General features: G+C 35.9%; 1 protein-coding gene across 7 annotated transcripts; it reads left to right on the top strand.

The window, feature by feature from the left end:
* Positions 1-9,491: 9,491 nt before the first annotated feature.
* LOC134529777 (GTPase-activating protein CdGAPr) lies at positions 9,492-108,656 on the top strand. Of its 7 annotated transcripts, none has more exons than XM_063364211.1 (18): positions 9,492-9,680; positions 18,517-18,625; positions 37,065-37,352; positions 40,524-40,688; positions 48,156-48,380; positions 52,805-53,029; positions 56,195-56,534; positions 58,348-58,450; positions 59,717-59,950; positions 62,605-62,852; positions 63,373-63,692; positions 66,770-67,032; positions 72,538-72,748; positions 75,928-76,152; positions 88,154-88,999; positions 94,113-94,593; positions 102,150-103,454; positions 107,764-108,656. In XM_063364211.1, the coding sequence occupies exons 4-17, from the start codon at positions 40,548-40,550 to the stop codon at positions 103,436-103,438; spliced, it is 5,151 nt and encodes a 1,716-aa protein (XP_063220281.1). In that variant the 5' UTR covers positions 9,492-9,680; positions 18,517-18,625; positions 37,065-37,352; positions 40,524-40,547; the 3' UTR covers positions 103,439-103,454; positions 107,764-108,656. The 7 variants fall into 7 exon arrangements, with proteins under 7 accessions (XP_063220281.1, XP_063220283.1, XP_063220278.1 ...); XM_063364213.1 differs by lacking the exon at positions 37,065-37,352 and adding an exon at positions 35,111-35,239; XM_063364208.1 differs by lacking the exon at positions 37,065-37,352.
* Positions 108,657-109,312: the final 656 nt, after the last annotated feature.

Genomic DNA, 109,312 nt, shown 5'->3' with positions numbered 1-109,312 from the left:
GTACATGGCGCTGATTCTAACATGGCTTGTGTTATTTCGGAGTCAAAACTCGACACGGCACGTGATACAGTCATGTGGTTATGATTATGCGAACATACTTACGCTGTGCTGGAACTATTGGCTCTGTAGCCTTAGGCTGAACATAAGATGGACAGGCGTTACTACGACGTTGCATCGAATTGAAAAATGGAGACACACGAGCATGGCACAAAGACAAAGACCCTAAATCGATACATTAAAAAATTACAAATAAATCTTTTAACTCATGGGGAAAACATTACTTATTACCCAGAACACTATCTTGCGGCACACATAAACAACTTCACACAAATAGAACAAAGAGAGGGCTCCGAAAGTCCGTTGGCCTTAAAAAAGGAAGATGAGAGTGCACATATTGCCTAACCAGCAGCCCTGTGCAGGCGAAACAGAGAAACTCTTGGTGACTACTGTTTGTTATGTGACTTGCGCCCAGACTAAAACACAAAGAATTATGAAAATGTCCCTCATGTGGGCACACATTATTAAATTGTGGGGTTGGTGAATTTAAGCCAGCCATAGGGGGCTAACTGCGGAGCCGATGGAAAAGGATTTAGAAGAACTTACATTATTTCTGAGGGGTGGTCAACACTGAACAAAGGTCAATAGGCCTCGCACAGATGGTTGGTGTTACTGTTCTAGAGACTTATTATTCAAGCTGAATAGTTAAACAAATTGTTATTTTAAATAACTCAGGTTTAGCATTTTTTTTTACTATTTCTGTTTATTTATTTGAAACAGCTATATTTATTACAAAAATAGACCTGATAATAGAATTTTATACAGCATATGAGAGAAATAATATTGTGTATTTAGATCTCATTAAGATTAAATATATTAATACGAGATATTTAAAATAACATATTCGTCACCTAACAAAGTTAGTTGGTACATACCTTTAAGTATGTAAAAGCAATGAACGAGACAGGGTTATATGTTCAAAAAGCATATTGTAGATCTCATACTGTAGGTAATATTCCTAGCAGAATTATTACACAAAATGAATAATATTAAAATTTGTAATCTTTTAAAATTTTCTGACAGAAATTAATAACATTTATAAATAATTATTTGAAAAATTTCTCTTCATTCAGCAGCATATTTCACTATTTCATTTGTGATTTGGTCAAGCCGATGCCTGCCGACCAGTCGACTTCCTTTACGAACATTTTAGTCCCACACGACCAGACTTGAATGGTTTCAGCATAACATATATGTGTTTCGTTCGAGATAATATCATGTGACTTCCATCTCAAGTGCCACTAAAAGCCCATATGTTAATGTTCCTTTCGAATCATGTAAACTTTCAATCCTTGAAGTGGTAAAAGTTGCCGTCGTCCGGGTTCTCGTGTTCGAGATCGGGCGTGAATCCTAGCGGGGAACATGGCTCTTAACGAAAATCTGTCCAGGAGGGCGCCAGGCTATCTCTGTGTCTAACCAAAAGTTGGGTCGGTGGGTGTGCGTTGCCCCTGCGTGGCCCACGAGGACCGTCGGCGATGGTTGCGGTTGGAGGGATCCCTCGCTGTTAACAGGTCACAGGCCCTGTGCAGCATAACACGCTGATTCCTGGCTGGGTTAGGGAGACTCGTACAATAACACACACGAATTCGGTTTTGTACTGTCGGCGACACGTCGCGCACGGAGTGGACGTTTAATCGGTTCGAACAGTTACAATTACAGTTTACACTTACACGATGTACATTGAACTACCCTACGAAATTACATTAAATTAACACTGCGTTCTCTGACGCAGTGTCAATAATTTTAAACCCTCACACCTGTCGAGGTTACGGGGGCGGTCGATTGGAGGCGGCCAATCCCGAAAATTGCTAATGCGGCGGTATACGGGTCTACCTGTGTGGACCGCGGCTCGCAGTTAAATTAGTTGCAAGTTATATGGGTCGTTGTTGCTGGTGCCTGTGCACTCGACGTTTAACAAAAGTCATTGGTAGCGGGAGTCGGCCCATGCTGTATGTTGAACTGCCCCACGTAATTCCTAGTGCGGGGAGTTTATAGTGAAGCGGCTGGGTTAGGCATTACACCGTAAAAGGACCGGGTACGTGCGGGGAGTTTATGCAACGAAAAAGGATTTGAGTTAATGACTATAGTTACCAGTAGTGAATTTCAGTGGAGACAAAGGATGATGACTCCCCTTGGAACGCACGTCCGCCCCGGTCCGCGAGTCGCTCGGTACTGGCGTGTGCCCTTGGCGCGAGGGGAGGCCTCAGCGTTCTCTCGCGCCAAAGTTTCTAAAGTTCCGTTATTCGGAAATTATTTCAATAACAAGAGACTGACAGTGGCTCTAAATTCGCACATGAATTATTAATGATTAATGTAATTGGCAGATTTCTTCTAAGAAATAGGTTGAACAATTTTACATAAATTAAGTTTAAATAATAAGAGACACACCAGAGACTGTTCGTCACTTGTTGACTGCTCCAGTGGCAAGTTATACACAAAAACGGGGAGGTCATATTTGTGTCACACAATACTCTAATTAATTTAGGCTGAAGGCTGCAAGGGAGACATTCACAAATGTATTAACGTAATTTCACACGTGAGTGATCCGGGCACTCCTGTGTCGCACTTTCATTTGGCGGGTTTTTAATAAAAAGTAGCATTACTATTAAATTGTGTCTGTATTCTAATGAACCGTGGTCGAGGTGGCTAATTAATTAAGACATGGCCCTTGATTCTACCTGGTTCTCAGGGGCTCGCCTGACTCGGGTGGGCCATGGCTAGGGTTGCGTTCTGTTAGCGGGGTCGGATACTGGCGGTTGCAGGTCGGGCTTTGGGGTGGCCTTCGGTCGGACGACGTTAAAGTAACTTTATGAATGATATAGCAACATTGCTACAGTATTGCAAAATTATTTTTTTATTTTGATGCAAATGTGCTACAATGTCATATTGTTGTATGAGTTAGAGGGATGTGAGGGAATTCTATATACCCTCGACTGTCATTTACTTTTCAATCTTATATGTACCTAACATATACATCATTTTACACCATCAATTTATGTGTTGGCTACAAAACCAAATTGTTTGTTTAGAAAACTCCGAGGAAGAGGCAAAACAAGTGTGGTGAGATATGTTGAATCCCAATCTAGTTGAGAAAGTTGCCGGTATTGGCACTATCATTTTAGCATGCGTGCACTGCTCACACCTGCACTAAGTTGCGCGCATGGGTGTGTTCGTCATACACGCTTCTGGGCAGGGGTTGAAAAGCATAACGGCCTGTGTGACGAGAGGATCACATACGAGTGACTTCAGTATGTAAATAAAACTTAAATTTCTATGAACATAAATATTTGCCAATAATACAACGAATTTTAATTAAAATATTTTTCATTCTTTACGAGCTGAATTTTTTAACACACTTAAATTGATATGACTTGACGCCGTCCCCGTTGCCTGATCTGAATTTACGTAAATTTAAACTGGTGGGTTAATTTTGAATCTCAAGGGTGGGGTTCCTGGCCTCGTGGCTGCAGGCAGGGATGCGGCGACAAAGGACTCCCCGGGCTGTTATGGCCTCCCAGGACGCCTTATTAATGAAACACACACGTACTTGTAGCCGTTTTATTGCGTAGCACAGTCTACACGCCACACGTTCACGTAACTGGCCGCTTCATCGTCGACCTAAGCTCCGCGCACGATGAACCTGTTATGGCTTCTGCGAGAGTACTCGGACGCGACGTGAGTTGTATGGGCGATCGGTCCCGCAAATTACTTATGAAAACACATGACACTAAAAGGACGGCAGGTCCCACGAATTTACTTATGAAAACACATTACACTAAAAGGACGGCAGGTCCCGCGAATTTACTTATGAAAACACATTACACTAAATTACTGTGATTAGTCCCGCACAGGAGGATATGCACAAGCGGCTAGTCCGCGGGGTGGCGAAGGCCACGTTAAGCTGGGTACGGACACGGTGGAACCTGGTACGGTATCACACACGTGGCCGTGGCACGTCCCAGTTGATGACTCGTCCGAATGTTTGTGGTCGCGTTTGGCGCAGTGTCGCCCTGCGTGGGCAAAGAACTATGTCCCGAGGTGGGACGTTAAAGCGTGAGGCGCAGGTGCCACGAAGGATCACCTAATTGCTTACGTAAAATATAAAAATCCCTGATGGGATACACATGTTAATAATAGACCGCGCGAGGTTGCTAACGGCCGATTTGGGCCGACCGGGGAGCTGATATAAAAACAGTTTGGCTATAATTACCTATTGCAGTTACAAGATATTGGCGCGAAAGTTGAAGGCTCCCCGTGCGTGGGCTGCTGGCCCGGGCGAGTGCTGGATGGCGACTGACTAACCTCCCTGGCCGCCGGGGCCAGGGAGGGGGGAAATTCCGCGGGAAAACTGCGGAGCGCGGGAAGATGACTTCGGCCAGTTTTGTGAATTATAACCCTTTATAAAATGATTATTACATTAACATTGATTATTGATGGTTTTGGATTTATTAGTTTCTGTTTATATTATCGAATGCATGAATAAACAATACCCTTGCGCAGTGCCACACCCGGCCGGGCGCTTTGCACACGTAGGAGGCCGTGACTGACGTCACGCCGTTCGGGGCACTGCACTACGTTGCGCGCGCGGGCGCGTTCGGGGCCTTGGCACTTATCAGGTGTTGAGGACACATAACGGTCTGTGCTCTCAGAGGGAGCACCGACGGCGGCGTCAGACTTAAAAACGAACAAAATACAATGATCACTGCATTTAATTGAATTTAACTAACTTTAATAAAATTAAACTTGCTTAACTGTCCGAAGATAGTAAAATACAAGAAATTGTTTGGAGAAGTGTTGACGTCGTCCAACCGAACGCCACCCTAAAGCCCGACCTGCAACCGCCAGTATCCGACCCCGATAACGGAACGCACCCCTAGCCATGGCCCACCCGAGTCAGGCGAGCACCGGAACAACAGGTAGAATCAAAGACCATGGCCTAATTAACCAGCCACCTCGACCCCAAGCAATTATAAATCAAACACAATTTAATGGTAACGTCACCTTTTATTAAAAACCCTGTCCATGTGAAGTGCGACGTGTGAGTGCCCGGGTCACTCACGTGTGAATTTACGTTAATACATGACGCCGCCGTCGGTGCTCCCTCTGTGAGCACAGGCCATTATGTGTCCTCAACACCTGACCAGTGCCGTGCCACGAACACGCCCGTGCGTGCAACGTAGTGCAGTGCCCCGAACGGCGTGATGTCAGTCATGGCCTCCTACGTGTGCAAAGCGCCCGGCCGGGTGTGGCACTGCGCAACTAGGTAGTCTGTGTACATGCATTTGATAAAACAATCAAAAACTAAAACTTTTAAAATAGCCAATAATTATTGCTAATTAACTAATCATTTTGTAAACCAATATCGTTCAAAAAACTGGCCGGAATCATCTTCCCGCGCTCCGCAGTTTCCCGCGGAATTTTCCCCCTCCCTGGCCAAGGTGGCCAGGGAGGTTAGTCAGTAGCGATCTAGCTCTCACCTGGGCCGGCAGCCCCGCGCACAGGGAGCACTCATCTTTCGCGCCATCTCCACGTTAACAGCAATAGGTAATTATCTTCAAACCTTTTTCAACAGCTCCCCGGTTGGCCCGAACCGGCCGTACGATATTTCGTGCGGTCTTTCGTTAAAATGTGTGGCTCGCCAGCGATTCTTTCCAGTGCTACGTAAGTGTAATTGTTTAGGCGGCCCGTCGTGGCGACTGCGCCTCACGCTATTAAAAAAAAACGTCGGGGAACTAGTTCGTAGCCCACGCGGGGCGGCACAGTGCCGAAAGCGAAACAGAATTTAATAACGATTCATCACCTGGGACGTGCAACGGTCGCGGACGAGATATCCCGCCGGATTCCGCCGCGCCCGTCCCCAACATAACGTGGCCCTCGCCACCACGCGGAGTAGCCGCCTTTGTGTGACCACCTGAGTGGGACACTTGAACTTTGCCCGAACTTGGGACTAGCCCTTAGTGACTCTAGTGTAATGTTTCTTTGTTAAGTGACCTTGTATAACCAGTCGTTAGCATACCTCGTGTTAAATCCCGCACAAACTTTCATGTGTGCAGAAACGGGCTTGCTGCTCACCCGAACATTCGTCTCGCAACTCGCCGAGTAACTAACCCTCTTAAAGTACTAGCCGCCGGGCTACCGAGCGACCGTAAAGAGTACCGCCAATTGAGGGTGGTGTAGGCTGAGCGGAGGTCGACGATGAAGCGGCCAGTCGCGTGAGAGTGCCATATGTGACGTTGAGAAGTGTAACGTGTGCGACGTAATAAATCTGTTAAACGTACGTGTGTGTTTTCTCTAATACGGCGTCCTGGGAGGCCATAACAGCCCGGGGAGCCCTTTGCCGACGCGTCCCTGCCTGCAGCCACGAGGCCAGGAACCCCGCCCTTGAGATCAAAATTCTTTAAAACCTTTTTCATTAACGTGATTTCAAAACAGGCAGCGGGGACGGCGTCATACATTTGTGAGTGCTCCCCTTGCGGCCTTCAGCCCAAAAAATCATTAGAGTATTGTGTAATGTAATTCAATGACCTCTCCATTATTAATCTAAAACTCGCCACTGGAGCAGTCAACAAGTAACGAACAGTCTCCAGTGTGACTTGTATTATTCAAACTTAATTCATGTAAACTTGTTAAATCTAATTCCTAGAGAGTATCTGTAAATTAAGTTAATCTTTATTATTTAATGTATGAATTTAGAGCCACTTTCAATCTCTTGTTAATTTAATAATTTCTGAATAACAGAACTAAAGAAACTTTGGCGCGAAAGGACGCTGATGCCTCCCCTCGCTCCAAGGGCAAACGCGAGTACCGAGCGACTCGCGGACCGGGGCGAACGTGCGTCCCACGGGGAGACCTCAGCCTTTGTCTTCACTGAAATTCACTACTGGTAACTATAGTCATTCTTCAAATCCTTTTCGTATTTAAACTCCCCGTGTGCCCCCGGTCCTTTTTTACGGTGTAGAGTCTAACCCAGCCTCTTAAACATAAACTCCCTGCACAAAGCATTACGTGGGGCAGTGCAGCATATGGCACGGGCCGACTTCTGCCACCAAGGACTTTTGGATAATCACCGAGTGCACAGGCACCGACAACAACGACGTAAAGACTTGTAATAAATTTAATAGCGAACCGTGGTCCACACAGGTGGACCCGGGTGTCGACAACCCCCCCCTCAACCTCGACTGGCGTGACAATTTAATATTACTGACGGCGCATCAGAGCGGCCAGTGTCAATTTAGTGTAATTTTTGTAGGGAAATTCAATGTGCATCGTGTAACTGTAACTGCAAGTGTAACTGTTCGATTAAATTAAACGTCCACTCTGCACACTCCGTGCGCGACGTGTATACGACAGTGCAAAACCAAATCCGTGTATGTTATTGTGTGAACTTCCCTAACCTAGTCAGGAATCAGCGTGTTAAGCTGTGCAGGGCCCGTAACATGTCAATAGCCAGGGACCCCTCCAACCACGACCACCGCCGACGGTCCTAGCGGGCCACGCAGGGGCATTCGCACCCAACAACCCAACTCTTGGTTAGCCACTGAGCTAGCCTGGGGCCCTCCTGGATACACTTTTATTAAAAAACCAGCCTTCCCGCTAGGAACCACGCAGGATCTCGAACACGAGAGCCCGGACGACGGCAGTGTAAACATTTAACAATGTTTTAAAGAGTTAAAATAATTTTAAATTAATTTTAGTTAATCAAAATTTAAAGAATGCGTGGTGAAATTGGCCATCAGAGAGTTCAGTAAATTTAGTAATATCTTTAGATAGTACGAATATTTTATTACATTATTGACGATCGATAATAAGGAAACATTTAAGAAAGTTTAATGGACTCTTAAAATCGTTTAAATTATTTTAGGCGATTTATGTGCAGCTTTTAATTCTTCTGTAACTTTGACGTCGTCCGGCCGACGACCACCCCAGAACCCGACCTGCACCCGCCAGTATACGCTCCCGCTAACGGAACACACCCCTGGCCATGGCCCACCTGAGTCAGGCGAGCCGAACAGCGATTAAAGGCAAACCCGCGAAAACCTGAGTAGACAAGAGAAGAACCGTACCCATTCCTCCTGGAACATTAAATTAGGATTTTAGCGACAATAAAGTCTCTTCCAGACACACCCATTTAGAGTCTAGCGTAATGAGGTCAAACCTGGCGCAAGAGAGGCCGAGCCTCCCTCGGACGCCATGCCAGTTAGGCAGTTCAGCACAGCTCACGGACCGGGGCGGACCTACGTCCCACGGAGGGGCAACAACCTTTGTCTTCATCGAAAGTAACGTCCGGTAAATATAGTCACTAATTAACAGAACCCCTTTTTTTACTTAACCTCTCCGTGAGTACCCGGTCCCCCTTTTCGGTCCAGGACCTAATCCGACCGCATCAGTTTAAAGACACCCCGCACCACACTTGGCCAGCGGGGTTGATCTTCAGTATACGGCACGGGCCGCCTCCCGCAACTCACAGAACTTTACTTAAGGTCACGCGCACGGCGCTGACCACAAACCCGTAAGGGAGCTTGGACAAACTTAATTGCGGTGCGTGTTTCACCACAGTGGGCACAACACCCGCGCAGAGACATTCGTATACGGGATTGGCCGTCTCCAACCGCCCACCCTTTAACTCAGTGTATTTTTGTGTCCCGTATTTTGTATTACTAACTTACGTTACCCGAGTAACGAGTGCCACGTAACTTGTGCGCGCCCCTTAATTCAGTGTATTTTTGTGTCCTGTATTTTGTATTACTAACTTACGTTACCCGAGTAACGAGTGCTACGTAACTTGTGCGCGCCCCCTTAATTCAGTGTATTTTTGTGTCCCGTATTTTGTATTACTAACTTACGTTACCCGAGTAACGAGTGCCACGTAACTTGTGCGCACCCCCTTAATTCAGTGTACTTTTGTGTCCCGCCTTTGTGTTACGAAATTACGTTACCCGCGTAACCAGTGAGACGTATGAGACGTAACAGCGTCCGAGGCCCACGTAACGGGGAACACAAACAATACGGCGCCACGGAATAACGAGTAAACCCCCCCCCCCCCCCGGGGACCTCTGTAGAGTGTTGTATTGTGTACGACTCGCTCCTATGAATAAAAGGTACGACACCACCACCTCAACTCCACGTCTCTTATTTAAACATCATCTCACGCAACACCGCCGCCGGCCCTAGTGGGCCACGCAGGGGCACATACATCCACGACCCCAAACTCACGACTAGAGCCGAGCTAGTCTGGCGCCCACCCGGTCAATACATATCAAGAACCGCCTTTTCCCACTAGGAGCCACACCGGGACTCGAGCCCGAGACCCCGGACGACGGCAAGTTTATGCTAGCGAAAGTAAAGTTGATTGTGTATATTTTGCTGGTGTTTTAAAAGAGTGGCCTCTAGCGTCACATTTGTTCTCAAGCGAATGGCGTGCCATTAGTAGGTTCATATTTTTGTATAGTTGTCTTTGATGTGTATGTAAAAAAATACTGTAAATAGAAATTGTTTCAATTGTGGTTTTAACGAATTTATTTTGCGTGTTGAACTTGGTGATATTAGCGCATTTATGCACCTACTCGATTCAGCCAAAAAACGAAAACGGAAAAAAAAAAAGGAATACAACATGGCCATATGGCGTACGTAACTGAACTGATGTTTAATTAGTTTTTTTACATTGCCTGATTTATCTTGATAGTGTTATAAGGGGGTTTACGATTGAAAATTAAGTATTATTAATTAATAATCATTCGTGTACTTACCACACACATGACTGTGTACACTAGTCGAATGGTTTATGATTGTCGTGTAGGAATTTTTGACAGGTCGTGTGCAAACCATATTATGACTTAAGATTTAACAGAGATGGTTATATTTTATCTTTTACCTTCAGAATTAAGGGAAGCGCTGATCAAAGCACAGTAGAATGTGTTGTTGGTGCGAAATGTTTCGGTTAGAAAGCAGGTTATGATGTACGAAAGGGGTAGGAAATACGGCATTAACTTACTAGTATAATGTTTATAAATTATAAAATACTTAAAAAAAATACTACACGAAAATTAAAAAAAATTCTAATTGTAATATTATTTTGTTTTAAGATTTCGGACATTGATTATTCGGGTGTGTTTCTGGTTAAATTTGGCGGTAATACTGGGACAGAGCGGCTTTTTTGAACAAAGAAATAAAATCGGAAAACATGGTTTTCACTCACTACACACTTAAATGAATGTACCCTGAAGGTATGGTTTCTTAATTCCTAATAGTTTGTGAAAAATAATATTTTATAGCCTACTTTACTATACCAGCATCGGACGTTGCGGATTCGTGGAACGAAAAGTAAATAAAAACGGAAAATATGCTTTTCAAGTACTAGAGATGTATCCAAATTTACCCTGAAAACATGTTTTCTTAATTCCTATTGGTTCGTGAAAAAATAACAATTTAGGTAACACTTACATTACAATACCTCTGTTTTCACACTGCTGCTGTCATTCATTGTTTACCTGCAATTGTGTATCTGTTTGTTTATCACAATTGTAGCCAACTATGGAGAATTAAAACTACGCTAATTCATTTGTTTTATATATTTAAGTTTATCCCTGGTATCCTGATGGCATGATCCTGTTGGCTTGATCCTGTGGTAGGCCTACATGATGCTTTTTTGTGTTAGTTCTGTACGTCAAAAGATTCTGGTGGCATGATTCTGTTGGAAGATTCTGTACATAAAGAAATACTGACACATAATGAATTATAATCGTAAGTCAAATAAAAAAGATTTTTTCAACCTACAATCATAATTCTTAATTATTTCGCAATTTCTTTCAAGTGCAGATTTTTCCGATGTACTGAATTAAAACAGCAAGCATCATGTACCACAGGATCAAGCCATCAGGATCATGCTATCAGGATCTTTTGAGGTACTGAACTAAAACAACAAGCATCATGTGCTACAGGATCAAGCCATCAGGATCATGCTATCAGGATCTTTTGACTACTGAATTAAAACGGCAAGCATATGTACCACAGGATCGAGCCAACTGGATCATGCCATCAGGATCAAGCGTTCAGGATGCAGGGATAAACTGGGATACATGAAACACCAGGGTACCTAAATATGTAGTTGGGCGGTATTTGCGAAAAAAAATGTTAAAAATCCGAAAATACTTTTATTCTATGCTCTTTAACTTCCTCTTTTCATTAAAAGTGGCGGGGGTAAGAAATTCCAAATACTTAAGAAGATATCGAATTTTTAAATTTCATCATATGTATTTAAGCAGTATTTGCGAAAAAAATTTTAAAAATCCGAAAATACCATTAGTAGATGCTCTTCAACTTCCTCTTTTCATTAAAAGCGGCGGAGATAAGAAATTTCAAATACTTTAGGAGATATCGAATTTTTAAATTTCATCACAATTATATCTGCATTCATGTGGCATTCCGCATTGTTTCTTGTTTACGAGTATCTATTTTTTTATTGGATAATGATGTCACGTGATTGATCGTGATAGGCCAGAATTCAAATGAACCAATACGTGATTATTTAGTTCATTTATTGTTTTAAAACAGTGTTTAATTACCGCCTCCAACTTAGGCGAGTTTTTAACGTTTCTAATTTTAAAGTCTTATTTTTTATTGTTGCTAAAGTAATAAGTAACAAAAAATTTTTACGTGAGTTGTTACTTCTCATCCTTTGTCCCGGTTTGTTAGGTCAGGTCAGTTACATTATAAATACTTTAAAACTAAAGAACCATTGAAATAATTTCATATTATTTTTAATGTACGCTTAGTTTCAAAGTATTTATAATGTAACTGACCTGACCTAATTGACCATTTTCATTAATTAGGCATTCACAAACACACGGCAAAATAAAAAAATGGAGGTCGTCGAATGATAAACACAGGTCTTGTATGCAAAATAAGAACGGCGATATCTCCTAAAGTATTTGGAATTTCTTATCTCCGCCGCTTTTAATGAAAAGAGGAAGTTGAAGAGCATCTAATAAAGGTATTTTCGGACTTTTAACATTTTTTTTGCAAATACCGCTCAACTACATATGATGAAATGTAAAAATTCAATATCTTCTAAAGTATTTGGAATTTTTTACCTCCGCCGCTTTTAATGAAAAGAGGAAGTTGAAGAGCGTCTAATAAAGGTATTTTCGGATTTTTAACATTTTTTTTCGCAAATACCGCTCAACTACATATTTACCAACACCAGCCATATCAAACACAGAATATACAATTGCTGTATTTAAAGATCAAAGAATTTCTGGGAATGACTGCAAAATTCAGTGTGTCAGCCAATTCAGTGCACAGCACGTATTCTTCAAAGAAAATGACGACGTTAACAATTCTATTAACATTTTTGTCTCCCATTAGACTCGTCCTTTACAACGTGACTCAAATAGTATGCACTTTAACCCTTATCCGGAGACGTGGGGTCTCCGTGACCCCAGCAAAACTTTAACTCACTGCCATCTATGTGCAGTTCAAGGCACCTGCTTGTGGTGCCATCTACCTTTCGCTTTTATATAACATAGTCTCTTCCTGCAGTGCCAGATCTGTTAAGCTGTCTGGCACTAGATTTCAGGTCGCAAAAGATAAATTGGGGTCGTAGTGGCACCAAGTCACCAGTTATGTTTCTATCTCAGAAGTGATAAAATAGCTTCTAAACGAACATGTGTACGTGTGGGCGATTCAGATTATGACGAAACTATTTCTAAGTGGTTGAAAGATATTTTTAGTGACTTAAGTGATCAAAGTGTATTTGGAAAAGCAATGTGTGATGATTGCAGAGCAAACATGTGTAAATACTGTACTACAGAGTGACTTTTCGTACAAATTTAATTTTTTCAAACAATGTTTGACTTATATACTTTATGTAAAAATGCCATTTTCAAAATATATAAGTATGCATGTGCTTTCTAGTTAGCTAGATTATATATTTTGTTGTGGTTTAAGCATTGGTTATGCAAGGAAAATATTTGGGGGGGGAAAAAGTAATTTCTTTTTTTGGGAAAATTTATCTGTTGTAGATTTTATGAATTATGAAAAAGTCTTATTATTCGTAGAAGTTTTCTAGATTTTGTTTTGTCACAATATCTTTATTGAATAGCAAATAAAACTTTTAGGCTACCATTTGCTTATTTTTTTTAAAAAAGCAATTATTACAAATAGGCAGTTTTAGATTTATTTGAGCAAGCACCAATGGAAAAAATTGTATTTTATAATTGGTAAATAGTTATTTACTAATTTATTTTTTAAATTTAATTAATAAGTATAAAAAATGCATTAAATAATTTTACATGTAACAAAAATAATTTCTAATCAGTTAATTTCTACAAAACATTTTGGGGTCTGAGGGGCACCACGTCACCAGATATGTCAAATATTTTCACGTCTCCGGCTAAGGGTTAAATACAGTGTATAAAAACAAACATTTCATAATACAACTACTTATTCTAATAAAACATGAAACATGAAATATAAACATTAAAAATTCCTTACAATTGCAATAGTCATTATTCAAACAATTTTCATTATTACAACAATACATTGACTAAGTTGTCTAAACAAAAAATTTAAAAAACTCACATGAGTAAACAATGAATGTCGGCAATTGCGTGAATATATATGTATATATGTATTGTAATGTAAGCTGTAGATTTTTCACAAACCACTAGGAATTAAGACACCTTCCTTTCAGGGTTAATTCAGGAACATCATTCTCAAGTTGTATATGGAAAACATACATTCCTATTTTTTGCAGGTAAACAATCAATGGTAATGGCAACGTAAAAGCACAGGTATTGTAATGTAAGATATAAAAATTTAATTTTTTCATAAACTAGTAGGAATTACGAAACCATCCCTTTGAAGTAAATTTAGGGACATGTGTAATGTTTAAAAACTATGTCTTCCGATTTTTTTGTCACGGTATAAGAAGTCACTTTGTCGAGTATTACCATTTTTGCTATATTATGAGAATATTAATATGTATTTACAATTCATGGATATATTTTCTTACTGTAATGCCATTTTATGGTGGTTTGGGATGGATGATATTAGCATTACATGAACTAGTATTTATATATTAAATATCCTTGATTCTGTATTGTGTACGGATTCTAGATTGTCAGCTGAAATGTTGCAATTTTTAGTTTTAATCATAGCCATATGTCTGGTTTTTCAGTTAGGTAAATAACCATTTTCACCATGGATAAAAAAGTTACATTAAAAAAATTATTAATCGATAATTACGAACAAAAATCTATTTTAAAATGCAGACGATACCTACGAATACCAAAATTTAACATAAATAAGATGGCTGCTTTCTTGCCCTTTTTATTGGCTGGAATTAACGACCACTAGTTCAATCATAAACTGGATATTACTTAACCATGTACTCATCGGTGTACAGGTTAAGTTATAGTTCTTAAGTTTTCAGTCTTAAACCCACTAATACTGTTATATATTCTGTTAGCGTGAAGTGGTAATAACTTTAAACCTGATAACTATAATCTCCCATGGTGTACAGTTCAGTAACCTCATTTGGTTTATCATTTACAAAGAGACTTTAACTTAACTTAACGCAGTACTCTAGCCGTAGATATCACACAGAAATTAGGGTCTTGTGGTTCCAGCCCCAAGTCACCTTAAAAAATCATGAAAAATGCTGAAAATGTTCATTTGATTGGCACATTTCAAGGTAATTTTACTTAGGTTTCCAAAACTTATTTAACATATTTTTATATATTATAAGTAAGCCTACAAAGTTTTCTTTTTATCAGCAAAGACAAGAAACTTCTATATTTTGGATAAGGCCAGCGATGAACGTTTATCAAAACCTCTAAGAGGGCCTGTTTCTGCATGCAGTACCGAAGATAAATTGTGGCACAAAAAAAAATTGAGCTGTTTATTGATAGGATTTTATTTGTTTAAAGAATTCTATTTTTTTAAAAATGGTTAAGCAACTTTTGACTTAAAAATTTGGCAATTTCACATGGAATTGCTCTGATTTTGAGGTTCCGATCATTATTGAGGCAAGCTGTTTGCAAGCACAGTATGGACTTGCCCATGACGGTTTCTAAGTTTCTATGTTACTGCGCAAATGAATGTTAAAATGGTTAATTGGGAAATTAACTTTCTTTATACTTGGAGTTAAGTTTGTCGTTGGTGGTTGGGAAAGTAACTGTTAACCAGTATAGCAGAATCATTAAGTTGCCGAACACGTTTATGGAAATGGAAGCGTATGTTTGAATTACTATTTAATGCTCTCCATTTCGCAATAATTTTTTTTAAATTCCTTTTTCTAGTGATTCATTGCCTTGGATGAAATAAATAAATGCTTCTCCAAGAAAACTGTGTAAATGTTTAAGCCCCTACTAGTACTGTAAAGGTAAAATAAACAAAGAAGATTTGATTTATTCTACTGTTATCATGAAATTTTTTTTGTTGGTTTCACGTATCATCACCGTTAAAATGTAAGGCATAAAACCTGATTGAACATAACCTAACAACTTTATGCATAGCGTTCGTGTTATGAGAAAGGGTGTGTTCAAATTGGCTTTTTAGATAATACAGTTTGAAGCATTTCCTAGATAGGCCTCATAAACTATCAAATCATAAAATTACAAATTAAGGAATATTTATTCTTAGTTCTATTGTGTAGCTTAGAAAATAAAGCTGATAGGCCTAACAGGTGCTACGTCATGCTGACAACTCTCATGTATGCCTAAAAGGGAAATATGGCAATTACTTGGTACATTTCATTCAGTATATTTTTAGTGAATTAAATGTGTTTTAAATTATCCATGTTATTTTTGTACGTAGTATTACAAATTATTAACTCATCACTACTACTATCTTATTGCCTTGTCCTAGTTTTGATTTTGAGAGATGCATTAAGCTGTAACTTATCACCACCAATAACAGTTTGGCTTAGTATTTTTACCATGAAATATCAGGAAAAAGGTCCAGAAAAAGTCACTAAGTTTTATTTCCATAATGGAATAGACTCCCTTTCTAATCAAAGTGTTTAAATCTATTGCACTTGCTTCTTGGAGCAAAAGTATAGCTAGTACAGTGGTGACATCTGTCTTCCTGCAGCTTTTCACTTCTTTTGTGGAATCATTTATTTAAGAAATGAACTTTGGAAAGTAGGGATGTGCAGTTTTGTAGAACAATAGAATTAATCTTACACCTGTTTATTTCCTCCTAAAATTCCTTTTTTTAATTCCTTTCTCTTCTGTAGCTATATTATGTTGCAGACAGTTCAAAGAATAGTAATTGAAATAATTTCTCATCAATATTTACTTGTTTTTGTTGTATGTAACCTCACAGTTTCCTTCTTCCTTTCATAGCCCTGTCCAACTAACAATTTTTTCAGTATCCAGTCAATCTAAAAAAGGATTGTTACAGAACTGTAAATAAATAACATGGTAAGCCTACTTTTAAAAATAAGAGCTTTTTAAAACCTAGCAGTCATGGAATAACCTAGCAATTCCATGTACAACATAGTTATTCTGTAAAAACTACACAGCCAATTTTAATGTACTATAACTTACACAAAAAACACAAAATCTCACATAGTTTGGACTCAATATGAATTTTCCCTAGCATGGCTGATGCACACATTAACATTAGCCAGGAAAAATATGCAGTTCGCTATGAAATAGAAGAAATATTCAAGTAATGCGCACTATTACACAAATTCAGAGTCACACTATGTACCATTAATAAATTCTGCATTCAAAGATAAAAAACCAGAAACCTGATACCTATTTTTAGAGCCACAACATTTTTTGTAGCTACCAAACTCAATGTGTTAGCAACATCTTCAAATAAATTAAATATAAATACATAGTAAATAATTTTTTGCAAAATAAAAACAATTAGACCTACACTAAGTTAGGTAACCAATAATAGTTAAATGATTATCATATGAATTCCAAGATTTATTAAATTGTACGAATTTGCTTTCGGAAATTTGTTTCTTGAAATTTTGCTAATGGGCATCGACTTTTGTGGCAAGAGGTGTAACACAATTAAACTTCCTTCTATCCTAAACTCCCAACCCCTTTTTTCTTTACATCTCTTCAAGTTGATTCCACTCTCTCCCAGACCTCATGAAGAAAGAGTGCTTCTCTCTTTCTGTTGTCCTCCAAACTTTTGAAACTTCCACCCATGGTGTCTACACAAGTGCCATTGCCATTGTGCATGCACTGAAATAAAAATTCACGTAAAAGAAAACAGCGCTACTTAGATTGTATGACCGTGCTACTTCAAAAAATGCCATAATTTATTGCATCGTTACTTCAAAACTGCTCTAATCAAACAGTGTTTCTTCGAGGGGCGGGTGTACTACATAATGATTTACAAAAGAAACATATGTTTGATTTCTATTGCCCTACTAGATAGAGTTAATGATTTTTAAACTTGGCTTGACTTCATGATCATTTTGAAAAATATTTTTGTTTGTGAAATATAGCTTCACTTGAAAGTATAAAATAATTTCCCTATATAGGATATATTTTTTTAGACAGTATTATTATAATTATGTTATTAATTTATTTAGATGTTATGAAAGCAATTTCAGTTATTTGATATCACTAGAAAGCCAAGAATCTCTCCCTATATAAAATACATTATATATATATATATATATATATATATATATATATATATATATATAAATGTAAATGTAAATCTAATAACAGAGACCATACACTTTTTTTTAAGGCAAGATTTTTTTACATATGCTTCAAGGAACACCCAGACGTTGACAGATGAATAGTGTGACATAATAAACAAACCAAACACAGATTCGTGTTGCACCAGACTAGTTAATCATGTATCAATAATTATATAGTAATTTTAAAAGATTATTCAGCTCTCAGTCCAAATTCTTGATGAAACACCTGTTAAAAGGTTATAACTATTTTGAACAGAGTGTATTTGTAAGTTTATTTTCCATTCAGAAAAATATAAAAGAATTACTTTTACAGTAAATTTGTTTGTATTATGTTGTTTCTTATTCACAGTTTTCTGTGTGGTTTTATTGGGCTCACATTTATAAGCGGTTATGTAAATACCAGCCAGTGGAGGAGTACCTTGAAGCCCGCCTAATTAAAATTTGCTCGCTAATGTTCACGCCTCTAACTTTGCAGGGTTTTGTTTCCAGAAATATGTCCCCCAACAAAAGTAGTTGGTTTTGGCATTTCGAGCCACCCATTATATTTATGCCATGCAATTTGGAAACATTCTCTTTACACCATCATTTAAACTGATATATATATATATATATATATATATATATATATATATATATATATATATATATATATATATATATATATATAATTTGTTATGTATACTTTCTGATGTAATGTTTAATAGTTGATTTACCATTAGTAGAAAACAATATTTAATATAAGAGGTATGCATTTATTATATATAAATCATTTGCATTTTCAGGGTACGTTGGTCAAGGGGATATATGACCTGTGGAGATGGAATAATTGATGAGGAGTTTCAAGTAATAGGTATTGCTGTTGTGTATCATGCTGTTGGTTAAAATGTTGTGGTAAGCATGTTATTAATATATAACTTACATAATAGAAGTATAGTGTTTAGAAGATTTTTCAGAAATTTATGAATGGGAATTTATAGATAGGAAATAGCAACAATCAAAATTATGCTTGAAAATTAGTTATGTTCTTAGTTACTAAAAGGTTTTATTAGAAAGGTACATACTTTAATTTTACTTATCCAAGTTCCTATAAATTGTTGAAGGTAGGGTAGTATGCTGTTAAATATTTAAATAGTCATCGGTACCAAGATGCTAATACTTTTTTTTTTAACATTTTATGCTTAATGCCTTATGTGTTTAGTATTCATCTTTTATAGTTTTTGTGCGTTTTTGTAAATAGTATGCAATCAATGCTGATTTTTTCAAACATGAAGAAACTTTGAATTTTTATCTAATTTTGTTACTGTCTTATAGCCATAATATCTCCAGCTAAGCAGGAAAGTTTGATTGATGGTGATATTGGAATGCTTATGGCGTGGGAAGTAGATACTGTAATGCCAGAAGCACAACCCACACAGTATATCTTGACCAGCAGACCATTATTTTGATTGAGACTATTTTTATCATGTTGAGAACAATCTCTGTCCAAAAATGTTTTTAGGAAACCAGTGTAGAAAAGTATGCATGTAGACAAACCTCCACATGCTTTTAGATTAAAAAAAAATAAAATAACCTTGAGAGTTTTGACAAAAACATAGGGAATAAAAGAAAATTGGATGATGTTGTCATTTAAGGACATTACATATACTGTAGAAAAATAACATTTTTATCGGCATACAGGGGAAAATGGTGTCTATTCTCACTTCCTAGCAACCCATCCCCTGTCTCTCCATGACATGTGTTAAACAATAGTCACTTTCATATCACTGCCCCTTCTGTAACCCTTTTACATTCCAGGTTGGCCCGGCTAAGCAACCCAGAATAGTAACAAGACACTTTAATCACTGGCGTGTTTATGATGTTTACGTACAATTGTTTTTAAGTTTGGTTTTTGTCTTGTTGCCAACATAGAGGATGAATTATTCTTTCAACGGGGTAGTTTTTCTGTTAGAATTTTTAAATAAACAGTCTCTTGTTTTTTTTATTTTCTCAAAACAAAACTCCTATCACAACTTACATGTCCAGATGATTTTTCACATATACACTGTAGGCCTAGCTCGTCACTTGGTTACAAAAAAAAAACGAAGTCCCTTTGTAAGGTACAATATCCCGCGGATATGTCCCGTGAAGGTGACGACAGTCCCCCTGGGCCGATGCCGACGCCTGGGGTTGAATTTCTGAATAAACAAAAAGAACAAATAAAAAGAAAGGTTAAACTTCGACTTGGCCCCGATCAGCAGGCGTTACATTATCCCCTCACGACTTCACACGATAGTTCGACGACGTGACCGCACGCGACAACGAAGTTGTCTTCCCTTTCAAAGGCGTGGCAACTCTTTGTCAACTGCACAATCACGATACAGAACCAGGTGTATGACCGTATACACTGTTCTCTGAAAGCCTGGAAAGACACATCACACCACCTCAAGGTTAGTTCTGATTGGCTGGTGAGATAGTGTCCAGCGAAAGTTCTAGTCCATTGCTGCGCACGCCTCAAGGTTTGTTCTGATTGGCTGGTGAGGTAGTGTCCAGCGAAAGTTCTAGTCCATTGCTGCGCACGCCTCAAGGTTTGTTCTGATTGGCTGGTGAGGTAGTCTCCAGCGAAAGTTCTAGTCCATTGCTGCGCACGCCTGCGTGCTGGGTTTTCCCAACAACGCATGCAATTTTAGGCGTGAAAAATAACTTGCTGTATGTATTTGTAAAGGGTGAGGTATGGGATGGAGAGAAAGAATACCTGTGACTGAAGGAACGGCCATAGCAATGCCGATCAAGTGCGTGGATGTTGGTGTGTTCCGCTCCGAGATGGCCGAGCCGAACAAGCGAGCGTCACCCGCCTAGTCTGGGCGTACCTGTGTGGGAAGCCTAAGTCCCGAATTCAGAGTTGACCTTCGAAAGCGCATCCAACTCTCATTCATCTGGCAGACTCTCCACCTCTCATACTTCAAAAACGCCTTTCGAATGACTGCCAGCTGAAAGCTTGTTCCCATCCACTTTCAGTGAAGATCTGGCAACATGGCACAAAAATTTTCTTAGATCAAGTACTTGGAGTGTGTGTGAAAAGGCGCCCTATTTCATTTCGATTGTCTTTTGTTTGCTCTCCCGCTGAAAATAATATTTTGTTTGGATTGGACACGAGGTTAGGGTTACCAGACACTGATAATAAAAAAGGACGACATTCATCTCGCAAAAGGAGGACATTTCACTAAAAAGGAGGACAATATATATATTTTTTAAAAAAGCCATGAATTAATTACAATGGAGTACGATATTTTACAATGTTTTGGCATTTAATACAGTTTCAGTATAAAGAATCAAACAAACTACGCATATTAAAAACACGTGCTTCTGCATGTGCTGCTACCTGTCAAGTTGTCATAGAACTACTTACTAGTGGGATGACTCTGCGGACAGCGCGCGCTTTACTCAAAGTGTAACTGCAGGAATTATCTCACTTTATAAAAAAGCCGGAAATTTTGGAGCATTAAGGAAAATCCGGCCGGACGCAAAAAAATACATAAAAAGGAGGACATGTCCTCCTTTTGCCGGACGTCTGGTAACCCTACACGAGGTTGAGAAATTTTCTTAAGATTTATTTTTTTATTTTTTTTATTTATTCATTTCATTCCGTAGACCCCTTACAAACTGCTGGAGTTCTGGGATATGGAACATGTCAGTTTTATATACATTAAAAAATAACATATCTAAGATCAGCGCTTACACATAAACCCACAGCAATACATAAATACAGTAATCTATGTACAAAAGAATAACAAAAGTATGTATAGTATTTGATTACATATTTAGACACCATTTCACATATACATTTAGCTTGAGACTTTATTATATTTGACAGATTTATTAATTTTTTAATAGTGGATTTTCTTATTATATTATACAATACTAAATATCAAATGTGAGATAAAAGTTATTGTATTACAAGAAGTAGAATAAAATGTCAAACAGTTAGTATGTGAGAAATTCATCCACTGTATAGAATGTCTGAGATAAAAGAAATATTTTAAGGTTCTTCTGGAATTTTTTATTATTTTGTTTGCTTAGCTCTTTCAGACTCTCAGGTAACTTATTAAATAGTTTTATGCCTGAGAAAATTGCACCCTTCTGACTTAGCTTGAGTCTGTTAAGTGGCAAGTGGAGGTCATTTCTATTTCTGGTATTGTATGTGTGCACATCTGAGCTTTTTAAAAAGTAGTCAAAATTCTTTACTACAAATTTAATTGTAGAATATATATATTGTGAAGGAAAAGTAAGAATGTTAAGTTTTTTGAATAATGGTCTGCAAGAGTCCAGTTTTTTTGCTCCCGTCATAATTCTGATGACTCTCTTCTGTATAATGAAAATGTGCTTGCTATGGGAAGATTGTGCCCAGAAAATTATACCAAATGACATTATTGAATGAAAGTATGCATAGTATACTTGCTTAAGTGACTCTAGGTTCATATAATGAGCCAAAGTACGTAATGAAAAGCAGGCTGCATTTAGTTTAGGTATAATGTTGTGTATGTGTGTGTTCCCATTCAAACAACTATCTAAATGAAGACCTAAGAATTTGGTATTCATGCATCCCTTTATGACTGTAGCTCCGTAATTAACTTGCAAGTCATTATTCTGCACGTAGCTTGTGTTAAATTTAAGAAATGCTGTTTTTTCTAGATTTAATGTTAATTTGTTTGCTTCGAACCATATTTTTAAGTTGCGAAGCGTTTAATGTATATTGTTAGTTAGAGTCTGATGGTTAGCTTGAGTGAAAAGTATGCTGGTATCATCAGCAAAGAGAACTGCATTAGCTTTATCAGCTATATAACAAGGCAAGTCATTTATATACAAGATAAAAAGCAATGGACCAAGAATAGACCCTTGTGGGACACCACATTTGTTTACACCTACTTCCGAGAATATTTCACCGTTGTCTTGATCCGTTATGGCTACTTGTTGATATCGTTGAGTTAGATAGGATGTGAACCATTGTAATTCAGTGCCTTGAATACCATAATGATACAGTTTGTCTAGAAGTATCTTGTGGTCCACACAGTCGAAAGCTTTGGTTAAGTCGCAAAAAAGACCCACAGCCTTCTCTCTCTTATCTAGGGATTTTAGTACTATTGATGTTAATTTAAACGCTGCGTCATCAATGGATTTACCACTGCGAAATCCATACTGATCTTTAGTCAATAGGTTATTTGACTCAAGGTATTTAGACAGTCTTTTATGTACTAATTTCTCCATTATCTTAGCAAATGTTGATATAAGTGAAATGGGTCTGTAGTTTGACATTAAATTCGCATCATTCTTTTTATGGAGAGGTTTAACAATGGTAAATTTTAATCGTTCTGGAAAGATACCTGTTGAAAATGATTTATTAAATATGTTACTAAGAGGGGCACTAATCTTGTTGATACATTTCTTGAGTAGTACACTTGATATTTGATCATAGCCTGTAGAAGTTTTAGGAGCTAAAGAGTGTACAATTTCACAAATTTCTGTAGGTGTTGTGGGGGTAAATACAAAATTACACGTTTTTCTAGGCAGAGTTTGCTGCATAAGTTTTATGGGGTTATTTTTTGTCGACAGATTTTTGAATAGCATATCAACTATTTCTAAGAAGTAGGTGTTAAAAGCATTTGCTACATTTGTTGCTTCTACTAACGATTTCCCATTTACTATTACAGTAATAGGGTAGTTTGACTTAGGCTTGTTACTTTTACCAGTCATATGTTTAATTATATCCCAAGTAGTTTTAGCCTTGTTTTTTGATTTTGATACTAAATTTTGAAGGTGGAACTGCTTAGCTTTATCAATGACTCTGCTTAGTATTTTGCTATAATTCTTATAGTAAGATTTGAGTACAGCGTCATTTGACGTCCTGCAAAGCAAATACAGCTCTCTTTTCCTTTTACACGACGTTTTTATGCCTTTGGTTAACCACAGATTTTGATATCCCTCCCTCACCTGAACTAATTTTGGAGGGAAATTTGCTTCAAAAAGCCTTAAGAAGGTTGAGTGAAATAAATTAAACTGTAAATTTGTATCATTATCAGTGGATGTCTTAATCCAGTTTTCCTTTTTTAAATCAGCTATAAAATGTATTACTGATATGTTATCTATTGCCCTTATTTTTTTAAGTTTGTTTTGTTTATTCCTTTTTTCCATTGTAAGTTCAATATTGTGCAGCTGTATAACCTGAGCATCATGATCAGATAACGCATTTATCAGTGGAATAACAATATATTTATCCAAATTTTGTTTTTCAATAAATATATTGTCAATTATAGTAGCAGAAGTTGATTGTATTCTGGTGGCAAACTGAACAGTGGGAGTAAGATTAAAGGATCCTAATAAGGAGTTTAAACGTTGTTTATAATGACTGTCTTCTAAATAGTTTATATTAAAATCCCCACAAATAATAGTTTCAATATTTGTCCTGATCTTTTTTAATAACAGCAGTTCTAATTGCTTTAAAAATATCTCAAATATTCCTGTTGGGGATCTGTAAACAGAAATTATCAGAACTCTCTTGGAAAGTAATTTCACTAAGGCTACAGTACATTCAAAATCTTTTTCAGCACAATATTTATCAACATTAACAGTTTCGGTTTTGATGTTGTCTTGTATAAAGATACATACTCCGCCTCCCGAGAATTTATTCCTACAATAGTGTGACACCAGTTTAAATCCTGGAATTCTAATTTGTAGAACTTGAATAGACTTTAGATGGTGTTCAGATAGACATACTATATTAACCTTAGTCTTATTTTCTACCTCAAACATGTCTAAGGCTTCAATAAACAAGTCAACTTTATTTACAATACTTCAAATGTTTTGATGGAAAATAGTGAGATGACTTTCAGGGGTCAGTCTGTTGTAGATCTGGCATTGACTGGTTTCATTTGTACATATTCCCGGCCTAAAAAATGTTTACTATTTTCATTTGACTTCTTTCTTATCACCCACTTATTGAGTAAGGTAGCCCTACAGGTTATTTTTTCTTTATCTAACACATCGTTGTTATTCTCCCTTATTACCCATCTATCTAAAAAGGTACACTGTTTGACATGTACTTTATTTTGTATACTGCACAACTGATTGTAGATCAATGATGCAATGTGTTGTTTTCCTCTGTTGTTTAGATGCTGACCATGCCTAGTATGAAGTGCTCTATCTAATTTACTTATATCAACATATTTTACATTGTTGAACTGCATGCATAAGTTTTGAATATTTGTATTTGTAACACTAATAGCAGCATTTACACAAGATGAGCTATCTAAATCATATCTAATGGGAAGACTCACTACAACTATAGTTTTGTTGCTCAAGGCTTTGAGTGACTCACTGAGGGTATGAACTGCTTCCATGCCTTGATTTTTGGCCACATCGTTCGAGCCACCAATTATCACCACATAGTCATAATTTTTTACAGATGCTGAATCTTCAAGAAAACCTTTCATTGCTTCTTTTAGAGGGGCCCCTGGTTTAGTTACACCAAATGCATTGATGTTATTACTGTAGTCAGATATCAGTTCAGATAAGCCTCTGGCATGACTGTCGCCGACAATTAATACACGATTCTGCTGTTCAGTCTTGTTTATTTTGTTGCATGTATTTTTGTTGACTTTGCCATCGTTTTTACTGCTGCTAATGGGGTGGATGCTATTCCTGTGGGTGTTTCTTGCTTTGTTGTAGGTAGTTTTTGAGGCTTGTCCCATTGCCGAAGAGATCGCCTGACAAGGTACTGAAATTTCTGAATCTTCAAACTTGCGGGTGTTTTGTTTTTCGCAGGAGATGTTCTTACTACGTGATATTTCCCTTCTTGGGGACGAGGTTATGGCATTCTCAAAATCCGTTTGATGACTAGGCTTGTTACCGTGTTTACCTGTAGCAACATCCGAGAGATGTGGAAAATCACGCGAATTTCTAAAGACTGAAAACCTATTCGAGAGTTGCATGATGTTGGGTGGAGAGCAGATGGGTGGTCTACACGTATTATGTTTCGTCGTGTTCACACACATGTTATCAGTCTTTTCAGGATATTTTAGTGCTGATTTTTGTGTAGAAAGTTCTTCTGTTAAAATTTTTACTATTTCTTTCAGTGATGCAATCTCCTCTGTTAAACTCTGAATTATTTGTTTGTACTCACAGTTCTCAAGCGATCCATGATTTGCATTACCATTATTCACTGTATCGCCATTTTCTTCTGCACATGTTGTGCAAAGCCATTTATCTTCCGGAATATTCTGTTCTTCCACTTCACAACACTTTCCAAAATGAAACCACGAATCACAATTTTCACAGAGGATGCCATTTCGCACAGCCTTGTAACATTTACCGCATTTTGCATTTTTTAAGACTTTATTTTTATTTGTAACACTGGAATACGACTTGCGAACAGACGCCATGACTTTCCTGTACGTTGCCTAAAATTATAGTGTTTTCTCCAGATGAAAAAGCGATTATTTTTGATCTCGTGAGAAAGCACAAAACCGTAATCGAAAACAAAACAAAAAAAACAGATGCAGTTTCTTACAGAGAAAAAAAATTGTGTTTCGAACTCTTGATCCCGACAAAAAACAAAAACTGGATTTTCATTTTTAAGATCATCAAAAAATTCAAAAACCTCGTCAATGTGATTTGGAAATTCTTCCAAATCTTCTGCCATCGCTACAAAACACGTGTCTGATGCACACTTTGCGGGCGAAACGATTTCTTTGAAAACGCATATTTAATTCCAAAACATATTTTACATATCTGCCATTTGACAAAAATCTTTTAAACAATTACAATCATACATGAACACGTTTTTATGTGGGAATTATATATTAAAACCATCAACTGCTCCGCCGATTTTCATCTGAACAGGCATTCGAATGAGCTTCAGACCACATTCACTTTCAAGTGGTTGGCTCTCCTTATCCAGCAGTCAACCAACCACTGAAAAACGTCTCTGCCGAGCAGCTTCAATGGAAAAGCCTTTCGGTGTGTGGATAACCGTCGAAAGAGCTCTCTGAATTCGGCCCTAAGATGACCATCAAGTTCTGTCCCTGCCCGAACACGCCCGAATATTTACCTTCGGCCAACCTCGGGATTTGTTTTATTTTTGCGCAGGAAAAATGAATTCAAATATTAAAAGTGTTCGGTTAGGTTAGCTACATTAAAACACTTAAAACACTATGGACGGTTAGTTAGGTTAGTATAGCTACATTTAAATAAACAGAGAAATATAAATATATATAAATGAACCCGAGGTTGGCCGAAGGTGAATATTCGGGCGTGTTCGGGCAGGGACAGAACTTGATGTACATCTTCTCTACCTAAGTACCTGTGTAGTGAGGGCTCGCTGGTGCTTCTAGCGCGGTGTCGCCTCTGAACTGGCGCGCAGTCTTCTTGTTGTCACAGGACAACTATTATACATATTTGAGCGGTAACCACACCATGAGATGGCGGGGAAATTAAAATAAAGTTCCTCGAGTGCTTTAAAGAATCTGCACCGAGCCTTTCACGTCTAGCACGCGTTTTAGCCGTTTTCACTCTTCTAAAAGTACAGTTTAAAAACAAAGTATGGAAACAGCACTACTCATCCGTCCTCCACATATTCTTTAATGCTTTTCGCAAACACACCCCACTCGGATATCTGGGGCAGTTTTCATATCGCGTGGTTTCTTCTGAAGTTCTGCACACCGCACGTGTGGCCAGGTAGGCGGGGCTCGAGCCAATCAGTGCGCACTAGCCGGCTGTCGACGTTCAGTGACTTGGACGAAACTCTTGTCCATGGCTTATGGCCAGTTGCGCCATTCTGCCCTTCTATCCGCGATCTCGTGATCTTAGGCCGAGAATGATCCATGGATCATTCGTCTAAACGTTGCGCCAACACATACTGGGACTATAAGATCTTTGTTCGCGTGAACCGAAAGTCATACATTTCCAATCTGCGAGAACAGGTGTCTGCAGCAGCGTCGAACAAATGTTAGGTGTTTTTTTTATTATTGGTGGGCTAGAATGATACGAAGTCTCTACAATCGATTGTGACAAGGCGAAAAAACTGTTGATGCGATTGCCAAACGATAGTACACGTAGTTGCTGCCTCATATTTTGAATTTTAATAACTGAAAACACATACTGATATTACAACTTAATACAAAACGAATCAGTCGGAAATATGAATAGGTTTTGGCTAAAAAAAATTGGTTGTCTGTAAAGTCGGTTTACGGACGATAGTTTAACGTGACGTCATAACAAAACATTGATGAAATTATTGCATACTTTTATGAATAAAATTGAATCATTTTTATTGAATTATCACTATTTTGTATGGATATAAAGAAGGAGTGAAATGAAATCTACAATTTAATTAATAAATTTACTTTTATTTACACTCATTAATTCAAATATGTTTATTACATTAACGAAGGGATTATTTTAACTATAACTTTTATACATGTTTGCTATTTACCTTCTTCCAATCTGTGTTATTCTGTTAAGGATAGGACGATGATAGGAAAAGTAGGAAACGAATGGGAGTGTTTCAAGGATGATGTGAAGGAAAATGGCTTACTCAACACCAAGATGCAGTCAAAAATAATATATTTGCGCCACAGACACTACAGCAATGCTAGGAGGAACGGGTTAGCGAAGAGCAATGTTACATTGAAATGCATGACAACAGATTTACGCCACGGACTCGGTCGCAATGCTAGGAGGTTCAGGTTAGCAAAGAGCAATATAAAAAGAGCGTAACGGGACACAGCGAAACGGGACAATGTGCGTAACGGGACACTTTTTCGTGCGTGCAGCCGGCGCTCATCGATTTATTAGACGTCACGTCAAAAAAAAAGCTTCTATTTAATATAGAAAGTAATCTTGACGAAATAAAATATTAAAACATTAAACTAATATAAAATGCATTACAAACATTAAAAGTATTGGTATTTCTCGCAAGAAGAGGTTTTAACACTAGAACAAGTATAAGTTTTGATACTTGTATTATATATGATCTGAACTTTTGTAAATAATACTCCAATATTTACGTCTGGTTAATCAACTTGCACGAAGTCCGTGAAAATGCCGACCACATGTGCTCGCGCAGTGTCGATCCGAGATAATTGTCCATGAACCGACTCGAGAGTCGGTTCACATCCAAGATCACAATGATCTTCTCTCGGCGCTGACAACACATGTTGCAACTGGTCATTACGTAGAGACCGGAATAATTCTTGAGTTGATTTCGCGATAGGCTAAAATACAAATAGTTATACCTCAATGCAGCCTCTGTTATTGGCTCACAACTCACCTAGATGACTCTGGGCCAATGAGAAACACCCAACCAAAGCTGTATCGAATCACAGGCTGCTACGTTGGGGCGTCTCACAAGACAGCACCCAATGAGTGGGTGACATTTGACCGAGTTTACGTAGAACTATGGAGTTCATCCTACAGGTCATTGAACCCGCGAATTTTTCCGGTCCCTAGTCATTATTCTTGTGTCGGGCGCCGTCCAAAAAGAAGGATGTTTTATTTAAATTTTGCAAAATTTTGGAAACTTAAAGAAACCTGAAGTGTTTGTTACAATGTACTAGGAGACAGACATGTGGCTACTTAATTAATACAAGAATTAGCGAATTAAAAGGAAGAATTGTGAGTAGACCCACTATTGTTACACTCCAGACTATTATTGGCCGATGACAAGGTTGCATTCTCTGGCTGGTTACACGTGATTACACTTCTCCTGGTTTATGACTGGCTAATGGGTCTTCAAATGCGCATCAGGAGCACTGTAGTCTAATCATCAGTGTCAAACAAAGAAATATGTGCTTCGAATATACTTTGCTACTCAATGACACAACCAGTGAGTAAATCAGTAGTACCCTTCCGTCACCTCAACGCCTACGGTTAGAATTTTTAGTGAGAACCCCCGAAGTAATCCTTCGCCTGCCATAACTCTCGTAATCATTACAAGCCCTCGTATAAATTGCGTTGACGGTGTTAATATCACGGGATCGGATTGCAAGAGTAAAATATTAATATACAAGATATATATTTAAACTTCTTTTGTCATGGGAACGCAAAGATACGGATTTATAGAAAGAAAAGAAAACGAGATGACAGAATGGTCAGTGAGGCGTCCGCCAGGGGCAGTTCATCGCTCAAATATGAAACCACTTTTGAACCCGGCCGTCGTGTGCCGACGTCGGACGCCACAAACCTCGCTTTTGAGAAGACAGTTTGAGGATTTACGCTTGAATCACAACAACGCGACAGACGCGATGCGAAGAGCGCGACGCGACAGCAAAACATCGCATTATTGTGAACCCGGGGCTTTTTAACCGCGCGCCGAACAGAAATCACACTCTCACTACATATACGACAGACATCAGTGTTTTAAAAAATGTGTTTAAGGGGCCCGCCTCGTTAGCGGTGTATGTGTGTTAGTGAGGCGGGATGATAAGCGCGACGCTCACCGGTGCTTCTAGCGCGGTATCGCCTCTAAGCGCAAGGCTCTGAACTGGCGCGCAGTCTTCTCGTCGTCACAGGATAACTGTGATATTTTAGCGGTGACCGTAACATTATATTGCGGAGCAATGAAGATAAAGGGGTAATGCAAGTCCCTTAAGTGCTTTCAAGGGTCTGTGTGGGTTGCTTCATGCCTAAAAATTACTCTGAAAACATGGGTTTTAGCCATTTTAACCCTTCTAAAAATACAGTTTAAAACTTTAATCCGAAATCAAAAGTACTTTTCGGCCCTCAGCGAACTCTTGAATGCTTTTCGTAAGCAGACTCCACCTGGATATCTTGACTAGTTTCGAAATCGCGTTGTTTTTCCTGAAGCTCTGCGCACCGTGTGTGTGCCCGGGTGGGCGGGGCCCTTAAACTGGCGTATTTGCGTAACATTTGTTTAATCAAAATCCAATATTTATGTGAAAAAATAAATCTTTGTACGTGAACGTGTTAAAAAGTTTCACAAACGAATTTAGTAAAGTAAGCAGGAAAAAAAAAAACCGATAAAAATTGAATTACCAATCACCGGGAAAGAAGATTGGGATGTAACTTCGCGCTCCCCTGACGCGACGGAAATAGAAATAACTTTCTAACCGGCTGACCGGAACCTCTGTTCTTCCGTGAATTTTATCTCGCTGACATCACAGATGCGCTGAACTTTAGAAAGTTATTTTATTCGCGTTACGTCGATTGTGCTATTGTTATTCAAGCATCATCATCCTTTTTTTTGGCTTAAGCTTAATATATAGAAATGCTTACCTACGAAAAAAAAAAGTTTACATTAGACACTAACACTGAGTGCAACTTTCATCAATTAAAAGCATAGTTAACCTTTCATCTTTTAACGGGTTGAAACAAAAATACATTTCTCATATTTCAGGCTCGTTTAATTCCATAGGTTATACATAGGTTTTTTTTGTGTATTTAGTTCAAATAACTCACGAACACTATAAACATTTACTATCTCTCCAAGGTTTGGTTGCACAAATATGCTTGCATCAGGGGCGTAGCCAAGGGGGGGGGGGGGGGGTTGGGTGTCCAAACACCCCCCGAAGTATTAAAAATATATATGTACTTATGACAAAATTTACACTTGTATAGCTGTTGCAAATGCACTTGCATAGATGAAACTAAGAAAGAACCCTTGAGCAGATAACCCTTAATATTCAGCAATTAGTTTTCAACAGTGTCTCTTTAAAAATATCATAAAGTCGGGACACAAATTTATGTTATTTAAATCCAGTATTTTAATTACGAAAGTGCTTAAATAGCACCAATTTGCACATTAAAATCAAAAAATTTCCGGAGGAGGGCCCCCCCACCCCCATCCCTAGTACGGGGGCAGGGTGTAAGTAAACACCCCCCCGAAAAGAAATTCTAGCTACGCCCTTGCTTTCATTGCCAGAAAAAAAAATGCGTTTTCAAACTTAAAGTTTCGTTACTCTCGAGATGTTTTAAACTCTCGTCGGAATGGAAGAAGCGAGCACGCACGCACACACGCACGCACGCACGCACGCACGCAGGCATGCACGCACGCACGCACGCACGCAGGCAAGCAGGCAGGCATGTTGAAACGCGCTGCGGAGGGATGCTGTGAGTGCCGCGATGTGGGGCGAGGGAGGGTGGGAGTGCAATGTGGAGGGGGAGGGTGGGGAGTGTTGGGGAGGGGAGGGTGGTGTGAAGGGTGAGGAGGCGGGGGAGTGCGGGGATAGGGAGTGGGTGAGGAGGGGGAGTGCGGGATGGGGATGGGGAGGGCAGGGTAGGGGGTGGGGTGGGTGGGGAAGGGAGGTGGGGGAGCGGCGGATCGATGCCGCCGGGCCGCGGCTAGTAGCGCCGGGAGCGCCAGTAGCGCCAGTGTCGGCCGCCGCTCCGCCCTGGTCGCGCCCGGCTCGCCGCGCGCCGCGCCGACCCTGCAGGTCCGCTGCAGCTGCTGCGGGGGTGCCGCCGCGCCGTCGTCCCCGGCGCCCGGCGCGGCGGCAGGGCGACGCGACTCCCATGCGGCGCGTGCTCACCGTGTGTAGGGATGCGGCATGGGACTGTTACTCGGTAATTCTTTAGCTTTAACAGATCGCACACAACGGAACCATTTTCGGCAGAAAGTATTTAAGTGAATACAATTGAAAACTATCATTTGTAACACCCCTCCCCCCTCCACCCCCCAAAACCCATTTTATGCATTTTCAAATTTGAATGACTTAGAATTTATATTTCTAGAGCCCAAACACTTTGATGAATTCAGGTAGAAGCACTGTTGCCGAAGCAACTTGAATATTTCCAGTCATTTGCAGGGCCGCTGCAAGGTAAATTGGCACCCTGGGCGAAAAACCTTAATCCCCCCCACCCCCCGCCGGACACCCCAAAAAAAATTTTCCTTGCCTCAAAATATATCACGTAAGCCTAAGAGTTTGTCAACAATCAAATGTAAGCATGCTTGCGTTTTTTTTTTTACTTATTACAAATCATAAACAGGTCACCGTGGACTTTAAATAATTACTTATATCAATATAGACATTCCAAACTGTTACAAAAATCCATTTTCATCTAGTTTCAATAATCGTTAAACATATTATATCAGCTGTTATGTGTCGTGCTGCGCCGCCCCCAGATACTTGGCGCCCTAGGTGGTTGCCTAGTTCGCCTATATGGACGCGCCGGCCCTGGTCATTTGTTAAGGTACAACTTTTGACCAAAGTTTATTTTGCTAGTTATTAAATGTCCCTGGATTTGTAGGGTGTTTGAATTAAAATTTTTGAATTAACACATTTTTCTCATTATCCATAAATTTAAAAGCATCTTTGATTTCAGACATACGGCATCCAAGTGAATTGATTTAATTAGATGATACAGTCATAGCTTGTGAGGTCGTGAAGTATAGGCGTGAGGTAGGGAGGGATCGGGTGCAGACAGCAGCCAGTTTGCCATTTCTACTTCCATTCAAAGTCATGCTGAGACACAGCAGGGGGGCTACCTGACAATACTGTATACGGGGGATTCTTGAGTGAACTGTGATTTTTTTTTTTTTTGCTGCCAGGAAATCTGGGAGAAATCAGTGAATATTTGGAAACCACTCTTAATTAACCATCTATTTAGCTATGGAAACAATTTATTTGAAGGGGGGGGGGAACTCGCTGTTACAAACTTTGGTACTTATACCACTTTTGCATGTTGTTGTTTACTACCTCGCCCTCCTAATGTGATGTGACACACATACACAGACCTGTCGAAGCTTGTCCTTTTTTTTTCCTTGCTCCAGTTGTTACCCACAGTAATAACTGTAGATGCAACACAATTAAAAAAAACTGGCATATCCAGATATGTGATTTGACTCTAAATAACTGGATGAACTTAACTGATGCAATATACTGCACTTTTAAGTAATGCCAGGGATATTATTTTTATTGATTCTGTTATTGCTAAAATATGTGCCAGTTGCAGATTTAGTGAGACTGAACCTTAGCAGACATGTTGTCTAGAACGACATACCACTATTTTAGCTAATGCCAACAATCAATCTTAATCAAAGTAGAAGCAATATTTTTAATTTTTATATTTGTCTGGAGCCTAAGGGCCGCTTGCAGAGTCAGGTAAGTAAAATTTAAGCAAAAACTCTGCCGGTTAATGAAATGGAGAATACTTTACTTTGCCTGGAAGTCACGACTGTGCAAGCCGGCCTAGGTGGAAAACTGCTTACAAACCTATAAAAGAATCACATCATTCGGGATGGTATTCGAACCAGTGACCACATTGTTATAAGTCAGGAACACTGATCTCCTTACAGGGCCGCTGAGAGAGTTAAGAGGCAGTTAAGAGTAGTGGGATCATGAGCGTAAATCCTTGGGAAGGGGGGAGGGTCTGTGATTCAGGGAGGCAGTGGGGCAAAACAGGAATGATAAACTTAGTTCTGCGGGGCTCCCCACCCCCTAGAAATCCTACAGATTTTTGCCCCCCTTTTTTTTTTGCTTAACACCACCACTCATACCAAAAATATCCACGTGAAGAGTGTTTTCTGGAATAAATTCCATATATTTGTGGTTGACACAATATGTAAATAGTTTTACTATTGTTTGGTTGTATTTCATGAAATGACTTTATAGTGGTAACCTGTATTTTTAAGAAGCAATATTCATATTGATGTATTTGCAGAAAATCATTAAGAGAATGTTTTTAGATATTTCAGCAATAAATATATTACATTGCAAAGAAAAATAAATGTAATATATTTATTGCTGAAATATCTAAAAACATTCTCTTAATAATGTTAAGCAATTACATCAATATGAATATCGCTTTTTAAAAATACATGTTACCAATATGATGTCTTCATTTCATGAAATACAACCAAACAAAAGTAATAACTCTTTACATATTGTTTCAACCACAAAATATATGGAATTTATTCCAGAAAACCACATTTGGTTACATTGGAAAATTTAAGATACATACAAGTAGAGACAATATTTTGTGGTTTTCTTTTTAAGCCTATTTCATTTTTAAATCAGGAAATTTCAATGTTAATTTTTTTTAGTAAAGATATTGTATTATTATGTAGCTATTCAATTATTTAATCTAGTCCTATTTGTAACTATTGAAACTGTTTCTTAATATTTGTTTCAACAAAATATTGCCATTTTGACTATTAAATGATAAAGAGCAACACTCGTAACATTGAGTCATTGAAAAATATAATACAAAGTTACAGCTATATATGGGTTTTGTTAAAATTATTCTTTTAATTGATGTTTTCATGTTCTAGGCACTATGTAAATAATTCCAAATTATTTTCGGGGGGAAAAGCTTTGTTATAATTTAATTGTAAATATACACTATTGTTATTTTATTTCAGTATAATTGTGACACACAAAATTTTATTAGGTCTGAACATTCAATGAGATGACTTTGAAAAACTTGAAAAAACCTGGAATTTGGTACTGCCAGAAGAATGGACAACTTGACACAAGCTACGAGAAAGGCGAAGTTGCGATAACTACAGGACCATGAAAGGTGCAATGCCTTGATAAATGCAGGGCTCTGACCATTCTTGTCGCCCAGCATATCAGTTGTGCTTCATAAGTAATGAAATAATCAGTAATTTGGGAACTGAATTTTAAACTATGGTCATCAGATAGGAACTATTTTACAAATGGTACCACTTGTGTAGGGTATAGTTTAAAATTGTTGTGTTAATTACGAAAATGCCCTGAAATTAAAATTCATAATTTTCATAATATTTGTTATCATAGATAATGTTAAATTAATTCTAAGGTTTTATAAACTGGATCTTTTAAGGTCCAAAACAGAATGATACCAGCTATTCGGGGTCCTTTGGTGCAGCTTTGCTAAATATTCTCCAATTGGTGATTATAAATCAAATATGTTAATGTGTTAGAACTGCTTTTAGAGAGTTGGTGTGGCCATGTTTGAATTGAGCTGCCCAAAATCTCCCTGTGGTAAATGATGGCACAGAGTCGCCGTGCACACCGTCCAACTGGTCTTCAATTAGCGTATACGTATTGCCTTTCAAAAACAAATATTTAATGACACTTCGATACACATTTTTTTTTCATTTTCACAAAAATATGTGCATCGACTCACGAAAATGATGGTTAAAAAATCAATTCACGTCCAAAATGGCTGAAATTTCAGACAGTGTATTCCAAAACATGATTAAACACATTCCCCAATTTTTGTTGACGAGTGCTGCCATCTTCATGTTGAGGTCGGAAACTTTTCAGACAACCCTCGTACTTGGCCTTGAAGTCAACCCTCACCAGAGGAGATGTTGGAGATGTCATATAACAAGTGCGAAGCTAGCCAGACTTATGCTCAGATGTCATTGTGCACTGACATCAATATTGATCAACCTAAATATCGGCTAACCGAAAGCGTTTCAGTCTGCAAATTCAAATTTGTGTCTCACGTAGTTCTGCTATTGGGTGCTAGTGCGAGATTTATTGGCAAAAAACCAGAGTCTAGGCTCTGAACCAAAAGACAATTTTGTACTTATTTTACCAAATTATAGGCTTTCTTTGATGTGCTATTACTATTTTATGTAAGGTATATATTTGTAAGATGTGCAATACAAAATATAAACAATTTTATGTCTTTGTTTCATACGTTTTTAGTTAATTATCATCTATCTGAAAAATCAGTTTTCCGAACACCCCAAATCCCAAATTATTTAGAATAATTGATACTATTTTTTTCTCTCTGCTGGAAAGACTATAAGTGAACAAATAAGAAGAAAAGAAATGAGATAAGAGCTTGGTTAATGCTGAATATTTTATTTTATAGAAAATGGTGGTATATGTAAACAGAGTAGATGTATAATAAAGTAAATGTGGAAATGAGTGATCTTAATGTTTAAAAGAAATATAAGTGAAGAAACCAAATATGGTTGTATTTCATATCTTAATCTATTTTAATTACATGTTAATTAAATGGTAAATAAATACTTTAAGTCCAAAGCTATCCTTTTGAAAAAGCACATTTCAAAATTTAAATATTTATTTATTCATGGTACTTTTCTGTTAAGAAGATATGTTTAGTTTCTAAGCATTATGTAAGTATTATATGTAAGTATAGAATTGATTGATTTTATTTTATGATTACATAGTTTGTACAGTTGGCTAACACACAATTGAACTTGACAATAAAGGAATATACTGAGGAGCTCAAATGATTCAAACATTTTCAAAAAATCATAAAAATGAAATAGTGCAGCTAATTCACCTGAAACTTCTTCATTCAGTACAGAATCTCTGGAAGTTTTTTTGAAGGTTACAATGACATTGAGGCGGTATTCAAACTCGTCCCACACTTTGTGCAGTGTGACTGCGGTGATGGACTCAACCGCCACTGTGATTCGCTGCCTCAGCTCCAGCAAAGATTGCAGCCGGTGTGGCACAAGCACTTTGTCTTTAACGTAACCCCACAGAAAGAAACTGCATGGGGTAAAGTGATCATGGTAGCCATCCGCTTCACACCACATCATCTACCTGCAGAGAGATGTGTCTTTAAGTGTTCCCGTACAGCCAATTGCAAGTAAGACGCTGTACCATCTTATTGGAAGATGAAGTTGTTTGAATCTTATTCCAAATGAGGCATAAGCCACAAGGTAAGCATGTCAAGGTAAGGATGACCTATGACAGTTTTTTAGATGAAAAGGAAGGGCCGGTAAATCTACACCCTCAACATGGAATAAAACACATTCACTTTCGAGGAATCTTTTCTCTCATGCCCGATGGTGACATGGGAATTTTATGTTTTCCAAAAATGCACTTTGTACCTATTTACTTTGCCATTCATGTGGAATGTGGTTTGTCACAGAAAATTAACCTCATGGGCAGGTTTTTGTCACTGTCAATCCTCATTAGAACCTTGGAGAAAAATGCATAATGTGCTCAGTATTCATCTTGTTTGAGGCCTTGGACCAAATGGAGTCTGGTTAGTTTCACATGCAAAGGTTTTCGCAAGATTTTTGATAACATTGTTTGGGGCATCTACAATTCATGACTTAATAATCTTGCCTTTGCAAATGTACTCTCTTTCTTCAAATGTTTTGTACCAGGCGTAAATGAATGCCAGTGTGGGGGTTTTCATGTTAAAGTGAGTGCGGATTTCATGTTACACAACAGTTACTGACTCCTTTTTCGTTAACTGGAGCACGCTATACAGTAGGTTCCATTGTAGGCAATAGCTGTGGGGACCTACAATAAACTAATCCGGAATGCTTGTACAAAAACTTCCAGAGATTCTATACTTATTGAATGAAGTTTCAGATTATAGAGTGCACTGTTTCGTTTTTATGATTTTCTGAAAGTGTATAGATCATTGTATAGCTGTAGTTTCAAAATTTTCAGCCAGTGGCCTTTTTCGTAAAATATTTGTCTTCAGAAACATTTATTATTCTTTGTTTACTTGTACTTACCAATCAGTAAAGAGAAATGTATATTTTTACACCGAAATATATTTATTTACATATTTTATAATATTATAGATGTTATAATATAGTTTTATATTTTTTGTGTTAACATTCACAGAAGATTATGAATTTTTTTTACATAAATCACAATACTACATAATATGTATTAAATATTATGTGAAAATTAGTATAATGCATTATTATAACAAATATAATTAAGGTGCTATGCACATCAAGCTTAACTCTTTTGCTGTGGAAAAAGTAAGTTAAATTTTTACTCAGAAAGTGTAGCAGTGAGTGCTGAACAGTCAGCAGTTGCTGGCAAGAGTAACAGCACAGAGTAATAACACACACTATGTAAATACGCCTTTCTGTGGAGAAAAAAAACATGCAACTTTGTGGTATTGATTTTACAAATGAAAGTCTGAAGCTGTGTTTTCCTGGTAGTATGTATGGTGTACTTTGTTGTCACAGCTGGTGCCTAGTTGGCAATGTCACAAGTAATAAGATTAGGTATACTACGTGTCGAGTAGGGAGTTTGATTGCCTAGTGATATATGCTACCGATATCATGCTGTCTCCCCACAAAATGTAACCATGACTTTGAAGCTTTCCCCTTAATGGTTTCTCCACTAGTTGAAATAACGATTGTCCAAATATTTGCTGCAATATATATGAAGGATCATGTCAATACTTTCCTCTAACTTAGTATAGGGTTACACTTCACAGTGTGTCCAAAATGATAACACTTAAGTCTTAGAAGTTTTAATATTATAACAAAAAATAAAACATGTGTTGCACAGCTGCTTTATTTACCTACTTCTCTCATGTCCAGGCTAAGTTTAAATGGTTTTTAAGAATAATTCAAAACAGTTACTCTTCTTAAATGACGAGATGATGGCACCTGAAGTAATTTCAATAATAATACATGAGGGTTGATCGAAAAGTAATGCTTCCATGGCCGTAAAGTTTTTGTTACCAGATTTTCACAATTCTCGTACCAGAAAGCTATACGTGTCTTCTATGTAATCCCTTTCCGCTCACTTGCGCCAATGTGTAATTAGTAAGGCAAACCATAGGAGAAGAATGCCGTTTGTGTTGACACTTGCTTGAATGGCAGTTTTCACCTTGTTATCAGAACGAAAGTGATGTCCCTTAAGGTGCTCTTTCATGTTTGGGAAGAGGTAGCAAGTAGCAAGGCCGAGGCTTTGTGGCAGGTGTGATGGAACCTCTTTGAACTGCAGGCATTGCAAACCCTCTTGTGTTCCACATTGTCCAAGGTCATTACTTTTCAATCATGCCTTCCATAATAAATGAAGCAAAATACCCAAACACACAAATCATTCAGTTCAGTTTTGTCAAAAATTGGGAAAATTAACCCTTCTGTGTGTATCAAAGAACTGCACACATTTTTCACCAGTGAATTTCCTTTCTTGCTCTATTTCAATGTTTCTTCATCTGTCTGTGATGGTATCCATGTCCACAAGACATTAAATTCTAATTCATTCTTTTCTTAGGATTATTTCTTCAGCAAAATTGCTCTCACCAGTGTTATAGGACTTTCTTTCGTTTCTCTTTTCTTCTCAGAGTCAGTTTACAGTTTAATAACTGCTGATTTAAGTTTTTAATTTCTTTGAAATCTCTCAAAAATGAAGTGGAATTGGACTAGACTACTTACGGTCATCATTCTCAATTACCCTAGCCAGTAAGAAGCCACATACTATTCTTTACCATGTCACCCAGCCAGATCATATGATATTTGATACAATTGCTGTAAAAAAATTTTTATAACCACAATTTTTTTGATTCTATGCTACACTGGACTTTATTATTTTGTGTTTGTATTGTAATTAATGTTTTATGATGTGAAGCAAGTAGGATTTTTAATGAAAGCGGTAGCAGTTACAGTTTGTGGTTCCCTTTCCCGTAGTGTGTGCTAGTTCCTAGCTGTATGCTTTTTCCCCAACTTCCATTACCATCTCTACTTTGATGATTGGCTGTCTGCAGATTTGGAAATGTGCACACAAGCATAGCATTTATAATTATTTTCCATCTTCTGGCTTAACTTAAATTTATGAGAACCAAGTTGGTAGCCAAGTGGTTTGGAGCCCACTGTAATCTTGGAAATGCCTCTGTGCATAGCTGCACACCAACTTTGGTGCAAGGAGTTCTCGGTTCAAATCCCAGGTAAGGCATGGATGTGTCTGGCATTTATTATAGTGTAGTTAGATTAATTTTTGATTGTAAGCTGGCCACTTGTTAGCAGAGAGGCTGAAAAGATAAAATAACAATGAAATAAATTCTGAGAGATGTGTATTATTTATAGGAAAACTTTTAAATTATTGTATTTATTGAAATTTTTCAGAGTGGAAAATGTGCTTTATCTGACATGGAGCCAACACGGGGACCCAGTATACGAATTCACTTCTTGAATGCAAATCAGACTGTTCCTGAAGGCAAGTCTAGGTTCCCTAAACTTGATGAGTGTGCTCACTTTCATTATGAGCAAGTGGAATTGCCTCCGATACAGGTTTGTATTTGCATACCAATAACGCCTTACAAGTTCAACTAGTAATTAATAATTATTATTTGAAGTCAAAATTTTCAAATGTTTCAAACCTTGTATTTCAATCTAATAAATGTGTAAAGAGCTTACTATTAATTCTTGTACTTGTGTATGTACTTATGTATATTTTTATGCTTTTTTTTGTTCAAACAGAATTGATTTGCATTTTAATTCTGACATCACATCATTAATTATGTCTGTAGATGACCAAGGCATAAGGCAGCTGATTTTAGTGGAATGGAAACCACGTGAGTGGTTGGTAATCCTGAAAAATCATCCATGTCCTGATTGATTTGAATCTAGGTCCAGTGCACATCTTCCTATGCAGGCTAGATGCAGTAATTCTTCACATCGTCAATCAGCTACGAAATTGGTTTGTTATACCAATGTTCTTAAATTTTTTCATGCTAAAGCTGTGATACTTGAAGTTTTTAAAAACTTCATAGCAATATGATGATATTAATCAGTGATAACTAACATTGCCTGCTTTTTGCATCACTAAACTTTATCAATGGCATGGCTTACAACTAACTATGCTCATTTAAATGTAATACACAATACTGGAGCATGATTAGCTTCAGTAAGCTTTTGCTTTCATAGGTTACTTCATCATACACGTGTATAACTGTACCTATCAGTATTACAAAAAATAGGTCAATTCCACAGATTTATGTAGGATTATTCTTTTTGAAATCACTGAATTATTTTATTATGGACTTGCATTACCATTTTTCTACAACATGTTTATCACACTCATTTTTAAACATGCTAATACTAATACCATGAAAGTAGTTTTAAAATGTGTGTTATACTCTCTAGCTTCACTGTGTTTTTTTTTTAAATTTATGTTGACTACTTTGTAATGAAAATTTTGGTAAAGAAATTTTGTGCTTATTTGTATGAGTTGAGATTTATGTATAGTGCTTATTTATTTCTAAATATCTGCTTCTAGTTCAGAAAGATTTCCTGAAAGGAAACCATGAAAATACAGTGTCAAGGTGTTTCATATTTGTTATATCAGAAAAATTAATTTTTAATTATTAAAACTTATATGGATTTCCAAGTTAGTGTCAGCCAGTTTTTTCAAACAGAAATGTGAAACTGACAAGTACAAATATATTTTGATTTACAAACATAATTGTTTGTACAAACTGTATGTCAAGAGGCAAACTTTTAAAAAAAAATATTATACATGCTCTAACATTCTGCAAAACATTAATGTTAATTGATATACACACAGAGAGTCTCTCTCTCTCTCTCTCTCTCTCTCTCTCTCTCTCTGACACACAGCATGTTTGCAAATTGCAGGGCATATATTTAATGGGTGGCAGGGAATGCAAAAACAAGCAAATTTTGTTAAGAAACATATGTTCGGAAAAGCAATCCTAAAAAGTTAGAGGCGCAATCAGTTGCTAAAAATATTTGAATTTGGTGGGCTTCTGGGGACTACTTCACTGATTTAGCAGCGCAGTGGTGTTCAAATTCTCTGCTGGAAGCAGGCTATGATCCGGGCACAGATGTTTACAGTTACAGTTTCGCAGTTTGGTGTAAATTACCCTTTGTGGTATGAAACTCCCAGTTTTAGGCAGTCACTGGTTAAGCCATAGCTAGGTCTTCCTATTCGGTGCAAGCCCAACATGCAAACATAATCACTGTGCTGTGCACAAGACTGTTGGCTGCAAGTGCGTTCGACTTGACTCTCAACGTTTGCGCCCGGTGTTTTGCCTGCTCCCCGTTGAACGTTTGAATGCCACTGCGCTGCATTTGCTCGTACTCTCGGCCAGTGGAGTAGTCTCCGGAATCTCGCCAATTTCAGATTTGCCCTCAACTGTTTTCCCCTCTAACTTTATACGGTTGCGTTTCCGGACATATGTTCTTAAACAGAAACTGCTTGTTTTGGCATTCCCTGCCACCCGTTAAATTGATGCCCCGCAATTTGCGAACATTACATACACACATACACACTTGGTTTTTTTTTTCAATGTGTGTTGTATTAGACTATTTGGCTGACATTCTTAAACACAATTTCTAGGACAGATGCCTACCATGTTCTACACATGAGTAGTGTATTTCCAAAACCGGCCATCTCCACAAAAAAAAAATGGTTTTGTTCTAGAAAATCAAATTCCATGGTAACCCACAGTGAATAAGGAGCAGTTAATTACAAAAACGGCCATATTCATTTAATAAACCGTCTTGAATGCCACATCATGGAATTGAGTAAACAGTTTTCCTCGATTTCTCGCAAAACTGTACTGAGGGAGATGGCCAGTTTTGGAAATACACGACTCACATGCACTGTTTCGACAGGAAAAGAAATTGGTAAACTTTGTGGGATCAATATGGTTGCGAGGGTTCTCAAAGTAGGGGCCACCATGACCTCCCGTAAAGAACCTCTCAACTGCTAACGTACTTGTGTCTGGTATGGATGGCATTACTGTTGCCGCCACGAATCAGGGGTAAGGTAGACTAATCCCCGGGGGGGTTTATGGTGAAGAAGGGGAGGAAAACCAATTGGCTGCGCACCCCCTCTACCTTTTGTTCCATTCTAAAAACATTAGACTTTGTTTCACCAAATAAGGTTTCCAATACTGGAGTGTGACAGACTTCAAAGCCTGAAGTTGGTTTCAATATTTAAAAAAATAACACTAACATAGAACATGAACAAAATATTTGACGGCCATAATTTCGAACCTCCTCATACACAACTACTAATAGTAAGTTTGTGTGCATGGGAGGTAGGTCATGCACATAGCAGGGAAATAATAATTTATTTCTGTTACGGACGCATGGTGCAAGAGCGAATTATAGCAGAGGAGGTTGCTTTTTGCCGGGAGTTCCCAACTGTTTACATCTATCATTAATCATGATGTCCCGTTCCAGGTCATTATTTTATATTTACGTTTAACACTGTTAAACTTGTAGACTTTTTGAGTGGCCAAACTTCTACAAAATGAAAAAAAAAATTATATATATTTTGTGCATATTTTTTGCATAATTAGCTGGCTAAGTTGAATTTTTAACATTTTTCTGCAGCATGGATAAGGAAAACCAAATGGAATAAATAACTGAAAATTTTTCGGTTTAAAGGCAATACTGATGGTTACTGCGTGATATGGTTTTAATTATTTCAGAAAAATCTATTTTTCATTTTATTTAGCCTTTTAAAATCATAAAAATTCTGAGGATTTTAAAAGTCTTAAGTAAAATAAAAGAAAAATTTCTAAAAAAATAAACCATATTAGATAATAGCCAGTAAAATGGACTTTAAACGTAAAATATTCCAGTTTTATTTTCCTATTTTATTCTCCTTATCCATGCTTCACAAAAATGTTAAAAATTCAACTTTTACACTTATTTATGCAAAAAGTATGCAATATAATAATTTTTTTCAGTTCGTGAAATTTCAGACACTCAAAAAGTCAGTAAGTTTAACCATGTGGAACGTAGATATAAATGACCTAGAACGGGACATAACCCCTTAAGTGGCAAGAAATATTCTAGATATTAGCCTACATTACTTAGGTAATTTCTTTTATGAAAGTAAATCATCTTTATTATCTAGATAAGTGAATCGTAATAAATTTACATAAGTATACGAGAAAAGAACGTTCCTTAAATATGTTTCACTAAAATTTTTGCATAAGCTAACATGGTCTCATATAATTTTTGAGTAGAAAAATAGTGTTTACAAGCTGCTAGTCAGCTGTCATGACTTGCTTAAATTTATGCTTAAGAATTCAGTTGTAGACCAATTTTTGCACATGGGTTGTGCACAGTCGTGTGTATGGCCTTAATATAAATGTCCTTTGAAGATGTCAAAAATAAATCTTTACTTTTACTACTAAGCAGGGTAACTGAGAGAAATGCCTAATGTACAGGTGTAAGCAAATCTCTGTCGATCAGCATAAACATTATTTTAATCTGTTTTGAAGAAAACTAACCATCCAACTTGCATAGTCTTAATTTCCTTTTTGTGATGTTGTCACGGTAGGTCACTTGAACAGACTTTATTTCAGTTGATAGTTGGAAGCCGATTGTGTGCAGGATGACAGGTATCCTGCTGGCATGTTATTGTGTAGGGATGTGATTGGTCCAGCAGGGTGGTTCATCACGCCGTTCATCAAGGGAGGGGGTAGCCAAACACTGGGGAGGTTACTCTTTAAGTTGTTTGGTGACATAAGTACCTACATTTTTTAACTAGTGCGCAATACCATAAAAACTAGTATACTCAGCTATGTTGTGTGCACCATCAGTTCAAGGAAAAATCAACTATAGATGTGAAAGGTTCAATTTATTCTAACAGTTTATTTACCAACACTTTGTTAGTTTTTTTACAATGCACTGCACAGACCAATACTGCTAGTATGTGATTAAGTACAATTATTAATCCCTTCGAACATGTGATACAATGCTTGAGTGTCATACAGTGTTTGCTAACTGATAATAATAAAGGATGCTCTACAACTGCAAATAATTAGTGTCTTATTACTTTTATATTCCAAAATTTATGTATTTTCAAAATTCTATCTTTTCAAACTTACTCAGTTACATGAAACAAATTTGTCTAAACAAATTAGGTGAAAGCGCCATAGTGTTACAAGCAAACCTCAATGACAATAACCCTTATGGTTTCTGGGGTAACAAATATTTCTGCAATATTTAAACTTACAAAATGTTATAGATACATTTGTTTATGCAATATTACATGCTCATTATTCATTTCCCATTTATACCCAAGACAGATGTACAAACCATGTAATAAAGTGTTCCTATATAGTCAATTATGACAATGGGTTAATATTGCACGAAAATACAAGACCCAGAGAGGTTACATAATGCATTTTAAGTGCCATAAAATTTTAATGTACTTATAATTCCTTTATCAGCTATTTGTTTTTATTTATTTATTGAAATTGTGAAATAACAAGGTTAAACCTTTTAATATACTGTTCCTTTAAATTCATCTATGAAAAGACCTTTGTACTGATCAAACTACAGTGAGTACACTTAGTTTACAGCACACATTTTAAGTGTTGCAAAAGGATTAAGTGCTGATAGTTCATTAATCAAATATTAATTGTTTGGTCATGGTACACAATATTACAAATCCAAACCTTCACGTAAACAGGAGGAACAAAACTACGTTGTGTGTATACTCAACCAATTCCGTAATGTACCGCATAGTGGGCTCTTGAAGAAAAGCACTGACTATCCAAATTGACATAATTATAGCCCCTCAAAGGACTAAAGTACCCTGTGCAGGTGAATCAATCCACATGATAAAAGCAGCTACTGAAGTTTAAGATAAAGGCATACAAACTGTGAGGGGTACATATTACACACAGCTAGTTGACTTACAAGCGGAGAAGCCACATAAAAAACGGGTGTACATTTATAATTTATAAACTGTAGTAGTTCAAATCTGCATGGCATCAGTTTCCATACATGAGACTCCCCAGTCTTCTTTCAAGATGGTAGCTATAGCATTAACAAAGGCTAGCACACTGAATCTAAACATTACGATTCCTATTAAATAGTGTCATCAGACACTTAATTATTCTGCCCTGACACTGAGGCTCAAAAGGCCTTTTCTTTTCTATACTTAGGATTAATTTGCAAGGTTCATAATATTTGTTAGCTGATTATAAAAACAATTCAAATTACAAAATTTAACAATAACTTACAACTTGAAGATGTAGTTCAAAGAGATAATATACAAAGAGTACGTACACAAGGTTCTGTAGGCATAAAATACTGTTCTTGAAATCACCCAATGAAAATGCTGAATAGTTCCTTACCATTGGTCATGGTCCCAATGTCCCACAATTTTGTGGTTGAATGGGTTTGGTCACCAAATATTTTAATGTGTTAGTCCTTATGGTTGTAATGCAGTGAATGTTATTATTGTAACTAGTTACGGTATGGTTTTTCTATTACTCAGTATTGCTTTACCTTTAAGCCCAAAGGGTGATGAAATTGAAGAACTTCTGTTGTTTGCTTTTTATCTATTGCTCATTCTAATATCACTGTATTAAGTTTTAAGTTTTTAATGGTGGAATTTACTAGGCTTTTATTGGTTGTTGGAGAAAGTGCAAACAATAATTGCCTAGTGAATGCTGAAATACATTTTAATAAATTTTTTTGGCAGTTTGTGAGATAAGGCATTAATGAAGCCAGACAGGGGTTAAGGTTAAGTTAAAATATTAAATTTAACTAGCTAGTGACTTACTAGTAGTTCATTTTGTTTTGGAAGTAATAAATTGTATTTGAATCAGTTTCACATTAATTTTATGCACATGCTTACATTAATGTGATTTTAATGACTTTTATTAAATCATTGAAACAGACTAATGCTTGTTTTATAGTGGATAAATTCAGCCCATATTTTACTATCAGTAGATTTTATTTTTACCTTCTTGGGCCTTTTTCCTTATGGATAAAAAAAAAAGAATGAAGCTGGAATTAGTTGTAAATATTATGTTAAAATTCTAACCGCTTTAAAGTTCATACAAGAAATTTTTATGTACGTTTATCCTTGTTGAAACACAAAATAATGTAAGCATATACAACTACAAACGAATATTTTGTTTTTAATTATTTATTACATTTTCTTCTTAAAGCAGTATTGTGTGGAAAATTAACCAGACATTTTTTAACTCATCTGTTGAAGTTATTTTTTGTGAGTGATACAGTATAGTGACCTTTTAGTATTATTATTAGCATAAATTGTTAAAAAAAATATATATTTTATTGAAAATTTCAGGTGAAACAGCTTTTCTTAAAATCAGTTTGACATGTATTAACATCAAAAGCCAAAACACTTAGGTGATTTAACTTTAAACACTTACGTGTTTCCACCCACTAACTTTTTTTTCAGGCACATTAACTTTTTACAGTTGGTTTTGAAAACTCACTACCTGTCTCTTAATAAAGAACATGAAACTAATTTTATTTATGTTACAAGCACAAAGAAAACTGTATTATTCATCAAATGTAATGTTGAAAATAAGAACAAATTTGAGATCAGGCTCCAGTTCATCTTGTTTATAATGTAACACACAGGATTGTTTTGTTTATATTTACTTTTTTCATGTATTTGATTAGAATCTGCTGTTATTTAGAGTTTGGTGTTATTTTTTGGGCTTGTTTTCGGTGATTGGTTGTTGATGTGGCCCCGAAAAGGTCTGAGCGTTAAGCTGATTTAGAATAGTGATGCATATCATACAAACAAAATAAAAAAGGAACAGGTGATTTATATAGTTCATACAGTAGATAAGAGAAGGTAGAGGAATAATTTTTGTTTTAACAGCATGAAGAAACTTGCCTGAGAATTTGTTTCTACCATTTTGGAGTGTTTTTTGTGTGAACTAATTTTAATAGCCATTGTATTAAATTAATTTAACTTCAGTTATTAAATTGACATTGTAGGTATGCCTTTATGAAGAGGAACTGAAGCCACTTTCATGTGAAGATTCTGACAATAAGTGGTGGCATGTGGCAGTCACATCATTTGGGAAGACGTGGGTTTTACGTCGATCATACAAAAATTTTCGCATGTTGGATCAACAACTTCATCGATGTATTTATGATCGTAAAGTGTCAGGGCTAGTTGAACTACCATTACAAGAGGACATCCAAGAAAACAGTCAGGAAGTAAGTGTAACTTTGAGAAAAGTAAAGCTCTCATTGGAGTATTATAATTAGTTTTTCCGTTAAATTCATTTTTTTTTATTCTAAATGAATTAAAGTATTCGGTTTGGAATTACTTTATTTATTATTTGGGTTTCAATGCACTTGTATACATGCATGTACATGTTTGTGTGTGTGTGTGTGCGCGCGCATGCTTTTGTAGATGTTATGTGTTTGTGTTTATGTTTTGTATGTGCACATGCATGCATACATATACACACACTCACACTTACAGAGTCATTACTTGCATAAAGTGGCTTCTCCAAGTATAGATTAAAATTATACAGAAATGTTATTTCCTTGAGTCATAGAGTATATCCCAAACCACCAACTGAATTTTGTGTGTTGTATAAGCAGCACACCAAAACACTATGCATATCTATGTTCTTTTTTTCTTTGTTTACAATAAATTAATTCATGAAAAATTATATGGAGCCAATTGGTGCAGTAGTAAGAGAGAGAGCCAGGATTTGAATCTCAGTCCGGCCATGCTGATTTCGGTCTTCCTTGATTGCCTGATGTCATTCCAGGCAACACTGGAGTGGCCAAGGCTGATAGCTTGCCTTGTTCCCTTTAACTGTATCCATCTGTAATTTCCTCGCTGTTGATGGATATTAATACAAATGAATAAATAAATAAATAAAATCAAGAACAGATACCAGAAATGATGCTACTAATTAATGTTGATGTAGACAGCATAAGACTGATGATTTTATTGCTCAATGTTCCTTTGACCCCTAACTATTTTTTTAAACATTGTTTGACTTGTATTTATTGTGCTAACACTAACCATAATGTATGATTTGTTATTGAAGTATTATTTTAATTAAATAGGTCACTTCCCCGGAGCAAAGTTATGCAGTAGACTCCCGATTGTCCGGCTGCAGGTTATCCGGTTTGCAGGTTAACCATGCAGTATTTCACTTCCATAAACTATAAACACAGAAATAATTTTTGACTATTTTTTTTATTTTTGTGATTTATTTATGTGGCAGCATTTAAGCTGTGTTTCAAGACGAAAAATGCTGCCAAAAATAGTATATACATATTTGGTAAGTGTGAACTTCGAAACTTCTGGAGTAAATTATAAACGCATCCCTGTAAGTCGTGCGCATTTGTGTTTCACGGGCCCTTGTGAACTGTGCTCAGGTTGGCGCCGGCACGGTGCTACTGTTCCGTGACTCACGCTTGTGTAGTTTCAAGGCAGCAGTCGCAACGCAGCAGTAATATTTTCTGTTGTAATATTTAGACAGTAATGTCTAATAATAAACGAAAATGAGTGGTACTTGACATTCAACAAAAATTAAAAATATCGACTGGAAAGAGAAATGAAGGAAAAAGTACAAAATTACTGTCCCTCCCTGGTATTGGTAGGGGCAGGCATTTTTCGCGAATAAATCTGAACGTTTATTAGACTGCATAAAGGTACACCCGCACCAGCGGTTTCTTCCTTGTGATTGGCGGCCGTTTGCGAGAGAAGTCGTTGCCTTATTTGACTGAGCCACTCATAACGCGTTTGCTTTCGCACTGAATTTCTCTGATTGGTATTGTTAAACTAAGCATGTACCGGAAAGAAATTCACCCAATCACGAAACACAGACGGTGCTACAGTGTTTTGACTTATAACTAATCTCGGAATCTTCGCGAAATATGCATGGCCCTAGGTATTGGAGAACAAAAAGTACGTGATTTATGAAAGAAGGATGAGCTGTTAAATTTTGCATCCACGTCAGACTCGAGGGGTTGGCAGAAATGCACAAGCATGAAGAAATCCACGTATCAAGATCGGGACAAGGACATGGTAGAATGGTTTAATAAACAACGGGCTCAAGGGATACCTGTGTCTGGCATTAGTTGCAGCACACAAGCTTGAAATTCTGGGTCAGGAAGGGAATTTTGATGCATCTTCGGTATGGCTAACCAGATCCTAAAATAAGTCATGGATTTCGCGAAATTAGTATCTAAGGTAAAAACTTAAGTGGAGATCAAACAGTTGCAGATGCTTTTTCGGGTGTGTTTCAGAAACTCATTGAAAGAGAAAATTAAAATTTATAATGCCAATGAAACTGGGTTTTACTGGAAAAATCTACTGACAAGAACTCTAGCATCTGAAAGTGAACAGAGCATTAGCCCATAAGGCTAGTAAAGGAAGATTGACAATTGTCAGTGCAACCACATTTTTCTTTAAACTTTCCTGTGTCTCTGTCTTCCACATGCATAACAACGACCTTCAGAACATTCTTTTGATGTTCTAGTATCTGGAGCACTCTGCTGGATACCAAAAAGAATGCATCCACAGTGTCGCAATTCAGTGGGTAACTGAGGCAGTGAAGACATATACTGGATCTGAGATTTTATAAGTTCCCATGCTAAACCCTTGAGAAAGCCATTTCTCTTGACGTTTTTTACATTTGCTATGTACACCAAACCCTCACTTAGCACGTCTTCAGATTGCGCGAATTCATTTAGCGCAATGTTAATGTTACTGCCCCAGTCTTAACTAGCACGTCTGTAAATTTCAATTAAAAAAAGTTGGGTATGACACCATGAAGTCTGTTTCAACTCTGTAAACATCAGATGTACCGTGGCATACAGTTAGCCATTAAAGGGGGAAAGAAATGCATGTGCAGGTCTGACTACGCTATCAGCTGTTGTACAAACATCAGCTGTGGCAAGTTAAGTTGCGGCTATGGAGTGCAAAGGACCAAATGTTTTTATGTCCGCGCGTATGCCTCCGTGCCGTACCGTTGTCGCCCAGCTACAGACCGGGCCGTGATGAACTTCAGTCTAGCCAATGGCAGGGAACTCGCACAAAACAAAGCAGTGTCTGCCCATTCGTCTGCTGGTAACTATACGTGCACAAGCATCTGCAGTGGGAATTATAGTGGAATCATGACTTCTAAGTAAAGCATAATGCATCGTGTTCAAGCCTAGAAGTGTTACGGCGTGCAGATTGTCATGAAGGCCACGCTTATGTTGGTCGCACTTTAGTTTCAAGCAAGTCAACTGTGCGCAAAATCATACAAAATAAGTACTCTATCAAACATTTATGCAAGTCTGATGCTGTTGGTTATACTAGCGGGAATATATTTGACTTCGATACCGGAACAGAAATGAAAAGATGATTCTCATGGAAAAGGTTGTCAAACAAATGGTACAATAAAAAAAAGGGGGGGGGGGGGGCTGACAGGATGGGTGTGGACCAAGCGATGATACACAAATAAGCTCTTTAATTTTTGAAAAATGAAAATGTAAATATCTGGCAGTAATATCATTTTCATTGCCACTAAAGGAAGGTTTGGAAAGTTCGCGGAAAGGTACGCGACGGGAGTTGAAGGTTTTGCCCGGGCGGGCAAGTCAACCAGCCAATTGATTATATCTCCCGTTACACGGTGTTGAATTTGTCATACAAAGTATTCAATGGTAAGGCTCATAAAGAAAAATGTGTGACATATTTATCATTGAGTGTTATTCTACGCATTTATATTGCTTGAAGAATATTTCCCTACACAATTTGGAACACATTAAGTAAAATAGCCTTGCTATTTATTGAGACCAGTGCTTCAGAATTCGTGATTTCGGATAACACAAACATTTTTAGGAATGCATTAGTCGTGCTAAGTGAGGGATTGGTGTATAAGTAAAATGTGGTTACTGCAGCAACATTCAATAACACCACCATTGGCCATCTTCGTGTATTCCTTGATGCATCTTATCTTTGTATAAGTTGGTCAAGAACCCCAATCTTGGTTATGTTATAAAAGGTGACCAATTACTTTTTTTTTATGTGTAACATCTTAGCTCTCAGTGTACAGCATTTGGTGGGAGTAATTTTGTGAATGTGACGGAAGTTAATGAACGGAAATGTGCAAAAACCACGGTGCTGCCATCTGTGGCGAATGGCGCGAACCATTTTTAACAAAGACAATAGGAGATGTTATAGTATTAACTGATTAATGAATTTGAACTATATTGGCAGTATTATATTAAAATTACTGGCCAAAAATCAGCTCCAAAGCAGGGGTTTAGTATTTCTTCCAAGTTTTTTTTTATCAGAGCCGTTTCATTTCATTATTTTAAAGAATTATTTGGCCTTAACTCAGATTTACATTTGCTGACTGAGAAGTTACATACTATACTTGCATAACTTTTGTTTAGTCACTTTTTACTGGCTTGCTTGTGCATAATATATGAATTGGATACCAAATAACATTTTGTTTTGGAATGGTCTCGTTTAGAATCATGTTCTGTTTGAAAGTGTTGGTTTCATTCTAATTAATTTTTTTAGTTGAGAGTATTTTACAGTTGTATAGAATTATGTAGTCAGATGCTTAAAATATGTATATATAGTAATAAACCATTGTTTATACTTACGGTTTTCTTTGCAGAATGTGATTCGCAGCTTACTAACAGATTACTTGGCAAAGTTTTCAAACATTGATAGCAGCTTTATCAACTGTGGTCCAGTTTTGAATTGGCTAGAACTAGACAATAGAGGTCGCAGATTACTAGTGCCTGATGGCGACAACTGTGCTATCAACACTCCTGCTGTAGCAGCTGCATACTCCATCAAACGATACATAGCTCAGGCTGGGGACGAAATATCATTTGAGGTAATTGATAATGTAAGATAAGGAAGTAATTATATCTTTGTATTTTCATTTGTGTCTTAATAATTCTATATTGGTTTTATGGACAAGTATTAAATGTGACTGTTTACAATTCGTTAGAATAGTAAAATTTATATATTTGTAATTGTGTAACTAACTGTCTTAAAATATTTTAGAAACTGACTTATACAAACCGTTTGATTTAAATTAAATTTCAGTGCTCAAAGTATTTATTGCCTTAGTAAATTTTTACCACAAAGTTGCACACAGTAAATTAAGTAAAAATAATTATATATTTCGTGTCAGTATTCTAAAATAAACAAAAATAAAAATCTTCATTTTATTTAAAGTTTTGAGGGACATGTTTTTGAGTATCAAATTGTCCAGTGATAGCAGTTAAAATGTGTTTGGCATAATTTTTTTTTTACCAGTGCATTGTTATATTTTTATTATTTCTTAATAAATTAACATTCCAAAATTCATTGTTTTTTTTTTTCAATGTGTGTTTTAAATGAGTTTATAGGTCAAAATCATAGTGGTGGGAAATTTCATTGCCAGTATTATTAATAGTTAAACTTTGTTTTACAATGGGTTTTTCATGTTCAAATGTTGGGTAAAGTCATTTATTAGTTGATAAAAGCACATCACATACCATGACATATTTTTCTATTTATTGCCAAAACTAATGTATAATGTGGTCATTTTGGTACACTTTTTAAAACATAAAAAATAATTCTAGCATTAGTTGAAATGTAACATAATTCCATTAATTTAGTTAAAATGAGTAAGAGCTGTAATCATTAACGAGAAAAATCACTTAATCTATTGAAATGTAATATTAGTGGCACATTTTTGTTGCTCATTTCAATAATACATCAATTTCGTATAGGAAATTTAATTTATTGTTATGATTCCAATTTTAAAATACTTAATTCATTTTTTTAGTATTTGGCTATAGTGGCACATCAATTCAATGTTAAATTAGTCTATAAAATATGTATGTAATGTTTTGTCATTATTAGCATTCATGGAAATGATTCAGATGTTACTGTAATTACTGTGGTCATCACCTGGATCATTGTTTCACAGTATGGGCCGCCCTCGAATTTGGGTCTCGTCATATATTTGTCTTCAGTAGAATTATGAGCAGCACAAGTTAAGTATTTGTGTACTGTTTCTCAGCTGATTGGAACATAAACAGTATGGCACTGTGTCACAGTGCGGCCTTTCTCTATCTGCTGGAGAGGCAGCAGTCACCCACCCCCTTGTTTTTATGTTTTTCTACCCCTCGGCAGCAGTTCCTTGTCCTGTCATAAAACTATCACGCTGAGAAACTTATGCCAGGCTGGAGGTATATCTAATTAGCACTTGAGTACACTGATTCTCCGAGGTGTGCTTTTCACAGACTTAACACAGGAACGTATCCATAAATCAAAGATGGATGCAGCAATATGTGCGCATCTTGCGGAGCGGTGGCTGCAGTGTTTGTCCGAAATGTTGCAGTTACAAGCGTGGGATTAACACAGCCAATTTGAATAATGCATTTAACACTAAAAACGCAAATATGACAGGGAAAGCAGGAGTATCCTCTGATATCTGAGATCAAATAGGCTCTGAATGAATTTGCTGTTCACAAACATTTTAATATCTCGACAAAGTGGAATCCTTTAGCAAACAGCATTCCTTATAGACAGTTCTAGTACCAAACTGTGCAAGGTCAAGTTTGGTTCGTGAATTACTGGAAACTTTGCATTAAGTATAATGAAGTCTCGTGGAATTACTAAGACTGAATCTACAATCACAATTCATAGTAAATGACAGTTTTTAATGTAGGGTAAAAATTAAGAGCCGTACGGAGAGTTTGCAAGAGAACGCCAAGCGGCGCTGTGTAACCAGGTGCGCAAATGGCAATCTTGGCTCTGTGAATGAAAACAGCAAAAAGTACTTAACACAGTCATAGTCAAACAAAATTTGGACAACGGGATAGAAACACGACCTAGAATACAAATTGATTTCTAGTTAAAATTACAGGTTACTCTCTAGATTCTCATGTCAGCCACAACACACAAACACACACGGACGAATGGGCCACGACACCTCGGCAGCGCACTTGTTGTAATGCTAACTCTGATGAAACTTAACCATTAAAAGAACGATAAAGGTGCACCCAGGCACTTAGTATTGATGCGGGGCTGCAACCCACGCATGCCCGAGGAGGAGGGAGATGGAGAAAGACACCAGAGGCGAAGCAGTGAGAACCAAGGCAGAACGATACCGACCTCTTTAGAGCACGGTGTGTTTCACTCGAAACATACCGTGTACGGAGCCACAGTACAGTAATATTATTAACAAACTGTTTTGAAAGCAAACGCTGCTCTGTAATTTAAGTAAATTCATGTTCACAATCATTTCAGCCGTTCAGACTGAAAACAATTAACGAAGTAAATACATTTACAAATAAGATCACAAACAGACCCATATTCAGAAATTTAAATGCACAACAGTTGATCAAAGTCATTTCACTAATGCCTCGGAAAATGTTATCAGTTAAAATGCTTACCCTGGACAGTTAAAGACAGTGCCACTCTGCGCGGCGGCCTCGGGAAACCCGCAGAATCCCCAGGCCGCTGAAAGGGTAATTGACAATGGCCTGAGGCGGGACAGTGCAAGGGAAGCGGGAGGAGGAGAGGGGGTAGCGAGGACCCTTGTAATCCGGCCAGGCACGCGTGGCATGCCTTACGCTAGTGTGCGGCGCGTGACATCAGTGGTCAGCTCCGTGCCTGATGTGCGTCGCTGTCCTGTTTGCATTCGTAACAATACAATTTACTGAGCATTATTATAAGAGAAACATCAGACTTCCTTCTTGAACTGTTTACATTGCTTGACACAGCTTTTATACAAGGTCATATTTGCAGTATTTATTTCTTACAGGTACAGCCACTTATCTATTACAGATGTTGACATATAATGTTCTGGCACAAAGTATATTCTCTTACATACACAGTTTATCTCCTTATCGGCATCTGTTACTAGAATTTGTTCAAATATGTCCAATAGGCAGACTGCTTGCCTCTAAATAATCTAAGTGTGATGAGTGAATAGTTCATGTTTATTTGTACAGTTTTGTATTTGAAACTATGAGTTATTAATTGTACTTACTTCTTCCAGGTAGGTGACATGATTTCAGTCATAGACATGCCGCCTCCTGAAGAGAGTATTTGGTGGCGTGGCAAAAGAGGATTTCAAGTAGGTTTCTTCCCATGTGAATGTGTGGCAGTGATTGGAGACAAAGTGCCACGTAACTTGCACCTTCCTACTTCTTCCAGTGGCATTGAAAAACAGGAACCCAGCAAACCTGTGCTTCGAAAACATGGCAAAATAATTGCGTTCTTCCGATCCTACATCTTGGCAAGACCTTCTCGTAGAAGGTTAAAACAGTTTGGAATCCTTAAAGAAAGAGTGTTTGGCTGTGATTTAGGGGAACACTTGTTAAATTCAGGTCACGAGAGTAAGTTAAATTTTGTGCTATTTAATTTTTCTCAAACTAATTAGTTTGTGTTTTTTATTTTTGTTTTATTTGCAAGTGTTAATAAATGCATAATATTGATTTGTTGTGTATCAGTCATTATGTATTTTAAAGAAGCTTTAATGTTTTATTCACTTTGTTACGTGACAGCTGTTCAAGTCACCTGGATCAGGATAGAGCATGTTTGGCTGATTACAGCCAAGGCAGCATTTTTATTTCATCCCTTGGATTGTTATCTTGTTGATTATGATGTGAATGTATTTTTTATGGGTCTAAGCTGTGATGCTGTTTAAAGTTAATACATTTTTAAAACTCTATGTGGTATAAAGTGTAACCTCTTTCTGCAGATATTTTTATGGAACTTCTACCACCATCATTTTCTTTTTATCTCCTGTGATAACCAGGCATTGTCTGAACTGTTAAGGATTTTTTTGACCCATAGAATAACTCAGAGAGATATTGTGGAATTGTACTACATTCACGTGTGATAATTTACAGTAAAGATAGTAGTAAACATGGGATTTTAAATGTCTATGTTATGCACAAAAGGGGTTAAGATAATGATTCTTCCAAGATTATACTGTTTTTTTTTTAAATATATATATATTGTTTTATCCCTTATGAAGTAGTTGCTCCAGATGTATATATAACAAGTCAATATGGTACATTGAGAGTGGGTTCCAAAACATGAATACCAACTGCGTGTTACATAATCTTGATGCTGCAAAACAGTCAATGTTTTAATATACAACAAGTTTAATATTTGCATTTATGTACCATTGTTGATTTAACAGGAAAATATATTCCATGTTTAACTTAAAACACTTCTGTAATTTGTACAGTTCAATAGGATGGCTTTATAAATTGTCAGTAACATAATTTTAATGGCTCCATTATCCATGAAGAATGGTTTACATGTTTTTGGCTACACACAGTGGCCATACCTTGTAATGAGACCTAGTCCATGTAAAGAATTGTGATTTAAGATAATTGTAAAGGTTTTACTCAGAACTGCTTGTAGAATCCACAAGACCTTCAGAATTTGACTTTTGTGGCTTTTAAAAAAAATGCAAACTGAAAAGTTAATAATTTTACAGGATTACTGATAAAGTGTCTGGCTTTAGTAAATATCAGTTAAAGAATTTCAATGAAAAACATAAAATATGACAGGACACCAGCTTGGATGTACATTTGGCTAATCAATAATCAATAATATATTAGAAATTTATTTTTGATGATATTAAGTTAAGTACACATAGAAAAAAAATATTTAAGTATGGTATAACAACCAGTATCTAAAATAATAGGAACCGGAACCATTTCAAATAACATAAATGAATATAGTAATACATTGCCAAGATCAGTGGTGTGAGTGGGGAGTGTAGGGGTAAATAAAACTGAGTGCACAGTGGATGCCTGTCACCTGACTAATTCATTATCTGTTAAACCTATGGGAGGAAGCCAACTTTTGACAAAAGTTGTTTGTATTTAATTTTGCGTTTATAATTGTGTGGTACTTGGCTGTATCCACAAATTATGTACGATATTTAAATGTGTGCCTATGTAATTGGGACACCTTAGTAATTAAGTAAGCATTGTGTGTGTTACTATGGGAACTGTGTAAGCACACTGTTTCAAAGTAAACATTGCACTGTCAGTGCACAACAGCATTACCACGTGACTATCACTACACGTTACTACATTTTTGGTACTTGTCTCCTCTAGTGTACATGATTCTGAAGTTATTTTTGGTTCCTCCATCATTGATTTGAGGTGTTTCACTTTTTTTTTTCAGTACCAATGGTTTTGAAGTGTTGTGCAGAATTTATTGAGAGCTACGGTATAGTTGATGGAATATATCGTCTGTCTGGTGTGACTTCAAACATTCAAAAATTGAGGTAATTAATCATGTAGCATTATAGATATCATTCCAATTAGCATGCTATTTTCACCAAATTAATTGATTGGAGATAATGTCCACTACAGAAAGTAAATATGAGGGGCAGTTTTCTTGCAGGAAGGTACCAGTATAAGACCCCAAGGGTTGGAATTATTATTTATTTTATTTTTGTGTTTAATGTCTCGTGGACAGCAAGATGATTCGAGACAATAACACATGATCAATACTTTATAATTCTTTCTTTTAGTTCAGGTTGGTACTGTTTGACATTAATTTTTTAACCTGGGTTTCTGATGACTGGGAAAACAGAAGGGATTTGGATGTTCCAGGAAAATTTAGGGAAATAACAGGGATTTTGGGTGAAAATTCTGGGAACTGTCCTGATGCACATTATGTACATCATAAGTTTAAGACATATTAGTTACTGACCAAGAATGTCGACAAAACTAAAAGGTAACTTCCTTTAGTGGTGATTTTCTTATCAGAGTGTGCATGTGTAAGAGTCCGAGGCTTGGAAATGAGTGGTAAAATGTGGTAGGAATACAGTTCCCTGAAATAGTAATTTTGGCTTCTGAGTTGACGCTATTTCCATGAAAATAATTATTGTGGGCTCAGTGTTTTGGCATTCCTTGTTGTAGTCATTTTAAAGGGAAAATACAAATGAAGTATGGTGTTCTGGCACAGTATTTATATAGGGCCATTCACAGCAAGCTGTGATTGGTTCCTTTGGGTGGCCATGATTGGAGTATGATATGGTCAACCAGGATGAGTCTGCTCACCGTTCATACATTTGAGTCATGCCAAGGGTTGGGATCGAACCCCTGACCCTCACCACATGAGCAAGTATTATTGATTACTGCCATTGTTTGTGTTGATTTTTCTCATAGCTAATCAGCATACTATAAGACTGCTTGCACATTATAGCTGTGCATAAAACAACCTGACTCACATTCCATTCAATATACACAGACTGGTGAAAGGGAAGCTCTAGCAAGAATATAGAGCAGTGTGACTTATGATTGTTAACATAAATTCATCTTCTAGATTTAACAAAGTTTATCTTCTGTTTTGACTCTTATATCATATTATATCCAGTATAATATATTAGTGTCTGTTTTTATTTCCTTCACAATATATGTTTCATCATCAATTTACTTTCGTATTTACTGTTCTTAATAATTCCTTAATTTTTTTTTATTTATAGTTTTGTTTGAAGTGAATTTTTGTATTGTCTTTAGTTTTTGATGCTAGTTGTTATTTTTAGAAATGCATTTGATGAAGATCGTGTGCCAGCATTGTATGAGGATGAAGCAATTCGTTTAGACATTCACTCGGTGGCATCACTTCTAAAGATGTACTTCAGGGAACTCCCTAATCCACTATGTACATACCAGTTGTATGATACATTTGTTGCTGCTGTGCAGTCAAGTCAAGATGAAGCATATCGACTTCTTTGCATGAGGGAAGCAGTGCAGAAATTACCACCACCACACTACAGGTATTGTAACCTAATAATTTTAAAGCAAAATTATGTATCATCTCAATGTGATTCTTCCATTTTTTTAAATATCACAAACTATGGCCAGTGATCTTCAGTTTTAGTTTCATGACTTTAACTCATATTCATATGAACTGCATTACAATTTAAAGTATATATATGTACAATGCAATTTTTTTACTACTATTGATAGAAATAACATTTGTACAAATAGTTACTATGAAGTAGAATACAAAAAATGTGTCATAAAACCACAAAAGCAAAGGTCATTTGGGAACTTTTGTTGGGGAGATATTGTACAAAGTGTCATACAACCTGACTCGTAGATTATAAAGTGTTTTACTCTTGCTGTAGGGAGTGCATCTGTTACCCTATGTGAACAGATGAGGTATGTGTTGGTTCATGTTGTCTATAAGAAGACAAAGAGATTCAAACAAAGGCTTTAATTTTCCAAAAAAAAATTCAGAATAAAGCCCTTAACACTTACAAGACATATTAATATAAGGATTGTGCTGCATGCATGCTCAGCAGCATACGAACTCACTTATAATTACTATTCTCAATCAGAGCAATGTAAGGGACAAAAGTTAATTAGTTACAGTTATCACAGGTCAGTACATGGATACACACACTTACACCTTTACATCCAGATGTTGCAAAGAATCAACGCCGATTCAAAAGGAAACAACGTGCGCTCAGGAGCTACGTCCGTTATAGATCAGACTTTCACGACCCTATGTGCCGTGCGGTGTGCCGCAATCAGTTATTATCTTTGCACGATTAAATTTTTAAAAAATTATGGTCATTTTAAGAGTATGTTTTTTCAAGGTTCATATTTTTAAAAAAAAGTTTGATTATTGAATATTATTGTGTGGTCATTTCAACTTTAGCTTTCTGCATGCGGCTTGAGCGCTGCTAGTTGCTCGGAAGTGGCTGGCTGCGTGGCCCACTGTCCCTTATCCCACGCCGCGTCAGCAGCGTTTCAGGTTTTCCCCGCACGCACGGTTGCAGCTTGGCACGCTTGGCAGGACACCGGCTTTGTGTTTCAACACGGCTCTTTGCTGTAGATCCTGTACCAGCGCTGTCTTCCCCTAGCACTCCCTCTGGCCCCTCCTCCTCTGGCGGAGAGCAGCTCTCCCGTCGGTCTGTTGGTCTCCTTCGGTTTCCCTTTCCCCCCTCCTCGCCCTGGGGAATTTCAAGTAGCCTATTGATGTACAGAACGTTCGTAAAGTGATGGGTACAAATGTAATGGGTGGCAGGAAATTCCAAAACAAGCTGTTCTTGTCGAGAAGCATACGTCTGGGAACACAACACTGCAGAGTTATAGGCACGAACTGTAACAGGAAAATTGTATTTTTGCGTGAATCTAGGTGCTTCTCCAGTTGTTCCAGCGGTTACTTATGTTAGTCGATAGTACATGTTTGGTTGGTTTTTTCTCCGCAACATTTGTTTTCCAACATAGGCACTGCATGACCCATTAGTGATTACGACAACCGAAAACAACATATACGAGGAGAAAAATGAAATAATGGAGCCGGCTGCTGTAGCAGAGTGGGAACGAAAGACGTTTACTGACAGATGAGTGTAAAAGGCCTCAATTGGAGTTTTAAGTAGGCACTGGTTGATTAATGTGTTTAAAAGTGTGTAATCTCGAGCGATACTAGCACAACGTGGTGATCACACATGCAAACTGTGCATTCGATATTTCAAATTCAATCCGAGGTCCTAGAAAAATATTCTTAAAAATCTAATTTTTACACACCATGTTGCCTGTACAGCTTGAAGCCGAGATTTTTCAATCTGAGAACCTGTGTGACATCCTCTGAAAAAAAAAGTTCCTCTGTTCCTTGCGGAAATATTGTCTACAAGTCCTCGCAAACACAAACACTCACACACACACACTCACTCAGACAGACAGTTCATCTTTATGCAGCCTCAATCAATTTGAGTTTAATGAATTTTTGACGTGACGTCTAATAAATCGATGAACGCCGGCTGCACGCACGAAAAAGTGCCCTGTTACACACATTGTCCCGTTACGATGTGTCCCGTTACGCTCATTGTACACTTGCGCCGCATCTATCTCTCTTCCACTCGATGGGAACAACCATCGATTTGACTTTTTCGAGGCACATTAAACTTGAAACACTCCCATTTGTTTCCTACTTTTCCTATCATCGTCCTATCCGTAACAGAATAACACAGATTGGAAGAAGTTAAATAGCAAACATGTATAAAAGTTATAGTTAAAATAATCTCTTCGTTAAAGTAATAAACATTTTTGAATTAATGAGTGCATATAAAAGTAAATTTATCAATTAAATTGTAGATTTCATTTCACTCCTTCTTTGTACATATATTGTATCCATACAAAATAGTGATAATTCAATAAAAATGATTCAATTTTATTCATAAAAGTATGCAATCATTTCATCAATGTTTTGTTACGACGTCGCCACGTTAAACTATCGTCCGTAAACCGACTTTACAGACAACCAATTTTTTTTTTTCCTGTTTTTGTATGTTTACAGCCAACTTTTTTTCATCTGATACAGTTGTTTACTCCTTTTGTAGCCTTCTGTTTCCCCTGTGTTTTCCCCTGATGCTGTGTTGTGATGTGTGCTGGACGGAGTGAACGTGAGGCTCGTGCTCAGGACGCTGGAGTACCTGGTGAAGCACTTGGCGCGGGTGGCCGAGAAGGGGCACGCCACCGGGATGACGGCGAGGAACGTGGCCATCGTGTGGGCCCCCAACCTGCTGCGCTGCAAGGAGCTGGAAGTGGGCGGGGTCGCAGCCTTGCAGGGCGTCGGAGTCCAGGCGGTCGTCACCGAGTTCCTCGTCTGCTATTCGGAGCTCATTTTCTGCGACGGACTGTCGTCCACGTTCTTCCCTCGGCAACAGAGTAAGGCATGATCTCTATTCAGGATCAATTTTAATAGCACATAAGTATGTTAAAAATAGGTATTTCCAATTTAAAATGTACGTTCAATTGAGAATTAAATATGAAGGCAGATTTTAAGCTCGAACAGTTTGATTATAAATTTCTGGATTTTAAGATAACATTAAAATATAACATCTAATTAATAAAATGAGTTATAAATTAGTAAATGTTTGAAATGGTTGGTTTATTATTTTCTTTTACAAGTTCAGCCTTGTTGGCTGAAGGATTATTGAAATTAGCAAAATATATTCATAGTATTGAATTTTTTGTAATGTGCCAACAATATATATATGTATACAGTGTATTTAATGGTGTGGAAATAATTTTGTTTTTGTTTTTTTTTTTTTAGTAAGAAAATGATAGTGGATGTCTCTTTACTTTTTAACTTGGCCAACATAGCAAAAATTTTAAAGTTTAATGTTTATTAAAGGTGTTGTGTTAGTAAACTATGACTTACGCAATACCTCTGCCATTGTTACAGTCACACCTAAGCGTATTCGGCCAAAGTCGTTGGCTATTTCAACACCGACAAAATTGTTGTCTCTTGAAGAAGCTCGCACCAGAGCTTTGCTATCCTCTGGAAAAATGGACCAGGAATATATTGAAGTTGGAGGAGGTCCATCAAACCTGCCTGCTAAATATCATACTGTATTAGAGCTTCCGAGTTCAGTGAGAAAGAGAACTAGTTCCAAACGTTCACCCCTTGGCTGGAAATCTCTTTTCACCAAGTCTGTGCGCAAGACTTCAAGAACTTCCGCGCAGAGGAAAGCTTGCACTCCTTCGGATTTGTGTCTCCCGCAGGTATGCTCACCTCTGGATTGTTGATATGTACATAGAATAACTTCTTTTTTTTGTTGGTATTTTTGAACTATCAAAGTGTTGAAATGCTAATTACAATCCATGTTTGGTGTGATCAATAAAATTGAAAATAATTGCTAACCAAATTCACCTGTGTTTGTTCAGCTCATGTAATCTTAGTCTCATCTTTGGTGCAAGTTTAAACTGCATTAGCTGATATCACTAAGGTTTAAGGGCATGGTTCATAGCATGATAGTAACTTCTTAGTGAAAGTTATTGGTATTTGAGCATCTGTTCATTAAGTTGAGAGGTTTTTAACAATTGGCACAGTAAGAACAAACTTTTTGCTACTTTTGTTCGCTTACAAAATTTATTTTACTCATTAAAAAATTAAGAAAAATTGTTCAGCTAGAACATTTTTATGGCTGTAAAACACATACACCAATCCCTCACTGAGCACAACTAATGTGTTCTTAAAAAGGTTTTGAACATTATCATTACATAATCTGTGTGTTATTTTACTTGAAAAATCATGAAAAAGGTTTCCATCCTGTAAGCTTTTTAATGTGGCAAGAATTTATATCAGTAGTGGTGAAATGGTTATTCCCCTTCCCATGATATTGTTTTAAAATTTTTTTAAATTATACATTCTCATATATATGCTTCATTATTTACAATTTCATAATAGTTGGTTAATTTTTATTTCCGCTACAAAAAAATGCAGTTTTATTCACTCCATTGCATAGACCTTAGAATGAGGTGTACCTATGGTGAGGCAGCGTCTCCAAATTAGCTGTGAACTTGATGGGTATGACATGTTCTGTACCACAGCAGAGATTGAGTTGCTTCCTCATTCCTCACATTAGGAATGTTTGTGCTGGCTCACCAAATTACTTTCAAAATTACTGTCTTTCTTCCCTCGACACCTTTTATCTTTTCAAAATGTCAAAAAATACTATAAAAGTATGCAGGCCACACCTTTTTTTACATCTAGACTTTATGTTTTTCTTTGAATAATTTTTAAAATGGTTTTTCAAAGCAAGATTACGTTTTCAGGGCCAAGCAAACTTGCATACATTTTAGAAAATAAGCTGGATAAAATTGCAATTGTTAATATTATTTTCAATGGATGGGCGTAGAAATGAATATTGATTCCAGATAGAATAGGTAGCTAAGAACTTTCAACGTATTAAATTTGAATTAATTCCAAATTTTAAAAAAATTTGCATTTAATTAGATAATTATCAATACGTTTTATGCATTGTCAGGCTCTGTGTATCAAAGCATAGAAACAAAAATCTTGCGATAATTACAATACAGATGAAGAACAAACTTTTATCATACAAATTTAACCTTAAAAAGTTATTTATATTTATTTAATTGACATAATAATTGAAAGCTTGTGGCAATTGGGGAAACTAGTGGAATATAAATATACAATTTTGAAATATTTAAATTCAGCAATACTCAGCCATTTATGTCGTAGCTAATTTCTTACTTGCTAGTTGTAAACGTTCATATAAATTTTTATGTCCGATGCAAACTTTCTGAGAGATGATAATTTAGGCTGTGTGCTTGTTACACATTAACATTATATGTCATTCATGAAATCCAATGATCATATGAGAACCTCAGTATGATCCCATTTTATTAAAAAAAGAATATAAATCAATCAAACCACTAGAAAAAGGGTGTGTATACTTATGTACGTGCGTTAGAAGTTGAATTTTATTTGATTAATATTCACAAAATATTATCTTCAAATATTTTAAAACACCTATCAATATATGGTAACACAATTTTTCCCATAGAAAAAACATTTCACAGCAAAATTGGTGTAGAGTTAATTATTTTCATTTACAAAATAAATCACTTTGTGCTTATATGATTTGTTTTTACTAAAAGTAAAAATTATGGGTATAGGCTTACCTTATATGAAGTAACCAAACCAACAGACTGAACTATGTATTGAAAGTTATGATAGCAATTACTCAAAGACAAAACAATAATATAATTGCATAAATTATAGTGTGTAAATTATAATAATAAATTGTATAAAATAGTAAAAGAAGCTTAACATGGTATCACTCGTACAGTTGATATCAGGTACCACGCACTTTACCACTTTGCTACAGACTTGGCAAATTGTTTTCCTGAAAAATAGGTTTTCAGACTGTAATGGTAATTTTCTCAAGTATTTTTTTAAGTTGCAATTTTTTCTTGTTATGACCATTCAAGTTTACAAAATGTTTTCCAGGATAGTTTCACTATCATAAAGTATTATTTCGCCCACTGATATGCTTGTTATGTTCCTCGATGTTCGTGAAAGTAAATATGTATTAGTTCATGCCGCCACACGTGGGTTCGCCACCTGTACGAAATCCTCTGAAAAGTCAGAATGTGCAGTAATGTGGGCACATACCTATCACTGAGACAACACCAAAACCATTCCAGAAAATTCAGGGACTGGCTGTGGTCTATTGTAGGATTTGGGAGTGATAATTTGCACTGGAAATACATTTAGGTTATAGGTGTAGAATATTCAATGCTCGAACCCTTATTTTTATGTCTTGGAATGAGAAGTGATAAGCATACATTGTGCTCCACATATAATTTCACAAGACTTGGTTTTAAACATAGTTCATGTTACAGAAGTATTTTTGCCCAAATGTTGAGAATGGTGACTTCAGGTAAATAAATCATAATGGTGGAACACTCTGAAAGAAATCTTTAAATTTTTTAGTTCAACGTGGGCTTTTGGCTCTTAACTAATTTTTTCTGATCACTTAACCAAACTGCCAAATGTGTTTCTGACATATTTGTCCATGATGTAGGAAGCTTTTAGTAATTTAAATGTTTTCAATTCTTTTTTAAGAGCCTTAAGTTATGAAAGACTTCAGTGAGTTATTGCGAGCTTGATTGTGTGTGCGTGCGCCCACACACACGCACGGACGTACGTATTACTTTCTAGTAAAGTTACCTTTGACAGACATTAATTTGGGAATTTATTTGATTATGTTGCCACTATATTTGTTCCACGGCATCAGAGTCTACTTAATGATGTCACTGCCCCAATGCAGGTGAAAGCAGTTACAGAAGCTGATCTAGCGCAAGGGCGACGCCAGTTGCGGCCAGTAAAGAGTGCAGAAAGCCTTTCTTCGGGAGCTAACTCGGCTCGAAATTCAACAACGTTGGAGTTAAATTCCTCCGTTCACGAAGACCCTTCGTCATCTCTTCATGAAACTGTGATTGGAAAGACTTGTGGACACAATCGCTCTGTCTCTCATGATTCGTATTTTGACAGTCTGGCAGAAACTCCTGATCATGTCCGTTCTGCACCAAGGTGAATATTTTTTTTTTTATGCTGACATAATTTTAGTTTAAACTAATAAATGTAAAATTATTTAAGTCTACTTTAGAGATGTACTCTCACCATTAAAATTGTTTGTAGTGTTTAGTATTTTCTTTATGTAAAAGTTTTAGTGAATTTTAAAATTTTTTGTGTTAATTGATAATGCAAGTTTAACACCTGTATGTGTTACTTCTATTTGTGTCTCAAATGTCCCAGCAAAGCTATTTTATACTATAAATTAAAATTTCTTTAGCTTATAGCTTGGGGTATTGTATTATTCAAGATTTTTTGGCAGCACTATATTGATAAGGAATGACTAGGAATTTTCATAATTTTATTCAATTTATAGTTTAATTTCTTTTCCATGAATGATTATAGAAATTTTTTTATAGTAAACTTTCCTCTTCATGAACACATTTTTTTTTGCAGTAGGCTAGTGTGCCATGGAAAACCACTAGATAACTATTGATGTACATTCTGTTACTGTAAAAGTTTACATATTGCTCCAATGATTTTCAGTTACAACACAACCTGCTAAGCAGGATCCATTGGAATTTGAGTTGATCCAGATGTAGAAAATTCTAATTAAAATTAAACTGAAAATTTGTGGAAAACCAATATGAGATAACCTTATACATAATGTGTCTTTTATATTAAAAAAAGAATAATTTTTTTTGTAGCTTACCTATTTGTTATCACAAACAGCAAACTTATGTTTAGGCCAACAGTAAAGTCTACACTGTGGAAAAGTAACTCTTAAAGTTTTGCTGTGTTAATGTGGAATATTCTTGTGAGCTTCACTATCACGTATCCTTTTGAGCATGAGAATGCACTCTCTGTACACTCCAAGTATTTTTGTATTTTTAGTCAATTAGTTTTATCGGTGGTTTGAGTTAAAGGAGGGTGACTTAACAATGTTATAATCAACTGTAAATTTCCTTATTTAGACTCCTCAATTTTACTGTTCCCAGAATTTCGCATATATTTTTTATGATCTCACTCAATGCGGTAAAAATGGTTTTCTTTTTACACTTTTGTTTTTTTATGAAAAAAGGTCTGGTCTCTTGAAAAGTATTAATAAATGATTTCACTTCATTAAGTTTAATAATTGCTTCTCTGTCGTACATCTATTTAAACTAGTTATGATATTTCACCTTCTTACAGCTTTGTAAATAAATTATAACTCAGTTTTTCTTGGTGATGCCTGTAAAACCAATTAAGTTTGGGCTAAATTAAATAGGGCAGTTACTCTTAAATTACTATTAAGTTTTTTTTAAGTTTGTAACGTCCCTTTATTTATAACACCAATTTACAATTTTATATATATGTGTGTGTATGTGTGTGTGGAATGTTTCTAAATTTTGTCTGTAAGCAAATTATGCAATTTAATAAGGATCACCGGCTTTCATGGCTAATCAGAGCCTTCCTTTCGTCTGATCAGCTGTTTGGTTTGGCCAATCAGAGCTGGGTCTTTGTGATTGGTTCAGAATTCCTCTAAACCAAGCTCTGCATCAAATAAAAGACTGATTGCCTCTAATTGGCCAGAGAGCCCAGCCAACCAGAAGTGAATAGGCCACTGATTGGCTAGCAGCCTCAACCAATTGTAGAGGCCCAGCTCCGATTGGCCAAACCAACCAGCCATCCAGAAGAAAGGAAGGTTCTGATTGGCCTACAGCTGCAGCCAATCAGGAAACACTCCCATCTCAGGTGAGATGGTTTAAAGGCAGGAGAATTTCCAATAACTTCATTCGTTAACTGCTACCCTGAAGATGGCGACTGCAATGTCTACCAAAATGTTGATGAAATCATCGACTTTGAAGCAGTTAGAATTCACAAGCCAAGCAACTTAAAATAATGTAATGATGAATATTTTTACTATTGCCCATCAGTGTAACATATTAGCTGCATAGGTATAAAAGTTATTGGTGATTGTGCGAGTGTAGATTTTTATACCTGTTGCAAGTAATCATATTTATTAAAAGGTATTTTGTAACAAATTATTCAAATTCATGAACACTTACTAATCAGGGTGAAAATACTCTCATTCAGGACTCTATACATTTAGTTAACAAAACTTATAAAATTGCAGACAAGTTTATTAACATTAAACACTAAGTAGCAGTCCAAATTATAGTTAAGAGCCATTACTATTTAATATTGTTGATGACTTGATGTAAGTTTTTGGACATACGCCATTGCTAAGAACTTTTTCTGTTGAAGAAAAACTAATAAATAAAATAAATAAATAAAAATAAAAATAAAAATACTCAAAAAAATATACAAAAAACACACAAAATTAAGCAAACAATTGCTGTTGTCAACAAGGATATGAACACCACAAAATATTCCGAAACAGGAATATGGTCAGCAAACAAAGAAAAAACAAAGAAAAATGTACTAAGAGAACGAAAAAATCCCCACAAATGATGACAACACAAAAATATTGAAACCCAAAATAATTCAGCACAACAGTTGAAGCGAGACAAAAAACATGACAAAACGAAAAAACAAACAAATACAATAGTTTTACCTAAACAGAAACAAGCGACGTTTCGGGAACTGCTATCTGCTCCCGTCCTCAGGCAGAGACGCACATGGCACGGAAACACAGGTGCGACCTGTGTTTCCGTGCCATGTGCGTCTCTGCCTGAGGACGGGAGCAGATAGCAGTTCCCGAAACGTCGCTTGTTTCTGTTTAGGTAAAACTATTGTATTTGTTTGTTTTTTCGTTTTGTCATGTTTTTTGTCTCGCTTCAACTGTTGTGCTGAATTATTTTGGGTTTCAATATTTTTGTGTTGTCATCATTTGTGGGGATTTTTTCGTTCTCTTAGTACATTTTTCTTTGTTTTTTCTTTGTTTGCTGACCATATTCCTGTTTCGGAATATTTTGTGGTGTTCATATCCTTGTTGACAACAGCAATTGTTTGCTTAATTTTGTGTGTTTTTTGTATATTTTTTTGAGTATTTTTATTTTTATTTTTATTTATTTATTTTATTTATTAGTTTTTCTTCAACAGAAAAAGTTCTTAGCAATGGCGTATGTCCAAAAACTTACATCAAGTCATGCACTCCCATTGCACAAATCTTTTAAAGATAACATCAGTGCCCGGTATGGACCCGGTATGCATATTTCTCTGAGGAAGTTGGAAAAGAAATTAATTGATTTATCACAATGTTCGAATAACTTGACTTTTCTCTGTAAATGTCGCAGTAAGGGAGTCATTCCTAGAGGACTCACAATCAAATCCCCGGTCAACAGCAAACAGGCTCAACAAATAACCCGGAAAGCCAGCCAAAAGCTTCTGAGTGAAAGAATTGCCGCATATCACTGCCAAAAATCACATTTGAACAATGAAATTTCGGCACTACAGCTTGAAATTCAGTCTACCCTCAATACTAAAGATTTCAATCGCATCTATCAGTCCATCACGAATCTGGTCCAAAAGAGGTCTCTACAGTGCAAAGAGAAGCAAAAAGATAAATTAGCCAAACTGACGAGTAAGATGAATACAAAAACACATCCCACAACACAGAGCATCAACACTGTCGTTAATTCATCTTCAAGAAAGCTGTCCAATAGCGAGGAAAATGTTTTACAAAAAGGCCTCAATTTCAGCATTGCTCCACGACACATTCCTGCACTTGAAATAGTTTCATCTGTTGAGAGTGCAATATACAAACTTCCTGCCGCCAAACAAGATGAATTTCGTTGGAATGTGCGTACAGCAATCACTTCAGCTGGTCCACCTAAACCGAATCTGCCGCCTGATGAACTAAAGGCCATCAAAACTCTGAAATCCGACCATACCATTGTAATCCTCCCAGCCGATAAGGGTCGTGCTACAGTCATACTTGACAAACCAGACTATGAGCAAAAAATTACTGATTTGATCACCACAGATCAATATACAAAACTGGTAAAAGACCCCACAGCCAGCATTGAAAGAAAAGTGTACCAAACTCTAAAAAAACATCAGAATCACATCCCAGAAAAAACTAGATCAGAACTGACACCACACAGCAGTAAAGCACCCCACATTTACGGTCTTCCAAAGATTCATAAACCCGACATGCCTCTGCGCCCGATCATCAGTTGTTGTAATTCCCCATGCCAGAAACTATCAAAATATCTCCTGAAAATTGTTGAGCCACTAGCAGGACAGACAGATACATTTGTCAAAGATTCTAATCATTTTATTTCTATAGTCAAAACACTGAAAATAGAAAACAATGATACCCTGGTGAGTTTTGATGTCCAAAGCCTCTTCACTAATGTGCCAGTAGCCGAAACACTCAGCATTGTCAAGGCGAAATTGGAAGCTGATCCAACCCTAAAGGACAGAACTATAATACCAATCCCATCCATCATGGAAATGATTACCCTCTGTGTCACCACAACATATTTCCAGTTCAAGGATATTTTCTACAAACAGACCAATGGCATGGCAATGGGCTCTTCTCTTTCACCATTTATGGCCAATATATTTATGGAAAACTTTGAGCAAGAAGCACTTAGCAAAAGTAATAGCCATCCAAAAATCTGGCTCCGTTATGTGGATGATACCTTCACTGTCTGGCAACATGGACCTGAAACTTTGGAGGAATTTGTGAACCACCTCAACTCTCTGAGGCCATCAATAAAATTCACATATGAAAAAGAAACCAAAGGTAGCATTCCTTTCCTGGATGTACTAGTCAGCAGAAAAAACAACAGCCTGGAAACAAAAGTATACAGGAAACCTACGCACACAGGCCAATACCTTAATAAAAAAGAGTCGCACCTGTGTTTCCGTGCCATGTGCGTCTCTGCCTGAGGACGGGAGCAGATAGCAGTTCCCGAAACGTCGCTTGTTTCTGTTTAGGTAAAACTATTGTATTTGTTTGTTTTTTCGTTTTGTCATGTTTTTTGTCTCGCTTCAACTGTTGTGCTGAATTATTTTGGGTTTCAATATTTTTGTGTTGTCATCATTTGTGGGGATTTTTTCGTTCTCTTAGTACATTTTTCTTTGTTTTTTCTTTGTTTGCTGACCATATTCCTGTTTCGGAATATTTTGTGGTGTTCATATCCTTGTTGACAACAGCAATTGTTTGCTTAATTTTGTGTGTTTTTTGTATATTTTTTTGAGTATTTTTATTTTTATTTTTATTTATTTATTTTATTTATTAGTTTTTCTTCAACAGAAAAAGTTCTTAGCAATGGCGTATGTCCAAAAACTTACATCAAGTCATGCACTCCCATTGCACAAATCTTTTAAAGATAATATTGTTGATCATTTAGAGAACTTTTGATCCTTCATTTAGCTAAATAATAATTATGAAGATAGTGTAAAGAGAGTATATTTGGTATGTGTGTACGTAAGATATTCTTCACAATGTCATCCTAATGTAAATAAAGCCTTTGTGTTTAAAGAGGTTCATAAATAACTATTTTAAAACCAGGAGAAAGATTTTAATATATAAGAAGACAGAAACAAAATAATATTTGCTTGTTTCAGGCCTACTAACATTCCTAAAGGATATCGGGATGAAAATTTCTCGTCTTCACTTGATTTAAGTGAAATTCAGTTAAATTTTGATTTGGAGGAGACTGAAATGCAAATTTTCTCTGAAGATGATACACTAGTGTCTTCATCCGTTGGAAGCGGGAGCATTATGTCATGTGGTTCTCCAAAAATTGCATCAAGTGGACATTCTCGTCCACAAGGGGTATGTTATTGCTGACATTACTTCGTAATTTGAATAAAATTACTTGATTTGGTAACATCAGTTTCTTCAAGAATTGTTTGTGTTAAAAAATAAATTAATGTTTTTAATATTTTTTTATTGTATTAGAATTGCATATAGTTTAAGCATAGTAGAACTTACTTATTGCATTATCATGTTTTCTGATGAAGAAATGGTCTTGGATGGCCATGTACATTAAGCAGTTTTGCTCAAGTCGGGGCCTGAGACTGTGCATTCTCAACTTTTACATGGCTTAGAGATAGTTTGTGAGCATTAAGTTGTTAACCAAGGGTTTTAGTCCTCTATCAAGAGATCCTATTGTCTTAAGCCTTTTCTATATGTAACTGTGTGTCACTAAATCACTAACTTAATTTTTTTCTTACATTAGATATATAACGGCAAAGCCACTTAGCTTAAGGTAGTAAAATCTGGCAGCTATCTTTTGATCAGCATTTTCTCCAGGCATGTTAACACTGGAAATTAAAGTGAGCCAATAATATCCAAGATGCTTGTGTATGAAACAGCCTAAAGATTAAAATATACTTTCGTAAATGATTAATATTTATGTAGTTGAGTCAGTTATCTTACTTTAAATTAATTTACGGATATTGCTTCTCTGCTTTGTCTGTTATATACTACTTACCTCTGCAAAAGCAATATCACACTCTTAATAATGAGCAGAACAACTCTAATTGTGCATGCACAAGCAAAGTGATGTGGGTATATTTATTGGTCTCTGGTGTTTTTGACGTAATATGTGTGTAGCATGGCCAGTTTCCATGTGTGCTGTCCTACTTGTGGCTTCTTTTAATGATTTCAGAAAATAGTTGTGTCACTACCACTCCTGTTATATTAAAGTTTTCAAATATAGTCTTAACATTATCGCCTGCTGTATTTTGATTATTGGTTTATGTAATTAGCTGCTGCTAGCTTTAAACACTGTCACAGTTAATTCAAAGCATAAAAATTGTGCATATACTTATTTACGCACATTAGAAGTTATACGTCTTTTGATTTAATACAATAAACTATTTTGGAATTAATATATACAAAAATCATCAACATTTGGTTACATAACTTTTGTAATAAAAAAATATTTTACAACAGAATGCATGTAGTATAATTATGTATATATAAATATATATGTAATAAGCTGAAGTATCCTGCATGACCCTGGCTTAACGCAGTGTGAAGAGTCTCTATTTGTTTGGGCAAGTATGCGAAAACAAAAATGTCATGTTTTATTTCTGAAATTCAAACTACTGGGGGTATGGAGATGGGTGTAGTGTTTTTCAAAATCAAATGTAGACAGTAATTTTTGTCTTATTTTGAATGTCATAAATGGAAGAAATGCTAACATGAAGTACCAAAATTTTTTAAGTAGTGAAAATATTGCGTGAGTTGGATTTCAAAAAATTTTTTAGACAGTAATATTCCTTACCCTTTTTTCAAAACTAAATTTAGGCAGTAATTTTTGTCAAGTAAGCAAAATTTCATCAAGAAATACCAATATTTTTTTTAGGCCCTCACTTTTTCAATTTTTTTTATTTGAAAAAACTGAGGGTAAGATAAATTTTACATTAAAATATTTAATAAATGGATTTTATTGTCAATTTGGATGACTTGTAAAACTTGTAAAGTGAATAAATTTAATGGGATGGTTAGTCTAAATCTAATGTAGATAGTAATTTGACTTGGTAGGAAATAATTATTTTGGTCAATTGTGCAAAATTTCATCAAGAAGTACCAAAATTCAGCTTGAAGGGGTGGAAAAGTGGGATAGGTGGGTTTTTGAAATCTCATGTGGTCAGTGATCTTCCTCTTCCTTTGAAACAGATGTAGACAGTAATTTTTGTTTACTTATTCGTCATTTGGGCAAAATTTCATCCAGAAGTACCAATATTTTGCTTTATGGTGTGATTTTTCGAGATATCATAGAGACATTGATCTTCCCTTATTTTTCTAAGTCAGATGTAAACAGTAATATTTATTTTATTTTAAAAGTTAATTGTGCAAAATTTCATCTAGAAGTATCAAAATTCTGTTTTAAGGGGGTGGGGGAAGGTAGATGGGAATGGTTTTTTGAAACCTTATTTTTGCAGTGACATTCCTCATGTTTTGAAGGGCAAGTGTGCAATATTTCATCCTACTCAGAATAAAACTGTATATTTGTGATTTATTTTATTAGAAGTAATAAAATTAAGGTTACAAACCTACCTAGTGTAAAATAACCAAACCAACAGATTAAATTAAAAGTTTTTATAGCAATTGGTCAATCATGTTAGTAATAATATAATTTTCTTAAATTATTGTGTTTAAAAAACACATAACTTGTATAAAAAAAAGTAAATAAATGTATTATCTCTAACAGTAATCAAACCTGCGGACATTAAGTTTGACCACTGAGCTAAACAGACACAATATTCGTCTGTGTAGAATTTTGGTTTATCAATTTGTAATCACAGGATTCTAATGTACTTTTAAAGTTGAGGCTATTTCTTTTTTTAACAATTAAAGTTTACAAAATGGATTCCAGGATAGTTTCACTATCACAAAGATTTTTTTTGGCACATTTACAAGCTTGGTACATCCCCTGATGTTAATGAAAGCAAATATGTACAGGTTAATGCCGCCGCACGTGGTCGGCTATTTGGACAACTTCAGCTCGTCAGTAGGTATAGCAGAAACGCGCATGCGCTTTAGAAATCAGCCTTTTAAACTACTGCTGCATGATGCGTAAGTAGTTCATTGCATTGCCTTTGCATTCTACAATTTCACCTTCAACGTGCCTAAAGAAGTTTATAATGTCAATAAAAACATAAGAAATCAGACTGGACAGAATTAAATAACTTAAAAGAGGATAAACGTAATTTTTTAAAATTTTTATTTTCTGAAATTATTAAGTTCAGAAGATCATGGTTGAACTATTCGTAGTAGTACCAATTTCTGAAGTGGAACTTGTTAAATGAATAACCATTTAAATATCTATTGGCAGTTAATAAGATGGTTGTTCAATGTTTCACCCTGTAAATTGAAAGGCATTAAATTGAAAGTAAGATGCTCTTTTCTAATTTGAATAGTTATGATTGGTTATGCCTATTTATTAGTTTTATTGTGAGGTAATTGTCGGTAGCATGTTTTCGTACCTAATATTTTTGCAGTTGTTTCAAATTGGTGGTAAACGTCTCCCACTGCGTGAAATTCCTCCTGCTTGTGCTGTGCCCGAAGTGTTAAGAAGCGGTCCAAGTGCAGATCCCTTCCCAAAGAAGCAGCGCACTGCCAGTTCAAACCAGTGGAAACTTTCTCATTTGGAAGAGCAATTGGCATACTCTTCATCCGAATTTCAATTTATCGACAGCCAGTCACCATCTGAGCTTGATACTCAGGTATAAGTGATAGTTCTAGCATACAGTTCAAAAAATTTTTAAATAAAATGTGCAATGGAAAAATTAAGATATAACATTTTGGAAAAGTTAGTTACAAAAAGAAAATATATATATATATATATAATATTAAGTACTAAAGTCTGTAAAGCCACAGGTCAATGAATATTGGCTTACAGAGTTAAACAATTCTAATACATACATGAAAGTTGTGCTTTTTTTTATGCATGAAGATTTGGCTGTTAATAAAAAAATTAATTTTTACATGTATTAAAACAAAATTGTAAAAGTTATAACAGTTTGATAGATGTAGTGAGTACAGTAGGTTAAAGAAACATCTATAAGAATAAAAAAACAATTCACACACAGTCAAGTCTCGAATATCTGCTTCAATCAAGGGGAGCGATGTAGCAGATAATCAAAAATTGTGTATCATCCACTAAGTTAATGTACACATGATAGATGGTCTTAATGAAGCATTTAAACTCCTCCTACAATGGTCATTTAGCAGCTTATTACGAAAATGTGGAATAATTTGTTTATGATCCATTAATTTATTTCTGTGGAGGACATCTTCAGAACAATTGGGACTTTACAAAGGTCATATACAACTTGTCTCATCGCTAAAAGAAGCATAAACATCAATTTGTGCCGAAAATTTAGCAAGCAGCCAGTGTAATGTCCAATTTCAGTAACTTTTTGCAAGAAAATAAGTTCAGTAGGTGCCATATATAAAACGAATGGTACACAATTTGCAGATACAATCATGTTCCCTGCCAGAAAAACGACATTGGAAAAGTTTTTACTGCTCGTAGCAACAATTATGGGTGCACTTCTACCTTTTCTGTATGGGAAACAGAGGGAAGGATATTCTGTGTCTGTCTGCTGGTGATGTGAGTAGCAGGTGTTGAGTATTATTATTCCAGTCTGCTCTTTTTGTATTTGGTCCTTTAGTGTTGTGCAATGTCACACAAAATTAAAACATATTCAGCTGATGGTAACTGAAATTTACTAAGAAACACACGAAAGCTTTTGCTTTTTTTTTAGCTATCTTCTACAGACATACATGTGCTTAGCAATGGCGTATGTCCAAAAGCCTACATCAAGTCATGCACTCCCATTGCACAAATCTTTCAAAGATAATACGAAAGCAAGTGCGAGTTGTATATCATGGACGAGTGCCGTATCCCTAAAATTAATAATCGGGGGTCTGTTAAAAGAGGAATACACAAAATATTTATCAGTAGATTTAAAGTGATATAAGGTTGCAAAATTGGTAACACATACTGGCAGTTCATTTACTTTTAAATGAAATGATCATCCCTGTCTCGTAGTGAAAAGTGTACAAAAAAAGTGTGGAATGCAACACAAAAAAAACCTTTTGTGTACATGACTTTAATACACTTCCTGCCTGCACTCTTTTTACACATACTGCAGAGTATATTCTAATATTAATAAACCATTTTTTCACATGTCACAGTGGCTGCAGATAGTATATATTAATTTGGGCTGAAAGTGAAGTTATAATGTGTGCAAAGAATCAGTGCTGTTTCATTCCTGCCAGATACATACCTCACCTTACCATTTCCATTAGAACTTGAAGAAATCAGGCATTTTTGGAATGTCTAGGAATGTAAACTGAACCATTAACTTTTTTCCTATGGGGAAACTTGATTTAATTAATGGATTCTTGTGAGGACTTACAGTATTTAATTCCACAGACATACAAGGCATAAGTCAAAAAGGTTTCCCCCTAAATATAAAATAAGGTACAATTAGGATATGAACACACATAATGATTCTCAACTTTTAACATCAGTAACCTAGAAATCCATTAGAAATTTAAAATGTTCATTTTCCACTCGTATTACAAGTTATGGCAGCACAGTCAGTATTAATTAAATCAAATTTTTACTTTAAAAGTATTACGTAATGCAATTATTATTTTAATTAGAAATCTATTTTAAATTCTCTGATAGCAAACACTGTATCTTTCACAAATACATCTTTCTACATCCATGCTTTTTTATAGTCTACCAACATTAATATTAGATGAAGGTTGCATGATGACCAGCTAATGGATGTAATTTTCTGAGCCCCAAATCACGACAAACATTCATATTAAAGATTTTAAAATCAAATAGTAAACTATTTGTAGCAATGAATCTCTAGAAATTTACGGCATGCCGCTAAACTATATGCTACACTTTACGAAGCTAAATTTTGATAGTTAAAGAATAGAAAATGATGACCTAAAATCTGTTGAAACCAAGATGGTTTATTTTTGGTTTTTATCTTTCTCCTTTTAATATTTCAGGCAAGCATTAGTTTTGCCTTCATTTGTGATTGTTACTACATGCCATGTTTGTGGTACTAAAATTATTCCGTTGAAGTTTCAGTTCCCGTTCCTTGAATATATGTACATATAACAGAAAGCGTGGTGTTTTTGTTAGCTTGATGTTTGAATGATCTGTAAATATTACTAGTGTAATAAATATCATCGTAGTCAAAATTTCAATTGAAAATAATGTGGGGAAATTTTTAATTTAGTCTTAAAAACCCCAAATATGTTATTTGTAGTTACATCCAGTTCATGTGAGCGCCAAATCATGTTCAATGAGTATGCCTAACAGAAATATAGGTGAAAATATGGATAAACCACATTCACTAGGACACTAGCCCCTTATTTTTGGCAATGGAATTTGGTGTCCAGATGGCTGAACCGGATCTGGTGCCATTAACTCGTGTATAGTCATTTTGGTGATCATCGGGGTACGTACCAAGCATGTTGGTGTACCAAATGAAACTTTCTGATAGCAGAACTATCCTGGAATACATTGTGTACACTTTATTGATCATGAAAACAAAAAATCGCAACTTTAAAAGCACTCAAGAAAATTAAAATTGCACAATTTAATTTGCACGATAGTGTTGCTATCTGTAGGCTATTTGGCTAGCAAATGTATCACTGGTTGCTAAATGTTTGCTAGAATGCATTAAAATCAATTTCTAGCCTCGTGCAGGGCACAGTTTATTAAAACTGTTGCTTTTTCGTTACCTAACAGGGATTGAGTTTGGACACGTTCTGGAATACGGCTTGTGAGTTGTATCCCAACAAGGTAGTGCTTATTCGCTACTTTACCCGAATGTCTTGGAATCACCTCTGACGTAGATTAAAAAGTTTTGTCCTTTTCACAATCAACATCTCATGTTTTGTTTGCTTCTTGGTTATTGTTTTCAGCTGTCACTTGTTTGATGCAGGAATCACAAATTTTTTCCTTGCTTGGTAGGTCATCAAAATTTTCACACATCAAGTCTCACAATTTATAACTTTTTTTTTGTCCCAGTTTTGTTAAATTGATTAAAAATATTGAAATGTTGCATCTCTTCTACTTTCCATTTTTAAATATTTATGCATAAATTTGAAAATAATATAATTATCTCATATTACAATTTGATATTTTAAGTACGAACTTAGGCCTAACATAATAAAATAATCTTTCCAAAAATCTTAAATAGCTTCAATATTTAAAAGTCAAGTTTTATAACGTAAAAGGATAATGCACTCAATTTTAAGTTTTAAACTCCAAAAGAAATTCACATCATCAAACACATCACACACAATAAACAAATACAGTAAACTCTCGATTATCCGTGTTAATTGGGACCTTCCGATGCCCGGATAATTGAGTGCCCATAAGAAAACCCGGATAATCCGTTTCACCACTTAAAAATGGTGTATTTACTGGCAAAAGAGTGTCTCTTCAGTAGAATTCTATGAGTACAAGCAAAGGCTTTGTATACCGTGTCCCAGCTTATTGGACCGTAAACAATACTGGCACTGTGTTGCCACCATGCGGCAGCAGTCCCCACTGAGCATCTCCCTCCACCCTTTTAACAGCACAATATTATACACCTTTTTTTCCCCCTTCCAGCTATTGCATTTTATTTTTCTACCTCGCGCGGCAAGATATTGTTTCTTGTTAATTCCACCTATTAAAATTAGGATGCACTTTACAGTCATAACTACGAGTATGGGATACTACGGGACCTTCGAAGTTACGAGAGTTTTGAAATGCACCGTCAGTTTGACTACGTAAATAATAATCCTAAACTAATCTGGTTATTACGAGTGCTTCCTTGTTGGCTCTTTCGTAAGAAAGAGTGATTTTAATGGCATCTTCAAACAAGGAAAAATACCGTTAGTTGGAAGGAAAAAAAGGTTCATGCAGTAAACAAAGGCTGCAAAGCGAGAGAGGGCCGTGGCTAGGCTGGTGCGGGGGCTGTGGACCATGACTCGCACCTAGCTGTCCAGAAAGAATGATGGCTGTTGTTGGGTGGGGGTTTTTGGGAGAGGAAGGGGTGTCTGGTGGCGAACAACATACTCCCTTTCTCACTCTGTCTCTCTCTCTCGCTCGGCATTTTCAAGAAGCCCTCCCCCTCCCATTGTGTTACTGGCTGCTTCGGCCGGTAGAGGGGAAATTCCTAAAGCACCCCCCCGTGTGTGTACGTGTGTACGAGAGCCTTGTTCCTTTTGTGCGTGTGTGAGAGACCTCGTTGCGTGTGTGGGTAGATGTTTTCATGCTTTTACATTTAGAAGGCCCTGCCACACTGTCTGATCTACTAGCAAACTGCAAAAGTTTTTCTTCACTTTTATTAATGTCTCGCATGGTTTGGATTACAATTTCATATTCCTGTGCTAATTTCGCGGCAGTTTCTCCTTTTCTTAACCTGTCCACAACTTCTAACTTCTTTGCTATTGTCAGCACTTTACGTTTCCTTTTACCAGACATGATTACAAAAACAAATGTGCCTGGGAGAACTGATGTAAATAACTGCATGAAAAATGCCTCTTCCAAAAAAAATCAAGCACGGATAACCCGAAAACCGGATAATCCAGGCCCGGATAATCGAGAGTTTACTGTACATCTGAACACCACTAAGACTGGGAGAAGACTGAGGTCTGCAACACCTGATTAGGAGTGCAGGTTGCTACAGGCTACTTGTTCAGTGTGCATGTTGCAACAGGTTACATATAACAGCTACAGACTCATTTTTTTAAGTCAGAACATGTAGAGGGTATTACAAACATTTTCTAGACTAAACTTGCATGTTATTTTTCTTGCATAATAATTAAAATTATTTTTGAAGTTTTTTAGATTGTATTTTTAATAATTACTTTTTTTTTTCAAAATAAAGATAATAAGTTTAAAATCAACTGATTATAGATTTAAAAAAAAAATAATATTGTCGTATTGCTAAAAAAAATATAAAAAATTGCTTTCAAAATCAACTCAAAGGAATATTTATGATCAACCTAAATTTTATTAAAATTAAAACACATTTCATCATAAAAAAACTTGTGTAAGATTGATTCTGAATTTAGCTTTCCACATGACCCTTTATGATCCCATTTTTAAACTTACACTATCAGTTTGAAAGCATGTAATAGTGGTTTCAAAATTTATTTGCATTATTTTGAAGCACCAAATTAAAAAAAAACCCAAAATCAAAATTTTGTTTTCTTTAGAAAAAAAATGTTAAACCTAGCCCCTGTTGTGTCATATTAAAGAAAAGACACAAGTGCAAAATGTCACCCGTCCCATCTCTCTATTTTAACTAGAAAAGCTGCAATTTCAATTTTAGAATGTATAAAAATACAATTTTGGGCCATTTTTTGGAACCTTAATTTGTCATTTTCTAAACTGGTTAGTTTATAAACCTGATATATCTTATTTTTCATTGTCTGTAAAGAGAGCATCTATGTCCAAAAATTTAACTAAAATGGTCAGGTAATTTCACTGTGTTGATTTGACATGCAATATCCTTATAGCCAATCAAATGCGACAAATAAAACTAATAGGTTATTCCTCCTCACAGGGAGCTAGGCTCATGACATTGACATCCAACTTACGACGTACATGATGATGGGGTGAGCCTCAACATCTCACCTCTAAACATAACGTTTGATAGAATTCAACCACACTTTGACTGTCAAACTGAAAACTCAACAGCGATATTATATGATGAACTCACTGATGATGAACACTCTGACAAAGCCAAACTTTCTGAGCATTTACATGATGATTGAAACCGACTTGTACTGACCAGACTGACTGAGCCTCTAAGCCCCTGAATGACGGCCAGACTGAGCCACTAATAAGCCCCTGAATGACAACCAGACTAAGCCACTAAGCCCCTGAATGACGACAGACTCAGCCACTAAGCCCCTGAATGAGGCCAGACTCAGCCACTAAGCCCCTGAATGAGGCCAGACTCAGCCACTAAGCCCCTGAATGACGACAAGTCTGAGCCCCTCCATGATGCCCATGATGCCCAGACTGGCCAAATTTGGCCAATGCGAGACCCCAAAGGGTAAGTTGGTGCTCGAAAGTCAAGCTGCTGCGTGAGCTCAGACATCACCCGATGGAAAGAAATGACAGGAATTAGCACAACTGTGGCCAAGACGAACAAACTTTTGACCCCACCCAGTGTCCAAACAGCAGATACTGTAAAAAATTTAAATAGGATGGCACTAAAATTTTACAAATGTCACAATGTAAGGTTCAAGTAGTAAACAACATCTGAAATTATGTGGGACTCGTTCTATGGTAATTTTTAATGACTCAAGAAGATTTTATGTGAGGAGGCAACTAAGAAATGATTTCGTGTTATATAAATTTACAGTTGCTTGGAACTGAAACATTCAATGCTTGTTTTGTTAATTTATCTTACAATGTTTTTGTAATATTTTAACCTACCAAAGTTGTATTTTAGTGAAAATATTTGTATAACTATTTAAGCATATCAACCTTTCTTGTATTTAAATTGATTACATTAAAACATTTATATACTTATTTTAAAAATTTTACTTTCTAAAATGTATTTAAAATAAAATTGAATACTCAAAACTAAATATAAAATGATATAAAAAACTTAAGTAATTTTAGAATGATATATTTTTATGGTATTAAAAATTACCTCCACATTAAATAAGTGACATTTCTTGATGTTATGAATAGTGACATTAAAAGTAGGCAACACTGCATTTTAATTTGTTTTTTTAAATCTCTCTTAAGGTTTCAAGGACCCAAAAATTTACACTGTACCTTCCATGAGAGAAATTGTCTGCTCTTCTATAGGCAAAAGGAAATGTTCTCTCATATGTTACCAGGTTTTGTGGATTAAATCAGATTTAATACCATTGTCATGTTAATTAATTGCACAAGAGATTTAGCCATTCATTGGGCTTTCTTTCTTCAGCAACAATGTTTTTCTCGACTAAGCATGACTCACAGGTTTGGCATCCTTATTCAGTACCGTGTTGTAGTAGTTTTCATTTTTGAAACATATAGGATGGTATCTAATTAATCAGCAATCTTGGATCCTAAATCTTAGTTTACTCAGATATACTTTTCTTTACCAAGTCTATCCTTTAAAAACCTAAAAGACCTGGAAGGGGAAAGGAAATTTTTTCCAAATTTAAAATTCTAATATCGCGCTATCCAGAATTTTTTGGAGAACCAACTGACGAAATTCACTGATTTGGACAAATCTAATACATGCCATGAAAACACAATATGATGATTGCTGCTGACACAAAACCAACCAAACGGAATGCACACAAGAGCAAATTCCATTCACATTGTGCACCTGTCCTACCCAGAAACGTCTGTAAACTTTGTAGAGCAACAGATGTTCCAGGCTTTTGTTGACAAGTGAGGCGAGGTGGTGCAGTGGTAAGACACTTGAATCGCAATCCAGAGGGTCCGGGTTGAATCCCGGTCCAGCTATTCTAGTTTTGGTTTTAAATGGTTTCCCGAAATTCCTTATTACTCCAGGAGAATGCTGGGATGGTTCCTTACAACAGACCACAGGCCATGGCCGATTATTTCCCAATGGCCTGGTTATGAAAAGGGTTTCATGGTCTCTAATGGCCTCATATATAAAGTGAAAGCGGAAGGAGGAATATGTAAGGTTGCTGAAAAGAATCAATAATCTAATAAATAAGATTGAAGAATGTCTCTAAAGTCTTAAACCACTGTCGTATTTATCATCCTCAATTCTGAAAGCCAAGGAGGCAAATGTAGCTCAAAATTTGCCTAGAAATGGTACAGTACTAATGCGAGAGATCAAATATTTAAATAACATTTAGTGATATTGGCACCTTTTGCGCTTCGGGTGGGAGCCAAACTAAGAATTTCTTTAGTTAAATATAACTTAACATTTATTCAATGAAAATACATAGACATTTATTACTACATTAAGAAAATACTTAAAATTAGACACCATAACAAAGTTTTGACTTAAAAACATTGTCTCTAAACACAGCCAACAAACATTGATTGGGCATCACAAATAATTTCTTACTGGAATATAGTATTTTGGGAGCAAAAGAAACGTCTTGCGTGATTTTGAGGTAACTACGCTAATAAATTACAGCATGATTTAAAGTAGCACTCTTATTTCATCTACGTAAACTTTTAGTTTTTGTGTACACACAATGGCAAGGGCACTTGTGTAACATTACACAAGACAAAAATTTATAATGTAACAAATCTTACAACCATAGTTTATCCTTTCTTAAAAGGCTATTTGCTTCTTTCCTTGTCAATATTTTGAGTTCAGTTAAAATAACAGAATGACTTATATTATGCTGAAGTATTTATGATGCCCGTGTGTGTTTAGCCAATGTTTATTCTCGGCCATCTTGCAATTCAGCAGCAGTAAGCTCTTTACAGTATTTACTTTGTTCAGCTCATTATAGATATGACATAAATTATGGATTAGTCTCTAATTCTAACTATTACAATAAAATTGTACATTTACGTGAAGATCTAATTAGCACTAAGAACTGTGTACTGTTCTTAATTTATATTAACTACTCTAATATATGATATCTCAGTAATGTATGATATCTCTGTTCTATTTTTATTGTTTTATTGTTATTTGTTTTTTATATCTTACCATAGGCGTACCTGCGTGTAGTCCCTACCTGCATGCAGTGCCTGCATCATTCATTTTTTTGCCTATATGTATATGTTTATGTCTAATTGTTTTTATGTTGTGCCCAACTTAAAAGTCCAGCTGTTGGTGGCCATAGTTTAAATTGATTAATAACATAGTTGGGAATTATGTTTTCAGGTTAAATAATCTTTCCTTTAAATGGAAAATGTAATGTTTATTTCATTCAATAGAGCTTCTATATTGATAACATAATAATTTTGTAGCTCAAAATGTTATGCCCAAGGCCTTATATGTAAACAATATGACCCATTATTATTTTGTACAATAAAATTTTATTTCAGAATTTTATTCTCAAAATGTATTTCAAATGTTTGTTTGAATATATTTATAAGTATAATTAATACTGTAAATTAATTCTAATGTAATTAGTGGTTTGATTGAAATGGTAATCAACAAACACACTTCAGTAGTTGGAAAACGAATTACACCCGTACCTCAACGTAACAATTCTGTTTTATTTGTGCGGTTTAGAAGTAACAGTGCCAATATATTGACTGTGTTGTTTCGAAAGGATGTTACCCACATTTGAAAATATTTCATGAGAATAAAATAATTTTTACATATAATGAATATTCATGCAATTTTTTTTAACTACTGATTTACTGGTTTTTATTTTTCAATACCAAAATTTCACAAAGTACAATGGACCATGACACCATTCCAGATCCACAAAATTATCACAAACAAAGTTTGCTGCTTTAAAAACAATTTAGTTTTAAATTTTACCGAACTGTTGTCACGCTGATTCCCTAGAGATTTGTATATCTGTCCAGCTCTCAGATGAATGGTTAAAGTAGAAATCGTGCTTGAAAAGGAAAACAGCATAAATTAAATTAAGTGTAAGTATGCAGACACTCATTTGCAACCTGCATTAAGTGGATCGAAGAGTTGATATAGTAATAATAGGATGTTTGAAAGAAATGAACATGAAAGCAAATAAGTCTGGTTTGTAGCTCATATTTACTGATTAATAGGTAGATTTTAAATCCAGTGTTAAGTTAACAAAAACAACAGACAACAAGGTTAAGTAGGTTTAAAAAAAAAGGAATCTGCTAAGTGCAAAAGAAAACTGGCCAGTAACAAAATGTTTTAAGTAATTAGGAGTTTACATAATTTTACTGATTACAATAGAGTTAAATTCATAATTGCTACTTTTTTAAATATTTTATAGCTTTATAAAAATGTTATTATTTATTTATTTATTTATTACAGTTGTGACATGCACACCAACACCTCATAAAGAGGGTACTAGGGTGTGCACGGGGATATAAAAAAGAAACGAAAACTATGATAAAAAACCATATCACAATAAAAGATACAAACAAAAACAAAATGCAAAGGACAAAATAAACAATAGACACAGACACAATAAACAATTTATTAATGAAACAATCATTCTCTATAGGAAGAGATGAAATAAACAAATTTAGACAAGTCAAAATTATTAATAAAAATCCAAATTGATATGCCTTTTGGCAAATGAGTTTTAATATGAGTCTATTCAATATGTGTTTGTTTATACTTAAATTTGATTGTCCTAAATGAAACTGATGTGCTGTCACTGGGGGGCTAGCCATGAGCATAGTTAAAGCTGCCCCCGGAAGGGGGGTGGGGAAACTCCAGGCATGGTGCTGGCGTAGGTAGGCTGCACTGGCCACTCTGGCATGTAGGTGGTATCATGATGCAACACGGGTGTCCAACCAGCCGTGTTGCTCTGGAGGCTGTACGTGCGGCTAACAGAGCGTCCGGCCGCGGGCGGACAGACTGCGTAAAGCTTAAATAATAAAGACCCATTGGATTAAAGAAATTTAAAAAAAAATTAATGTGAACCCCTGAACACTTATCAGAAGTACGAATAAATAAAAATGCAAGATGGTGCCGAGAAAATCACTAATTTGTGCCACACTGACGAAAAATAGTTATTATTTACAATCAAAATTATTTCCTGAGGTTTTTCCGAGGTCTCCGTCTTTCGAACGATGGCAAAAAACAAATTTCAATGTCTTGTTCCGAGCTTACACAGGCGACTGCAGTCAGAAAATTCTAAATAAAATGTCCAAAAATGTTTATAAGCCGGTGGTGTATTGACCAAAGAGTAATTGCAAAGTAAGTTAAGAAAAATACATTACTACACTTGTAGGCTTGGTCACATTAAATTAAGCAGATTATCAGAAATAGTTAAAAACATGAACTAATGTAAATATGAGCACAAAACATTGCTAACATCCAAGCATTTCTTAACCAACAAATTAATAGATATCATTACACAAGCATGTTTTCAAGTATCAAGTTAATAACAATGGTCTGTAACCCTTCCCTGTACATCAGAAGGAAAACAAGAGGCCTCAACTTTGAAGTAAGGGGGAATGCAACAGCAGTGTTTGAGATCACATTTTTAATTCATGACATGAAATAAAACTGAGGGCAGTTAGCAATTACAATAATATTATTTTCTCCACAATAGCAGTCTTCATTAAATAGATACCGCCCTTGCCTGCCCATTTCTGAAAACACAAGAAAAATCCAATGTGTTCAGAAACCTAAACAACACGGGCCTTAAACTTTAAATACAGGAGCCTTAACGGCAAAGGGTACCGGCGACACACAGCACTTGGAAAACTACAGAACAACCTCGGCATGTTGCTGTCCAGGGAAGTGGGGGAGCTGGTAGACCAAACTGCAGTTCTACTTCTTGTGTTTAACAACTTACCGTAGCTTCAACTCGCGATAGACCGGAGATAGTTTCTCTTCTGTAATTAGCTAGTAATATTATACAGTTAAGAAATACGCTTTTGAATTTGGGTTAAGAGTTAGAGAGTCATATAGGTGCTGCAGGAGTTAAATTTGAAGTTAAATTTGGTTTTTAATCTATACCTACTAAAATAATTGTATTATTTAATTTTCAGTGAGATATGTGTGTTTTTACTATAATATTTATTTCATATTTTTAATCTAATATTTATTTCCATGTTTTTAGATGGTTGTACGTGCTGAAATCCATTCAAATCAACAAGAGCACAGCAAGGCTGCCAGTGAAAACGTTGCATCAACACTGCATAGTTTACCTGCTGACTGCTTCTCTACCTCACCCAATACAGAATTTCAACACAAGCAGTCTAGTCTCTTGCTCACTGAAAAGACAGTTTCAGACAGTTCGTGTCTCACCACACCTGGTACGCCACTTCTTTTACTGTACACGCCCCTGATGGATGATGAAAGTAATAATAGTAGCAGCTCCACACCAGATTATGAAAATCTTACTTTATCCAAGACATCACCTAGTCCAGTTGTGACTCCTTCCAAGTATGAGCGCCTCATGCCTTCTCCTACCAGTATTGTAACTCCAACTTCTACACCCAGTTTTCGTGATAATTCCAATGAGAATACAGTGTGTAGACATAGTCCTACGCATGAAAAACAATATGAGAACGTACCATTATTAGTTAATCCTGAAGTGCAACATGGACAATGTACTGAAAATTTGTATGCTGTGCCAGTGACTGGTGCTGGTGATAGACGGTCGTCAGAATTAGTTAGTCATGAACTGGAAGAGCAGAATTACTATGAAAGTCTAAAAGCCAAAGAATCTGAAGATATGAGATATCAGAATATCATTCCAAGAAGATCTGTACCTGATGTTAGTGACTGTAAAAATAATGTTTACGAAACTTTATCAGGTAGTTGGTCCAGTGTCACTGAGGTTCACAAATCAGAAGAGAAGCAGAGTTCAAACAGTTCACCTAAAGAATATTGTGCTATGAGTTCTGCCTACGAAAATGTTCCTTGTGTTCAAGATGATAGTCATGTGTATGAAGATGTTCAGGTGAGGTAGTCCTTAAGTCGGTTTACTAATGCTTAGTTCATAATTATTTTTATTTATTTTTATTTATTTTTATTTATTTTTATTTATTTTTGAGATGTAACAGTGCCTGACACAAAAAAGGTTTTTGTGCTTAACTGGCAGTAACTGTTCATTCTAATACAAATTTGGAGCACAGATCTAAAAGAGCATAAATGAATTTAATGTTACGGATATTATGAAGTAAGAACAGAACTGATAAGGTGATTAACTTCAACTATCTACTAAATGGTAAATAATGTTTTTTTTAACTAATCATAAATTGATTCCAAGGAAATTTCTCATTGAAATTGTTTAAATGATTAACTAAACAATACATCATTACTTTTAACAGTAGTTTCTAAAAATTGTATGCATTATCTAGCTGACCATTGTCATATTTATGTAAAAAAAAAAAAAAAAAAAAAAATACAGCATTCAGTAGAATTTTTTTCTCTGATACAATCTACTGAGTAAAACTATTTCTTAGGTATGATTTCAGGTAAGTTAACTTGCGTGCCTACCCTGCATGTAGTGCCTACCTGCATGAGGTGCCTACCTGTTGTAGCGCCTACCTGCATGCAGGGCTTTCCCTGCGGATGGTGCCTCCTCACCAGTGCCCTGCCCTTGTAGTGCCTGCGTGCTTGCGGTGTCTGCATTGTCATTAGTGTAATTGTGTGCATTTTATGTTTAATGTCGGGCACACCTAAAAAGATTTTCAACTGTTGGTGGGCATCTCACAAATTTATAAATAATTATATATTTTCAAAAGATTTAATTTTAATGATTTTTTTTGTTTAGTTTATCAGTTAAGTAAAAACAAACCATATGTGAGTTTGAAAAAAATAATGCTAAGGGAACCTCAGTATTGAAGGAGTATGATGTTATTTTTAATTAAATAAATGCATTGCTGTCCCAAGTGATTTCCCCAAACCCCTGATTGGTTTTGTAATGGGCTAGGATTTTCTACTCCAATTTTTAAAATTAATTAAATGCTAGCTTAAGTACTGGGCATGACACAGGCTTTTAGCAGAGTGGAGAAACTTCATTTAGGGAATCTGGAAGTAGGTTTTTTTTTTAATCTCAGGTACACAGTAATTTCTTATTTTTAGCCAAGTTCAGTTGTGCAAAATTTTACCAAGCTATGATGAAACTGTAGATTTTATTTTAGATATAGAATAAATAACCAAACACATTCCTTTTTATATATGTATAATCGTTTATTGCAAACCTTTGGTACAAATTGTTTCTCGTCTGTCCGTCCGGGGCGTAAACAAACAAACTATCCGATGTGCCGATTTGTGAGCAAGCCACATATAATTGGCTATGTGAAGAACATGATTCTTCAAGTTAATACCGACCACATAAAGTAATTCTTCAGGTTCCCTGGTTAGAAAATAGAGATGAGGTTTTTTTTTTTTAATCGGGTGTAGATAGTAATATTCCTTTTATTTTGAATGTCCAGTGCCAAACATTTTAAGAGGTACTAAAAGTATGCTTAAAGGAGTGATAAAGGGTAGGCTATGGGGTGGTTTTGTTTGAAATCTCATGTAGACCATGATCTTCTTCTGGTTTTGAAGGTCAAGTCTGCAAAATTTCATTAAGCTCGGAGTAAAACTGTATATTTCTTATAAAAACAAGCCCATAATTATACAGAATGTCTTAGTTACTTATGGGCAAACTCTGAAAATCAATTTTACAGTTCAAAAGCAACAAAAAATGCCTTGTAGTATGTTTCCGTAAGATCCTTCATTAAGAAGATACAGTGGAGTCCCGCTAATCCGAACTAATTGGGGTCGAGACCAGTTTGGATTACCATGTTTTCAAATGAGCCGAATAATTGCCATAATGGAACAGGGTGTAATAAAATACAGTAGAACCCCGATTATCCGCGACTCGATCATCCGATTCGCGGATTAACCGCGATTTATGTCCATCAAGTCCAATTTTTTAGTTACATATAACCAATGATTCAAAATGTATGTAAATGTAAAAATACTTTGCAAAATGTATGTTGGTCAAAGTACTTTGACTCAGTTATGTTTATATACACAGAAAGTTTAAAAAAAAAATACTAGTACATACATACGTATGTACATAATATTTTTGTGTTCCATGTTACGTGAATAGATTATACACTGGTGCGCGATTCCACGTCCGCATGACCGGACTGTACACTTCCGCGCGCAGCACGGCGCCGTGCCACAGAGATTACCCGGCGCATGGAGACAGTCCATTCCATTAGTGTACGTTGTTGAAGCGTGAAGGTGGTGATAATTTTATGTATTGTAACAGTGATCTGCATTCCGACGGATTATACCGTTGTGTTGTGCAGAAGTGTTGAGCGCAACATTTCATAATGTCATCAAATGAACAGAAAAGAAAGCGAGTGGTACTGTCCATCGACAGCAAAACAAAAATTATAGAAAGATTTCAGAGTGGAGAAACGATTGCAAACTTGCGACTGAGTTTAATGTCGGTAACACAACAGTGCGCGACATCATAAAAAATCGCGAAAAAATCCTTCAGTTTGCTTCACAGGCTGACACTTCAAGTGGATTAAATAAACGCAAGATGATGAACGAATCCACATTTAGCAGCTTGGACACTTGTTTGTTTGAATGGTTTCAACAGAAAAGGTCGGAGGGTGTAGCATTAAGTGGCGTAATTTTATCACAGCAGACATAATTTTTTTAAAAAAACTAGGTTTGACAGAAGAACCATTTTCCTGTTATATTACTTCTCCGTTATTTTATGAGCACCGACTGTACGGAAGTGTGTGTGTTGCAACTAGTGCTTGGCACGCAAGATAAATTCAGCCTATCACTCGCTAACGCGACGCAGTGATACGACGGTGTTTGTTTATTTCAAAACTCAGCTAAGAGTGAACGGAGAATAGATATAACGACCCCTCACGGTTCCCGAGATTAGGGTCGTTATAGAGAGGTGGTCGTTATAAGATTTCCGACCCATCTGCAACACTAAGTCTAGGCCGTTTTTGCACTAATTCCACGTTCAGCAAGCTAAAAATAAAAAATCTAACATTTTAAATTCATATAAATAAAGGGGGATAAAAACACCGTGAATTATACGAGACAGATACACCGTTTCAAAACCATCAAATCAAGTCCCAATGCACTGGTATGAAAAATCTTATCTCGAAAAGAATTTTGAAGGCAGTCGTTCTGTAAAACAATAACCAGCCCGATGGTGTTACTGACAACAGAGCAATGAGCGAAGTGTGGCAGCGTCGCTTACGCGCGATGAAAAGAATGCGTGACCTTGGCAGCTATCAGCTGTCTTGGGCCCTCGGACTGGCGGGCGGCTAGTCACACACCTCGGTGCAACAACGACTTGCGTGCCCACGTCTCCGCACACGAAAGACTTAAAAACCACTGCTTGCCCAGCACTAAGCAGTCCGCTTCTATGTCAACAACGCACACGCACACAAAGCATGTGTATATATGTAATCTCCGAATGTCCACAGATGGCTGTCTGTGGGCTAATGACCTTTGAGGCAAGCATGACTCGGCTAACCGCGATTTTCGATTATCCGACTCACTCGTCCCCTTCATTAACACGGATAATCGGGGTTCTACTGTACATCTCTATAAGTGGTTAGTTATCATGTAATAGAGCCTGTAACATTTTAACTAACTTATAATTTGAAGAACTTTAATTTAAGATACATATCACACTTTATCACTTCCATTAAAGCTTAAATAATCATTTTTTGACTAGATGGATTCACTCCTTGATAAATTATGTACAAGCTTTAATGCTGGCGGTAAGTAGTGTTCCCTGAAACTGAGTTTTACAGGAGGTTTACTTTAATTAGAAATTATACCAATAGAATAAAGTAATTATTCTTGCCAACTGCCTACATTGTAGGAATGAGAGTTTTTATAGCACAATTTACAAATCATGATAGCATGCTCAATATTCATCACAATTCCTACATAAATTTTTTTCAGTTTTGTCTTTTTTCCTTTTGCCAGAGCAAGTTCTGCAGTGTTTGCATTTTCCATTATTTTTATATATTTTGGTCCTGAATAATTTATTAAAGGGCATCTTGCTGTTCCTCTACTAATTCTCAGAAGAGATGACTTAAATACTATCAGCTGCTTTTAAATTCATTCTCATATCAAAAATATTATACTTGCATATTTATGGTATCTATTTTAAGTATTGCAAAGAAAATTCCCATTGTTATCAACGACGATTTTTTATAATATTGTAAGCAGTGCACAGTGTATCAACTATGTTCACTTAGGATTTAGTTTTGTTGTAAATTGTTATAACTTCAGGCATCATGAAATTGCAGGCTTAATAAACAATAGTTGATTCTTCCCAGAGTCCAGGTTGGTTAGGTTAGGCCACATACAATGTTCTTCAAAAAAAAAGCCCCTAAATTGCTATTTTACCAATGAGATACATATTATTTGTTTCAAACAGTTAAAACACTGTTAATCAAGAAAGCCCTTAACCTCCTTTTTATCAATTAAATTGAATACATAAATTTGTTTTAAAAATCTGAAACTCCAACAAAATAAATAGTGAATGACAAGTTTTTTTAAGCACAATAGAGTTTTAAATTACTTTAATTTTTTATTTACATTCATTGATCTTAGAGCAATGAACTATTGTTAAAAAGGTTTTAACTATTTTTCATTTTAATTTATTATAATGTGTTTAAAGTTTTGATTTTAAAATTTATTTTCTGTTGCAACTTTAGTTGTGTTGATTCACTTTTTTTTGTTGAGGATTGAAGTCTAAACTTCAAGTAGTTTTTATGTATTGGCTGCTCAAAATGCCTTCTCCTTGGAGATTTCTGTGCTAGTAACAATTCCATATGCAAGTTTATTTTCTATTTACTTTTTAGGAATGAAATTATGAAGTGAAAATTGTTATTGTGAACATTACATGACAGGGCTTTCATGGACATTGAACCTACATTGCTTGCCACCAAGGCTTAGTTAGTGTGGGATGTCAATTCTTTGTTGCTGATAAGTGATATCTAGTGTGGTTTTTGTTTTTAGAATTTTCTTGGCTAACTTGTATAACGCTTTACCAACTACATTATTTTTGTTTTAATTAGGACCCAGGTCCACGCGACACACCTGCTGTCTCTACTGCGTCTGTTGCTACTGAAGTCTACCAAAAAGTTAAATATTTCCGCCTGTCAGTTCATGAAGTAAATAGCTTACTGTGTGACAGTGAGAATCCTGTAAACCAGTACGCAGAGCAAGTATCAGATTCAACACCTCACATGCATGAGCATGGAAATAATGCTGTTTCAGAGTGTAGTAGTGCTTCAATAACATCAGCTACTCCTAGCTTACTTAAAGACTCTGGGGAGAGTGCTTGTATTCAAAAGAATGAAGAGGAATACTCATTAGAAATGTCACCAGAATTTTCTGAGCATCATCATGATGATGTAGTAGAGCCTTTGCTCTCCCCGGAAAGTAGACATTCTTATCAGTTAACAAGGAGAAGATTTGAGTCTGAAATTGGACGAGACATAGTTCATGAAAGAAAAATGAAGCAAGAGCTGCAGGAAATGCGTATCGCTAATCAAGGTAAGTCTTGCCTTTTTTTTTTAAAGAAATAATGTTTTTGTACATTTTCAGTTTTTTTCCTGTTATTCATTATAGTGTAGGAAATATAAGTTTTACTACTAAAAATGTTTTACAAATAAGTAACTTTGAATAAATTTTTTACCTACCTTTCTGTTCAATATTTTCAAAGTTCCCTAAAATGAAAGGTATACCACGTCACCATATTATAAAAAAGGCCACTAGTGCAGCAGTAGTGGCTAGCACTCCTGGGCATAAAGGAATATACTATCCTTTGTAATAAAATACAATGTATGGACTAGTTATTGGCCAATGCCTGTGGTGCCCTAGGTGCTGAGACTTTCATATTTTTCACTGTGTCTAAAAATGTTACAAGATTCAAAAACAATTTTTTGACAAACATTTGTTGCCAATTATCTGCATAGCAAAAAGGTTTTTCCTACACTTCTACTGTAGTTATAATGCATTTATTTAGTAATTTTTTTTTTCTTTTCAATTTCTGGCCATGAAACTTAAATGAATAGAAAAGAAGCACTGTCTAGTGCTTGATTCTTAACATTTTTACTACAACTATCACACTTGAGACAGCTACCCTGTTAATCTTAATTGGCACTCATAGGTACCATTAATTAGATATCATCAATCTGTAATCTCAAAGAGTAAAATACATTTAATTTCTTATCAGTTAAGGATGGGAGATTGATGGTTACAGGTAGAGGAGTATCTCATAATTAAAATTAAGAAAACTATTTAAATTATTTTGTCATTATAAATGCCTGCTTGGGTCTTTTTTCTTTAACAGGGTTTTTATAAAATAAGGAAAACTACGATTCCTAGGTGAACTTCTACTTTAAGACAAAATCTTAAGACAGGAATAATTTGACATTAACTGCTTTTAAAGTTCAGGCTTAAAATTTAGATAATTAATTATGTACAAATTACATCAGCTCTACATACTATAGCAACATGTTTACTATTATTCTGTATTATTTTCAGTAAACCAGAAAAAAGCAAAAGGGATCCCTTCACAAAAGGTATTTAGGATAATCATTGTATATTTATTTTAACTATTACTCATCTTGTTGAGGAGCTTGATTCGTAAAATAGTCCTGGAATTAACGTAAATTTCAGTGTTTGCTTATAACCTATAAGAAGAAAAAAATATTTGAAGGATACCACACAGCAGCCATGAACAGGGGAACGTCAGTCTGCAAGGCCAACCAAGTCATAGGTCAGGAACAGCATTATTACGAAACATCTACTTTTCACACGGTACCTAAAAGTGGTACCCATGAAAATTGGAACCAGTAAAGTTGAAGTCAGTACTCTATTACTATAGTTCTGGTACTGATGGAGTAGAAGCCAAAAGTTGGAAGTGAAAGTACAACCCGCTGCATAGAACAAGAGGCAGGGTTAAAAACATAAAGTAAATAAAGAAACCAAACAAAACAGAATATTAGGCAAGGGATGACTTTAGTTCATTTGCATCCACTTACAAAATAAATGAGTTGTTAATGTTTTGTAGTGTGATGATGATGATGATGATGATGATGATGATGATGATGATGATGATAATGATGGTAGTAACCAAAATTGTTGTGAAAAACTTTCAGGAAGTAGCAAAAATTTACACACCTATCACTGCATTATTTATGGTGAAACAGTAGATGGTAACTAATCCAGAATCACAGGACTACATTTGCACCGAATGATATTTGCAACTTAATGTAAAGTCAGCTTCCAGACAAAGTTTTTCAATGTCTGATCAGTAATGAAGTGCTTCTAAGTTGGTGGGACAGTGCATTGTTACTCAAGCAGGAGTGGTGGGGTAGGAGAGGATAACAGTGGGTACTAAGTCGCTACTAGATGGCATTAGGAGCACCACTAGCAGTAGCAATGAGGTCAGGAGGGCGAAACCTCTGGAATCTCGAGTAGGACCTGGCTGGAACGATTTGCGTGCATGGAGCCGCAGTGGGAAAATGTCGGAGTAAGACTTGCCGCTGGGAGAGAGGAGAAAAATTGCACTTTCGGGAAGATGATTGGCAAGGTAAGGGGGAGTGTTCACAGTGTAATGTCACCGATATGATTTGTGCATGTTGTGTGGAACCACAGAGGACTACATTGCAGCCAGACAACTGACCTGGAGTACGGGGCTCAGCAATGATAGTGTGTGCTTGCTGTCGGAGGTGCTAGCCTTCCCCGTGTGAGACCATGAACTAGATGGCTGGACACTAGAGGTCGAGAAGCAAAATTTTCAGGCCAAGAGGCCTGGAGAAAATCAAATCTGAAGTTGTGTTAAAATTTATAAAAGCCAAGAAATTTCACAATAGTCCACTTAAGTTAATAACTTATAAAATATCAGATCTTTACAATAAAATTTATTTTTACCATCTCTTATATTTTTACTAGAAGGTGGCACATACTCCTCTGCAAAAAGGCATAGCCCAGGCAACAACCATGGCATAGAATATTTGAAAGCATCAGCTGGATGCATTGGCAAGCCAATCAAAATGTTTCTTAGAGAAACTCACGTTAGGAAGGAGCGGAGAATGCACTGCCTATTTTATGTTAGGGTGAAATTTCTATAAATGGGATATGTTGGCTCTGGGTACATTCCTACGAGTACTGGGGTCTGCTAGTGCAACAGTGAGTGACATTAGGAAAAGCTGAATTTGCAAGGGACTGATCCAGCAATAAGAGAGTTTGGCTGCTTTATTGTTGAAAGTTTTACTCTGTGGATGTTCTTTGCAACTTAAATGTGAATTGAGAACCATTATTAGAAATGGTGATTGATGGTAAACCTAAAGTATTGAAAATGTAATCTTGCAAAGTTGAAATAGTAATGTCTACAGTGGCTTTCCTAAGGAAACGTGTCATGCAAATTTTGAGAAAAAAAATCGATGAATACCAAAAGCATGTCTACATCCATATTGTAAACAATTTAATGATCCTACAAAATCAATAAAGAGTTTCTGCATTGGCATGTCAGCTACATCGGATGATAAGAAACTAAACTTCGTTTTTTAGGCAGGTTTGCTCAGGCACAGAGTTAACAAAGCTTGACACCTTCTGAAGTGTCACGATACATACCATTCCAAATGAAGTGACTGCATATTCCTTGAATTGCTTTTCAAGTGTCCAAATAAGCACCTAAAGGAGAAGTGAGTGAGGTAGTACTGAAAAATCTTACCTCTTAGATTCTGGGGAACATCTTTTAAATATTTTGATTGCTGGAACATGCTTTCCTAAAGGCATTTTGAGAATTTATAACATTTTAATGCAGTACAATTTTAACAAAATGCTGTAAATACACAGTTTCTAGAAAGAAAGCAAAAAAGGCAAAAATGCTTCTTTTAATAGTGCTTGACTGAGATTTAATGTTCAATTTAATTTGTGAAAAATGTTTCTACTTCTTTTTTTAGTACTCATAGTTATTCTTTTAATTAGTACTAACCCATATGCATGTTTAATTTTTAAGAATATTCAATAAAATTTCTTAATTATGGTTTTCTTAAGTTGGCATGTATACTCCTAGTCTCACTTTCAGTAAGGTTAGGTTATGGTTACCACTCAAAGCTCATAGTAGTTCTATGCACGACGAGAAGTCTGCGTGTCAGTGTACAGCCTAGCGCTTAGAAGCAATACTACGCTAGAAGCACCAGAGAGCATCTCACTTATCATCCCTCCTCACCAGCACTAGGCTGGTCTGCCTGGCTGGGGCACTAAGGGCGACACTGGGTCGCGTATCACGCGCCTGGCTCAGAACTGGTGTGCAGTATTCGCGTCGGTAACTCGTCTGTATGGGAATTTAAGCGGTGACCCTATTATTTTATAGTGAAATATTAAAGATAAAGGCTCATTGCATAATGTAACCATGTGTTACGCTGAGAAATTATTTTGAATTAATACAAGAATTGCTAGCAGTGTTACATGAAATCTGCTTTAAACATTTATTACACAATTAATAAATAGTCTACAGAAAATTATTTGGTATTTATGAAGTTCTCTTCCATTCAAAGTAAAAAAAAGATATGCAATATTTTATGCATAAGATCAGTTTTAATTAGTAAAATTCCATGTGTGCCCTTTGAAGCGGGTTCGATTCTGATTCTAATTACCAGTCTTACTTCCTTTCAGAATGAAATTGTGAAAATTCAAGCAGAAGGTTAACCGAAATAATAACACTTAAGAAGTATACATATACGTACATTTTCTGAAAATTTACATTTTAAAAGCTTGCAGGTATTGTGAAGTACATAATAAAAACTGAACAAAATCCATGTTTTGTTTTCTCGTGAAATTCCTCTCTCTTGCCATCCAATTTTTAACTACCGTATTTGCTCGCGTAAAGGCCCCGCCCGTGTATGTTTTGTAAACATTTTTGAGAAAAAAATTTAAAAACATGTTTTTCTGGGTTTATCTGAGGGCAGGGCAGCTTGGCATGCATCAAACAGCAAGCCATGTATTGTGAGCGGTGGGAGGTGATTTTGTAAGCGGCAGTGATACAGAGACTGGTATTATAGTTTGTCCGCTCTCAGTAGGACGGTCGTGAGGCATGCCATACGTACGCAGTTAGTCGTATCTCAAACAACATAAAGAAAGATGGACTCGCGCGCTTGTGTTGATGTTCAGTGTTGTCGGAGAAGAAGAGGGGAAGAAGAGGGGTAGTGAAGGAGGGAGGGAAGTGGGTGGAGCAGGTACCTACGTCTGGTTGGCTGGCTAGCTGGCAGGAGGGAGGTTAAGCCACGCCTCTGCCTCTCTCCCCCCCCCCCCCCCCCCCCCCCCGCCGCTGCGCTGCCTCCCCCACCCTCCCTCATTAGAACAAAGACGCACGACTTGCCAGTCGTTCCGCCAGCTGTTCCATTTAATAAAAATTTAATTGGCGTTTAAATAAGTTGTAGCAGTATTTCATTTTGCTTTTATTAAATGTTAGTTTTTCATACTTGAAAAAAAGAAAAATCTATTTTTTCCTCCAAATTCGCGTATAGGTCCCCTCCCCTTTTTTGGAGTCGAAAATTTGGAAAAAAAAAAGGGGGGCCTTTATGCGAGTAAATACGGTAACTTCTTTTAAACGAAAAATATTAACGTAAATGTATCAAAAATATAACATGAAATTGGATTTTTTATATGAAAAACTGAAAAAAAATAAAACTAAAATGTTTATGAATAACAGGATTGGCCAGCCAGCGTTTAATTATTCACTTCAACATGGCGTCATGATTGCTCATCAACATTGCAAGTGAAATATATTATTTTAATGAGTGGAGAGAAAAGCCCACCCCTAGTTAAAAGAAATGAAAAGGAAAAAAATAATTATTTTAATGAGATGTTTTGCATAAGTAGTTACTTGCAAATGCACATAATTAAAAAATTGCATTGAAACATAGTTCGTGTCTTAATTCAAAAACTTTCATCGAGACATGCTTGATGTTTTTGTCACATATATGTTCATTTTAATTTATTATTTACTTGTATTTAAACACATGTTAGGGAATATAAAAAAAAGTATGTAATATCCATTACCAATTTAAATTTTGACATGGGAAGGAATTTTATTTAATGCATTTATGAGAAAAAACCGTTGTATTAAATATCATGAAAATTTAGCAAGAAACGTTCTGCTGGCTCCTATTTGCAATTCTCAAACTACTTTAGGGTACATTTGTGTCAGTGTTATAATTTTATTTTTAAAAATATATCAGGTCATTGTTTTTTAAATCCTCAACAACTGATGATTTTTTTAAGTGCCTATGTGTTTTATAAATTTATGCAGCCATTTGTATTGCAGCTTGCAGTGACATAGAAACCAAAAATAGAACAATTACAAAAGCCTCGTATAGCTGCAAACTCTTACTATTGTATGATAGTGTGGGTTTTTCTTCCTGAAATCATTACTTTTCTAGTGGGGTTTGTTGTGATTGAATGTAATTTCGTGGCACACGTAGTGTCTGTCTGCTTATACAGGGAGCATGGCTGTAAACAGTGGAAAATTGCATTGCCCAAGTAATGTCGAAGATTGCCAGTGGCAATGATGCCTGTTCAGTACTTTCTGTTTTATAGTTTTCTCACATACTGGTGGGTTAGTTGCTTGTCTATGAGTTACTTGGTAGTTTTCGATAGTGCGTTAAGCAGAATTTTACACAACCTAAATTTAAATTTGGTGATAGTTAGACCTTAATGGTTTTGGTTCAGAATAGCATTTTAAGTACATGACCAGAACTATGATCTCTATTAGTGATTTCAATCATAGTTTACTATTGATTTTTTCTGACTGAATCTCATGAAAGTTTGTGCTTTTACCTGCTGTAACAAAGCCATGTTGTTACAAACCAATTGGTTTATTTTTACTTTAAAAGTAGGGTATGAAATTCAGTGTACAAAAGTCAGAACATCATTAGCCTTACAGGATAACTCATTTCCATCTTTACTTATACCATGGGGTTGTATCATGAGAGTTTATCATAAAAATAACATAATAATTACAACTTTTAGCAAGCCGAAAAAGGCAAACTTCTTACTTTCTTACCAGCCGCAGTGAAGAATAATGAGGGGCCATGTTTGCTGAAGCTCTAACTCCAGGCTTTTAAAGCACTGCAGTTATAGTTTTTTTTTTTTTTAACTTGACGAAGCAGTAAATTTTAGTTTGAAGTGAATAAAAATAATGTATTAATTTTTGCCCAAGAATAATGATGTTTATAATGGTACCATTTATATTTATAAAAAATATATATTTAATATGTAATTAGTAAATAATAAAATATAAAATAATATTTAAAAAATCATGTTGACTTTTTTATTTCAATTCACAAATATGCACAAATGAATACAAATAGCAAATTTGTTACATGTTAGCAGTTAGCACAAAGTTTAGTGAATAAGGATATGTTTGAAAATTGCAAATAAGGTGAGATTTGGTTATACTATCATCCTTGATTACACTAGCAATAATTTTATCACTATCTTTTCATTATTGGTAAATTATAAAATTGATCACAATACAGTTTTTTTAGTAATAGTAGTAGTAGTAGAATGGGTCTTACAGTAAGTTCAACTTAATCTGCCATTTGTTAACTTGGGTCTATATTTACTTACAAGTTGTATCACTTACATATAATTTTTAATAAAAGGTTACTGTATGGTTTCTAACAAATTCACAACAGAAACTATTCATGAATGCCTATTGTACATGAAAATTAACCTATCCTACCTTACCTACTTTCTCCCCTAATGTCTCTTCCGTTTCCTTTTTTCTAAGTTAGAAAAGTTGCCGAAAGGATTACTATTTATGCTTATAGTTCAACAAAGTGGAGTTCTGGTCGGAGTTAATCCTATGATACTTAATCTGCAAGGCAGTCTCACTAATATCTGGCTTGATACACACATTGGGGAACTAAGGTGTAAAATTGATTTTACAAACTAAATTTACTGAATTTTAATTATATTGTGTTCACTTCATCAAACATTTTTAACTATAGAATTAGGTTTAGAGTTTCATTTGGTTTGGTTTTCATTTGCCGTGTATTTAATTTAAAACGTAATCATATTTTTTATGTTTACAGGTTTTAACTCTTTCTCCCAACAAGCTGAAAAAACCCCTTCAAAAAATATGAAGCTCAATATCAAAGAATTGCTGTCTAAGTTTGAAGTGACGTCTGCCCCAAGTTTACTAACCAAGGAAAGTAGTTCTCATCAAATTCTTCCCACACTGCCACAAACATCTCCAATACTTACTTCTTTTGGTTCAAAATGGAATGATACACATCCACAGTCTACTTCTTGTGCACGGGCAAGACAAGCAAAGTCTTCTAAAAACAAACTTGCAGGCTCAACATCATTAAGTGTTTCCCTCGATGAAGATCAATTTCTCACTTCAAATATTGATTCAGAATTAGTACGTGTGCAAACATCACCAAATATTAATGCTAAAGTCCAAAGTCCTGAGTGTTCTAAGGAGTCTGTGAAAGCCCCAGCTACTAGTACAACAGAGCAAGAGGTTGTTAAATCGAGCATAGCTGACATTGACTTAGATGATCCTCAAAGAAGAGAACGTATTGAACGGTATAAAGAAGAAAGACGCTTATTCTTAAGGGAAAAGTTTCGTTCTGAAAGTTTTCGTGGTGAGAGAGATGAAATACTTCAAAGGCTAAAAATTAAAGCCAACAAAACTTTATCAAGTCCAGTAGAAAAAAGTGAAAATTCAAGGTGCTTAAGTGATAGTATTAAGGTGAAAGATAGAAGTAGTGACCCTCTTGGAAAAGTTCATTCATCTCCTAGGCAATCAAAAGTTAATAAACACAGTTACAGTAATGTAGTAGTAGACCCAAAATTTGATGTGTCAGTCAGATCTAACATATTAAGACAGCAGGGTGATGACTTTCCTTACCGGTGTAACAACATAGGTGATAAAGTTGATGATAGTGTAGTTGGAACAGTAGGTATAAGGCCTGTTAACAAGACAAATAATGGTTCAAACAACTTGCAGTGTATAATGTTAAGTGCTGGTGAAGACATGCCAAAAGTAATGAATATATACAAAGGGACTAAAGTAGAGCAGTTAAAAGAAAGTTTTGCCTCAGCAGATTTACAAAAGACATTAGAAAGGCCAGATCAGATGGAAGTAAGTGATGATAAGCCAATCCTTCAAGTAGAAATAAAAGTTTCTACGTCGTGTGCTTCAAAAGATCAGGATAGGAGGGACCAGAGAAGAAAAGATCCAGCAGATAGAGGACAAAGTTCTCAGTCATATTGCATTCGAGATATGACAGCACTGTTCGAAAACAATGATGGAAGCAGTGCTGCTGTAACAAGTCAGTCTCAACAAGGCAAGCAGCATCTTTCATCAGTTTGACTCACTGTTCAGCATGGTAAGTACAAAGGATTTTTTTTCTCCAGTAGTAACATAATAAATTAACCTTGGCAATGTAATTTTTGTATAATTTTTAGTTGAATGTTATTAAGGAAACTCGTGGTGTAGCACTTCAATACACCAATTCTCTGAGGCATGCTTTTCACAGACCTAACACAGGAAAGTTTCCATAAATCAAAGATGGACGCAGCAATACATACACATGTTGCGGAGCAAAGGCTGCGCAGTGTTCGTCATGAAATGTTGCAGTTACAAGCATAGGAAATAAATAGCATGAAAAAACGATATTGTTGAAAATGGCGCAAACCGTGCACACACAAATTCGGGCTAGTTTGCTTTGAAATTTTTCCTGTGTCCCTTCCTCCAGCCGAATGGCCGCCAGTCACATTACTTCACAGCACCTGCTGGACCAAAAGTAGCCTAACGGCACGTGAACGAAACCAGGCGGAGACTGGAGACGTGAAGCAGCTGTTAAGCAATCCCCCTTGGGTGTAAAGTATGACATGTGACAGCTGAGGGGTTGGGCGAAGTGTCGACCAAATAACTTCCTCACTCAGTAACAGGGTGGTTCACAAATATAGAAGGCCAAGTGAAGAAGTGTGCTGGAAGTTGGCACCTTCTTCAGTCACTCTAAAGTGCACCTGTATGAGGGGTACTTTCTACACACATTGCAACAAACAGGGCTAGGTTAAATTTGAGGTGAAACTGAGGGGAGAATAAATGAACGGAAGGTATATGGCAGAAGAAACCAGTTGGAAACTTGTTTGTTGGTGAGATCAAGGTAAAATATTAAAGAATAAAATAATTAAAACCGTGCAAACACTTTTTTCCATTGTTTGTTGCAGTTGGAAAGATAAATATTTTTTTTCTTGATTTTAAGCACATTTAGAAGTAGTATGAACATTCACCTCTTGTAGTGGGACCCATCTTCAATCAAAAAAATGTTGTGCACTGCAGTATTTTTATTCATTTTTTTTATACTAATTCCCTAGTTAGTGTTAAGTAATTATATCATTTTTGTAATTTTAGGTTTTATAACTGAATTAGTAGCCCTTGGTAAAAAAACAGCACTATTGCAATAACTAGTAATTATTGTGATATGAATAGATCAAGCATGTTTATGCATGTACTGTTTACACAAGTAATGTTTAAGAGAGTTCATTTAATTTGTAGTAAAGCTAGGCATAATTATTGTTCCATTTACAGTTTTTAAGAAAAAAATGTTTTGAAATGCAATCATCTCTTGACTTATGGTAAAATAAATCCATTTTTCATAATAGATATGCTCGTAACTAAACAATTATACAATTATGCATAGATAAATTAGTTTCAACATTACTAAAATTAATTGCTCCAATTAGATTTGTATTACTAAACAATTATACAATTATGCATAGATAACTTGGTTTCAAAATTAATTGCTCTAATTAGGTTTGTATTACATTTGCTGCTACAACACTTGATGCCATTTTAGAATACAGTATGAATGAATCAAATGAAATTCTCTAAATAAAACATACACCAAACAATTTTTAAATATTCAAACAAAAATCAATTATATAGCATTTAAAAATCTTCTAGCTTCCAGGCATACTTTAGCATTATTAGATTTAAGAAGGAGAATCTGAAATGTACTTTTATTATTTACAAATTATATGTAATAAAATATTTTCCTTCACTTTAGATTAAACTGTATCTTTTTTGTCAGAAACTCACACGTACTCCATTCAACTAACAAATTAGATTGCGTAGCTTATAGGTTGAACAAAAGTTTTAATGACTTCATAACATTTTTTAAAATTTTGATGGTAAATATCTTTTGTGACGGATTTGACATAAAACTGTTTTTAAAATTGAGTTACATATTATTTGTTTACGTGAGATAGTGGAAATTCGTATTAGCGATATAAACGCGAGTAAATGCAACTGATGTCCTTTCTGGTTCTCAGCATTGTAATAAAAATGCTGACAGACTGAAGTGGGAGCACAAAAGTAAAAAACCAAAAGCGGACTGGGAGGGCCTGTTGTATACAAAGGCAGACAACACTTTCTCTTCTACAGCTGGTTTTAAATGACAAGGACTCTCTCATCCCTCTCAAAAAGGACTAGTATGCTGTCAACAACGTCTTGTTAAACTCCCTTTTGCCCTCCATTCACTTGAGCTGAGTTCTTCCAGCCCCAAAACCAGGTCAATGTTTGTTTCTCCTCATGCATTCCAAAGTGCTAGCAGCTGGTGAGGTAGACAGGGCAATAAACAACTTGTCTTCTGCGTGCATGTGGATGGTAATTGAAAGAGGACTAAGAGATGCTGTTTCAAGGCAGGTCGCGTTTTTCAACTAAGATGTTTTGAAAAGTGTAAATGTGCATGCTGCTATGGGAGGTGAAGTGATAGGTTGACCTCCTGTCTTATCATATACATACTCGACCTTATGACTAAACGATGCAGTCTTCCATAAATACCTTTTTAAATTTTAAAACGGTGAACATACCTTTTTAAATTTTAAAATGGTGAACATACCTTTTTATTATTGAAAATTAGTAATCTCAGATTAGGCTAGTTTTCTTTCTAATGTGTGGGTTACTTGCCTGCAATAAAACAATTTTCAATAAATTCAAATGTTAGGTTTTGTAATATTTTAAATAATTCTATATGTCAAAATGTAATACTACAAGCAAGAATCATTTTGTGCTATTTTCCACTGTCTCTGTACATAACACAATGATCTGTCATTCTCTATTAATTGAAACAACTTAATTTTTTATATGTAGCCTATACTTTATAGGGATGGCCAGAGACTCAAAAACTTGAGGCAAGTGAGCAAGTATCTTCAGTTACTCGGAAGTTGTGTTCTTTGTGCTCGACGTGATGAGACTTGACAGAATTTTTCTTAAAACTTGATACTCGTATTACATGTGCAACTAGTATAGAAACTTGTACCAGAGACTCAAAAATTTGAGGCAAGTATCTTCAGTTACTCGGAAGTTGTGTTCTTTGTGCTCGACGGGATGAGACTTGACAGAATTTTTCTTAAAACTTGATACTCGTATTACATGTGCAACTAGTATAGAAACTTGTACCAGAGACTCAAAAACTTGAGGCAAGTATCTTCAGTTACTCGGAAGTTGTGTTCTTTGTGCTCGACGGGATGAGACTTGACAGAATTTTTCTTAAAACTTGATACTCGTATTACATGTGCAACTAGTAAAGAAACTTGTACCACTTAACTAAAATGATCCAGTCTGGACTCAACTCGAAAGTATTATTACTGAAATCAGCTGGACTTGACTCAAAAATGTGCACACTTGCCCATCTCGTTTATATTTAATGCATATATATGTCACTTTATTTGTGTACTTTTTTATTTTATATATATATATATATATTTATTTTTTTGAAGTGAAACTTTTGCTACAATTTTTGAACGTTATAAAAATTCTGATCGCACGAGGGGAACAGTCGGGTACTTGGTGGGGGAACCGGTGGAGGAGGAGAGGACGTCACTCAAACAGATGCTCTAGCGGTCGAATGGGAAGACGGCAAAGGAAGGTGGGGGGGGAGTTGATACGAAGCGGGCATGCTATATGCTAGTTGTAATGGCTGGATAGAGAGACGGCAGGGGAGAGGTAGAAATGACGCAGCAGTGATGCTACAGAATTCTCATAACGCTGCTTATGTTTGTCTACTCATCAGTTTTTGTAACTGCTAACAATTGACGCTGCCATATTTCTTTTATGTTATTTAAAGTATCTACAATTAGTGTGGAAAAGAGTTATTGATATGTGCAATTAACTTTATTAGAAGCATTCATTTATTTTTCATTTGTGATCATACCTGCATCCGTACCATTCTCAATTATTATCTCTTGTTCAATAAGAAAATACTAATAATTTGCGGGTGCGCGGGGAAAAAGGGGATATGTCATAATTACTTAAATTAAGATATTAAACATTTAATAAAGTTCTTCCAAGTATGCAAGATCAGTAATTAATCATTCCAAAAGTTCAGTGCCATAGAATAACACACAAGGGTGTTAGACTTAACCCATTTGGACCAATTTGTAGAGCGTTTACTTTATTTCATACCATAAAAAACCATTTTTGCCAATATTTGACTTATCACTTCTGTCGTGCGTGGACTTCACGCACACACTTTTTCCTTCTTCTTTATATGACTTCTTGGCTGGCACTCCAAATCCATGATACATTAATGGAAAAAATACAAATTATGTATGTAGTTGTTTTTAGTTTGGTCCATTATTTATCAGTAGAAAGTACATGTAATGTTTTTTTTTTATTCTTTGTTTCAGAGTCCTGTTACAAGAATCTCATTTAATGGGTGCAAAACATTTTAAAGAACTGTATGCGTCTGTGATAATATTGTGCTTTTGTTTTGAATATGTCTTTATCAAACTGACCCTGAAAACCTATGGTGCCATTTTGGTACATTAATTTGTGTTCTTAAAAATGACCTTGAGAAATTTGTAAAGATTGAAGTATAAATCTAACATTAAGTATTATAGGAAATTAAATTATGTAAATTTACAATTAGTTTTAGATATTATTGTAAATGTAAATAAAAATAATATACATCAAGAGATCTGTTTCCATAGGACATATTTAAAAACTAAATACATAAAACTTTTTTACACTTGAAATTGTTTTCGATTTCCATTATATGTACATTAGGGTTTTTTACACAGTAAATTTATTAATATGAACTTTATGAAAGTTGTTTTTTGTATTTGTGTTTTTAACTTTGCATTTTATTGTATCTTTTTTTACTGTTAATAATGATTTTGTATGATATTTGTATAGTTTATAATAGTATATTGATTTTATACATGCAATCTTTTAATGGCTTTGATGAAATACCAGTTGTTTGTAGCCTAGAAAATTTTGTAAGCCAGGACTACAATGTGTAAATCACTTGATATAGCATCTTGAAACTAATAACTTAAAGTAATTTTCTTAAAATCAAAAATGAAAGTTTTTACATCTGTTAAATGTTTTGCTAATCTTGTTGGATACCTATTTATTTCTGGTTTCTGTACACAACTTTACCAGTATTCTGTTAATAAATTGTTATGTTCTTCTGAGTTAACAGATCAGGTTTGAAGAATTTTCTCTGTGATTGTTGATGGGGTATGCCCCCAAGGGGTGACTGTCATAATAACAAAATAAATAAAAACTGCATAGCACAGTACTGCATTTATATCTCAGAAAGATAAGGGTTTATAATTATCTCATATGTGAATCTAATTTTTTTGAGTTCATATAAAGTCAAGCACGATTTTTAATTTTTCAATATAGGATTAACTTAACTAATATGCATTATCCTCAATTTGCGATTTTCCATTCCAAATTCAATTTAGGTACTCATACATAAAAAATTCATAGATACTTTTTAAGTTGATTGGAAGATTGGAAGCGAGGTTTTATACATTTATAATAAGTTAGTTTGTAGTCTGACATGAAACCTGAAGAAACAAAATTGCATTGCATAATTTTTTGCAGGTTGAACACAACAGGTGTTTATTAATGAAAAATCAATAAATACTTCAGTAGTTATGGTTGATGTTTGAATGATATTCCAATATTCAAGATACAAGCAGATATTAAAATTATAACATAGGAAAACATTGCAGTTTGTAAAATTATACCACCCCTGACTAACAAATGTGCTGTTGGAAAAAAAGAACAATATTTTTTTTAATTATGAAATAATATTTTACCAGGTAGGCTTGTTCCTATTAAAATTCAAAATTTTAAAAAAAAGTTGTGCTGCTGCAATGCACTTAGGCCAAAAATGCTACATATGGCTCATAATGTCTAGAGATGGACGAGTCCACAAATTTT

Source organism: Bacillus rossius, chromosome 2 (genome assembly GCF_032445375.1).
Source record: "Bacillus rossius redtenbacheri isolate Brsri chromosome 2, Brsri_v3, whole genome shotgun sequence".
In the NCBI taxonomy this organism is placed as follows: Eukaryota; Metazoa; Arthropoda; class Insecta; order Phasmatodea; family Bacillidae; genus Bacillus; species Bacillus rossius.
This window is presented reverse-complemented; position numbering and strand designations above follow the sequence as displayed.

Excerpts from the sequence above, each read along its gene's own strand:
- LOC134529777 (XM_063364208.1), top strand. The coding sequence starts at position 40,548 with ATGGAGCCAACACGGGGACCCAGTATACGAATTCACTTCTTGAATGCA. Across the intron at positions 63,693-66,769 it reads CGGATTTGTGTCTCCCGCAG|GTGAAAGCAGTTACAGAAGC; the intron begins GTATGCTCACCT and ends GCCCCAATGCAG. Across the intron at positions 72,749-75,927 it reads GACATTCTCGTCCACAAGGG|TTGTTTCAAATTGGTGGTAA; the intron begins GTATGTTATTGC and ends ATATTTTTGCAG.